Here is a 144,179-nt window from a genome sequence, read left to right on the forward strand (position 1 = left end):
ACTTATCACCAGTACTGTGAACTTACAGATCTGTGTCGTGTGTGTTCCCTATGTGCCTATGCTATTAGCGCCAGTTTTGTGTAGTTCCATGTTGTGTGGCACCACATTCTGCAATTATTTATGAGCATGAGTGTATTTGCCCCGATTAGTAGTGATGTGGAGAGGGACGCCAGAGTGTGGAATCCAGTCACGAAAGGAGGTCATGGCTACAGTTGCTGCTGTTATATCTCTCATTGGATGGGCGTCAGGGATTACTAATTTCCTTTGGATTGTAGTGAAAGTGCGATAATGTCGATGTCGACATGCTCAAACCGTTTATTCAATGGGATGAAGGCACCGAGAGGATCTGTAAAGTGCTGAGTTATTTTGTGTCATTGACAAGCATTGCACTTGCTGACAAAGTGCCATGCGATCCCTCTGGAAACATGGCGAAACAAATACCTATTTCACTAGTTGTATAGCAACCCTTTCTCCTGTATGAGAGGCTGCAGAGAGAGTAAATTGCCTGCTGTCAGCAATCTGCTGTAACGAATGGTCGATCTTGTGATGATGCAGTTTAGTGATACTTTGGAGTGAGGTATCATAATATGTTGGAGGTGTAAACCTGATGATATTACAGTTTTTTGTGTCCTTCCTAGAAGTTGTTAGGGGCTATGAAGTTAAGACCTCCACAATTGCATCAATGTGATTTCGTATATTTGCTGTTCAATTGTGCTCGCCATCAGCGTATGGAATACCCATAGTAAATAGTGCAATGACGTCCAAATGCTGCAACTCGAGTGGTAATGCCTTGTCTGCCTCTAATGGCAGGCAAACATGAGTGGCATGTCATTTGTGATCAGAGTAAAATGTCTACCTTCAACCATGTGTCTAAACTATTTGATTGAGGTATAAGCTGTGTGCAGCTCGCACTCATACATTGACCAATTTGCTTGTGAAGGGGAGAATTTTTAAAATTTTTTACTCAGAAGAGTCTAGAGGTTATGCTTATTCGAGACATGTTGCCACAGGACGGTAGGACCACAACTGTTCAGTACTGAGGAAATGGAATTTTTTTTTTCGTCCATCTCAGCTGCATTTGCATAAGGTTCATCTGTAGTAATTACTGGTTATGTTCTGAGACGCCCATTCTCAAACCACACATCCGGCTATTACCCGTAGTCATTCATACATTATGTTGCTACAAGGCAGGAACAGCTTCTCTATACTTATATATATTTTGTTGTACTGAAGCTGTTCATGCCTTTTGGCAGCATATTGTATTAGTAATTACTGTTAGTAGCAAGATGCGTGGTTTGAGAATGTGAGTGACAGCCCAAAACCGGTAACCACCACTGCTGAATTTCCCATTAGTACAACTAAGACAGAAACAATAAACGATATCCAATTTCCTCTTCCACGATATCTCACAGGAGCTGTATACTTGTGATTCGTTGATGGTGTACTGCATGGGCTCTTGGAGGATATGCCACTCCATGTGCATCAAAACATATGGTTCCAACACGATGACACACCAACTCATTTGTCATCTACCGTTTGAGACCACCTTGATCAAAGGTGTGGGCAGCAGTGGATAGGTCGTGGTGGCCTGATTGCTTGGCCTGCACGTTCTCCCAATTTGAACTCACTAGACTACTACCTGTGGGGTTGCATGAAACCCTTGATTTTGGAGACTGCTGTGGTATCTGAGGAGTCTTAATGGAGTGCGTCGTTGCTGCAGTAGATGCTGGTGGGCCAGAACATGGTACAAAATGTCGTATCTGTGTTGACATTGGTGGCTGTCACATCACGCCCTACTTTTATTAGGACCCAGATGAAAAGCAGTGGGAGTCTGACAGGATCTTGTGTTATGGTATTTTGCATGTAGCAGGGAGACAGTATCTTTCTGGGTACGAGTTCCTATGCTAAACTTTATAGTGTTGGTCCCCACTACATGTCATCAAAGTCTTCATAGTTTATGCTCTGTATATCAATAATTTATATGAAGTTTGGAGACAGCGCGAACAATCAAAGAACTTATATTGCACATAAAATGTGACAGGGGATTTGTTGTCCACATATGCTTCTCACGTATAACTAGCAATTGTTGCTTCTGCATGTTACTGTGTGGCTTGAGTCGTTCCCCTTCCCAGAAGGCAGTCGTTCATGATCGAATGAGGTAAATACATGCGAGCAGGGCGTTCTCTAGATTTATACACACGCATTATGCACATTTATAAGAAAATACATTGTATAATTTTATACACACAAGTTTTCCCACATTAGGTGTAGGTACATGGATGTTTAATTTTACACACTTTGTGCAGAGTCTATTAATTAAATAAATTCTTTATTGTACACAATTAACAGGATGGTGATACATTAAATTGGTTTACAGCAGTGAGCTTATATCAGGAAGAGATCTCTTCCAGCCAACTCATCTGCTGTGGAAAGGATGATTAAAAATAAAATCAGTCAATGTAGTTTTTAGTAAGTACACATTTAATAAAATAAGCTTTTAATCATTCAACCAAAGATTATAAAAGAATGTTTTACAGATATTTGCGTTTTATCACGCATAATGAAAATAAAATAAGAGATGATACCTCCAATGGCAAAAAACTAGTTCCTCTGGAGAACTGACTCAGTGGAATAATCGTTATAAGTAATGACAATTATCGAATTTTTCGAGTAAGATCAATGAATTTATAGATTATAGGCTAGACAGAAACATCTGAATCAGCGATATAAATTCCAAGATAGTATGTTCGATGTGTTAACTTTGCTGGTTACATATTCCCCTAGACCATTATTTTCGTCTTAGAGCTGCTACAAATAATTGTCTCTAATCTTGATTCGCCTTGGAAAACATCATAGGTCAATATGCTTACATAGTATTTATTACAACATTCATTTACCACGAATGGAGACTATGAAAGAATAGCTCACCAAAGTAAAGAATGGGATATTTTACATCAAAAACGAACGGGAACACTGCACTATATGTAAATAACTAACATTTTGCAAAAGTGTAACATGAACGAATAGAAATATCTCTCGATGTACACCAAACCCACAGAGGATTAAAACGAGAAAATACAGAGAGGTCAGTCAACACACATAGCAGTTTTCCAGCTATTGCAAACTGATATTTGCATGGAATGTTTTTTGCAAACAATTCACTAACACTCTTCCGTAACACACAGGCAATCACTGTTACTTCACCTGTGTCTGCGTAGCAGCGAGTTCTATTACACATTACGTTTTAAAATAAGTGTACTTTCAATCTCTGGTGTGGATCGGGTCTACTCAGTTCCAAAAAAAAATTTCTCTTGTAGGTGCAGCCCTGTACTTCACTATCTCATTCACATTTTGATGTTCCGCCTATGTTCTGAAGGAATCTCGCCCATGATGCTTAAAACTTTTCGTGATACTTTGAAACATCAGCCAATCTATGCATTGATCATTTGTGTTGTGCTGCAGTATCAGTTACGCCATGTATGTTGTATTGTTGTTATTATCACTTTGTTGAATGCAAAGTTGAATTTTTAATATTGCTAGATGGGTGAGGAGAATTTTCCTGGCACATCATCCATTACTTTTTCAACGCCTCAAGGGCATGTAACAGGATCGCATAAGTTTAATAAGCACCATATTTTAAATGTCAATCTTCTCTTGGTCATGAAATATCGGTATCAGTATCGGTTTACTTTAATGTCATATTCTTTGGCAGAAAATTGTACCACATGTGAATATCAATGACTCTGCAAAGAAAGTGCTTCCATGAAGTATCGTTTGTATTCGTCAAATCTCCACCATAGCAGTCCAGCGTCATGACAGAAAAGTAGTGCGCGTTTGCGTGCGCTAGCTCGTGCGCGCGCGCGTGTGTATGTGTGTGTTTGTGCGTATTTGCATGCATGTGTTTAGCTTGCAATGAATAAGATGGCGCAAATTAGACGTATTTGTTTCACTCCTTCCACCGCTCCGTGGTTCATCTGCCTTCTGCACCGCACACCCCCTGCACCATAGTGATCTTAAGACTGAACAGCCTATAAAATATGGCCTGCTTTGACGTTGCACATCATCAAGGAGGCCCCTGAAACAATTTTGGTTATCTGGGCTTGGTTTAAAGATTAATTTTAGAAAATTAAACATTTGTTAAATTAACATCTTTAATGCTGCAATTTTGAATAAGTTCCAAAAATTCTCAATATTAATTTTACTTCATTTGTGTTACGGCGTAAAGGAAAGCTCTGGAACGCTGGCGGGAACGATAGATCAGAGAGGGCTGTGTGAAGGCATCAGCCAATTGCACGCCGACCAACCCCTCTCCAGGATGACAACATGACAGCAGCGGCCTCTATTTGAAGAGGATATAAGCTCTGCATCCGATTGGTCGCGGCCAAGTCGAAGAGATGCTTCAAGACTAGCAACCCAAATAGAAGCGTTAACTGTATTACTTCACTTGTATTAGAACTGTTATACTGAAGAAGCTTGTTTATTTCGTATGTCACCCTTTGCTTGCCACACATCTATGTAATTCTCAAAGTTAACTATTGTCATTTCCTTTTAGTCATAAAACTCATTAATATGATTTGTTGGAACTGTTTGTTAAGCGATCCAAGAAAGCCTTTTTTCTAGAGACGACACAATTGACGACTAGGCTGGATTTAATATTTGCCGACAAGAAGGTCATCGGATCACATAGCAGCAGCCCAGTGCCTGGCTGTCACAGTTTCTTGTGGACTCTTGTATTTTGCTGGTGTCTTAATTATACCCTGCTTTTTTCATTGCAGGGGTGTGTTTACTTGCTTTAACAGTATCTCTTATAGTGTTTTTGCTATTCAGTGTCTTCAGGTGGGCGTTTGAGAAATTTTCTTTGCTTGTGTGCTTGTTTACGTTGTTTGCCTTGTCTGTTTATCGCATTTGCCTCTTCCAAAATGACCAACCCACCTCTCCACCGAGTGAGGTGGCGCAGTGGTTAGGACACTGGACTCGCATTCGGGAGGACGACGGTTCAATCCCGTCTCCGGCCATCCTGATTTAGGTTTTCCGTGATTTCCCTAAATCGTTTCAGGCAAATGCCGGGATGGTTCCTTTGAAAGGGCACGGCCGATTTCCTTCCCAATCCTTCCCTAACCCGAGCTTGCGCTCCGTCTCTAATGACCTCGTTGTCGACGGGACGTTAAACACTAACCACCACCACCACCACCTCTCCAATCCGCTACTCAGGCGCCAAAGCTGCAAGCGATAGATGCAACACAGTTAAACAGCCATTTCAGTTTCAGACCCAGCAAACTGCAATGCTGCTAAACACGGTACAGCAGCTACTGGCCAACGCTGTGCGCCCAACAGAACAACAAGCACTACATGTAGCCACGAGTGCCATACCACCTTTTCGCCAGTTTAACGAAAAAGAAGTGTGGTTCGAGTGGTTGCAACAGTTTCAAGCCCGCGTAATTGCTCACAACATACCAGGTACTGTGAAACTACACTACTTTTTGTCAGTGGTAGGAAGTGCAGTGTTTCGCCTCATTCAGAAATTATTCCCTAACGGCACTCTGAGTAAACTTTCTTATGGTCAGGTTGTAGAGTCGCTATCTATTATCACCAACAAGTGAATGTGGTGGCGAGAAAAGGCCCACACAAAATGATCGCAAGTGTGTTACAGATTAGCAGGGTATGACGAGAAAATGCAAATTCAAATGTGCTTGTGGTGCTTTGTATTTCGATGTTATGTTGCGTGATGCGATTGTGTACAATCTAACTGATCAGACTTCGAGAACAGATTTCGAAACAGTCCGATTCATCGTTTCACACGTAGTGCAAATACTAGATCAGTAAAATTCAGGTGCCATGTAGGCCTATAAATTTGAGCAGCCGCCAATTTGTTGGGTTGAGTCATTCCTTGCTTAGGACTGGGCCAGTAGGCAGAAACAGCCCGTTTGCACTGCACCACCTAAACAGTTCTCTGCACAGGTGAACAGAATAATTGGTGTTATTCATGGGACAAGCTCTGTGTTACGCTTGTGGCAAGAAAAGTCACGTACAATCCGTATGTTTGCAATAAAACAAACATAAGAATTCTGCCCGCTCACAAAAATCTAGTCACAAGGCCCATGTAATCAACGCTGTATATTTAAAGACTTCTTTAGGTATTAGTAAATCTAGCAAGCAAATGGTTTCTTCACTGTTACGCAAGTTCAACCAATTTTTTGTTCATTCACATAATAGTGGAAAACGTGTGAAATTTCAATTGGACACGGGTGCCAGTGATACATTGTCGAATTGTACCACATATGAACCTTTAGGTTCCCCACGCCTGTCTAAAACTAGCACTCACCTGACACTTTATAATGGACTAGACATTCCTGTTCTCGGCAAGTGTACTTTGCCTGCCATGTATTGCTCACTTACGTGAACTGTGACTTTCACTGTGCTACAATCACATGATGGTGAGAACATACTTGGACTTGATTTGTTTGATGTATTTGATTTCACAATTCAGGACAATGTGCTGTCAGTGTCTGCATTCAAGGCCAAAGACAGTGTAGTTAATTTGCTGAAAGAATTCCCAGAACCCTTTTCGGAAGTTTTAGGCATGGCTATCAATTTCGTTGGACATATTACTAAGAAAGACAATGCCCAGCCGAAATTTTGCTGGGCCACAACAGTTCCTATTGCATTACGGGATAAAGTCGCTGCTTAACTTGAAGAATTGCAAGATAGCGAAGCTATTGCGCCATTAGCCTGCATGTTGACTTTACGTCTACAGTCAGCCCACATACTGTGATTGATGCTTATCCATTGTCATGCCCAGAAGATCTCATGGACAAATTAGGCGCTAGTTTCTACTTTTTAACAACTGATTTGCGCAACACACATCTTCAAATACCACCAGATGAAGAATCTCGAAACGTGTGTGTTTTCAACACTCATTTGGGCTTATTTAAATATTTGCGTTTGCTCTTTGGCAGTGTTTCCGCACCCACCATTTTCCAACTGTATTTGGAACAGCTGACTGCTCAAGTACCAAACTGTTCAAACGATATTGTCATAGCAGGTCGTACACCTGAAGAACACATTGTAAATTTGTGTGCTTTGTTTCGTGTGTTACATGATGCAGGACTAAAGTGTAGACTGGACAAATGTGCTTTTTTAAAACCTGAGTTGCAGTATCTTGATCATGTCATACACAGTCAAGGTGTACATTCTCTTCAGTCACATTTGTTAGCCATACGGGACCTGACATTTCCTCAGAATGTCACAGAATTTCAATCAGTTTTAGGGAAAATGAACTATTGTATTCGGTTCATACCGAATGCTGCACAACTCCATTGAATCGCATGCGTCGCAACTATGTCCCCTTTGTTTGGACAGATGAGTGCCGAGTAACTTTTCAAAAACTTAAAGATGCATTGCTCAGAGGTCGATGCTTGGTTCACTTCGATACTGAAAAACCAGTTGTGTTGCAAGCTGACACTCCCTCTTACGGAATCGGTGCAGTGCTATTGCACAGATTTGGTGATAAAGACGGGCCTATTGCTTTTCCACCAAATTGTTGTCTAAAGCTCACTGTAACTATTCACAAGTCGAGAAGAAGATATAGGCTATTGTGTATGGTATCCCCAAATTCTACCACTATTTGTATGACAGAAAATTCTACTTAATAATGGATCACAAGCCCTTGCAGTCCTTGTTTCATATGATGAAGCTAGTTCATGTACAAACCGCTCACAAATTACAAAGATGGGCTTTGTTGGTGTCTCAATATCAGTGCGGGATTCCGTATCGTCCGTCAGCTCAACACGGCAATGCGGACGCACTTTCACGTCTTCTGATTGGCCCTGATACAGACTTAGTCGTTTCTGCTGCATCTTGTTTTGACATCGATGCTAAGGATTCTGAATTGCTTCAATCCTTTCCTCTGAACTATAGGAAAATTGCACAGGCCATGGAAGCTGATTCAGATTTGAACATTTAGCTAAGATACATTCTCACATTTTTACCCTACGCTTTTGAATAATTTCCAGAAATCCTGGATATTAATTATACTTTGTTTCTTTTATGGCATGAAGTCAAGCGCCAGCACGCCAGTCAGGAACGACAGAGCAGAGAGGGCTGTGCAAAGGCATCAACCAATTGCATGCTGACTGACCACTCTCTAGGACAACAACGTGACAGCAGGGGCCTCTATGTGAAGAGGACATAAGCGCCGCGCATGACTGGTCGTGGCCCAGTGGAAGAGAAGCTTCCAGACTAGCGACCTAAATAGAAGCATTGACTGTATTACTTCTCTTGTATTAGAATTATTATACTGAAGAAGCTTGTTTATTTCGTATGTCGTCCTTTGCTTGCGACAGATCTATGTAATTCTCAAAGTTCAGTATTGTCATTTACTTTTCGTAATAAAACTCATTAATACAATTTGTTTGAATCGTTTGTCTAGCTATTGGAGAAAGCAGCTTTCCTAGAAACCTCACAATTGACAACTAGGCAGGATTTAACAATTTTATTTCTAGATTCAACTGGAACACATTGTCCACTGGAGGTTCAGGAAATAGAAGAAATACATACCAAAGATCTTAATAAGTCCGAGTAATTTCATAATACATGTCCGTGCAGATAGAGGAAATTTTGGCGACAACCTTGCTGAATGTGAACGAAAAATAATTTTTAAATTGGGACCATTTAAACCACATGGACCGTTTCCAAAGATTCCAGAAACAAAACAATGTTTTTCAGTCTATCATTACTCATATTTCACTAAGACTGGTATAAAAATTTCAAGGCCATATCTATGTTGTTCTAAAATTTTAAACAAACCATATTGTTACTTTTGTTGGTTGTTTGTAGACTGTCACAGCAAATCATACTCATCTGCATGTGTTAACAGTGTTTCAGTTAGAAACAATTTCACAAAATGTATATGTCACCATGAAAATCACAGCAGCCTACTAACATGGCTCTATCGTTTAATAATTGGTTACAAACTAATACCATCGATACTTTACTGCAAAGTGAAATCAATAGTAAAATTACTTTCTGGTGACATTTATTGCATCATGTTATTAATGTCATAATTATTTTAGCTTCGTGCAATTTACCAATAACAGGCCATAATTCTGAATCTGTTCATGCCAATTTTATGTTTACTTTCGAATTATGATTCTACTTTAAAAGAATTTCGTTTTAAGCTAATAGGTGGAGTAAATTACATGAGCCCCATGACTCAGAATGAGATTGTTAATTTACTTGTTACCACAGTTAGAGAAGATATTGATTTAGAAATTAAAAAAACTCAATTTTTGGCGATCATTTTGGATACAACTCAAGACCTGTCAAAAGCTGACCTACTTCCTGTAGTTTTTCTATACGTCTCGATAGCAGAAAATGATGATGATGTGGCTAAGGAAATAAAAATTTGCAAGTCCTTTTTGGGATTTATATCAGTAGCTGACTGAAGTGCAGAAGGACTTTAAACTGAAAATTTTAATGCTATAAAAGGATATGGAATTTATTTGTCCAAATGTAGAGGGCATGGTTACGATGGAGCAAATGTTACATTGGGTGCACATGGAGAATTACAAGCCCTTACAAAAGAACATGCACCAAATGCCGATTATATTTATTGTGAGACACAAACATTAAATTAAATTTTAAATGATGCTGTGAAACGTGTTCCTGAAGTGTCAATTATTTCGACAATTTTGGAAAAAATATATATATTTTTCTGGCAATAGTATAAAATGCTGGTGAATGATGAGTAACGATAAATATTTGAAATATAAAATTATCCTTAAGAGGGTATGCCCTACTTTATGGTCCTCAAAACACAACACTTTATTGGCTATAAAGAAAAATTATTCATTAATAATGAAAACTTTGTACCAGATAAATGTAATTTCCACTAAAAAAGACGAGTGTGAAGAATGTAAAAGTGTAATCAATATCTCAGAGAACTACGATTTTATAGTGCTTGTCGCCTTTGTAAATTCATTATTTGAAATCATTAATCCAGTTTCTAAGGCTCTACAGCATGAAAATAATGACTTACAGAAAGCTAGTATTTTACTAACAAAAGAGTGGGAACTAACAACTGTTTTTAAAAATAAAAGACGGAAGAGGATGATGCGAAATTTTGATGAGTTATCAGAAGATGAGACAATTTTAGACCCAGAACCGTACTTCAAAGTCAGTGTGTACATTTGCTTTCAGATATATTAATTTCTCAAACTTAACAGATTTCAAAGCCTCTGTGACCTTAGTAACACATTTGAAGTGTTACAACCAGAGAAACACTTATCATTTCCACATGAAATAAGGAAAAAGGAAGTAGAAAAAATGACTGTTAAATACAGTAAAGACGTATCATTTGATTTGTATGAACAACTAATTTCTTTGAAAACGTGAATAAAAATTGAAATTCAGAAAATACATTTCATCAAGGTACTCAGGGAATTACTACTGACTAAATTCAATAGCCTTGCATCTAGTTTTCCAGAGGTAATAACTGCATGTTTCCTATTTTTGACCCTTCCTGTAACAACTGCAACAGCTGAAAGATCTTTTTCGAAATTGAAACTGGTCAAAAACTGTCTTTAGACTTCAATGAGCCAAGAACTGCTTTCAGACTTGTCATTTTATTCAAAATGAGAGTGTTGTTTCTTTTGTGAAAAATCTATACCTTCCATTTGAAATTCACCACATTCAGGTAAAAGGGCCCTCCAACATATTTTAATACAGGGCCCATCTAAGGCAAGCTACACCACTGCGAGGAATGACTGCCAGTCAGACACATGGATGGTGCTTGTAGAATCAATTAGCATGCTGTCCGTGTGTAGAATGGAGAAGGCGCACAATCTATCTGTGTTTGTCTGAGGGCCGATTGTGATGGCCTGGAGGCTCGGCATGAGCGTTTCCGAAACTGCACGACTTTTTGTGTGTTCGTGGAGTGCTGTGGTGCATGTCTTCAAAACATGGCGAAACCGAGGAGAAACCACATCCAGACGTCGTGGGGTTGGGCAGCCGCCCTTCATTACAAATGTCAGACTTCGTAGGCTGGGCAGACTGATAAACGAGGACAGGCGACGAACTGTGGTGGAGCTAACATCAAACTTTAATGCTGGACAGAGTACAAGTGTGTCAGAACACACAGTGCACTGAGCACTCCTAACAATGGGCCTCCGCAGCTGATGACCCATGCATGTGCCAATGTTAACACCACAACATCGGAAAGTAAGACTGAAAAGGAATTGTGTCCATAAGCACAGTGGCAGAGAGTTGCATGAACTGACGAGTCCTGATACCTTCGTCATCATGCTGATGGGAGGGCACGAATCTGTCGTCTGCCAATGAAACAGCTCCTTCATACCTGTATTTGCGATGGAAACAAGGTGGTGGCGGCTACATTATGTTCTGGAAAACATTCACATTGAAGCATTAGTTGAAGAATGTCATCCCTTTTTATGTATGAAATATTTCAGAGCGCTTTCCTTGAATGAATGTGTGCTTTTTTAATAAATAAATATTTCAAGTTGTCTATGAAAAATGTAATCAAACGTGTAGGAAGAGTAAACTCAACAATATAAGAGAAATCAGCGATGGCTGCAACGAATTGGAGGAATTTTATTTTCATACAGCAAATTGAATCTCCCCACTTCTCTTGTATCCATTGGACTCCGCACACATATTTTGTGTAAGTATCTCTGCAGTATATATAGATTTAGTTTATAATTAAATATTTTAAAAACGATTTACATATTTATTATCACTTACAGGTAAATGTTCTCCATGCAATTGTTCATTTGTTCATGAATTATGATTTTGTAATATTCGTTTCAGAATAGCCAGCCAGAACCATGAGCCAAGCACGTCATGGCAAGGAGACACAATATGCTGTATGCAATTCATGTTCAGCCATTGTTTTCATTCTGCCATAAGCAGCACATGTCTCTGAAATTATTTGCAGATCAGTTAACAGTGACTTGAGATTATTTTGGTCAAACATAAATTATGGGTGATCTGGCCACTGTCTTCAGACTGTGAATCGGCTGCTCTCGCTTCTGTCAAATACAAGCCTCACAAAAGTAATGGTGGTGTTAAATTATAATGGCTAGTAAAGGGTAAATAGTTCAGGAGTAAAATTTATACATAAATCATTGCATTCTTTCCAGATGCATGTGAGATGTAGTAGGAAGAATTTTCACCACCATCAACTATGACCATTGCTCCATTGATCAGTGATAAAAGAACTAAATTTTTTTAGCAATATGACTTTTACAAATTTCGCTTCTTTATTCAAATATGGAGAATAAAAAAAGTAAATTTCCCTTCTTGTCAACAAGGCAAATGGAACTGTGAGCTCATTGGTAATTAACTGTGTAGCCACAATGATGGGAAAGGAATTTGTGTGGTGTTGCTGTAAAAGATCTTGGACTCCCATATCGTTTCTGCCTAGCAATAACAGTAAAATCAGATATGGAAAGAACTTTATAAACTGTTGGCCTATAAAAGACATTTATCAAAAATCCAAAGGCAAGAACTAGCATACCAAAGATGGACTGAAGTACTTAGAGAAACTAATCTTTATGGGAAATTCTCTCAGTTCTCAACATTATTTAAAATTAACTTACAAAAATGGTTCAAATGGCTCTGAGCACTATGGGACTTAACTTCTGAGGCCATCAGTCCCCTAGAACTTAGAACTACTTAAACCTAACAACCTAAGGACATCACACACATCCAAGCCCGAGGCAGGATTCGAACCTGAGACCGTAGCGGTCGCGCGGTTCCAGACTGTAGCGTCTAAAACCGCTCGGCCACACTGGCCGGCAAAATGAACTTTGAAAATATATTTACAAAGCTACCCATTTCAGTTGTAGCATCTCACCAAAACATATATTAGAAAACCATCCCAGATCCTGAAGTGCATCAATTCTGTTTTATTTTTCAATTTATTGATAAGGTTGGTAATTGTTTTTCTAGTATAAATAGTACATTTGACTTGGAATCAAGAAGATACAAATCAAGAAAACAATCCTAGAAAAAAGAGTCATAGTGCGCCAGAGTTCTGACACGTTGAGGGTCAAACTGAAACAGGTGATAGTGGGTCCACAACTTATTATGTTGACAGGGGGAAACAGTGTTCAGATTTAGATATTCATTGTATTATGTTCATGTACTGCATAACAACAACATACCTAATAGCAATTGTTCAAACCGACGACCATCAGACTCAGTGCATGTATTGCAATAGTGCATGAAGTTCTGCTGCACTCTCCCAAAGATACCAGGTTGGTTGGTTGGTTTGGGGAAGGAGACCAGACAGCAAGGTCATCGGGCTCATCAGATTAGGGAAGGACGGGGAAGGAAGTCGGCCGTGCCCTTTCAAAGGAACCATCCTGGTATTTGCCTGGAGCGATATAGGGAAATCACGGAAAACCTAAATCAGGATGGCCAGACGCGGGATTGAACCGTCGTCTACCCGAATGCGAGTCCAGTGTCTAACCACTGCGCCACCCCACTCGGTAAAGATACCAGGTGTCTGTATCTGGAACAGGTAGTGGGTGATGAACAACATACTCTCGATCACCAAACAGACATGCTGTACACAACTAAGCTTATAACACATGTGTAATGTGACGACTGAATGCATCATACCACTAATTAATCCGTGGCACATCGACATCACTATTCCTGGTGTCAGCTGTAAATTGCATCAGATAGCCTATGATGTGTCCATGGTTAGGTGTTTTATTGTGTACAGTGTGTGATGCATAGTCAAAGATGGAACATTACTTGTCATGAGAATTGGCATACAAGGATTTACTGTGCAATGCAGAAGAAAGTAGCACTCCTAAAGCAGCACCAGTGCACAGAGAACGCTTTCCCAGCAGTTGTCATCCTAACCAAAAGAAGTTCATCCCTGTGGATACCAACTTTCGAGAGATGCGCTCGTTCACACCACAAAGAGTCAGTCAAGCTTCATGTTGAAGACATGTAAAAACGTCAGACTTTAAGGAGACGATGTTGGATTATGTGGCCAACTACCCAGCAATAAACATCCATCAACTTCCCTGTGAACTGTACACTTTGAATGATACAGTGTGGGAGTATTGGTGGAACAGGTACTACACCCCTGTCACAAAGACTGTGTGCAAGCACTGGGATCAACATATTTTGAGGCCTGCATTCACTTCTGTCAATGCATTATCCACTGCAGTGCTGCAGAGCCGTACTTTGTACAGTTCGAATTGTTCATGGATGAGGCTTAATTCACCCATGTCTGGAGTGAGGACAATCCAAATGCCATCCACGTCAGTGACCATCAGCAACGATTCTCTGTTAACATGTGGGTGGGCATTGTCCAAGATCATCTAGTAGGACCTGCCTCCCTGTTTGACTGGTACATGTTACCTGGGGATGCTACGAGACATGCTACCACAGTTCTTCAAGGCTGTACCCCTTTTTATCTGACAAAGGATGTGGTATCAAGACGATGGTGCACCAGCCTACTTAGCTGTTAATGGCAATGAGGACCTGCACAACACGTACCTTCATCTTTGGATTGTAAGAGGAGATCACGTCCCATGGCCAGCAGATCGTCATATCTCATACCCTTGGACTTTTTCCTCTGGGACTACATCAAGATATTGGTTAAACCCTTTTATAATAAATGGTCCTAACCTCATATAGATGTTTATTGATTTACTAGTTAACTGTGAAAAATGTTTATTTATTTACTGGTTAACTGTATAAAGATGTTTATTTATTTGCTGGTATCGGGACTGTTTAATTTAAAAAAATTACCATTTGTTATAACCACTGACTTTCCAATGGAAACAACGTAAAATGTTTCAAAAAGATTTCAAGACGTTGGTGTATGAAAGCCCTGTAGAAACTGAGGAAGATCTGCTGGCTAGAGCCCAGGCTTCTTGTACAACAGACACCAGGGTTCTTTGAGAGAGTGTGACAGAGCTCATGCACTGATGCCATGTATGCATTGAGATGGCAGTCGTCACATTGAACAATTACTATGAACTATGTTGTTGTCATGCAGTGTACACTGTGTACATCCATAACACAATTAATATGCATTTCCGACTATTGGTTCCCCATCTCAACATAATAGGATGTGGACCTACTATCACCTGTTTCAATTTGACCCAAACGTTTTGGTTAGGCATAGGTTATACCTAATGAATTTAAAAGTTCACACTTTCAGAATTAATATAATAACAATAATAATCTATTTTGGTTAATTGTCTTCAGTGAGATGTAATCAAACCTCAGCTGTATTACTTTGCAGATACAGTCACTTTAATAACAATCCAGACAACCTATGAGGATAAAGAACCGCATCAGTGTGCTTTATCTATCAGCTATCACAGTTGCTTGATTTTTTACTATAGTAGAATGCCACACAATGTATAAAAATACCCTTCAAACAGGAATGATATCGATATCAAACAATGAATGCAGATCAGGCTAATATAAACAAATGAGAAATTCCTCTGATTTGGTTTTGCACAGTTTAACGATCCAATAAATTCTCCTCTATAGCAGTGCAATGAATTACTACATTTATGAGCATTGTAGACGGCCGTGTACAGCTTTTAGGCATATAATGCATATTTAATGGGAGCAATCGAGAATTTAGTCCTGCTCGTTGCCACGCCAGTGCCAAAAAGAATGAAAAAAAGAAGATTAAAATGTCTGATATCATGATAGACAAATAATAAACGAAATTCGATCATTGATGTGATGTAAAAGGTTTTAGAAAATTCCATGCTTCAAAGATCAATAACTGTTTCAAATGTGTTAATATTCATGAAAAATATCAAATTATCATTTTGATATTACACTGATGGTGATGTGGGCGTATATTTTTATGTAGTATAATGAATGGAAGGATCTAATGTCATTTAACTGCCTTTCCTTCAACTCCATCAGTTTATATGTAGATTAGCATAAACTTTAAGAGTCCTTAGATACGTTTATCATATCTCTTAGGAGTGGCAGGTACCTGCTAACAGGTCATCAACAAATAATATGACTCTATCAAGTGCATCAGGTGCTAATACCACATGAAACTCAGAGATAAATACACTGGAATTTGTGCTTAATCCAATAGCGAAATTATTTGAACTGATAACTTCTGGTAGCAAAGTTAAATCCATTATACATGCGTGGTTCTTCAGCCAGTAGAATCTGCCAGTATGACCCTCTTCACTCAATGCTTGACATTTAGATCTAAATCTACATACTTATTCCACATGGTGTGTGGCGAAGGGTAACCTATAATACTACTAGTCATTTCCTTTCCTGTTGCACTAGCGAATAGCGGGAGGGAAAAACGACCATCTATACACTTCCATACGAGCCCTAATGTCTCTAATCTTATCTTTATGGTCCTTACGTGAAACGTATGTTGGTGGCAGTTGAACCACTCTACAGTCAGCCACAAATGCCGCTTCTTTAAATCTTCTCAATAATACTCCTCGAAAATAATGTCACATCCCTCCAGTGATTCCCACCTGAGTTCCCAAAGTGTCTATGTAATACTTGCATGTTGTTGAAACCTAACAGTAACAAATCTAGCAGCCCTCCTCTGAATTACTTTTAAGTCTTTAATCCCAAACACTCGAACAATACTTAAAATGGGTTGCTCTAGTTTCCTATATGGAGTCTACTTTACAGATGAACCACACTTCCTAAAAATCCCCTAATAAACCAAAGTCGTCATTTTGGCTTTCCTACTACAATCCTTATGTTCTCATTTCACTTCGCATTGCTTTGCAACGTTATACCTAGATATTTAATTGTTGTGATTGTGTCAAGCAGCAAATACTAATGATTTACTCGAACATTATAGGTTTGTTTTTCCTACTAGTCTGCACTAACTTACCTTTTTCTACATTTAAAGCTAGTTGCCATTCATTGCACCAACTAGAAATTTTGTCCAAGTCATCTTCCATCAACTACAGTCACTTCCCATAAACCACAGCATTATCAATAAACTGTCTCAGACTGCTGCTTACTCTGTGTGCCAGATCATTACCTATACAGAAAGTAACCCTCCTGATGCCACCTTTGTCTCTGATGAACACTCGCAGTTTTCCGGAAACCCACTCATACTGATTTGTACCTGCAAGCATCGAGTTGCCATTACCCATCGCAAACCATGAGTTTGCTTAAAACGCTTGTTCATAGAGCTCATACTGTCTCAGATCTAGATAGCTTATCTCAAGAACTCGCCCATCTAAAGACAGTATTCAGCGAAAATGGGTATACCATCCGGCAGATTAACAGGGCACTAACAGTTAAAACTAAGAAGCAGGAAGTGAATAAAGAGGAGAACATGCCGGAACAATCTTTAGCTTTTCTTCCTTTCGCTGGCAACACTTCGTTTAAAATAGCAAGAATCCTCCGAAAATTTCAGGTAAAAGTGATTTTCCGCCCACCATCAAAGATTGCGGACCTTGTGGGATCAGTTAAGGACAATCTGTTAGTACGAAAGGCCGGAATTTACAAGATACCGTGCCAATGTGGTATGGCTTACATAGGTCAAACCACACGCATCGTGAAAGAACGCTGCACTGAACATCGTTACACCCGCCTTTTGCAGCCAAGCAAGTCCGCTATTGCTGAACATTGTATTTCTACTGGACATTCAATGGAGTATGAGAAAACAATGATTTTGTCCACAGCAACCTCTTTCTGGGACTGCATTATTAAAGAATCCGTAGAAATACGACTGGCAGAAAATCTGTTAAACCGTGACAGCGGCTACCAGCTGGACAGTGCATGGAATCCCATCATCTCCACGATTTGCTCAAATCGAAGACGACAGAGTGCGTCGATGGCCGTGGCAAACAGCAACGCAGAGGGCGACTGAGTTCCGCTATCCCACCAGCGAGGGCGCTGCCGGCGGGCAGTGTTGGTTCAACTATCAAGTTTTCGACGCATGCGCAGAATAGTTACAGTACGCTATATATTGCGGAGCGGAGGACGTTATCTCCAGTCTGCGACGGCTCACCTGAAGATGACTGGCAGGTGCCCAGTTGAAATATCGTGTGAAGTATTGAACGACGACCGGCTGCAAGCCCAAAATTTGTTTGAACAGTCAATTCGCCGGGAAAATTTTAAAATTCACACAGAAAACATCTATTTGATATAAACTTGCGTCAGTTTTCTTCCTTCTGGCCATCTTTTTCATAACATTTTTATAATCACACAGTCTCGTAAACTCACAAAACGACTGGGAGAGTGGTGTGCTGACCACATGCCCCTCCATATCCACGTCCAGTGGCGACTGTGGGCTGAGGATAACATGGCGGTCGGTCGGTATCATTGGGCCTTCATGGTATGTTCGGATGGAATTTAGTTTAGTTTTTATAATCACAGTGTCATATATTGTCCAAAAATACATTTGCATGCGTCAGCCCTGTCAGTCTTTCTGTTTCTGCCGCTTTCTTGCACACACTTGCCCACCACATATTTTGTAGAAAATCGCAACCCGCCAGATGCACGCCGCTGGCAAGGGCGGTCTAGCATGAGCGCCCTCCTCCTATCTGACTGGGGTGGCGCCGTAGCGTAATGTGTAGCTCGTAGACCACTGTGGGTTCCCACAGCTTGCGCACGCTCTGTTTGACAGAGCCTTAATCTACTTGTACATGGAAGGATTGTGCAGATGGTCTAGTAGTAAAATACAAATTTCATGACAGCTAGAAATATTTGTCAATACTTTGCCAATAAATTTTTGAATACCTGAATTCTGATACAATGAACATTAAAATTATACTTAAAAATTTTTCTTGGCGACAACCCTTTGCCACCCTCAAAATTTTGCCCCCATGTGGAGCTGCACATGTTGCTCCTGCCTAAACAGGAATGAGAGGTCTAGCTAATGACTAGCTTCAGTCATGCCTCACAAATCAGATACAAAGCTTAGAAATAACAAAAATATCAAGTAAGGATGATCATTGAGTGAAACACATATCACAGTCAAGATATGTTTCTATATAGTACCTCAGGATTAGCATTTAGGATTAACACTGATCCTGATATACATCAATGACTTTGCCAGCAATGTTCGCAATAAAAAAAAAACCTCTTTACTGATAACAGCAACATTACAGTAACTCATTGCCATGTCTGCAAGTCGCCGGATACCAGTGCACATGTCAGAGAAACAGGTGAGAAAATATGATGATGCATGGCAGGAAGATAGCCTACAGTCAGGTCTCAAACCCACACTGGAGTCAAGCAACAGGACAGACAAACAGTGGACCAAACACAAGAGCGAAACTGTAGCAATCTTTCGGACATGTCCAAAAGATTAGATTCCATCTTCATATAGATAAGGCTTGCTGGCCAATGATCTTCTTCAGTGTGGATGCACTCACATTGCCCAAACTCTTACGGGAATCGGCAGATTTACTGCCGCAAGAAATGAGTATAGTGGGCAGGGCCACTACAAACGTTGTGTGTGGACACTAAGTTGGGGATGTGGGTCTCACGGGGAGGGTGCCAGAGATAAGTTCCTGCAGTCGGACTATTTTCCGTGTCCTTGGTGGCTCAGTCGGATATACTGTCCGCCATGTAACCTAGAGATCCTGGGCTCAAGTCCCGGTCGGGGCACAAATTTTCAACTGTCCCCTGTAAGCAGCTAAAGATCTGATTTCATTGTAATTTCATTCTTCGAGAGCTGCAAGATCACCAATGGTACATATAAAACAAAACAGAGCTGACGCCTTCATTTTATATAAATAAGAACATATTTATTTTCATTTAACAACGCTTTAAGTGAAAAAGTCAGCTCTAATGATAGAGAGAAAAATACAGTTTTTATGACATTAATAATTAGATGTGTAAGAGAAAAACTTAATGGGTAAGGTAACAAGTCTCTATTTATTCCCTTATAAATATTGTTTGAAGTGTGTGTAAGTAGATATTTTTGCTAGAAAATAAAAAGTTAATGTTTTAAAATTTTATTTTTCTTCTTAGCACTGCACCATACAAAATCTGATCAAGAACATACGTTTTGAGGTTTGCTTTGTCCTTTAAGGAACTTTATTGTTGTTAGTTTCTAAATTCTCGTGCTATACTCCAAGGTTTTTGTATCACGGATGGCAACTCATAACCTCATATTGACCTGTCTGTACTGGCTTAAGCGAATTGACATGAAGGGACGTGACGAACAGCGTGAAAACTCCCTGACGGAAAGGTTCCGTGGCGTGACGGCCTTAAATCAAATCTTTCATTTTTGTGATCCTATATTCTTCTGAAAGACTAGCTTTATACGTTGGTTAAAGATGCAACGACTTCCCGGAACACACTATAAAACAAGTCTACAACACGTTTGGCGTCGTTGGTAATTTCAGAAAAACCAGTCGATAAGCAGATGAATAAATTACAGGGATCACACTTCGAAAGACTTACTTTCGTTGCTGATTGAAATTATCTGTAATTAAAAAAAAATGTATCTAGATATGAATTGATTCCTGATGAAAAGGTCATAAATCTTTACACAATCGATATTTACCATATTTTCTAACATTTCCCCAAAATGAATTTTTGGAAAACTGTCTCTAGTATTAATTTTTACACGGCTTCCCATAATACATTGTTGTGGTAATGATTTTGGAAAGTATCTCGTAATAAAATATATACTGTGACACAGTCTTTAGCTTATTTAACGCGCAGTTTTATTAGTTTCACTTCTTTCGTAAATGACTGTATTTTATAGAATCTTTGAACTGTACCTCATGAGCTAAGATTTTCCGCCGTTGGCTATAGAGTTGTGATTCGTTGTTATTAAAATCTTATTAGGTCGCAAAGCTTGAGAAGTATTTCGTGTAACTAAGTGCTGGACGTTTTATTACCAACGTTGCATTGATAGTGGGAAAAAATAAGCAGACATAGCACTGTAATACATTGTCTGTTTACTTAGAGGAAGATGGCGTCAGACGAGGAGGGTACGGTGGCAACCGATGCAGGTAAGAGAAGAAATTGTATATACTGTTTAAAGTACAACAGAGTCGTCTTTGCCTAATGTTTGTCAACTAGCAATCATCATCATCACGACTTTAATGCAAGGCTTCTAGATTTTCTGTGCTGTTACGTAATTTTCAGTGAATTGGTTCATGTTATTAACTATTTTCTTTACACCAATTGTCATTGTGACATTTTGTTGTGTGGTAGCTGCACGTGGAACACGGACATCAAGAACACCATCTTCCAAAAAGACTCGTACTAAGAAGATGAAGTCTAGTTCTGGGACTAGGTCAACCCGATCCAGAAAGGCAGCTGTCCATGCAGATTCTGATGATGATGCCGTGGAGGTAAGATTGCAGTCTTCACTTCTTTGTCAGAAATATATAAATGAACTTACAAAATTGTGTGTAGACATGTTAACAAGTTGTAGATGAAGATGGCAAACCTGTATGATAGTGTGTTGGTCATGGTGGCAGTTTAAACTATAGCGTTGCCCCAGGTGTATGTTAGGTTTAAAGACAATTTGGTTGAGTTGCCAAAGCAAATGAATGTGACTACCAAATAGAATGACGTATACCAACCGTTCAGTTTTTAGCCCTTGAGTGGATGAAGCTGATAGGGAAGCTTGTGATTGGCTCATAGCACACTGGCTACTGGGACAAGTCCTACCTCCATGTCCTAGAGCAGCCAGCTCATGTCTTGTAAAAGAGACAAACATGTAAGGTTTGATGCATTGCAGAACTGACAAGGAGGCCGATTGCTAATCACTACAGTAACCAGCTATAGCCTCTAAGCTCATATTTATATAAAAAAAAAATGCTAGCAAACACTACACGCAACACTGCATATGCAGCAACACTTTATTCACATTGGTTACTTACTGTTATTGTGCACAGAACTGTTGTGTAGCTAGTGTTCGCAATGAGTGCAAATATTTTGGGGTGGCATGAAGTTGGCTGACCTTCCATAAAGTATATGACCAGTAGTGTTGCCTTAATTATACACTGCTTGTCATGTTTAATGTGCTTTCCATCTTAAAACGAAAAACTGCAAGGTAAATGCAGGAGCTGTGTTGGATACTATGGCGCATAATATGCATATAAACTACAAAAAATTAATGGATAGTCCACTACTTAATTTCTACTGGTCTATGCAGTGACTAATATTGTGCAACATGTAGAAGCATGGTGTTGTACAGTTGCTGTTCTTACATATGTTATATTGCAGAAGTCTGTGGTAGGCTTATTGTGAGAGACATTTAATTTATATGTATCTGTAGAGAGAGAAATCTGAAATGATAAACCCACATTAAATGTGAATTCATCATGATACTTTGCGTGTACATGTCTTAGTATGTGGTACAGGTCACTGAAATTTGTTGAAATGGGTTTTGCAAGAAGGAAATTAGTTGGTTCTTGTGGGCTGTAGTAGAATAGGACATACAGAATACATATTTCAGTTTTTACTCTATGGCGTACTCAAACTGAATAGGTGTCTCCTCCCATTATAATTTATATTCATATGTATAACACAGTACTACATGTTAAACAAGCAGCACTTGAGGTATAATATATCTTGAAGATTCATATTGTGTATTGTTGTAATACTGTGAGTAATATTTTGTACCAGGTTTATATACCCAGAAATTCCGGGAAAAGCCTGAAATTTTTTATTGTTTTAGATTTCAGTTAAATTTATGTAATTTTGGCTAGTAAGCACTGATGCTCTAACAAAGAATTTTATTTTACCCAGCTACTGCAGCAGTAAAACATAAACAAGAGAACCTAAATAAAGCTTTAGTCTCAAAGAAAATGTGCCATTTTCAATTAAAACCACAGTGTGTGCTGAAGCGCCTCCAGAGGGCAAAATGTCAGACTGCGTAGTACTTCGTAACAGCAAACTGCTTTCAATGCCAGGCCTCATTTCTGTGAGTGTGAAGTCAAAGCTGTTTACATTTCTAACAGGTCTTGGGAAAATGTCTCGAGTGATGGTCTGAGAAGTGTTACTTTCAAAGTAAATTTCCTTTTATTCGAGATGAATGAGAATGTGCTAAAAATGTTTAAATCACAGTGTGTTAGACTCTGATTCAAAACTTTGAGGACCACCCACCTAGAAAAGTTTTAGGCCCAGAAGCCCAGCCGTTCATTTCAAATGTTACTGGCATGTTTGTGTTAGATATATCTTGTAGGATAAAACATGCTACAAAAGATAAAAGCTCCAAGGTCGTTTTTCATATTCGTTTTAGTTATTTCATAGATTACAGAATCGGAAATAATTATGGCAGAAGGCATAATAATCCTTCAAAAGTATGAAGTGAATTCTTGAGCAGTTTCATATGTAATTGGCTTTTCTATGGAAAAGTCGATTTACTAAACAGAACAGGCATTCAGCCAGGTAGCCCACATAATTTGCGGTGCACAGCTGTGGAATTTATAATAGTGTTTAACAGAAACATTTAGCTGGTGCAATTTTATCTGTGCTCTTGGGCACCTGCCTAACCACAGCCTTGGGGTGGGTGACTGATAGTAAGAGTCAAAGCTTAACATTTCTTCAAGCTATACTGCAGAGATATTAATTTAAACCATTAACTTTTTCTATTTGTGCATTTGCAGTACTTACCAGTGATGTTGCTGTTGGCTGACTACATCATGTATCATATGCTCTGAATATGTGCTGTAATATGCACTGTAAATGTTGAGGTGCATCAAAGCTCTTTCCCCCACCCAGGGGGTCCACAACTCTTTTGTGGATACGTGCGTAGCGAGCACGGGACCCCGAGCTAATGTGGCCCTCCTTCCTTTCCGGGCTGCATACCTTCCTTTTCCGCATCCTTCCCTCTCCCCCATCTTCGCCTCTCCTCCCCTCGCCTCTGGCTCTTTCCTTCCCTTTCTCCCCCTCTGGGAGTATGGTTTGTGCCTACGTCCGGAGACGGACGCTTGTAAATGTACCGCATTCTTCGCCTTCTCTGCTTGTATGTCTTCATCCTTCCTTTGGCCTTCTCTTTTCCTTACCTCTTCTCTTTACCCTTTTCTCCGCTGTGGCGTTCGAGACCTCTTTCCTTTCCCTTTCTTTGTTTTTCCCTTTCTCTTTCTTCCTCCCTGTGCGTGTCTGAAGGCCGACCCACGCATTTTTGTGCATAGCAGGTGACGGGGTAACGCGTAATTCCCCGCCCCGGGTAGACAGGTAGGACACGTACGTACCCCCTGGTAACGTCCAGGCCCAGGGAGGGGTGATTACCCGAGCTGATACCTTCCGAAAGTGCCGATTGGTCCCTCCGTCCGTTTGTCGGGAGGTGTGAACAATCACCTAAGGCGGGAGTGCCCTCGGAGAGGGACCCCACAAGGGAGGAGCGCGCCATCGGAGACGCCAGTAATCATGGGGGATTCTTCCGCAATGGTTTCCTCACCTTCCACTACGTCTGCTCACAAGCGTAAGTTCACTGAGTCTCAGCCACAGACAGTTCTTCCATCGTTGCCACAGTTCCTTGTTGTTTCTCGGTCTGACGAAGGTCACGACTTCTCCACGGTCACACCTTTCATTATTCAGAAAGGTGTCGACGCAATTGCAGGTCCTGTAAAGTCTTGTTCCAGATTACGGAATGGCACCCTGTTGTTCGAAACAGTCAGTGCCCTCCAGGCACAAAAATTGCTGCGTACTTCATTGCTCCACACCTTCCCTGTCCGGGTTGAAGCGCACCGCACTTTAGATTCCTCGCGTGGAGTCGTTTATACACGCTCCCTCGATGGATTGTCTGACAAAGAAATTCAGCACTACCTGTCTGACCAGGGCGTAACAGCTGTTCATGGAGTTATGAAAAGGGTTGACACGAACATCATTCCAACCCGCACTGTCTTCTTGACATATGACAAAGTTCAACTCCCATCCAAAATCAAAGCAGGCTACGAGATAATTTCCGTTCGCCCTTATGTCCCAAACCCTACGCGTTGCTATCGGTGTCAGCGGTTCAATCACACCAGCCAGTCCTGTTCCAATCCAGCCAAATGTGTTACGTGTGGCAAGGATGCCCATGAGGGTGCTTGTCCACCTCCATCCCCTCGCTGCATCAACTGTATGGGTGACCACACTGCTTCCTCTCGAGATTGCCCCGTTTTTAAGGGCGAAAAGCTCATCCAGGAAATCAGAGTGAAGGAAAAGGTGTCGACCTTCGCTGCTTGAAAATTATTCACCAGTCGACAGCCCACCGTGCCTGACAGGAAAATACAGCACTGTCCTTGCTTCTCCTCGGCCAACAAAGGAGGTGGCCACGCAGACTTGCGACCTCACCTTTAGTGCCACGGTCGTCAGATCGGCCAGCGCAAAGATCACCCGTTTAACCTCACCACTTTCGCCTGCCCACTCTCTGGCTCACCCTTCGTCGGGTTCTGCTAAATCTCGAGCCCAAAAGTCAGACACCAAGACTTCAAAAACAGAGCATACTCGTGAAGATTTTTTTACGTACCCCAACTTCACAACCATCAGTTCCTCCTTCATCTAAACATCATACTTCCAAGAAGGCTACAAAGAAACCCAGTTTATCTCCTTCTCTGCCAAGGCGTGTCCCATCTACAGCACCACCTGGCGGAAATCGCCCTCGGCCGTCTTCTGTGTCGCCGAGGCGCACTGCTGGCGGCCGATCAACCGGCCGATCGCTGGTGGCGGGAGGTGCTCCTGAACAACCTATGGATCAGGATCTTCTGCCTTCGGCTGAATGCCATTCCATGCTGTCGGTCGCAACCTCTGAGCAGTCGTTGAGTTGACAGCAACCTTGGTCACATTCCTCCATTTTCTGTTCACCCTATGTCCATTATCCACTGGAATATCCGCGGCATTCGAGCCAATCGGGATGAATTGTCGATCCTCTTACGATCCTACTCGCCGGTCATCTTCTGTCTTCAGGAAACAAAGCTGCGTCCCCATGACCGCTTTGTTCTCCCCCATTTTCAGTCCGTCCGATTTGATTCCCCTCTATTGAAGGCACTCCAGCCCATGGAGGACTCGTGATTCTTCTCCATGATACTCTCCATTATCACCCAATCCCCTTAAACAGTTCCTTCCAAGCTGTCGCCATCAGTCTTTCCCTTTCTGGATACACCTTCTCTCTTTCTACTGTATACATTCCATCGTCCATACCAATGGCACGAGCTGATCTCCTTCATCTTCTTGAACAGCTTCCACCCCCCTATTTGCTGGTTTGGGACTTCAATGCCCACCACCCGCTTTGGGGATCTCCACATCCTTGTCCACGTGGCTCACTCTTGCTAGACGTCTTCCACCAAGCGGATCTAGTTTGCCTCAACACTGGGGTCCCCACATTTTTGTCTGCCTCCACGACAAATTTATCTCATTTGGACCTTGCGGTCGGTACTGTTCCGCTAGCTCGGCGTTTCGAATGGTTCGCCCTTGATGATACACACTCGAGTGACCACTTTCCATGTGTCCTTAGACTGCAGCCTCAGCTGCCATATATGCGCCCGAGACGCTGGAAGTTTGCCCAGGCCGACTGGACACTTTTTTCGTCTCTAGCGACATTCGATGACCGTCACTTTCCCAGCGTCGGCGATGAGGTCACACACATTACCGACGTTATTCTTACAGCTGCGGAACGTTCAATACCACACACCTCCGAATTGCCCCGGTGCCCCCCAATTCCTTGGTGGAACGAGGCATGCCGTGACGCAATACGTGAGCGGCGACGTGCTCTCCGCGTTTTCCGCCACCATCCTACTTTGGCCAACTGTATCCGCTATAAGCAGTTCCGAGCGCGATGCCGTCGTGTCATCTGTGATAGCAAGAAGGCAAGCTGGAAATTCTTTATTAGCTCATTTAACACCTTCACTCCCTCCTCGGAAGTTTGGAGTCGGCTTCGACGGTTCTCAGGCGCGCCTAGTTTCTCCCCGGTCTCTGGGCTCACTGTCGCGCATGATACATTAGTGGACCCCGTCGCAATTTCTAACTCATTGGGTCAGCACTTTGCTGAGATTTCGAGCTCTTCAAATTACCCGCCAGTGTTTCTCCCAAAGAAACGTGCAGCAGAAGTGCAACCTCTTGCTTTCTCCTCTCCAAATCGCGAAAGCTACAATACTGTTTTCTCCATGCGGGAACTCAAACATGCACTCTCTTCTTGCTCCTCCGCCCCAGGACCGGATGGTATCCACGTCCAAATGTTGCTGCAATTATGAACCCATAGTCTGCGTTACCTCCTTCGCCTTTATAATCGAATTTGGACCGACAGTACTTTTCCCAGACGATGGCGGGAAGCTATCATCGTTCCTGTTACGAAACCTGGAAAGGACAACCATCTCCCCTCTAGCTATCGCCCCATTTCTCTCACAAGTAGTGTATGTAAGGTTTTGGAGCGTATGGTGAATTGCCGTTTAGCTTGGTGGCTGGAGTCCGGCAGCCCAATGCGGATTCCGAAAGCATCGTTCTGCAGTTGACTATCTTGTTGCTCTCTCCACTTATCTCATGAATAATTTTTCCGGAAACGCCAAACAGTAGCAATATTTTTTGATCTGGAGAGAGCATACGATACCTGTTGGAGGACAGGTATCCTCCGCACACTGTTCTCTTGGGGCTTTCGAGGTCGGCTGCCCCTTTTTCTTCGCGAATTTATGGCAGAGCGCACATTTACGGTGCGGGTGAACACTACTCTCTCCCGTACTTTCTCCCAAGAAAACGGGGTACCCCAGGGCTCCGTGCTGAGTGTTGTACTGTTTGCCATTGCCATCAATCCAATTATGGATTGTCTCCTTCCTGATGTCTCGGGCTCCCTCTTTGTGGACGATTTTGCGATCTACTACAGCTCTCAACGGACCAGCCTTCTTGAACGACGTCTTCAAGGATGTCTCGATCGCCTCCACTCTTGGAGCATCGACACCGGCTTCCGTTTTTCTCCCAGTAAGACCGTTTGTGTTAATTTTTGGCGACGTAAGGAGTTTCTTCCGCCCTCCTTACATCTAGGTCCTGTCAACCTTCCGTTTTCAGACGTCGCTAAATTCTTGGGTCTTATGTTTGACAGAAAACTGTGCTGGTCCTCCCACATTTCCTATCTTTCGGCTCGCTGTCTGCGATCCCTTAACACCCTCCGTGTCCTGAATGGTACCTCCTGGGGAGCGGACCGAGTGGTCCTTCTCCGCCTCTATCGCGCCTTAGTGCGCTCGAAATTGGACTATGGAAGCATAGTCTACTCCTCTGCTCGGCCGTCTATTCTTCGGCGTCTCGACTCTGTCCACCACCGTGGATTAGGTTTAGTGTCTGGAGCTTTTTACACCAGCACTGTGGAAAGCCTTTATGCTGAGACTGCTGAACCTCCGCTGTCCAATCGGCGAGCAGTCCTTCTGAGTCGTTATAAAAGCCATCTGTCTTCCATGCCTGCTAATCCAGCCCATGACATTTTTTTCGACGCCTCGTTTGATGTAGGGTATGCAGGCTGCCCCTCCGCCCTACTACCACCGGGAGTCCGCTTTCGTCAACTGCTCCATTCTCTTTCCTTCCGCTTTCCTAAAACCTTCTTGACAACTTGGGATACAGCACCGCCTTGGCTCCGTCCCCGGATCTGCCTGCCCGGAGACCTTTGTCGATTTCCCAAGGATGGTACCCCTTCACTTGTTTATCGTCGGGCATTTGCTGCTCTATGTGCACAAATGACGGACGCCACATTTATTTACACCGACGGCTCGAAAACATTGTTAGGTGTAGGGAGTGCCTATATTGTTGGCGAAACCCCAAATCACTTTCGGCTTCCCGACCAGTGTTCGGTTTATACTGCGGAGCTTTACGCTGTTCTCCAGGCTGTCCACTACATCCGCCGCCATCGGCAGATACAGTACGTTATCTGTTCAGTCTCTCAGCTCGCTCCTCAGTCTCCAAGCTCTTTACCCTGTCCACCCTCTGGTCCACCGGATTCAGGACTGTCTGTGCTTGCTCCACCTGGGGGCGTCTCGGTGGCGTTCCTCTGGCTCCCGGGACACGTTGGTATCTGCGGAAATGAGGCGGCCGATATTGCAGCCAAGGCTGCAGTCTCTCTTCTTCGGCCAGCTATTCGATCGATTCCCTTCGCCGGAGCGTTTTATGTCGTCGTGTTGTTCATTTATGGCACGCGCATTGGTCGACACTTCCCCAAAATAAATTGCGGGACGTGAAAACTCTTCCTTGTGCTTGGACCTCTTCCTCCCGAATGCGTCGTCGGGAGGAGTTAATTTTAACTAGACTCCGGATAGGGCACTGTCTTTTTAGCCATCGACATCTTTTAAGCGGCGATCCTCCCCCACTCTGTCCCCACTGCTCTCAGCTGTGGACGGTAAGACACCTTTTAATTGAATGCCCCTATTTTAATCCGTTACGTGCCCGTCTACAGCTGTCGCCTGATATATCGTCAATTTTAGCAGATGACACGCGCTCGGCCGATGGCGTTCTAGAGTTCATTAGTGCCAGTGAAATGACGTCAGTCATTTGAAGCTTTTTTTGGGGCCAACCAACCCCTTTCTGTAGTGGATTTTTAAGCCTTCCTTCTGCTTTTAGTTTCTCCAATTTTATGACTTTCGTTCCCATTGCTGCTGGTTTCCGTTTTCGGTTTTTTACTGTTTCCTAAGTCACAGACCGGGCGCTAATGACCATTGCAGTTTTGCGCCCAAAAAAAAAGGCCAATGGGTTTCATTTCCTAAAGTGCCGGTAAGTTCTATGTCAGTGTATAAAACATTCACCATTCAAAGTAATGCAGCTCTGAGGGAAAGTATATTGTCATTTAACGTAGAAAAGAAGGTACTTTCACCAGGTGTATAGTGCATTTTTAACCGGAAATGGGGGAAATTTTTGTTTTCTTTTCCACGTACATACCCTGTGTATGTTCTGTATTTTTATATTGTTTATGATTTTGGAAGTACTTTAATGCAGAGTTGGGTGGGGCAAGGGAGCCTATATTGATATTTTTGATTGCTTTTGAGGAGTGCTGTGCAGTACTGTATAATACACTGAAGGGTCAAAGAAACTGAAAACCTGCCTAATATCGTCTAGGGCCCCTGCGAGTGTGCAGAAACGTCGCAACACGACATGGCATGAACTTGATTAATGTCTGAAGTAGTGCTGGAGGGAATTGACATAATGAATCCTGCAGGGCTGTCCATAAATCCATGAGAGTACAATAGGGTGGAGAAATCTTCAGAACAGCACATTGCAAGGCATCCCAGATAAGCTCAATAATGTTCATGTCAGGGGAGTTTGCTGGCCATCGGAAGTGTTTAAACTCGGAAGAGAGTTCCTGGAGCCACTCTCCGGGTTTTTGCATCATCCTGCTGAAATTGCCCAAATCTGTCAGAATGCACAATGGGAATGAATGGCTGCAGGTGATCAGACAGGATGCTTACGTATGTGTCACCTGTCAGTCGCATCTAGACGTATCTGGGGTCCCGTATCACTCCAACTGCACATGCCCCGCATTAATACATAGCCTCCACCAGCTTGAAAAGCCCACTGCCGACATGCAGGGTTCATGGATTCATGAAGTTTTCTCTATACCCATACGCGTCCATCCGCGTTTCCTGTCAACAGTCCAATGTCTGTGTTGACGGGCACAAGCGAGGCGTAAAGCTTTGTGTCGTGTAGTCATAAAGGGTACACGGATGGGTCTTTGGCTCCGAAAGCCCATATCGCTGATGTTTCGTTGAGAGTGCACACTGACTCTTGTTGAAGGTCCACCATTGGAATCTGCAGCAATTTGTGGAAGCGTCACACTCAGTCATGTTGAATGATTCTCTTCAGTCGTTGTTGGTCCGCTTCTTGCAGGCTATTTTTCTGGCTGCAGCAAAGTTGGAGATTTGATGTTTTAGCGGATTCGTGATATTCACGGTACATTTGTGAAATAATCGTACAGGAAAATCTCCACGTAATTGCTACCTCAGAGATGGGTGAGTTCCATTGTTCATGCATTGACCATAACAAGACATTCAAACTCGCTTAAATCTCGATAACCTGCCATTGTGGCAGCAGTAACCAATCTAACAGCTGTGCCAGACACTTGTTGTCTTATGTAGGTGTTGCCACCCGCAGTGCTGTATTCTGCCTGTTTACATTTCTCTGTATCAGAATAGACATGCATATACCGGTTTATTTGATGCTTCAGTGTATAACAATACAAAGGAAATTCATAATGCCCAACAGCCTCTTGTATTTGCAGTCACCTTGACAAATGTAGCATCAAAGACAATGCAGATCCAGTAAATGAGATCAGCATAACCCCTTCAGAGAAATTTACTGCAGACCTGGCTAGAGAAACGCCTGCATCGTATGTGTGTGACATCGTCTTACGCCGCCGCTACGACAGTTCTGGCACCATCAGCTCCACCAACACAGGTCACCTTTCAGAGCCGGAAGACTACCCCTTCCCCCCTTTATGGTGCGGGGCATTTCCCTCCCTGTTGCTCCTGCACCACCTACTTCGGTGGCAACACTCTCCCCTCCCAACCATCAGGGATGTCCGTCCCCACTTCTAAGCCGGAGAAGTGCAAGCCTTTTTCGGCTTCTCTTGCTAGGAAGGGGTCCCTTGAGTCACTCCCTTCCCAGGTTTCTTCTAGTGGGAAAGAAGACACCTGCCAGTGGCTGAAGAGCCCAGAAACAGTTGGTCATAGGGCTTCAAACTCGTCCTCAGTCCCGGAGACTGAACCAGTGAAGTCCTCCCAGCCAGGGAAACCCAAGGATCAGCGAGAGAAATCCAAAAAGAAAACCCCCAAGACCAAGGAAATTGCGGTGGCACCCACACCACCGCTACCTATAAGCTCTGCGGCTGAGTATGGGATGGAGATTTTGGTGTCTGCTGAGGACCTAGATCTCGCCAGACCCCTCAGACACGATGGATACAGACTGCTCGGGCAATAAATCGGTGGCAGCAGGTGACTCTGAGGCGTAAACTGCCTCATTGAATGTTCCATGCCTTCCCAGTCTCACAGTGTCATCCTCCAGTGGGATTGCGGCATTTTTTATTTATCCCCCCCCCCCCCCCCCCCCCCCCCCCGCCTGGCTGACTACGGCAACTGTTAAGATTTACGCCTGCTATCTGCATTGTCCTCCAGGAAATCTGGTATCCAGCAATGTGGGCCCCTGTCCTCCGCAGTTGTAAGGGGTATTGCAGAAATTGTAGTGACTATAACAGTGTCAGGTGGAGTTTGCGTTTATGTCCTAAACTTGGTCTTTAGTGAATATGTGCCCCTTCAAACCCCTCTTGAAGCTGTGGCTGTCAGAATGACGACGATGCAGGAAATAACTGTCTGCAATGTATATCTTCCTCCAGATGGTGCAGTACTCCTGAATGTATTAGCTGCACTGATTAACTCCCTAATCCTTTCCTACTTCTGGGAGATTTTAATGCCCATAACGCCTTGTGGGGTAGTACCATACTTATTGGATGAGGCAGAGATGTCGAAACTTTACTGTCGCAATTCGACCTCTGCCTCTTAAATAAAATACTGCGACTGCCACACATTTCAGTGCAGCTCATGGTAGTTACTTGGTCATTGATTATCAATTAGCAGCCCAGGACCTCTCCCATCTATCCACTGGAGAGCACACAACGACCTGTGTGGTAGTGACCACTTCCCCATCTTCCTGTCACTGCCCCCCGCATCAGGCGCATGGATGCCTGCCCAATGGGCTTTGAACAAGGCAGACTGGGGAACTTACACATCTGCTGTCACCACGGAATCTCCCCCACACGATAACATTGATGTGATGGTTGAGGTGACTAGCACAATTGTTTCTGCGGCAGAAAATGCGATCCCTCGCTCTTTAGGGTGCCCGAGGCGTAGGGTAGTCCCTTGGTGGTTGCTGAAGCAATTAAGGAGTGTCGGCGAGCCCTACAGCAGCATAAGTGGCACCCTTCCCTGGAGTGCCTCATAGCCTTTAAACAGCTCCGTGCTTGTGTTCGCTACGCTATCAAACGACGGAAGGAGGAGTGTTGGGAGAGATACGTCTCCACAATTGGGTGCCACACGTCGCCTTCCTAAGTCTGGGCAAAGATAAAATGTCTTTTCGGGTACCAGGCTCCAACAGCTGTCCCCGGTGTTACTATAAATGGCGAGTTATGTACCAACGCAAACATGATTGCCGAGCACTGAGCTCGAGTCTCTACATTGGAGGATTACCCCCCAACCTTTCACACACTCCAACGGCAGCTGGAAGGGAATGTCCTCTTTCACTACATGCTGCATTGAATCCTATAAATGCCCCATTTACAGAGTGGGAGCTCCTCAGTGCTCCTTGCACATTGCCCCGGCACAGCTTCTGGGCCTGATCGCATCCCCAGCCAGATGATTAAACATCTCTCATCTGACTACAAGCGACATCTTCTCGTCTCGTCATCTTCAACCAGATCTGGTGCAATGGTGTCTTTCCATTGCAGTGGTGGGCAAGCACCATCATTCCGGTACTCAAACCCAGTTACAACCTGCTTGATGTGGATAACTATCAGCCTCACCAACGTTCTTTGTAAGCTGGTGGAATGTATGGTATGTCAGCGGTTGGGTTGGGTCGGGTCCTGGAGTCACGTGGCTTGCTGGCTCCATGCCAGGGCAGCTTCCGCCAGGGTTGTTCTACCACTGATAATCTTGTGTCTATAAAGTCTGCCATCCAAACTGCCTTTTCCAGACGGCAACACCTTATTGCCATCTTTTTTGACTTATGTAAAGCATACAACACGACTTGGTGTCATCATATCCTTGCCACACTATATGAGTGAGGTCTCCGGGGACCACTCCAGATTTTTATCCAAAACTTCCTGTCACTCCCTACTTCCCGTGTCCAAGTTGGTTACTCCCATAGTTCCATCCATATCCTGGAGAATGGAGTCCCGCTGGGCTCTGTATTGAGTCTATTTTTAGTGGCCATTAACAGTCCAGCAGCAGCTGTTGGGCCCTCGTCTCACTTTCTCTGTATGCAGATGACTTCTGCATTTTGTACTGCTGCTCCAATACTGTTGTTGCTGTGCGTCGCCTCCAGGGAGCCATCCACAAGGCGCAGTCATGGGCTGTAGTCTACGGTTCCCAGTTTTCAGCCGCAAAGTCGTGTGTCATGCACTTCTGTCGGAGTCATACCGTTCATCCGGAACCACTTTACCTTAATGACAATCCATTCACTGTAGTGGAGACATATCAATTCCTAGGACTGGTTTTCGACGCTCAATTGACTTAGCTCCCTCATCTTCGTCAGCTTAAGCAGAAGTGCTGGCAGCACCTGAATGCCCTCTGTTGCCTGAGCAACACCATTTGGGGTGCAGATCGCTCTATGCTGCTGCAGCTCTACAAAGCCCTTCTGCAATCCTGAATTGACTATGGAAGTGTGGTTTATCGCATTGCATTGCATTTACTCGACCCTGTGCAACACTGTGGGGTTCGATTAGTGACAGGAGCATCTAGGAAGAGTCCGGTGACCAGCGTACTGGTGGAGGCTGGTGTCCCTCCGCTGCATATCAGACGTGTGCAACTGCTCGCCAGTTACGCAGCACACATTCATAGTTCCCCTGAGCATCTGAATTACAGTCTCGCTTTTTCCCACATCGGTGGCCCATATCGGGGCTAACGATTGCGGTTTGTGTGTGGTCCCTTCTCTCCGAACTGGAGTCCTTCCCCGCCTCTACTTGCGGTCTGTTCATGTATGCCTCGGCTGCAGCTTCGTCTGGACCTTTTGCATGGCCCTAAGGACTCCGTTAACCCTGCCACTCTCGGCCGTCACTTCTTCTCAATTCTTGGCATGTTCCAGGGCTCTGAAGTGGTTTACACAGACGGCTCAATGGCTGATGGTCATGTAGGCTTCGCATGTGTTCATGGAGGACATATTGAGCAGCACTCCTTGCCAGTTAGCTGCAGTATTTCACTGCAGAGCTGGCGGCCATATCTCGTGCTCTTGAGCACATTCGCTCATGCCGTGGTGAGTCATTTCTCCTGTGTACTGATTCATTGAGCAGTCTACAAGCTATCAACCAGTGCTACCCCCGCCACCCTCTGGTAGCGTCCATTCAGGAGTCCATCTATGCCCTGGAACAGTCCCGCCGTTCCGTGGTTTTTGTGTGGACCTCAGGACACGTCGGAATCCCCGGCAATGAACTTGCCGACAGGCTGGCCAAACAGGCGACGCGGAAGCAGCTTCTGGAGATAGGCATCTCCGAAGCTGACCTGCATTCTGTCTTACTCCACAGGGTTTTCTGGCTTTGGGAGACAGAACGGCATAACAGCATGCACAACAAACTGCATGTCATTAAGGAGACTATGAATGAATGTGTGGAAGTCTTCCATGCAGGTCTCTCGCAGGGAATCAGTTGTTCTCTGCCGGCTCCGTATTGGCCATACACGGCTAACGCATGGTTACCTGCTCTGTTGTGAGGACCCACCTCAGTGTCACTGTGGCTCCCAAATGACAGTCGTCCACCTCTTGCTGGACTGCCCACTTTTAGGCGCCCTGTGCCAGACTTTAACTTTCTCAACACCCTGCCTTCGGCATTGGGCGACAATGCCTGCTCAGCAGCTTTAGTTTTATGTTTTATCTTGGAGAGTGGGTTTTATACTTCTATCTAGGTTTCAGCGCATGTCCTTTGTCCCTCTTTGTCCTCTGTCCTAGTGCTTTTAGGGTGGAGGTTTTAATGTATTGCAAAGTGGCTAGCTTTCCCTTTTTATTCTCATGGTTGGTCAGCAACTGTAATCTGCTTTCATGTTTTACTCTCCTCTGTTTCTAGTGTCTCTCTGTTTTCTTGTCCTCTTTTGTTACTTTTAGTGTTCTTTGCCTTCCCTTCATTCCTGTGGCTTTTCCTTTCTTTCCCTTTTGTGTTATATGTTTCGTCTGTTTTTATTCTCTCACTTGTGGCATTGTTTTATTATAAACAAGGGACCGATGACCTTGTAGTTTGGTCCCTTCTCCCGCTTCTAAACAAACCTACCTACCTTCTCCAAGTCCCTGTTTTTAGGTGTCTTTCCTTCCTTTGCTTGGGCTTAACATATAATTGTTTTCAACTTTTTTGTGGTCTACAATTCAGACTTAACGCGCATATAAGTGTAGTTGTTTTTGTGCCCTAAAACAAAGCAAACAAACACTGGTTCCTATTAGATCACTGAAGTTCAGCAGTGTTGGATGTGGCTAGTACTTCTATTGGTGGCTGTATGGGTATGCGGCATGCTGTTCACAATTTTTCTTGTCCTTATTACACCAGAATGGACAAGAGGAGTTGGTGGTGTAAAGTACCTTATCACCAGTCTTTGTGCCAGTGTTTCCTGAACACACACACACACACACACACACACACACACACACACACACACCACACCACACAATTCTTCATCTTCACGTAACAAATGCACTTATACACACAGCTCTTTACTTCGTGAAGAAAAGGTGCCTGCGGGTGCGAAGGACAAGGAAAATGTTTCCAATTAGACAGCTGAACGTGCTGTTCGGGGTCTCCCAACCATTCATGCTATATCACTTGACTTTTAATGAAGCCACGTACCACCTGTAGATAGTAAATCTTCCAAGGTGGGTGTAATATGTCTGATGGAATGGTACCTATCATGTTAGTCTAGAACAGTAATCTGCTGTAATGTATTGCTCAACTTGCTTTGAAATATCTGAAGTAGTTCCATAACTCATAGCTGACTTAATTCTGTTGTAGAGGAGACAATTTCAAGCCTCTGGGCCTTTCCATATATACTGAGGTTGGGGTAATGCATTTGATGTGCGTGATATTGTAAAAAGTATTTCTGCCAGTGATAGTAGAGACAGTGGAAATAAACATTGTCTAATGCATATTAACAGCATGTTTACCTTAGGACAGGCCCTTTGTGGGACAAGCCCCTCGGAATGGTAAACTGTGGAGAACTCCACCTGTTGAACTTCTTAAATAATAGCTCACGTAACAACTGCAAATAAATACACATGTAATAAACTGAAAATAACTCCACTCTATGTAGGTGAGCTCAGTTTTTGTCTACTCACCTGGATAGGAACTATTGGTGAGGTACAATCTCAGTATTGTGAAAAGTGAGCAGTAGTCATGGTGGGGAAGGTAGCCTTTCTGGAAGAATGCTACAGCTGCAGTACAGAATGACTGAGTCAGTTTACCCTCTAACAGTGTGTAGAGATATATGTAGATTCTGTTCATATTTTTCTTGTGTTTGTGGTATTAGTTACTCGTGTGTGTTCCATGTAGTGTGAATACAGTTTGTGGAAAGTAAACGCCGCCCCCCCCCCCCCCCCCCCCATCATGTTCATGTAGTGTCCCCCCATTGATTCATGAGGTGTGTTGTGGAGGACCAGTGTAACTTTGTAAATTACCACGTAGTTGCATTTTGTGTGCAGTGGGAGTAGATTGTGGAGAATTGCCTCCTCCCTGTTCAGTTCGTAGACCTTTGATGGAGGGAACTGCACGACCTGTGTGGTGACGACGTGTCTTCCCTTGCGCTTCTACTGTCCACCTCTACCCCCTCCCCCTCCCCCTCCCTGTGGCAACCACAAAAACACAATTTATCGCTTAATAAGGCTCCATTGCACTTAATTTCATATACACTTTTAATGTTTGTCCTTTACCCACTATATTTAATAGTAAACATTAATTTTATACCATTAAGGCAGTATTTTTAATAATTTTCCAATTTTTTCATCTGCTGTAACATGGAAACTGTTAGAGCAAAAAATGAATAAGACCTTACGTAAAGGTTTCTTTATTTTGTAGGAAATTTATTGTAGTTTAATTTTGTTCTGGGAAACATTTATGCTAGAGTCTGCAGTGTTCAAGTTATTTCAGAAGAATGTAAAATGACTTTTAAACACCCCAGCACCCCAGTGTTCACACTCAACTTGGTGGAATTTTCAGTATCCTGTTCATGGGCCTCCCCTACCACTCTACAAAAATTGTAAGACAACACAAAATTTTTCCCCTAATTTTCTGTTGTTGACTGGACTGCTTTGTATAATGTGTGTGTGTGTGTGTGTGTGTGTGTGTGTGTGTGTGTGTGTGTGTGTGTGTGAGAGAGAGAGAGAGAGAGAGAGATTAAAAAAACCTTATTTTTATAACAGGAGACAGAGGAGAAGATTGGAGATGAGGATGAAATTGCTCCTGCCATTGTGACAGAAGTGCCAGAAGCTGTTGTTGAAGAAAGCATTGTAGAAGAAAATGGAGTTGTCTTCAATGATGCTGATGGCAACTGTATTGTTGAAGAAATATGCACAGAAGTGCAAGAACCTGATGATGAGTGTTCCCAACATGAAATTTTTTCCTCTTCAGGAAAGAATGGTAGGTGTATGTGCAAACTTTATTTTTAAGTATTATGCTGTTTCACATCAGTAACTAAGTATTTCATCCTGTGCTGTTGGAATTATGTAGTAATCGACAGAAAGGCGATCCCTGTCATCTGGCACCACTGTTGTCAGCTTTTGACTGCAAAGCCTAAATGTCTGCAGACGAAAACAGTCATCTTCAGAGCAGCAATAACAGTAAGGCTTTCCCGTAGAAACGTACGCAAAATCATGATGCATGATTGGTTGAGTTAGAATTGCACAGCAACTGCACCAAGCCCTCTACAAATGTTGTGGTCTTCTTTTGCTGTCTCTACTATAGCTACTATTCTGCATCAGAGATGAAGTAATGGGAACATCATACTTTGGGAATGAGAATGGAAGTGAATCAAGTGTAAATTTGATTAAAGTGTGGGTGCATAATAGTGAATGAAATGTCATGAGAAATTCCATGCTGAGAGTTGCCAGTATTTTACAGTAATGGATGCCAGGCAAGTGATGAGAATTTATCTGAAAAGAATCTAGGAAAATAAATCACAAATTAGTCAGAACAGTAAAAGATAATTGAACTGTCATTGTTTAACATTTTCATTTTTAGAAAGCACTGTTAACAGTGAGTTGCATCAAGCATATGGAAAAAATTGTGGTCAACTGGAGCTCTAATACAATCTTTGTGTTTCATCTCTCGTGTGTGGCTTTAGTATGTTATCAGTAATTTATTGTTAATTGAGAATGATGATAATGTAACTCAAACTAGTTGTTAAGTAAAATTGAAAGCTAATAATGTGGATAAATTAGACTGGCATAAAGTTGTTGGGTTGGTTAATGCAAATGAGAGCTAATAATCAAGGCAGTAGACGCAAGATAATATAGCAGCAGTAACTTTGTAGTTGAGATAAAGATCCCAAGTGTAGTAGGAGAGCTGAGGAAGTGAGTGTTTGAAGTTCAGCTTGACTTGCAAAAAAATTTACTAAGAGGCCTTGATGGCAAACAAGAAAATATAAATAACCTTTCAACAGGACAGTACACGTGCTCACAAAAGTTACCAGATTTGATAACCTATTTACATGTCTAAAAGAATAAGCTCACACACGAGTTTGTGCAACTTCTGTGCTACATTTGTTTGGTACAGACCAAAAGCAAATAAACAATTTGTCAGTGATGTTTGGGCTGCCTCAAAAAGAGTGAAACAGATAATACGGACTGATCTCTTGCAGTGAGCAAGACAACGGCCCCCCACATTCACTAAAAAATGTGACAATAATATTGTATAGAAGACAGTGGCCCTTACAAAAAAAGGCAGTCAGCTGTTTCTGATATGTGCAGGGTATTATTTTTATGAATTACCTTGTAAAGAGTAAAGTAATAACTGGTGAATACTATGCAAATATTCTGGACAAATTGATTGCAAAAAATTTACTAAGAGGCCTTGATGGCAAACAAGAAAATATAAATAACCTTTCAACAGGACAGTGCACATGCTCACAAAGGTTACCAGATTTGATACACCTATTTATATGTCTAAAAGATTTTTGGTTGGAAAGGTCTTCTGATCATTTGAAAATGTCATGGCAACACTATGGTGAGCAATAAAAACCATACGGAATCACATTTTCAAGATGGAACCTATTCACTGGAAAAAAAAGGTTAAACTGACTGCAGTGATCAAAAGAGGGCCCTGTTCAGAAAAGAATGCTTTTCACATATTGTTAGGTGGGCAAATTTTATCCTTGGCCTTATTTATTCCATGCACAGTGTGCTGTACATTAATAAGTCGAGAAAGTCTTACTTGCTGACTGATGTATTGGGAAGCATTTTCCTGCTTGTTTGTAAATAAGCTGAATTATGCTTCACCTCTTCTCACTTACAAGAGGGTATTTTTCTTAATCCTACACAGATGTAAAACTGTTTTAACTTGATTCTCACCAATAAATTACATTAACATTTGTCTTTTTGATATTCTTGCTGTACTAAAATTGTCAAAAGTAATTATGTTTATACATGGGCATAGTTTAAAAGTTGTAATATACAGTGGAATAGAAGTCAACTGTCCTCGTCTATTTTATTAATTATTCATATATTTAAAAAGAAAGATGATGAGACTTACCAAATAAAAGCACTGGCAGGTTGATAGACACACAAACACAAACATACACACAAAATTCTAGCTTTCGCAACCAACGGATGCCTCGTCAGGAAAGAGGGAAGGAGAGGGAAAGACAAAAGGATATGGGTTTTAAGGGAGAGGGTAAGGAGTCATTCCAATCCCGGGAGCGGAAAGACTTACCTTAGGGGGAAAAAAGGACAGGTATACACTCGCGCGCACACACACACATATCCATCCGCATATACACAGACACAAGCAGACATTTTCAAGGCTGGGCATCTCGGACATATTCTGAGTCGTGGTCACCTTTGTGCTCATACGGCAAAGACTACCAAATCCACCGGTTAGTCCCTCAGCCGTTAGGGGTAAAACCCAATGGGACTCGGGGCAAGTAAGGCTAGCAACCTGCTTCCCTGGTACTTTAAATATGATGCTGGCAACAATCAGAGCAAAATGCCTCGGACCTTTGGAGGTGACGGAGTCCCACCTCTAACTGACAAACCAGGGACTCCTAAGATACGATTTGGCAAACAAATGGTAATGAGATGGGGAGCTATTAATATCAATGGGGGCTACTCTGGGAAGAAGGTAGAGCTGGCAGAGGCTGCAAGTAAGATGGGGCTGGACATTTTAGCTGTTAGTGACATTCGGGTAAGGGGTGAGAAAGAAGAGGAAGTGGGAGAATACAAGGTCTACCTGTCAGGAGTCAAAGCAGGAATAGCACAATGGGGTGTAGGGCTTTACATCAGGAAAGAAATGGAACCCAGCGTAGTTGCAATAAGGTATGTAAATGAACAACTGATGTGGATAGATTTGACAGTGTCTAGCAAGAAAATTAGGATTGTGTCAGTATATTCGCATTGTGAAGGGACAGATCAAGATAAGATGGATAGTTTTTATGACACACTCAGTGATGCAGTTGTTAGAGTAAAGGACAAGGACAGTGTTCTGCTCATGGTTGATTTTAATGCCAGGATTGGAAGTCGAACAGAAAGGTATGAAAAGGTTATGGGTAAATTTGGAGAGGATATGGAGGCCAACAGGAACAGGAAACAACTCTTGGATTTCTGTGCCAGTATGGGCTTAGTAATCACAAACTCCTTTTTTAAACATAAGAACATTCACCGGTATACTTGGGAAGGCAGGGGAACCAGATCTGTCATTGACTATATAATAACAGATTAAGAATTCAGGAAGGCTGTGAGGGACACACGTGTATTCAGGGGATTCTTTGATGACACTGATCATTATTTAATCTGCAGTGAAATTGGGATTGTGAGGCCGAAAGTGCAGGAGGTCAGGTCCATATGAGGAGGATAAGAGTGGAGAAACTTCAGGATAAGGAAATCAGGCACAAGTACATAACAGCGATCTCAGAAAGGTACCAGTTAGTTGAATGTAGTCAATTACAGTCACTGGAAAAGGAATGGACAAGGTACAGGGACACAGTACTAGAAGTGGCTAAAGAATGTCTTGGAACAGTAGTGTGTAAAAGTAGGATGAAGCAAACAGCTTGGTGGAATGATACAGTCAAGGCAGCCTGTAAAAGGAAAAAGAAGGCATATCAAAAATGGCTACATACTAGAACCCAGGTTGACAGAGAAAGTTACGTTGAAGAAAGAAACAAAGCCAAACAGATTAATTGCAGCATCCAAGAAGAAAACTTGGGAAGACTTTGGAAACAGGTTGGAAACTATGGGTCAAGCTGCCGGAAAACCATTCTGGAGTGTAATTAGCCGTCTTCGAAAGGGAGGTAAGAAGGAAATGACAAGTATTTTGGACAGGTCAGGAAAACTGCTGGTGAATCCTGTTGATGCCTGGGGCAGATGGAGGGAATATTTTGAAGAGTTGCTCAATGTAGGTGAAAATACGATCAGTAATGTTTCAGATTTCGTTGTAGAATGGGATAGGAATGATGATGGAAATAGGATCACATTTGAGGAAGTGGAGGAAATGGTCAATAGATTGCAGTGCAATAAAGCGGCTGGGGTGGATGAAAGTAAGTCGGAACTCATCAAATACAGTGGAATGTCAGGTCTTAAATGGCTACACAGGATAATTGAAATGGCCTGGGAATTGGGACAGGTTCCATCAGACTGGACAAAAGCAGTAATCACACCAATCTTTAAACATGGAAACAGAAAAGATTGTAACAACTACAGAGGTATCTCTTTAATCAGCGTTGTGGGTAAAATCTTCTCAGGTATTGTTGAAAGGAAAGTGCGAGTATTAGTTGAGGACCAATTGGATGAAAGTCAATGTGGGTTTAGGCCTCTTGGAGGTTGTCAGGACCAGATCTTTAGCTTACGACAAATAATGGAGAAGTGTTATGAGTCGAACAGGGAATTGTATCTATGCTTTATAGACCTAGAAAAGGCATATGACCGGGTTCCTAGGAGGAAGTTATTGTCTGTTCTACAAGATTATGGAATAGGAGGCAAACTTTTGCAAGCAATTAAAGGTCTTTACATGGATAGTCAGGCAGCAGTTAGAGTTGACGGTAAATTGAGTTCATGGTTCAGAGTAGTTTCAGGGGTAAGACAAGGCTGCAACCTGTCTCCACTGTTCATATTTTTTATGGATCGTATGTTGAAAACAATAAACTGGCTGGTTGAGATTAAGATATGTGAACACAAAATAAGCAGTCTTGCATATGTGGATGACTTAGTTGTGATGGCAGATTCTATTGAAAGTTTGCAAAGTAATATTTCAGAGCTAGATCAGAGATGTAAGGACTATGGTATGAAGATTAGCATCTCCAAAACGAAAGTAATGTCAGTGGGAAAGAGATATAAACGGATTGAGTGCCAAATAGGAGGAACAAAGTTAGAACAGGTGGACGGTTTCAAGTGCTTAGGATGCATATTCTCACAGGATGGCAACATAGTGAAAGAACTGGAAGCGAGGTGTAGCAAAGCTAATGCAGTGAGCGCTCAGCTACGATCTATTCTCTTCTGCAAGAAGAAAGTCAGTACCAAGACTAAGTTATCTGTGCACCGTTCAATCTTTCGACCAACTTTGTTGTATGGGAGCGAAAGCTGGGTGGATTCAGGTTACCTTAACAAGGTTGAGGTTAGGGATATGAAAGTAGCTAGGATGATTGCAGGTACTAGTAGATGGGAACAATGGCAGGAGGGTGTCCACAATGAGGAAATCAAAGAAAAACTGGGAATGAAATCTATAGATGTAGCAGTCAGGGCGAACAGGCTTAGATGGTGGGGTCATGTTACACGCATGGGAGAAGCAAGGTTACCCAAGAGACTCATGGATTCAGCAGTAGAGGGTAGGAGGAGTTGGGGCAGACCGAGGAGAAGGTACCTGGATTCGGTTAAGAATGATTTTGAAGTAATAGGTTTAACATCGGAAGAGGCACCAATGTTAGCACTAAATAGGGGATCATGGAGGAATTGTATAAGGGGGGCTATGCTCCAGACTGAACGCTGAAAGGCATAATCTGTCTTAGATGATGATGATGATGATGATGATGATGATGATGATACTTGCAGAGCTACAGTCATTTGACGCACAGTGCACCTGTGAGATTTTGGCAATTTTCAGTCATATCTCTGGCAATATTTTCTTGCAAGAAAGAAGACTAGGCCATCTTATACAACTTTTGTGCTCTCTTAAACAAAAGAATACAATTTCTGAGCAATTTTCATGTGGATAGGCTGAAGCTAAGTTGGCTGAAAAATAGACGCTTGGAAAAAATGTGACATTTAGCTTTTTATATCTCTGGTAGTAATTGTGGGATAAATCTAAAACATTGCATATAGTAACTTACTAATATAAGGTCTGAGAGAATATATAATTTCATTCTCTTACTGATTTCCAGTAGTTTACCAACTAAAGGCAAAGTTAACAGGTTTTCGAAAAAAAGCTGCCAAAATGACTTTTTTTTTTTTTTAAAACCCCACTTGTACAAGTTTCCTCCAAACTTTTAAAAAAGACAAGTTGGAGGTGCTTTGAAGACAGGTACATATTCTGCTGGTACTCAAATTACATCTTACATCTTTTATTATGTTCTATAATTGTTTTATGATGTCTGTCGTCGGTATCAATTGTCCTGATGACTATGAAATGTGCTTGGCTCAGAAAAACTGGAAAAAAGTAGCTTTTCTGACATTTCTACATCATTCACCCCTACAAAATTCTTATTATAAAGAATGATATGGAATAAGGAAACCAATAAAAACAATTACTTTCTCTTTTTTGTGGCTTTAATTATTTGAGCCAGTCACATTTGAAAAGCATAACCTTTTGGGTTCTGTCTTGTCAACATTTCTTCCCAAACATATACCATCAGTGACATCATCTGACTGGCAGTATAGTTTTCCTCATGACATTCTACACAAAATTAATGAAACCTCCCAAAAATTCAAGTAGCTTGAAGTAAACATAAGCTTAGGATTCTAAGAGAGATCTTTCTAGCAGGCGTGGGATCCTGAGTAAAGAAACACTTGTGTTTGGGAACTTGCAGTAAAGAAACCCGTCTAAGACTACTATTACACAGCCATTGTGCTTGACCCCAGTAATGACGGGGGTGCTGGTTTTTCTCACTTTTAAAGGAAACAGCATTACTTAAGCTACCATGGAGCATAGTAATAAATTTGTAAAATTTTTCATCAGTGCACTAGTGTTCCAAATACATCACAAACTATGTTATCATAAAGTATGCTGTATCTTAAACTGCCCCCCATGAACCATGGACCTTGCCGTTGGTGGGGAGGCTTGCGTGCCTCAGCGATACAGATGGCCGTACCGTAGGTGCAACCACAACGGAGGGGTATCTGTTGAGAGGCCAGACAAACATGTGGTTCCTGAAGAGGGGCAGCAGCCTTTTCAGTAGTTGCAGGGGCAACAGTCTGGATGATTGACTGATCTGGCCTTGTAACATTAACCAAAACGGCCTTGCTGTGCTGGTACTGCGAATGGCTGAAAGCAAGGGGAAACTACAGCCGTAATTTTTCCCGAGGACATGCAGCTCTACTGTATGATTAAATGATGATGGCGTCCTCTTGGGTAAAATATTCCGGAGGTAAAATAGTCCCCCATTCGGATCTCCGGGCGGGGACTACTCAAGAGGACGTAGTTATCAGGAGAAAGAAAACTGGCGTTCTACGGATCGGAGCGTGGAATGTCAGATCACTTAATCGGGCAGGTAGGTTAGAAAATTTAAAAAGGGAGATGGATAGGTTAAAGTTAGATATAGTGGGAATTAGTGAAGTTTGGTGGCAGGAGGAACAAGACTTTTGGTCAGGTGATTACAGGGTTATAAATACAAAATCAAATAGGGGTAATGCAGGAGTAGGTTTAATAATGAATAAAAAAATAGGAGTGCGGGTTAGCTACTACAAACAGCATAGTGAACGCATTATTGTGGCCAAGATAGACACAAAGCCCATGCCTACTACAGTAGTACAAGTTTATATGCCAACTAGCTCTGCAGATGATGAAGAAATAGATGAAATGTATGACGAGATAAAAGAAATTATTCAGGTAGTGAAGGGAGACGAAAATTTAATAGTCATGGGTGACTGGAATTCGTCAGTAGGAAAAGGGAGAGAAGGAAACATAGTAGGTGAATATGGATTGGGGGGAAGGAATGGTAGGAAAAGGGAGAGAAGGAAACATAGTAGGTGAATATGGATTGGGGGGAAGGAATGAAAGAGGAAGCCGCCTTGTAGAATTTTGCACAGAGCATAACTTAATCATAGCCAACACTTGGTTCAAGAATCATGAAAGGAGGCTGTATACATGGAAGAAGCCTGGAGATACTGACAGGTTTCAGGTAGATTATATAATGGTAAGACAGAGATTTAGGAACCAGGTTTTAAATTGTAAGACATTTCCTGGGGCAGATGTAGATTCTGACCACAATCTATTGGTTATGAACTGCAGATTGAAACTGAAGAAACTGCAAAAAGGTGGGAATTTAAGGAGATGGGACCTGGATAAACTGAAAGAACCAGAGGTTGTAGAGAGTTTCAGGGAGAGCATTAGGGAACAATTGACAGGAATGGGGGAAAGAAATACAGTAGAAGAAGAATGGGTAGCTCTGAGGGATGAAGTGGTGAAGGCAGCAGACGATCAAGTAGGTAAAAAGACGCGGGCTAATAGAAATCCTTGGGTAACAGAAGAAATATTGAATTTAATTGATGAAAGGAGAAAATATAAAAATGCAGTAAATGAAGCAGGCAAAAAGGAATACACACGTCTCAAAAATGAAATCGACAGGAAGTGCAAAATGGCTAAGCAGGGATGGCTAGAGGACAAATGTAAGGATGTAGAGGCTTGTCTCACTAGGGGTAAGATAGATACTGCCTACAGGAAAATTAAAGAGACCTTTGGAGATAAGAGAACCACACTAAGCAAAGAAGGGAAAGCAGAAAGGTGGAAGGAGTATATAGAGGGTTTATACAAGGGCGATGTACTTGAGGACAATATTATGGAAATGGAAGAGGATGTAGATGAAGATGAAATGGGAGATAAGATACTGCGTGCAGAGTTTGACAGAGCACTGAAAGACCTAAGTCAAAACAAGGCCCCGGGAGTAGACAACATTCCATTAGAACTACTGATGGCCTCGGGAGAGCCAGTCCTGACAAAACTCTACCATCTGGTGAGCACGATGTATGAGACAGGCGAAATACCCTCAGACTTTAAGAAGAATATAATAATTCCAATCCCAAAGAAAGCAGGTGTTGACAGATGTGAAAGTTACCGAACTATCAGTTTAATAAGTCACAGCTGCAAAATACTAACGCGAATTCTTTACAGACGAATGGAAAAACTGGTAGAAGCCGACCTCGGGGAAGATCAGTTTGGATTCCGTAGAAATGTTGGAACACGTGAGGCAATACTGACCTTACGACTTATCTTGGAAGAAAGATTAAGAAAAGGCAAACCTACGTTTCTAGCATTTGTAGACTTAGAGAAAGCTTTGACAATGTTGATTGGAATACTCTCTTTCAAATTCTAAAGGTGGCAGGGGTAAAATACAGGGAGCGAAAGACTATTTACAATTTGTACAGAAACCAGATGGCAGTTACAAGAGTCAAGGGACATGAAAGGGAGGCAGTGGTTGGGAGGGGAGTGAGACAGGGTTGTAGCCTCTCCCCGATGTTATTCAATCTGTATATTGAGCAAGCAGTAAAGGAAACAAAAGAAAAATTCGGAGTAGGTATTAAAATTCATGGAGAAGAAGTAAAAACTTTGAGGTTCGCCGATGACATTGTAATTCTGTCAGAGACAGCAAAGGACTTGGAAGAGCAGTTGAACGGAATGGACAGTGTCTTGAAAGGAGGATATAAGATGAACATCAACAAAAGCAAAACTAGGATAATGGAATGTAGTCAAATTAAGTCGGGTGATGCTGAGGGAATTAGATTAAGAAATGAGATACTTAAAGTAGTAAAGGAGTTTTGCTATTTAGGGAGTAAAATAACCGATGATGGTCGAAGTAGAGAGGATATAAAATGTAGACTGGCAATGGCAAGGAAAGCGTTTCTGAAGAAGAGAAATTTGTTAACATCGAATATAGATTTAGGTGTCAGGAAGTCGTTTCTGAAAGTATTTGTATGGAGTGTAGCCATGTATGGAAGTGAGACATGGACGATAACTAGTTTGGACAAGAAGAGAATAGAAGCTTTCAAAATGTGGTGCTACAGAAGAATGCTGAAGATAAGGTGGGTAGATCACGTAACTAATGAGGAGGTATTGAATAGGATTGGGGAGAAGAGAAGTTTGTGGCACAACTTGACTAGAAGAAGGGATCGGTTGGTAGGACATGTTCTGAGGCATCGAGGGATCACAAATTTAGCATTGGAGGGCAGCGTGGAGGGTAAAAATCGTAGAGGAAGACCAAGAGATCAATACACTAAGCAGATTCAGAAGGATGTAGGTTGCAGTAGGTACTGGGAGATGAAGAAGCTTGCACAGGATAGAGTAGCATGGAGAGCTGCATCAAACCAGTCTCAGGACTGAAGACCACAACAACAACAACAACAACAACATCTTAAACTGGACTCAAACTAGCACCTCAATAGCATTACATAAAGACATACTAAAAATGATCTATAACACGAATCCATTCCAGAACGTCAGGAAGACTGCTATAAACTTCAACAAAGTTTGCAGTGTGACAAAGTAAAACCTGATGGCTATTTATATAATGTGTGCTGCAGCTGTTGTGCAACAGCTTCACTACCATGAACTCCACTGCCTTGGTATTGCACACTGAAGGCCAGGTTCTAGCCTAGCAAAAAATAGGCAAAGTTTGGATTTCTTATTTTTATTTTTCATGGGGACAGTGAAGACATAAAAAGGATTTGTTTGAAGATTATAGTTGGTCAAACTTTAAAATTTATTCTCGATTTTCAATAAAGCAATGGTGTCCATAATCTGGGTTTGATCCAGGGCCTGAGAGTTTTGAGGTGCACACACTGCGTGCAGTGTAACCCATCAGGAGTTGTCTGAAATCAAAAATGAATACCATCAGTCGATGCATTAAATTTATGGAAGCTTATTCCTGACCACAATGAAATAAATAAATTTAATGATATGGTGCTAACTTTAATTTTAGTTCGATTTTTGGGGATTCATTTCACTCTTCATGGCTTTACACAAAATAGTTAATATTAACAAGTTTCATATATTATAGGTATAAGCTCCCACGGAAAGGGTTTACTTTTTGGGGGTCAAAGGTAGAAGTTAGTTGGTTGAACTGTTCTTATTTTATGCTGCACACAGTTTTGAAAAATTGTTTCTCGAGAAAAACCTGTTTAAAGTTTAGGGAAAACTTTTGTATGTATTATTAGTTCAGTTAGCATAAAACTACATGTTGTCATATATTTTTGATGTCACTGAATGCAAATCTGAGGTTAATTTTCAAAATTGCTAAACCAATATGGCAGACAAAAAATGTTTAGACCAAATTTTACCAAAATATGATGAAAAATGGTGTTTTTGTTATGTTTAGTCTGAAATATCAGTCTTTCCTTTGACTCGAATTGTTCGTGGAAAGCATTTCCCTCGTGCTTCTTGGTGAGAGAAGCCAATCTGGAATATGTTTGCATGCATACTGCAATATAAATCATTTTGTGACTGTGTGTCATGACACACGCTTTCTACCAGAGCTGGGCTTCTCCAGCTGAGATTGCCCCACAGCAGCTGTGACACTGTTTGAGACAAAGGGCTGTAGAAACTATTATAACTCTAAGATTAAAAAACCTTTTCATCTCGGCATTATAGACGCATATACACTTCGAAAATTAATTTAAAAAACTGAATTTTCGATCATTTTTAATGAGAACCTGGCCCTAAATTGTGAAGTTTATAACCAGTTTGTTTCTTAGTTATAGCAGAAAAACAGACTGAAACGCAATGAGTCATGACAGACATCTCTCTTTTTTTAAGTTTGTTGAGTTATTTGCACTTTGCGTTGCTTCATAGTCGTCAAGGTTTTTGGTATTGCCTTCCGCAGATAGTACTAAACAATTGTAGAACGTAATAAAAGGTGTCAGATTTGAGTAACAGGGAAATATGTGCCATTTTCAATGCACCTCCACCATGTTGTTGTTTTTAGGACCTTACATGTTCGCATTGCAAAACTAGATCTAGTTCTTACATGGTTGATCTTTCCAATGAAAAATGGTATAAAAAGGTTTGCAGAAGACAGTTGGGTAAAAGTTGGTGAAAAACATCCCTTTTTGGCATTTTTTAGAAAAATTATGAGCTTTGTCTTCCATTTATGAACTATTGGAAAGCAATATGTGAATGAAATTATATATCCTAAGACCTGCTACTGGCAAGTTGTTGTGTACAAAGTTTCAGATTTATCCCACAATTATTTCTGGAGATACAAAAAGTGGAACTTTATTATTATTATTATTATTATTATTATTATTATTATTATTATTATTTTAAACGACTTTACTTTAAATTCTCCATATGAAAATTCCTCTGGAAATCTGGTTAATGTTGTTGTTATTTTGCTTAAGAGAGTGCAAAAAGTTGTAGAAGATGGCATAGTTTTCTTCCAAGAAAATATTGCTGGAGATTTTGTGTGTCAGTTGTCGAAAACTCAAGAGTGCCCTGTCGATAGCTGCACTGCAGGGTCAAACAAATGACTCAGTCTGTGGAAGTATTTAATTTAGGATCATTAAACTTTACCAGTATTTGTTGGGAATGTGTACGAATGTTCATACAAAATTTCGTCAAAATCCATGGTCCTGCGGGAACATCTAGACCACTTGTCATTGAATGACTCATCTGTAACTAAAAAGTTGAGGTGTGTGTGTGTGGGGGGGGGGGGGGGGGGGGCAGTGAAGTGTTCATCAAAATTCGGTTTACACAAATAACATATGGCATAGCTGAAGTTAGAAGGTAGCTTTGTGCTGTAAAACAAATCGTGTCAATTTTTTAAATGAACAATTTGAGCCATTTTAAAAATTCAACTTCATTATTGTACTATTTACCTAGTTGTGCCCTATCCCCATGTGTGTACCCAAAATGTGGAGGGGTGATTATGTCCCCAGTAGTTACATTTCTCAAGGCAGCAACTATTCAGGTAGTTTGATAATGTATAGCAGCCTCTCATATGACTCACTAGGATTCTGCAAACATTTAGCATGTAACTCATGTCGGTAATTTAAATATATTTTATTTATGTGCACACTTTTATTCCAAATTGTTGGAATATTGTTGGCTTTTGAAACACGAGTTAGTGGCTTCATTTATGCACAACTCTTCAGCTGCCGATTTGGACAGTTTAATAATCATTGTTTCAATCCCATCTGTATAAATACATGAATAAAACTATTTGAAGTAGTGGAACCACATAAGAGTTGCACTTAAAACATAGCCAGATTTTGGGAACTTGACCATTCAATAGAATGTTTTGTTGCAGCTACTGAAGAGGCTGTTGTTCTAAAGACGGATGCTCCAGAACCTGTAAAGTCAGATGGTCCAGAACCTGCAAAGGGAGATGCTCCAGAACCTGCAAAGGTGGAAGTGCCAAAACCTGCAAAGGTGGAAGTGCCTAAAGTTGTAAAGACAGAGTTTCTAGAACCTGCAAAGGCAGAAGATCCAGAACCTGCAAAGGCAGAAGCTCCAGTGCCTGTGGAGGCAGATACTCTAGAGCCTGCAAAGGACGACGCTCCAAAACATTCAAAGTCAGAATTTCCAAAACATGGGAAGGCAGATGCTACAGAACCTGAGGATAACTTACAGCTGTCCTCAAAGAAGTCATCTACTCGTTCCACTTCAGATGTAAAGACTGAAAAGAAGTCATCTACTCGTTCCACTTCAGATGTAAAGACCGAAAAGAAGTCATCTACTCGTTCCAATTCAGATATAAAAACTGAGAAAAAGTCATCTACTCGTTCCACCACAGAGATAAAGACTGAGAACTTGTCGAGTGATGAAGAGAGCCAAGGTGCACTTGATTCAAAAACCAATACTGACTCAAAACCTGATATCACTTTAGATAGGCCTGCACACATAAAGTCTGAAGACGACAGCCCATCAGAATCAGATTCAAAGGTAACTTCTGCAGAAATTGCTAATAAGATTCAGAGTCTCAAGAAAGAGAACGAGTCAACTAAAGAAACTTCAGACACTACCGCTAGTTTGCCAGTGGACAAGCATCTGGAACCTGATTCTAAAGAAGAAAAAGTAAAAGAAGAGAAGGAGGTTAGTGATATTCAGATAAAGTCTACATATTCAGTGTATTTTAGTTTATTATGGGGTATCTTTTAGGTTAAGGATTTGAAGTTGTGTGTGGAAATGTGAACTGCACAAGTATAGATAAAGAAATCTTATCACCGGGAGGAGAGTACAAAGAGTTACTTATTTTTAATTGGTATTGTCTATTCATTGTCGGTGCAGTGTTCCCATTGGTTTTAGATGCCTAGTTTGCACAGAGCAATAATTTTAGGATATTAATTCGCTCACATTGTTACTTCGTGTCCACCTATCTTAAAAACTCTGTTTTCCAAATTTTGCAGTAGTTGCTGGAAGTCAGGCGCACAGTGTAACATCCAATGACGAAAATAAGACTTCAAATTAATGTGACTTATACTCTCATATAAGATTCAAAGTTCATATTAACACTCTTAATGTGGAGCACCACAATAATCTCATTGTGAAATGTCAAAACTGACAACTCGAGATACAAACACAGAATGAATAGCTGTTCGACAGATAAGATTTTTCTGTTGTAATTTGGCAGCAGCAGTATTGTCACAGCATGCTCTTTTCCATGCTGCACTCCCATCTCTAAGCCACGACAGCACAGAATAACTGAATGACCAGTAGGTTCCACAATGTTGTAAAGCTGCAGCTGCTGCCCTTCCCCGAGGATGCACAGTGTCCATCACTGACCATTTAGACACTATGACAAAAACTTCCACACAGTCTGCCATCCTAAATTTCTTATCTAATAAAAATACCTTCAAATGTTGCAGTCACCACTCGTCCTTTAGGTAGATATAGGGCAACACATCACTTTAACAAAGTTATATGTTAAAATATAGCAATAAAAGAAATTGGTTTAAAAAAATAAGAAAGCTGATGTTTATTACCAAATTATTTGTAATACTGCTTTCATCAGACTAAGTGCTAGCACAGAACTTACAAGCACTTACACTCTGTGTCTACGTCATTACTCTGCACTTCACATGCAAGTGTTTACCAGAGGGTTCACAGAACCACTTAAACTGCTTCTTGACCATTCAACTTTCGAATAGAACAGCCTGTGGGGAAATACAAATATCTTAATCTTTCCGTGTGACCTTTGATTTTTCTTATTTTAACAACATGATTACTTCTCCCTGTGTAGGTGGGCCCAACAAAATATTTGTGCATTTGGAGGAGAAAGAGGGTGATAATTGAAATTTTGTGAAAAGATCTCACGGCAGTGAAAAACGCCTTTGTTTTAGTGATTGCAATCCCAGCTCACGTATCACATCTGTGATGCTCTCTACACTGTTTCAAAATAATACAAAATGAACTCCCCATATTTGAATGTTTTGATGTCCACCATCAACCCTATTGGTAAAGATCCCATACCGTGCAGCAACAGTGTAAAAGAGATGGGCCATTGTAGTGTAGGCAGTCTCTTCAGTAGATTTCTTGCATCCTCTAAGTGTTGTCAATAAAATGCAGTTTTTTGCTCATTTTTAACAAACATCATTTTCTGTGTGATGGTTCAAATTGAATTTGTTTGTAACTTTAAGCCCTATGTATTTAGTTTAATCAATAGTGTATAATTTTTTTTTGTCATGTAACCAAAATTAATGGAGTATTTTTAGTTTTCATATGGGGTATGTCTCACTATTCATTTATTATTCACGTCAGTGGCCACTTTTTGCACCATGCAGACAATTTTTCCGCATCATTTTTTAATTCATAGTGATCATCTGATGACTTTTCTAGATGGTAAATGACAGCATCGTGTGTGCTGACAATCTAAGACGGCTGCTCACATTGTGTGCCAAATTGTTCGTATAGATTAGGAGTGCGGAGGGCCTGTAAAAGTTTTTTGGAGAACATCAGCTATCACTTACATTTCACTCAGTCATTTACTGTAAGCTGCTATGAACTGTGTCCCTTCTGACAAGAAATCACAAACTTACTTGCCCAAATGAGACGATCCTCCATAGGTGTGCAGTTTCACTGGAAGCCATTTGGTGTGAAAATTGTAAAAAGCCTTGTGGAAATCTAGGAAGTTGAAAAATGGCTCTGAGCACTATGGGACTCAACTGCTGAGGTCACTAGTCCCCTAGAACTTAGAACTAGTTAAACCTAACTAACCTAAGAACATCACAAACTTCCATGCCCGAGGCAGGATTCGAACCTGTGACCGTAGCGGTCTTGCGGTTCCAGACTGCAGCGCCTTTAACCGCACGGCCACTTCGGCCGGCTAGGAAGTTGAAATAAACTTTTGAGACATGTGTTTATAGAACTTATTATATTGTGTAAGTAAAGGCTAGTTGTGTTTCACAAGAGTAATTTTGTCTGAATCTATTCTGACTGCTGATAGACAATTTCTTAGTGATATTCTATAACATTCAAACACAGCTATGTTCAAAAATTGTGATGTCAGTAACATGACTTGTAATTCAATGGGTTACTTCTCCCCCCTCCCCCCCCCTCCCCCCTCTTCCTCTGGTGTGCCCTGTACATCTTGGTGTGACCTGGAGGACTTTCCAGTCCTTGGCTATGGATTTATCATTAAATGAGCAGTTGCATGTGATGGTTCAACATCAGATTATCAAATATCATGTGTTACTGGTCTCATAAAATGTGCTTATGACATTACAGAGTAAATTCCCTGCTGAGCCTGACACGGAAATGGTTTCCGAAGATGAACTACCAAATGAGACTTCAAAAGAACCTTTAGAGACAGAAGCGGTCTCCGATGAAGAGCTGCCAGAACCAACAGTCACCACAGACCTACCAGAGACTGAAGCTGTCTCGGAGGATGAATTTCCCCCAGAGAAAACAGAACGCAAAAGAAAAATAGACATAAATAAGAAAAGTGATGGATCAGGTTTGTTCTTGAGTTTCACATATATGTTGTATTATGATTGTCTATGAATTTACACATTCCATTTTCACTCTTATTACTCAGTATTTTGGCTCCATTATTAGAAGCTAAAATGATGCCAGTGAGAAGCACTTTTTTATATATACTTCAGAAGTAATGCTGATTCACTCGTCATTTAGACAATGTGAACTAATTACATTGAGTCAAGTAGACATCTAATACTTCACATCACATACAGATTTTTAACCAATCTAACTCCACTTCCTAAATGAAGAATAAATGAGCTTCACTTTTGCAGTAAATATAAGGAGCGTCAAATTCATATTATCGAGGAAAAGGCCTTGTTTCACAAAGTGCCTAGCATCCAGCGCACGTTGGTTTATCTATTACTCATATGATTTTGAGCTCATCCCTGTTGGTTTCTGAACATTTTTGATCAAATTCTAAGTTGATTTCTAAATGAATCGTAAATTGATTTTTAATGCGTGCATAGTGTGCGTGATATCTCTGCCAGGGGAATCCCAGTCACATCTAGAAATAAACTTTCCTGTAGACAGAATGGACGGGTATATACGAGCCGAGCGAATAAAGCCGAAAGGGTGTAGGACAATCGCTGTTTATGTGGTTGATGGGGTTTGCAAGTTATCAGCGTTGTTATAATTACTAGCGAATTCCATAGATTCAGGCTACAAAAGTGGAAATAAATGACTAACAGGAGTAACAGGCAACAAAGATTACGTATTGTCTTCTCCGTGTAACCAAGAAAACGAAATTTTAGCAAAAACTTTTTGACCAGACCGCTATACTACTGAGGGCCAGTTATACAGTCCCTGGCTAGCAGCCGCTAAAGTTCTTTTCTGGGGGTAGCACGGAAAATGTATGAATATGTAATAACTCCAAACTGGAGAATAAATGCAGGATAACTAAACTGGTGATTGTGGCAAGGTTAGTGAAGTTAACCAGAGAATAAATTTGACACTGGCAGGAATAGTTACAAAATTAGTGATGACAAGATTGTTTGTTAGAATGGGAGAAGAAACGGGGCTCACACAAATTATGGAAGAATACGATGATTCCAAATTTATGTAAAAATTTTGTACTACTACTTTTTGATCTCATGCTTCAGAAGCTGGAGAGTATGAATGAAATGTGAAGCTTTCTTAGCATAAAGCTTTTTGCTTGTAGTAGGCCTAATGGGCATTTGATATTGGTACTTTATGAATTATATTCTGTCGTGTTATAAAAATGTCCATTTGTGCCAAAACAGTCTCGTTCATTTGGTGTGTGTAATAATTGCTGCAATATTAGGTGGGCCTATTTCGTTTTATCTAGCAGACAGTGACAAAATACACGTAATCAGATTGAAAAACCACACCAGCCTTGGGTACTATTTGTATTAACAGCTTTTTCTAGTATTGGACAAAGACATTTCGTTTTTTCATGTAGCAAAACGTGGACGAACTTTGGTGAGGTAATAGATTCTTTTCCAGAAAGAAAAGTATGCCATATAAAGCTGTGGCAAGATTAGAGAGAAAAAAAAGCTAGGACTTAAGGATTGAAGAAATGTGTACTGTCCTGCATGTCTCTTGTCTTTATTCATTTTATGTATCCTGTATTTAATTTTATGTCACACAAAACAGCAAGTTATTAGCTAATAGGCAGTAAAGACTGCAAATTTTTCTGAGGAGTTCTTGTTCTGCCAGTTACAAATAATCCCAGCTAGAATTAATTGCAAGATTTTTTAAAGAGGACAGGATGTGAAACCGGCCGACTGGGTGCAAGAGAGGCACCACAGGACATTTTAATTTCCACTGGCCTGAATATATTTTGATGGCACCCATTACAAAATATTACACATTTGAATTCCACAGAGCGAAATACAGAGACTTGCAATGGAAGAATGCTGTATGAAGAGGCGTGGCACTGCACTTCGGCACACAGACCAAATAACATGTCTTACGTTCCCTCAAACATTTGTTTTATGTATCAGACTGTTCAGAAAGATGTGCTCCACAAAATGAAGATATATTTGAAAATCTTTTTTCATCTGGGAGAAAGTGTATTTTTAACCAGGAAACTCGGGAAAAATTCGGGAATGTTTTTCCTCGTCCACGAATACACCCTGTAATAGTTCTTGTTTTTTGAGTTTCTTTGGATGTAAGGATTCAGTTACCAGCCAGTCTAAACAGGTAATATGATGTTAAATTTAAGTTAATGTTTAGTAATGAGGTGAACCCAAACCTCACTGATAAAATTTTGCCAATTGTTAAGGGAAATTTTTGAATGTTTAGATATCGGTGATCTATAGCCTCCAATGATGCCATTACATAGTAATAATGTAGTTGGTTTATTCTGTTTGTTACTCCATTTTTTATGTGAAAATACCTTCACAACAATGAAAAATATATACGCACAACCAATGAAACATAAAACACAAAAATAGTTCCTGTAGGAGCCATCATACAGATACAGAAGCACTGGGATGTGATTGCCATCATTGTGGCAGTAGTTCAGTATAGTGGTGTTGTGCTGCTGCTCCATTTCACTCATTGAACACACAAATGAGCTGTGTATGACTGTTAACATATAACTAATGCTGTCAGAAAAACAAACCTGCAGCAGAACTAGGTAGTACTGAAAGAAAGCTTAAGGCTGAAAGGTAAGCTGGACATCAGCTTTGTGAGTAGCAAGTACAGTTACTGAGAGGAACAAGTTCATTTCCAAACAACACACACAGCACATTCTGTTGGTTTTGCTGTTGTGCAGATATTTTCAGTGCAATACAAAGATAATTGGGGCTAATAATTTAGGTAAAATCCTATTACTTAGTAACAAGACACTCAAAAACAGAGGACTTTGTACAAAAATACTCAAAGTATAGTTTAACAACTTAAATGTTGTGGAGCCATCATACAATTGAGGCATTTTCTGGAAGAAAGGTTCCCCTGCAGTGTTGGGGGATAGAATAGACCTGCGATCATTTCTTACCTGTTTTGAGGCAACAAATAGGAGTTGTCTTATTTGGTAGTATTTTTACCTTAGTGTTTTGACTGTTCTTTGGACTTCCGAAGGTTTTCCCTTTAATGACTTTTACAGAAGTGCGGGTCATTTGGGGGGAGGTCGCCTTACGGAGGTGCACCAGCTCTCCACTGTGCACTGTTATCTTTTGCACCTACAAATCAAGTGGATCTATCTTTGCACCCGATATCCAGTGCAGCAGCCAGTCTGTTATTGAGGAGTTGTCATGTACCCTCTCGGTGGTAGCACCTGGACAACGCAGGGATCACACTGCTGAGTCCTGAGCTGTAACCTCAGCCTGTCAGCCAAGGAGTAGGTGCCCATCCACTTCAGGGTATCAGGACTCCGGGCAGTGGCTGCTATGTCAGGAGGCCTTTGATTGGTGGGGTGGTGCCAATGGGGAGAGCCTCCAATTGGAGTTAGTAATATTGGGAGCCAGGTAAGGAGAAATGGAAGTGGACAGTTTGCTGAGTTCTTGGTTTTTTCCCAGACTGAAGGCAAATCTTTCACTGTAACAAAGCCACCATATATATTCCTGTCACCATTTCCCTCATGACAGGTTAAATAGAATTCAAGGTGTTATCTTTCATTGGGACCTAATGCTACAAACTGATAAAGAGGTGCATTCTAGTGGCGTGGAGTTCATCTTGTTCGCTGCATCCAGAATGAACCCAAGGATTATAGAGTGGGCACTGTAGATTTTATTCTAGCTTTCCGAGGCAACATTTTGTCTGAGAAGGTTAAGGTATTGGTTTATAGGTGTGATGATGTCATGCTTTATTTTCTTCCTCCCATGAGATGTTTTAGGTGCCAAAGGTTTGGACAAGTGTCTTCCAGCGCTTCTAATGAGGCTGTCTATAAGGCATGTGGACAGGTGTCCCACAAGGGCAGTCCTTATGATAAACCTTATCAGTGGGTCAACTGTCCGAAACCGCACCTTCTTCGTTAACTGCAATGCTCAGTGTTCATGAGGGAGAAGAAAATTAAAGAGTATAAAATGCTTGATGGCCCATGTTGTCAAGACACAAAGAAAATGTTTGAAAGACTTCATCTGACTGATATAGTCTCAAATTTTGTGACTGTCTTGTCACAGTCCGTACCTCACACAAGATCTTGCATGACACCTTGCGTGGTCGTATTCCAGAGCCTGCCCTACTGTTGGGGGATGGAATGTCAGCTCCCTCACCCCCTACACCAATAGTTCTGGTGATTCCCATATGATTGATGCAGCTGGAGATGCCTAATAATCCTCTGGTGTCGTCAGAGACGAGGATAGCTGTCACAGTGCCTCTCTCAAGACAAGGACAGCAACCATGGGCTGCGGGCTGAAGGAAAGTGCGGTCCTCTTCACCCCTGTAAGATAAAATGGGAAAACTTCACAGAAACAGTCTCACAGGGATAAGAAGGATAAGCAGAAATATAAACTATTTTCTGATGCTTCGGATGTTCCATTATCCACCTCTGCAGAGGTTTAGCTTATGCACTCTGACAGTGGATTACATAATCAGTTGTTGACTACCACTTGGTAGCGAAGTAATCTCAATCATCTTTGCCATTTGCCACTTTCTCAGATCTGACTTGAACGCTCCTTGAGTGAGTGTCTCCCTAAGAGCTGTTATCGCCATCTGACAAAACTCCATCATTTAATGGCTACTTACTATGTGATTGGTGTAGCACTAACTGAAACAATGTTTATGGACACACCTCTCCCTGCTCTGAGAAACTGCAAACCCTGCTCTAACAGGGGTGTTAATGTCGAGTGTGTCCGATGGGGTCTGTACAGTCACATGCTCTGATACTTCCAGTGAGGAGGTGCCCCTTACCTCTGCAGCAGAGACTGGCCGTTGGAACCTTTCAGTTCAGATGGCAATATGTAATGTTTATCTACCTCCAGATTGACCTATCGAATATCATGAACTGTTAGATTTAGTGGGACAGCTCACTTCCTCTTCCTGGGGGACTGTAATGCCCATAATCCTCTGTGGGGTGATGACAATGTCTCGCAGAGATAGAGTACTAGAACACTTCCTTTCAGAATGGGACGTGTTCCTGCTGAACACTGGAGCTGCATCACATTCCAGTGTGGCCCACAGAACATACTCATCTGTTGATCTCATAGTTTACAGCCCAAATATCATACCCATGATTCATTGATGCATCCGTGATGACCTTTGTGACAATGACCATTTTGCTGTTCTCTCCCTCTCGACTCGCAGACATCTGGAACATGCTCCATGTTGGTCACTTTGGAAAACTGACTAGCAGGCTCTCTCCTCTTCAGCCACATTTGTAGCCAGTCATGTGACTCATATCGACAAAGTGGTATGGGATACTACTATTCATGCTGCAGGAGCAACGATACTCTACTCTCCGGCTCATCCTGCCGTTGCCATGGTTGTCTGAAGATACAGCCATAGCTATCATGGAATGCCGCAGGGTGTTTCAACGGCACAAGCTCCACCTGTTTATGAATAATTTAAGTGTTCAATAGAGTCTGGGAGAAAACTCGGTTGTTAATAAAGAAAAGGAAGCAGGAGTGTTGGGAGCAATATGTGTCGTCTGTAATCCCACATCCCATTGTACCAAGTATGGACTAAAGTCACCCGTATTTGCGACCATCCACCATCCATGGCGGTTCCTGGCACCCCTGTCAATGGAATGATCTGCACTGATCCCATGGTACTTGCCGAATGTTTTGCGGCGAACCGGAAACACCTTACTTAGTGCTGCCTGCTATCCTTCCATGCATGTGGCTCTCTATCATGCAACATTGCTTTTAGTTCATGGGAGCTTCGCAGTGCTTTGTCAGTGTCGAGATACATCACTTGGAACTGACAAAATCTGACACTGAAAAATGGACGGGTAAGACAATGAAAGACGTAGAAAACTAAAATGGAGTGAAGAAAGTAGTAGTTACTGTGTAGAAATTCAGAGACAGAACATATTAATGTAAATTAAGGCCAGGTGGGTGGCGAGAACCAAGAACATGTTGTAGCACTAGCTCTCACCTGCGGAGTTCTGGGAAACTGGTGTCTTGAGGAAGAATGCAAATGGTGCATGTGGTGAAACAGGCACAGAGGTCACGATTGTCATGCTGTAGAGATTGCTCTGCAACTGGATATTAAGTGCTACCAGTATACACCCTCCAACTATACCATTCATCCTAATTGATAATTTGGTGGTAGTTTTGCAGGTGTAAAAGGCTGAACAGTGTTTACATAACAGCTGGTATACGACATGTTGTTTCGCAGGTGTCTCTTCCTTTGATAGTACACGTTTTGCCAATTACAGGGCCGTTATAGGTGGTGGTGAGAGGGTGCATAGGGCAGATTTCATCAAAAATTGTTTTCATTGTTATATTTTCATAATACTAGATATTTTAACTGAGTTCAAAAAATATTTCTGATAAAAATTGATTGGCTATTTTCTCATAACTCAGTATGTTACGGTGAGCAAATATTTTTTTCATCAGATGTTATTTTTACCCTAAAAACGTTAGTTCATAACAGCAATATTATTCTTAATAATACCTACAACCAGGAAACCCTCAGCAACATGCAAAAATAAAGTAGCAGAAAGTAAATTGATAACAAAACACAATTATAAAAATAAAATACCACTGTTTTGTCCTCTGATCCACACATTATGATGGACAGTACCTCTGGAATAATTTCTAGTTACTGAAGGACCTCTTCTTCTTCTTGCCCTACGTGAATGTCTATTTTCAAAATGTCTGGTTGCTGGCGACTATATTGAAGGATATTGTGTAACCACGAACTACTTCCATTATCAATGTGCTTAAATAAATCCCTGACAATACTGCCCTTTTTCTAGCTTCAGTGGATTAAACACCACTGTTGGTAGACTGGGTTTTTCAACATTCCATTACTTCATTTCTGTTCACAAAGTCAGAATAGTTTGTGGACCTTTGTACACTAGTGAACCTAGCACAGAATCATCTGTTTTTTATTTCAGAATAAAATACTTCTGAATTTTAAACAGTTCTCTTGGCAATAGATTTCTTGAAGACATATTTCCCAAGACCATTTTCCTTTTGCTTCTGTCCTTAAGAACAGTAAAAGGTGTGGACTTCTGCACATCACCATCACTGGTAAATAGGGCATTGCAGTGGGAATGTTTCGTCTTTCTTCCTTTTGCTTTAATCAGACCTCATTTCCTTTCATATTGCCCAAAAGAAATGCCTTGACTTGGGAAAAGACAACTAACAATATCATGAAGGAAAGTTGCTACTGTAACAAAGTAAGCTTTAGGCCATTAAGGCCTTCATCAACAATAGACCCCTCCCCCACAAAAACACTCTCTCTCTCTCTCTCTCTCTCTCTCTCTCTCTCTCTCTCTCTGACATGTTTTGGTTTGTATGAAGCTGTAGTCACAGTGTAGCTTAAAATAGGTTCCATAACTCATTTTAAGCTTTTCAACTGTACAGTGGAATCTTGTTAATATGTTCCTCATTACTGCGTTTTCCTGCACCGCACGTCCCTCTCCCAATTGCATTAAACGCGTGTTAACGTGTCTCATTTATACATTTCCCCTCCCCACTTAGTGTGTTCAAATTTAATCTCCCCCCCCCCCCTTTTCCAGCAACTGTGCCCACCATAAGCTATGGTAGAAATGACCAATTTAACACATGGGAGTATAGTATAGTACAGTACTGTTGTTCTTGTATGTTGGCAGTAGCTCCAATGACTTTCAACCTGTCAAGTGTTGATCAGAAGCAGGAGCAATATTGTAACAGCCAACATAAATGATAAACCACAAGTAACTCAGTTGCTGTATAATCATGTATACTATAACATGACTTAATTGTCTGATTAAATCTCAGTGGGCGATTTTCTTTTTTGTGTCAAAGTGTACAGGTATGCCATGGATAAGAAGGTAGTGAGGCAGTCAATAATGAAAAAAAGTGGAACAGTATTCAGGATGTGGACAAAAATCCACACGTTGATATTGCATGAAAACTGAACATTCCTCCGTTGACATTAAACATGATAATGAGAAAGCGAAAAATATTTGAAGCTGCATGCGTGGAAGGAGGAAACGGCAAACAAGAATGTGTGTATGATTGTCAGAGTCCAGAAATTTAAAATGTCGTACTGAAATGATTTAAGCAAGCTCACACATCGAACATTCCAGTTGATGGTAATATGATTTATGCTAAAGCTACATATTTGGCACAAAAGTTGGGACTCGAAGATCTAAAGGCATCCAATGGTTGGATCGGAAGGTTTAGGAGCCAACACAGTTTGGTGTATAAATCTGTTTTGAGGTGGGGTTGCAAGTTTTAATATTGAAATTGTTGAGTTATGGTAAAATACTCTTCCATCTATCATTGAGTGGTACAGTTTAAATGGAACTTGTAATGCTGAAGATTTGGCGTAGAAAGGCTGACTGTTCTGTCATGTTCCACATTGATAAGGTGAAAAATCCCCGAGGTTTCAAAAATACAAATGTGGACATCCCTGCTGCAAATATGCATCTAATAGGATCAAGCATGATTGACAAAAAGTTTATTTCAAAAATATTTGTGTGCTTGGAGTGCAGGGTTGGGAGTCAAACAAGTAAATCATCATTTTTTATTGATTAATGTGGCACATTCTTGATATACGTTGTATGTTTGTAATACAAATGTAGGGTTTTTTCTTGCCAGTTGTACAAGCCACCTTCAGGCTTCTGACAAAGACATTATAAAAGGCATGAAACAAAAATACAGAAAAATACTTGTACAGAAGAGGCTGGCCTGTCTTCAGGATGCAAGAAAAGTGACAATGATGGATGTTATGCACTTTGTGAGAAATATGTGGGATTCCATGTGAGAAAGCATAATATCAAACCGTCTTCAGATGGCTGACTTTAATCGAACCGGGAGAGATCTCATCGGAAAACACTGAAATTGCAGAAGAAAGCATCATCTCAGAAAACAGTGGAATTGCAGCTGAACAGCGGTAGCAAATAATGGGGCAAGATGAAAATACCAAATGCCTTAGCTTCGAAGCTTATATTGGTGTGATTGTCGCCATCTGTCAGTCCAGGACAGTTGATAAAGTGTTGCAGGAGCAGATGGCAGAGAAACTAAGAGAAGATGATGAAACATAATCTGCTTCAGTTTGTACAATGATGAAAACCATTGAAGCTGTGGACACAATTAAACTATTATCTGTTAAACTTTGAAGTTGAAGTGTTGAATGTGTTAGCAAAGATGGTCAGTATGATATTAAAATTGGGACAGGAGAAACAAGAAACAATTGAAATGTCCTTCAAGAAGAAAGAACTACGCAGTGTAGTGTAGTTAGAACATGTACAATATACCAACAGTTTTAGCAATGACAATAAATATTATCAACAATGGTTCACAAATGGGGAAAAAGCAAAATGAATGATGTTCCTTTTTATTAATGACATCTGTCTAAACTCTGCCTTGCTTTGTGAATCAATAAAATCATCACATGCCAGGTTCATATTTCTCTGTATTAACCAGTTACTTTATTTGTACATAATGTTATGATCTAAGTTATATAAGAGTATTGGTGGTGTTATCTGCGTTAAAATTGAAATTGGATGTTAATCAAATTAACATTTAGTGTGTACACAGTTACACAGTCACGTATAAAAAATACTCAAATTGAAACCAAATGTTTACATCTGAATCTTTTAGGTGTGTTCCTAAAATAAGGGTTCATATTTTGGAGGCTAGAGGCAGTACTCTTGCATCATGTAATGTACCTCCATTCCATTTGGCTGTTGGCTTAAGTGCACATGTCTATCAGCTTGGATGTTTCCAGTGTTGCTATATTTAAAATATTTTTGCATATGATATAGTAACGCATAGTTTTGAGTTCCTAGATGTGATATTCTGAATGTATTCTCAAAAGGTGCATTTAGAACTAGAATTTGATAGAGCATGTCAGGAAGTGTGGTGTTAAAATATCGTATATTACCCGAAAAGAGCTACTTTTAATTACTTGTTTCCATGCCGAAAAAATAGTCGTTGCCGAATTAGTTGTTTTTCGGTAGTACGTTTTCACACTTCTTACATGCAAAATCTGTGATCCTTTCAAAACACACTAATAAGATTCTGCTGTAGTTTTAATAATCCCTTTGAGAAAAGCTCATTCAGTGATGTAATATTCAAAGTTGGAGTTTCAAAATATCTCGGACAATGTGTTTGCAGTAATGACTGTATCAACTCAGAATTTTGTTAAGTGTTCTCTTAGTATCTGCCAAACGTCAACTGTGATTTTGTGAGGGCAATTATCGTATGTGTCCCTTCTCTCCCAAAACAAATCATTAACATTCCTTCTGCCTCTGCCCCTCCTCCCAGTACAGGCTTGATCTGTAAGCATGACTTCATTATGTTTAGAATGTGAATGATCACTTGAAATAAACTGTGTGTTACACATCGAAGCAATTTTGGAACAAACCTACATCTCAAACTCTTCCTTCAAGTTTCAACATTTCAGTCATGAGGTACAGACCAAACAACTGCATGCATTTGCATTTTCAGTGCCTTGACAAACAGAATTTACTGTGCACTGGAATGAGTAGTAACCTTCTAAATACAGGGTGTTCCATTTATCTGATGACTGCCTGTGTGGTGCAGGAGATGCCAGGCAGCGAGCGTTCTGTTGCCCAGCAATCGGACGCCGTGTCGCCCGTCTAATGCTGCGGTACGACAGAATTTAAAATATAAGCAAATGAATTTTGTACTCACCCATGTCACGCAATGAGATGCTGGAACTGTCTGCCATTATTTTCCATGCATTTCTGACATCTACTCAAGGAGTGATTAATCACATGATTTCTCTCCGAGATATTGAATTAATTGATTCCCTGATATAATCTTTGAGTTCCTTTATCGTGTGCACATTTGATGTGTACACTTCCCCTTCAGTGCACCTCACAAATAAAAATTGCAAAGAGCAAAATCAGGACTTCCAGTGGGCCAGATATTGTTGCTAACCGCTCTTTCATCAAACACATTGTAAACTGCATGCAAAGAAATATTGGCCATATGAGCCTTTGCTGAACCCTGTTGAAAAAATGCAAAGCTTCAGCTCAGTTCATTAAACGGTCACACAATGCTCTGCATGTATCTTTCACTTGTAACTGTGTCATTAACAAAAAAAAAAAAAAAAGCCTGTTATTCTGTCACCACTAACTGCGCACCACACCCCTATTTTCTGATAGTGAAGGGTTTTCTTATGAAGCAAAAAAGGTCTATCTGCACTTCAGTGTTGACAGTTTTGGGAAATAACATGTCCTTGTAAATCAAACCAAGCCTTGTCTGAAAACAGAATGAGGTAGGGATCCATTTCACTGTCATGCACTTGTGTTAAAACCCATTTGCAAAGCTTAACCCTGTGTGCAGGATCGCCAGGTTAAAGTTCTTTTAATAGGGCCTTAGCCAAAGCAGCTGTGCACCTGTTTGTACAGAAGTGCACAGTACAGTGAAACCCCACTTTTACACATTTCAAGGGACTTCAAAAAAATTGTGTAAAATGCCAGAAAATGTAAAATGTGGGAAATAACATTTTAAGCTATAAATGTTACTTGTGGGATACCCCTCTTGCATTTTCGCACTTGATGTAGGACATATGTACATAACAGGCATCAGCACTTGTCATTATCTAATAAAGGTCTATTATCTAATAAGAATCGTTGATGTAACTGAAACTGGTAACTATTTGGGAAGTAGGAACGTTTGGCTCAATTACATACATCATAATTGATGTTTTGTAAAGCTTGCTGCTGTCATTCATTATGTAAATAATGAAATATTGCACTAGTTTACATGGCGTGACATGTTTCAAGAATTTTTTTCTCGTTATCAAGTGCAAATATGTACGTAAGTATTTTGTGTGGTGTTTCAATATGTTAGTCTGCATCTCTTGCACTGTAGTTGTCTTTTTGAGGTTATCAGGTACTGTACCTCCTCAGTAATGTCGCAAACCACACACACGCAAACTACTCTCACATTGTTTGTGTAACATCACAAAAAAAAGTACGTAAATACTGCACTTGACAACGAGAATAAATTCTCGAAACACGTTTTGTTCAAGAAAAATACGTAACCGGCAGTGTGTTTAAACTAAAATCATTTGAGCAACGCAAAGTGAATGATGGTGTCTACTAGCGAAGTGGTCATAAGCCGAAATGCAGTAAATATGGTACAATAAAGGTGTCATGATGACAAGTCACGAAACTGTGTTTCGCAGTAGACTATTTGGAAATGGTTGTGATTGGTCACAACATTTATTCGAATGAACCTAGTTACTTCCATCAGCCACCACGCCAAATAGAGCTTGGCAGCGGCTGGAGATAAAGCACGAATTGTTCCAACTTTACACATTTACTGGGTCAAATTTGCTGAGTAGAGTGCTTGTTACTTTAAAAAAAACTGCTTCACCATGTAATATTTGTAAACACTGCCTGATGACCATCATGCCAGCGTAATTTTTTCTTCATAAAAAATTTTTTTCATTATGTGTAAATGGTGGGAAAATTATTAATATGTTGGTGCAAAATCAGATGCAAATTAGCATTGTGGACATAAGAAATTTGACGGGAGTGATAAGACATTGTAAACGGCAAGAAAATGTTAATTCTGGTAACGTAAAAGCAGGGTTATACTGTACATGTGTTTGCTGCGAAAGATGTATAAGAGACTTTATAGGGGAATTTTCCAGGTGGCATGCGAAGTCATAGAGACTAGCTTCTGTGAGCTTCTGTCTTTTGAGCTTCTTGTCTTGAGCACTTTGTTTCATGAAACCTGTTCACTAATTTGTGAAATGCACCACGACTCGGAACACCTGGAAACTTCTGTTCAAACAATCTATGAACAATACAAATGGACTCTGTACGCACATACAAATCATAAATAAACACTTGTTGTGAAATTGAATTATTTGCTCTTGCCATTGTTATGTTCAGACTTCGTTGTTACACTCGTGATGCCTGTTTCACTGCTCGAATGACACTGGCTGACAAGGCACATATGTCTGTACCATCTTTAGGATAAAACCCACAAAAAAGGAGGGGGGGGGGGCATAGTGTGGTCCCGTGGGACCCACATGACTGGCAGGCAATGGCTTCCATGGCTGGCCTCCAGTTCCCTGACCAGGCAATCAGATAAATGGAACGTACTGTATTTTCGCATACTACGTTATTTTTCTTTCTAGGAGGACACTTTGCAGTTCCTGGTGTCTTCAGGATCTTCCACTTTCTACAAAGTTCTTAATTGTGCATCAACACAGATACCTCTACATCTAGCTGATGAAGTAATGTTGCCCATCACCAACAGGTGGCTGAGCAGTAAATTTTTATCTGCAAAACTGCCTCTAGCAAGTATTTGGTCAGATCACTGCCAGTGCAGATACTTCCAGTTTGGGAGTATGTTCTTCGGTTTCTGGCTTTAGACTTGAAAATGGCATTTAAGACAAAACTAGTTATGTAACTAAAAGAAGTTCTTACTAAATGGTAAAACAAAGCTATCAGTCACTACTTCACCAGATGACGCAGGGCTAATATTACAGTGGAAGACAGAACTATCTCAGTTATGTTTTGAGTAGAAAACTAACAGTCATCTAATTAATATAAGGATTTAATGTAATAAATTCCTACACACATTGACAAATCTGATTTGGTGTCACTTTATTCTGACACGTGGCATTCTGTCAGTGACATAAATAATATTAACTGGCTATGAAAAGACCAGAATGTCATGCTGAGGGCACTGAAAGATAATTGCTTCTGTAAGAACAATATGCCAGAACACCACAGTGGCCCTGTCATTAGTTTCCAGATGGTATATATCGATGATGATAGAGACGAGTTGGAAAGTTGTTGGGAACAGAAGACAAAGTTGTTAAGGACACAAGGTATTTTTTTGGCTCCATATTTTAAAAAAAATCAGCACCCACTTCTTTCATACACTGTTTCATTTCAATGTATAGTATAATTTAATTGATCACGGTTAATGCACAGTACTTTCTAAACAGTTTGTAAATAATTTGAACATTTTAGGATGTATTGATCTTTATGAAAAGGCATTTTAGAGAATTTTGTGTATCACTTTTTTAATCCTTGTTCTTTCATATTCAGGTACCATGTTGTTCAAAAAATCACATGTGAAGGAGACCACATTTTTACCACATATGTATGACTTCTTGGCTGAGATAATATATTCAGTTCAACATACGAAGTATGTTTGTTGTTGTTGTTGTTGTTTTGGTCTTCAGTCCTAGACTGATTTGATGCAGCTCTCCATGCTACACATCCTTTGCAAGCTTCTTCATCTCCCAGTACCTACTGCAACCTAATCCTTCTGAATCTGATTAATGTATTCATCTCTAACTGATCCCTTCTTCTAGTCAAGTTGTGCCACAAATTTCTCTTCTCCCCAATTCTATTCAATACCTCCTCACTAGTTACGTGATCTACCCATCTAATCATCAGAATTCTTCTGTAGCACCACATTTCGAAAGCTTCTATTCTCTTCTTGTCTAAACTATTTATCGTCAATGTTTCACTTCCATACATGGCTACACTCCATACAAATACTTTCATAAATGACTTCCTGACAGTTAAAGCTATATTCGATGTTAACAAATTTCTCTTCTTTAGAAACACTTTCCTTGCCGTTGCCAGTCTACATTTTATATCCTCTATACTTCGACCATCATCAGTTATTTTGCTCCCCAAATAGCAAAACTCCTTTACTACTTTAAGTGTCTCATTTCCTAATCAAATTCCCTCAGCATCACCCGACTTAATTCGACTACATTCCATTATTCTTGTTTTGCTTTTGTTGATGTTCATCTTATATCCTTCTTTCAAGACACTCTCCATTCCGTTTAGCTGCTCTTCAAAGTCCTCTACTGTCTCTAACAGAATTACAATGTCATTGGCGAACTTCAAAATTTTTGTTTCTTCTCCATGGATTTTAGTACCTATTCCGAATTTTTCTTTTGTTTCCTTTACTGCACATTGAACATATATGAAAAGGATGGAAAAAACTTTTTGAGTTTTCTATTCATCAAAAAACAAAATTCATTTTATATGTTTATTAGTTTCATAAACATACAAGCCAAATCGGATGATTCTTTTTAATATGTCCACATACTTGAGCAAAAATAAACATTAAATTCTCTTTGTTACATGAGGTTACTTCTGAATGAACACCTGTTTCATAAATTAATATAATTCAGCAAAGGAAATAGAATTCTAAATTTAACTCATCATTGTGCATAAAATTCTAGAAGATATTGTGATATAATTTCATGATCAGTTATTGATTATTGAAGCATCATCGTCGATAAATGAAGTGGCAGAATGTAAACAGTGTGATGTTGCAGATTGCCTGAGAGTAACTCAACAACAAACTAGTAGTAAGGATTTAGGATACACCAGAAACAGAATGACTGTCAACACCTAAATGTGAATCATCCCTGAAGAACAAAGTAACATGGACTAATTTGTTTGTAAACTATTGAATTTTATTTTATCGACTTTCTTGATATGAGGCACTGCAAGTATTTATTGCGCATTATTGAACATCTAGTTGTAAAAATCCATAGCACTTCGGCAGCAGACTATCAGTAGGACGTAAACATAACAATAAGTGAGTTGTAGGACAGGAAGCAGTGACAATATTCTTACAAACAATGGTGTGAAGGGGAGGCAGAGGAGGATTTTTGGCTTACGTATTTTTGGCTTAAGTGGTGGAAAAATTGTGAAAGTAATAAGGCATATGCATGTTTTATGTTATTACCATATACAGGAATAGTAAATCTGAGGCATCAAGGAATCTTCTATTTGCTATGTGTGGAACTAGGGGCCACCAGTGTTAGACTTCATTAATCCTTTCGATGCTGTGAGCACGTCTACACTTCATACTACACTATTCTCCAGATGTTGTGAAAGTGTAATTGCATGCTGCTTGGGTTTTCCTAATGTGCTATGGACATCTGTATGTATCCTGATCTGCCGAAGTCTCACTGCTCTGGTTATGTTACTTCCATATGTCTGTGAATAGAAGTGTCGGTTATTTTATGATAAAACTTAAGTGCGTTATTGCGTGTTATCATTTGCAAAAAACCTCTTTTCTATATCTTGAATTGCTTATGAGCTATGATGATTGTTATGATCACATGATTTGCAATGTGTAAGGATGTGAAGGAATGCCTTGCATGCGGCCATGCATCGAATGTAAAGGCAGTTACTTGAGAATGAGACGATATATCATTCTGCTCTCTGTTTTAAATAAAATTTCGATATCTTGTCTACATTTCATTCACTGCAATGTATAAACTAAAATCAACCATTCACAAATTTTATCAGATGCATTTCTACTTCTGTAAACTTTTCAAAATTTTGTGCAGTACTTTTTCATTTGATTCAGCACAGTAAGCTTGATGGATAAGGGAAAGAAATTAAATTCTCCGAGTAAAGATATTGGACTGTAAGATGTGCAAAAAGCAAATTTATTCATGTAACAGTTTTTGCAAATTTCTTGATAAGGATTTCATGTTGGCTGCAGTGCCATCTCTCAGTGGAGGCACCAGTATTTGGTGAGCAGTACAGGCAAAACAAAAGCTGCCATCAGTATGGAAGGCAGTGACGATGTCAATAGCAGCAAAAATGTTAAACAGGTTCAAATGTATGTAGGCTTCAGTAGTTAGGCAGGAGTGAAGAGGCTGGCACAGGAGAGACTTGCACAGATAGCCGCACCAAAACAGTCTTCGGACTGAAGACCACATCGTCAAATCTGCTTTTGTTTACAAGACGTAGTGTTAACTTTTTTTTCCTCACTTAGGATATTTTGTACCTGTTTGACGGAGTTATTTTAATTAGCCAGAATTTGTCTGAAATGAGAAAATTTGTCCCAGGTGGGATGCCCCTCAGCTCTTGTCCCATCAGCTCTTCCCAGACACAAATTTGAGGTGTTCTCCCCCTATACGTGTGTGTGTGTGTGTGTGTGTGTGTGTGTGTGTGTGTGTGTGTGTTAGAGAGAGAGAGAGAGAGAGAGAGAGAGAGAGAGAATTTGTTTTTTAAAGGCATCTTACTCACTTGTAGCAGATCAATACTTGGAGCACAGAAACATGTAACAGAAAACAGCATTCACACTAGCTCTCACTGAGCGAGGTGGCAGTGGCTAGCACACTGGACTGGGATTCAGGAGGACGACGGTTCAATCCCGCATCTGGCCATCCTGATTTAGGTTTTTCGTTATTTCCCTAAATCGCTCCAGGCAAATGCCGGGATGATTCCAATGAAAGGGCACAGGCAACTTCCTTCCCCATCCTTCCCTAATCTGATGAGACCGATGACCTTGCTGTTTGGTCTCCTCCCCCAAAACAACCCAACCCAGCACTAGCTCTTTTTCTAGCAAAAGTACATACATTCAAACACATGACCGTACAGATCCCAAACATTCACTCCTGTGGCTACAGCAAGACCAGTTATTGATGTTGGTTTTTGAAAGCAGTTGCCTGAGCTGATGCAGGTGAGGAGGGAAGGCAGGGTAGGAAATAAGGAGCAGGCAACGAGAAAGTGGCAAGTCTTCAGACAGATGACTGTGACTACACAACAAGATAAGATAAGTGCAGGGGGAAATGCTAAAAGAGATGTAAGAAGATGAGGAGGGGGGGAAAGGAGAGAAAGTTGTAGAGGAAGAAAGGGACAGGAGGGAGAGGGAGGCTGGTGATGTTTCTGGCAGAATTGGAGAAGGTTAAGGTTCTTACAGTAGGATGAGTGATAGCAGGATATGTGAATTTAAATTGTAAGCCCATTAGGTGGGAGACTGTGTACCAGACAATATTTCAGAAAGAGATGCATACTTGGAGTTATGTCAGCAGAAAGAGTGTTTTCAGAATTGGAGGAGGTAGAATGAGCAGCGATTCATGGCCGTATGTTCAGGAGGTGTAAGAAGTGACTGAAAGAAATAATTAAGAGGTTGACTGAGGTGACCAGAGAAAGAGCATGAGCTCAAATTCTAGTGTGAATACTATTTTCTATTAAGTGTTTCTGTATGTCACATATCAGTCCATTACGGGCAAGTGGTTGCCCCTCCCTTATTTAACATGTTTATACGAAAAATATCCTCCTGCCATCAGTTGACTTCATGTTCACTAAAGTGCCTGGTTCCTTCCATTGCATAGGGCAATGAAAAAATTTGGTTAAATAAAGTGAAAGCTTAGAGATGAGTCTTGCAGTACAATATGTTGGAGGCAGCAGATGTTGTGACCAGAATGGAGCAATTAATACTTACCCCAGTGTTTTTCTAATTTGGAACCCTTACACATTAATTCACTGAAGTTTTTATATTTGTGAACTTGGTTGCTACATTTATGAAAAACATGAGTTTCTTGTTGCAGTATTGGCAGTTCAATGTTGTATTCTACACACAAGCATTTGATTATTAGTATTCATTGATATTTTCTCCCTTCCATACAGAGTGTGTGGGAAGTGTCTTAACACACAAAGTAGTTTCATTCATTTTGTTAAATAATGACTATGTCCTTTGAAATAATAGGCAGTAATTGGGTGAACTATATGGAGCATTTGTTGTCATTTTCAAACAAGCTATGTATTGGCTTAATTATTACAGGAATGGGAGAAGCAGGGAGTGGAAAAAAGAAAAAACGTTCCTCAGAATCCCAGAAGCGCAAATTACTTGATGGTGATACGTATGATCCTAGTTCACCTACCTCTGAAAATAGTTGTGATGAGACTCCTGCTGCGAAGAGAGCTGCATTGTCATCAGGGTCGTCATCTGTGCCAAAGGCTGCCACTAAATCACGAAAATCACTGCCTGAATTGGAAAAATATTGGAAGGCTGTTAAAGAAGATCCTGCAGATTTCACTGGGTGGACGTATTTACTTCAGTATGTGGATCAGGAGGTATTTTAATAAAATATTCATTAGCCTGTTTTATAATTAGAGACATACATTATTAGTGTCTTAAATGTTGTTTATTTTGATTCCAGAATGACATAGAAGCCGCTCGGGAAGCATATGATGCTTTTCTCTCTCACTATCCTTACTGCTACGGATACTGGCGAAAATATGCTGACTATGAAAAGAGAAAGGGAAATAAAAGGAAATGTGAGGAAGTAAGTTGTTTGTTAAGTTGTTTCTTCAGATTCAGTGATCCTGGAGATGTAAACTTCATTGGAATTTCTGTAATGACTTTTTCCACAGAGGACCTTATATTTGCCTTAATATTTCAGTAGTCTGGTGTAGGAATAAGCTGAATGGTAAAGGGATTCCTTTGCAGTTATTGTACTGCTAAGAAAAAAAGTAAGTATTGAGTATATATGAACTACATAGCTCATTTTAAAAGAAATATTTCGTTTGACAAGATAGGTGTGGAGAAGAAGTGGGAAACTACTGGTCTGAAAATTGCCATGTTTTTTCCAACAGCTTCAGCAGTACGTGCCCAGCATTGGCAACCGATTTCTTGCTTTTGAATGGCAATAAAGCAGTGAGGATGTCTGTTGTTATATGCGATGGTAAATGGAAATATTTGGCACAGATAATTCTCATTTGATTTACATTAAATTTAAATAAAATCATACATTAATTTTATTCGTTAACTCTTCAGTGGAATTAGGTTCAACAGGCTGCTTAAGAGTAGAAGAACTGCAAGAACTGAAGATGAAAAAAGCCAGAGAATTTCGCACACTGTGCAATGTGCGAGTAACATTAATTTGTCTAGAAGATAATAACTTGGCTTAAAGATCTACAAATAATTGCATAACTAAAATTTTGAATCTTTGTAGTAAGTTATGTGTTGGCATTGTGTGAAATAACCTCTGAAGTACGTATTTTTGAGGTGATCGGGTATAAGTAAAAATGCATCATATTAATGTATGTTGTTTGTATATGGCATCTCTTAGTTTATATTTCTTAAACATGTTGGGTTTGTACAAATTAATGTATGTATAAAAGCATTCAAAGTCTCGTGAATCGAGCCAAGCAAACTGAAGATCTGGACAGGAAGAGTTTTCAAGGACTGTCTTCAGAACATCCAGTACAGGAGCTGGCCAAACTGTGTAAGCTGATACTGTATTGCTAATCTGGCTGATACCGTAATTTGATTAAGGATGCAATTTTTATGGGTTTAGGCTATGTTGAATTTCTTTAGATGTTTGCAGAAAAGTGGACACTGGATTTTTTTTTAACATTTGCTGATATATTTGTAGGTATTTGAACGTGGATTGAAGGCAATTCCTTTGAGTGTAGATTTGTGGATTCATTACCTAAACTACTGCAAGGCTACATACCCAGATGATGAAACCCACTTACGATGTCAGTTCGAAAAAGCAATAAGTGCATGTGGGATGGAGTTTAGGTAAGACTTCAGAATAAAAATATTCTTAAAACTCCTCATTGTGTGTGTATATGTATTTGCTTTATACTAGTCCCATTATTTTTCCACACACATTGGCTTTAATTGCCTTGGTGTAAGTTAATTGTGTATGAAACAAAATAATTAGCATCTTCTTACTTTCTCTTTATGAAACTTAGGTTTTTACTAAATAAGCAATATGTAGGGGCCTGAAGGTGTAGCATTTATTTCTGTCCGAATTTGCTTCTGTTTTTGGCAAACTATGTATTAATAAGACTATCCCCCCCCCCCCCCCCCCCAATTGGGCAGGTGGTAACCAGATCCATTTGCAGGTTTCCTGCCTAACGGCTTCCTGGGCAACAGCAGTTTGATTTTCAGTATTTTGCATTATTACTGGGTGAATTTAAAAGTTTAAAATACTGTCACAAACTACTAATTGAGAGATATACTCATACAGTACAACACTGGACTTGCATTCGGGAGCGTGACACTTCAAACCTGCATCCGGCCATCCTGACCTAGGCTTTCTGTGATTTTCCTAAATCACTTCATGCAAATGCTGGGTTTATTTGCTTGAAAGGGCACTGTTGACTTCTTTCTTCCCTAATCTGACAGGACCAATGACACTCGCTGTGTGGGGCCCCTCTTTCAAATCAACGAACTGTATCTTCAAAGTTTAATGAAATAACTACTGCAGTTAGAAACTATGTGTTTATCTTGTGGCAATGTAACTGATGGCATGCAAATGCCTGGAATTTATACACACAGTATTTGAGAATGAGAGCATTTGGTGACTTCCAGCAAACTTTACACACAATTTCAGATCTGTTCAAAAAAATCATCCCGCTGACACTGCCACAAAATTATAAAAGAAAAAAAGTTTATTGCTTACTACGTTTCTCCTGTTTATGCAGTAAAACAGCAGCATAGGGCAAGGCTTTTAATTTATTACTTCCTTACTACTAACTCTATTCACAACAAAATTTGCGGACAGTATCCACTTATACCACTGGTTGTCCCTGCAAAATTATATTATGGTATGATGAACAGATCAGGATATTTGCATAATAAATATTGAGATGCAGATAAACTACTTCTGCTTAAAATGCAGTGCGAATTACCCAGTTTATGTTCATTTAGTATTTCCTAATTGGAGCACTTCAATGACTTAAAACAAACTTTAAGCGTAATTTCAGGCCTTTCCAAAACTTTTCTGCTTGTTTAAAACAAGTATTTAGCATATTAACCCATTTGTAATCAGATTTTTGAAACTGTTTTATACATGGAAGTTAGTCTAAAAAATCAGGGGTTTACTGGTTTGCATCTATTTTTGGCAATATTTGTATGTAAATTTTGTTTGCCTGTAAGTGATCAGGTGTACATATTTAAAAGGTTTCCATGTGAGCGGACAAAGCTTTATTACTTTGAAATTGACTGTTTAAAACAAGTGGTACTTGGCGAGCTGTTTGAGTGGAATGTTTGCTTTGAAGAAACTTGCAGATTTTATTCTGAACTGATGTTTGTTTTTTCTTCTTTTGGCTCAAGGCTTTCAATGAATTATGGTTTTTATTGAGAAGCATCAACATTTTCCTGCCAATTAATAGAGTACTTGAGAGTTTAGTTTTGGTTTTTCTCATCATTTTTCTTTTCATACCCTATTCAACAAATACAAAATCTGCAGAATACTGATTTTGACCTTTAGTGGGCTTTAAGTGTGCGAACCATATATTTGACAGTGCTACAGGTACTCAACATAGAAGTAGAATCAAAAATAGCTTATTTATATGTTACGGTAAGACTTGTTAATTTGCATTCAGCTGTGAGCATAAAAAAACTAAAATCATAACCACCAGTGTGGAGAGGTGGTGTTTGTGGAAACAAGCTCTGCCTCAGTGTCACAGGGCAGCCAGTCAACACCCTTGTTTTTTTTATTTCTGCAAAGGCAGAACTGAAAGATGATCATAGTGATGAGAGTCCCTTGTGGTGCTATGAAGATTTCTAATCAAAATCTATGGTGGACACATTAGTCACTTTGCTCATTTCAAAACGAGAAAAGCAGATTGGCAGTGTCATAAATGAGATTACTCAGGTTTGACCTATGCCAGTATTTGATGGAACCACAGTTCAGAATGCCAGCCACCTAATACGGTCACATTGAAATGGCCACATTATACCAACTTTTGAACTTCGGCTAGCGCACAAATGTACAACTTTCTGGGGAAGGAGAAGGGGAGGGGGAGGTGTAGACATTGAATCCTAATGTCCCATTGACAGTGAGGTCATTAAAGACGGGACCTAAGCTTAGATTTTGTTAAGCATGGGGAAGGAAATAGGCCTTGCCTTCCAATGGCACCATCCCAGCATTTACTTGGAGCGATTTAGGAAAATCACAGAAAATGTAAATCTCGATGGTCAGATGTAGTATTGAACTCCAGAGTGTCCAGTGTGCTAACCTCTGCACCATCTTGCTGTACATTTCTCTGAGCTAACTAAAATGCTATATCACATGGCTGAGTCTTACTCTGCATTACGTGGAGTCTGCCTTACGCAGGCCATTCAACTGCGCACAACTGGTGTGACACCAGAGCACCACACACATTTATACATCATTGCATTCATGCGCTTTTTATATTGTAAACACATATTTATGGGCATTATCTTTCCCTGTTAAACTTCACGAGATGATGTCCAGTACCAGCAGCTGAAAATTAGCAAAATTTTCAGTATAACTACACAGAAAATAAAGCAACTAACTACAATAAAATAGTTCATCACAATACAATTTTCTTTGAAATAGCATTTATTAAGAATTTTGTGGTTTAATTTTTTGAGGCAGAATTCATTTGTATTCACATTTGTCACATACGTGACAGTAAGCCTCGTATGTGTGTAAATAATTTGAAAGATATATTTTGCTGTGTTGTGCTGTCTACAAATCACATTAATTAGTAACTTCAAATTGAAAAACTTATTTTCACTAACAGAATTTAAATTTGTTTTTATAATGTCCTATTGTAAGAGTTTACTTAGATAGCTAGTCCAGATAGCTGTGGATTGACCATCAACTGTTGTAGTAAGAAATACACATGGTGCTAGACTAATAACTAAATGTTTAAAGTAATATAGTGTTTGCTTGCCCCTGGTGATAAATTTATTTATTACAGTAAATATATGTAATCATGATGTTGGTCCGTGGGATAGTACAATGCCCATAGACATTTTGATAACGTGGGAGTGAGTGACCTAACATCAGTTATCAAGTACAGTTAAAAAATGATGATAAAGACAATGTTTACAATAACTCTCTGAATCAGTGTCTCTTTATTAAGCTTCAAAATGTTCTTTTGTAATTCTGATTAAATGTTTATTTTGTTCCTTTAAATCTCACTTTTAAATGATATATCATTTTAATCTCATGTTAAAATATGGAAATAAAATTCGTTAATCACTTACAGGTCTGATCGCCTTTGGGAAAGCTATATCAAATGGGAGTCTGAAGGCAAAAGGCTGCAAAATGTTACAGCATTATATGATAGATTACTCTTGATCCCAACACAAGGCTATACAAATCATTTTGACAAGTAAGTGTTAAACTCTACATTTTACTCTTAATACTAAACCTTTAACAACCCTTCAGCTCCTGTCATGTGAAATTCATTGTTAAAATAACTGAAATAAAAAATGCAATTTGAAATGGCCAACAGACTCTAACAAGCAAGGCAGGAGGTGCAGCATCTTTTTCACATATCTCATGGATAGCTAAGTGAAACTAGATAAAATTATAGTGCTCTGTTATCACTGCAACATTAAGCTTTCTGACTCTATCTGGAACTAAAGTAAACTTTAAAAAAATTAGAAATTGTTAAGGAATCCTCCTAATATACTTTGTATGCATCTAGCAAGACTGACATTTAGTCATTGTGTGTATTTGTGGGTTTAAGAGTTTAGGATCCCATAGGTAAAGGTATGTTACTTGTCAGGGTGTGAAAACACTCGACTTTTTGTGAAAAGATATTATCAGGAAAAAATAGAATTAAATGGGAGTGAAGAAATTTTTGAACATTGTTTTACATCTATGTACTGGCTATCAGAACAAGAGGGGAAAGGGCTTGAGCAAACAATACTATTCAAGGATTAACTCGGAATCAGAGTAAGGAGACATGATGCAGCATGAAAGGAAAATAGATATTTTTCAAAATTGAATTTCCTCTTAACATATACTTCCATCAATTGATTAACTTGTTTGTTCTTATTACTACAAGTAATATGACATTACAGATCCCATACACGAAAGTGTCATTTTAAATATTTTTTAGTATATCACCCGATATGCTACCTGATTTTTTTTTTTTTTTTCCTTTTCAGTTTAGTTTTATGAGTAGAATTCATGTGTTTTTATTATGCCACTTCAACATCCCTTGTAAATTGTTCATACAAACTTCCTTCACCCATATTCGGTGTAAGAGTTCCTTTGTAACTTGAAGGTAAGAGTGCGATTATTAGTTAATGTGGGATGAATTGACTTCATTCAAGTATGTAACCAAAATTACAAGATGCTTCAACAGTCACAAATTCTCAGCTAATTATTGGGCCAAAAGTGGCTACACTGGGTGTATGTGCCCTGGGAAAAATGAGATTTTTTCATCTGGCGACAATTTTTTAGAATTCCAGGAATTTTTCATTTTTGTAGTTTTCAGTTTTGATTTTTGTAATTTTGGCTTGTAAGAACTGATACGCTAACTAAGATAGTATTATAGGCCCTTTGCTGTTCCTTATGTATATAAACGATTCGTGAGACAATCTGAGCAGCCATCTTAGATTGTTTGCAGATGACGCTGTTGTTTATTGACTAATAGTCATCAGAAGAACAAAACAAATTGCAAAACAATTTAGAAAAGATATCTGTATTGTGCAAAAATTGGCATTTGACCCTAAATAACGAAAAGTGTGAGGTCGTCCTCATAAGTGCTGAAAGAAGTCTGTTAAACTTCGGTTACACTATAAATCAGTCATATATAAAGGCCGTTAATTCAACTAAATACCTGTTGTCGTCGTCTTCAGTCCTGAAACTGGTTTGATGCAGCTCTCCATGCTACTCTGTCCTGTGCAAGCGTCTTCATCTCTCAGTACCTACTGCAGCCTACATCCTTCTGAATCTGCTTAGTGTATTCATCTCTTGGTCTCCCTCTATGATTTTTACCCTCCACACTGCCCTCCAGTACTAAATACCTAGAAATTTCAAATATGAACAACTTAAATTGGAAGGAACACACAGAAAATGTTGTGGGGAAGGCTAACCGAAGACTGCATTTTATTGACAGGACACTGCGGCAGAATCTTCTTACGAAGTTCCAGTCGCCAACTTTATCTTCCGAATGCGGAAATATTTTGACACCGGCCTGATAGGGAGAAACGATCACTGCGATAAAATAAGGGAAATCGGAGCTTGTGCAGAAAGATATAGGTGTTAGTTCTTTCCGCGCACTATACGAGATTGCAATAATAGAGAACTGTGAAGGTGGTACGATGAACCCTCTGCCAGGCACTTAAATGTGATTTGCAGTGTGTCCTTGTAGATGTAGAATTTTACTTTAGCCCACTACTTTAGAATAACGCTGCTGCAATGAAACATAAAAAAGAGAAGTTACAAAGAAAATGTGCCATTTACAACACCAGAGTACAGGACACACACGAGCATCTGCCGACAGCAAAAATTGTCAAAGGCATTAGGACTAAAAGTATGCAGTACTTCATAATAACAAACTGCTTTTGATGAGTGTGATATCACAAGTGTTTACATTTCTAGCAGGTCATGGGAAAATAGTGTGAATGGTGGTTTGAGAAGTGTTACTTTCAAAGTAAATTTCCTTTTATGCAAGATTACGTTATGTGTGAGAATGTGCGATGAATTCCTTAAATCGCAGATCATTTGAATCTCATTCAAAACTTAAAATACTTTGAGGACCAATCACTTGGGATAATTTCAGACCCAGAATGCCAGCCATTTATGCCATTATTTACAATTGTACTGGCACATTTGTGTTTTATATATCTTAAAGGGTAACATCTGCTAAAAAAAAAGACCAGTTTTATTTGTGGAAACATAGCTTTTCTTGTAGATATGCTTATGTATATTAATTTAAACTGTTCACTTCAGCTATTTGTTTATATTTCCACTTAAGTGGTGATGCTGTTGGCTGGCTACATAATGAGTCCTATGCACTGAACATCAGTTGTCATTGGCTAGTGAGATTATGTGACATGAGTTATGGTTATAATGTTGTAGTGCCTGTGTTATTCTGAATTAATATGCAAGGTTCCTTTGGACATGAATGCATTTCTAAAGGAATAGACACTGTGGTGACTGCAGCCATTATGAAATACATTAAATGTATTTGCAATTGGGAATGTGGACAACCATCAAATGACACATAATGACGACATGAGGAAGTTTGAGTCCGGCCGTGAGTTGGCATGGATAACCAAATGGTAAGGTGACCGCTCGTGATAAGTGACAAATCCTGTCCCTGCACAAATTTTCATTGTCATTCCATTCTACAAGTGATGGTTGTCCATATTCGCAGTTGGGAATACATGTAATGAGCAATGATTGGCTGACAAAAGTGCACCACACAGCACAATCTCAATTTCAGTGCTTCAGAAGCTGCCATGCTGTATTTGCTGAAATTTATTCTTTCATAATACGTAAAAAGTAGTGTATATGTTGCTGTGCATCAAAGCTCTTTCCAAAACCTACTTAATGTGAAAAAAAATGTATTTTCACCTGGGGTCTAGTGTATTTTCATCTGGTAGAAAGTGTGTTTTTAAGTGAGAAATCTGGGAACTTCCTTTTTCTTGCCAGTGTATACAACCTGTTACACAGTCAGCCTTCTGATGCCTATTTCTAGGTTCAATACAGTATGCCCAGCCTCACAAAATTTCTGTGTTCTGAGCTACAAGATTTTATGATTAAAACAGAGGATGTACTTCATTCTCTTTATTTCATAAAACATTCTCACATTTGCATGAATAGAGGGAGTCAAGAGAGTATATCTTACCTAAGAAAGATCTCAGCTTGAGTAAAATGGTTGGGAAGTTTCTCAGTGTAAAGAACATTATCAGATTTGATGGGAATAAAACTAGAGAAATTTCTCACAAGCGGAGAACAATCTCCATTTTTTTTAAAGTGAACTCTGTAGCATACATCGAGCTGTGTTAAGTTCTGTTGAAGTTAAGTTTCACAGAGTTTTTTAGTAAAAGTGGTAGAATTTATGCAGCTCAGAAGGCAAAAAAACTTGCATAGCTCAAAGAAATACTGAAAAGAAAAGCTGTAGATGCCTATACAGGGTTAACAATAAAGGCATACTTTAGTTGATGAACTTACTTCTGGGAAATTGTGAAACACGAGGGGGTGGCATGTCAGATGAAGCGAAAATGAAAATACTTTTATGCTATTTAGCTGAACTAGGTTTTCAGACCGGTGTAGAAGTAGTATGCGCCAGACAACTGTGTCACAGATATTTTCAGTTAGTCATCATCATGTTTTCTTACAGCATAAATCATATTTTGTTATGTTAGAAATAAGCAGGCAGATCAGAAAAATTAATAATTGGTTTATTACAAACCTAGTGATCTGTTTCTTGTAATGATACCTCATGGGTGACCAATTAAATACTTGACGAATGGGTGAACCATTGTGTGTCATATTAACCAAAATTATCTCGTGTTAGACAACTCTGGATTCCTTTTTGGAGTCGATTAAAATGTGATGCATTCTCAAGTTTTTGCTCGCATAATGTGTTCACGTAACTAAATAACAAAAAAGTTTCCCGCATGTTAAAAATTCAGTAACATCAGAAAATGCATTTTCGTAAACTCTGTAATCACCTTAACAATTTGTTGCCGCACATAAAAGTGAAATCAAAATGTAGTGGAACTCTTCCAGAACACATTGTTACCATTTTTATATTTGTACATTAAACCATTTGCGGACCTTCTCAAGGTGCGAATTGAGGTAATAAGAACGAACTCCTCACAGGATACGCTTCGAATTTTTTTGTATGAAATTGAGAATTTTCTCAGAAAATACACTCCTGGAAATTGAAATAAGAACACCGTGAATTCATTGTCCCAGGAAGGGGAAACTTTATTGACACATTCCTGGGGTCAGATACATCACATGATCACACTGCCAGAACCACAGGCACATAGACACAGGCAACAGAGCATGCACAATGTCGGCACTAGTACAGTGTATATCCACCTTTCGCAGCAATGCAGGCTGCTATTCTCCCATGGAGACGATCGTAGAGATGCTGGATGTAGTCCTGTGGAACGGCTTGCCATGCCATTTCCACCTGGCGCCTCAGTTGGACCAGCGTTCATGCGGGACGTGCAGACCGCGTGAGACGACGCTTCATCCAGTCCCAAACATGCTCAATGGGGGACAGATCCGGAGATCTTGCTGGCCGGGGTAGTTGACTTACACCTTCTAGAGCACGTTGGGTGGCACGGGATACATGCGGACGTGCATTGTCCTGTTGGAACAGCAAGTTCCCTTGCCGGTCTAGGAATGGTAGAACGATGGGTTCGATGACGGTTTGGATGTACCGTGCACTATTCAGTGTCCCCTCGACGATCACCAGTGGTGTACGGCCAGTGTAGGAGATCGCTCCCCACACCATGATGCCGGGTGTTGGCCCTGTGTGCCTCGGTCGTATGCAGTCCTGATTGTGGCGCTCACCTGCACGGCGCCAAACACGCATACGACCATCATTGGCACCAAGGCAGAAGCGACTCTCATCGCTGAAGATGATACGTCTCCATTCGTCCCTCCATTCACGCCTGTCGCGACACCACTGGAGGCGGGCTGCACGATGTTGGGGCGTGAGCGGAAGACGGCCTAACGGTGTGGGGGACCGTAGCCCAGCTTCATGGAGATGGTTGCGAATGGTCCTCGCCTATACCCCAGGAGCAAGTGTCCCTAATTTGCTGGGAAGTGGCGGTGCGGTCCCCTACAGCACTGCGTAGGATCCTACGGTCTTGGCGTGCATCCGTGCGTCGCTGCGGTCCGGTCCCAAGTCGACGGGCACGTGCACCTTCCGCCGACCACTGGCGACAACATCGATGTACTGTGGAGACCTCACGCCCCACGTGTTGAGCAGTTCGGCGGTATATCCACCCGGCCTCCTGCATGCCCACTATACGCCCTCGCTCAAAGTCCGTCAACTGCACATACGGTTCACGTCCACGCTGTCGCGGCATGCTACCAGTGTTAAAGACTGCGATGGAGCTCCGTATGCCACGGCAAACTGGCTGACACTGACGGCGGCGGTGCACAAATGCTGCACAGCTAGCGCCATTCGACGGCCAACACCGCGGTTCCTGGTGTGTCCGCTGTGGCGTGCGTGTGATCATTGCTTGTACAGCCCTCTCGCAGTGTCCGGAGCAAGTATGGTGGGTCTGACACATCGGTGTCAATGTGTTCTTTTTTCCATTTCCAGGAGTGTATTTTTTTGTTTGAGTCTTCTGCTGAGAAGCTTGCCTTTTTTATTCATATGATCCACTGGCTAATTTTCTTTGGGATTTGGTGAAAAGTGGGCAGCATCTCCCCTTATTGTGGATAATGGTGCCAATCTCAGTGTTTACCGGTATGAGACAGGAACTTTGTTTAGCAAACAGTAGTAATTCTATGATCTAAGCATGTAATCATCTTCCTGCTAAATTACTGTAATTAAAGTTGCAATTTTGCATGGACTTGAGCATTAAAAGTCAGTGCTTATTATTAGTTTTCAGGAACACATCTCGAGCAATCCTCCTCAAAAGGTGTTGTCCGTAGACGAATTTCTGACTCTACGCCGTGAAGTTCTCCAAATGCTGAAGCAGTTTGATCAGCCTTTAGCCAGTGATGACACTGTTCCAGGTGAAGAGACTGAAGCGCCACCAGGGGAAGAACCAGAAGAGCAACCAACCACGGTCAGTGTGTCTTACATGTGTAATTGATTTCATTGTGATGTTACTATTGGGTGGCAAAGGAAGGCAATTATGAGCTCTGTGATTTCACGTATGATATATAAATTACTATAGCTGACAGTTGTTGAATTTTGCTATTATGGTGGTGTTTCCAATCAGTCTTAAAACTTCAAAATTAATTTGCTATCAGTTTAAAATGTAAGCTCTATAGCTTAATAGTTAACTACTAGGGTTGCAAAATTATTTGTTGGTCTGGATCTCATTACTGCACTTAATTTGTCAGAATTGTCTAAGAAAAAGGTGAAAATTAAGTCAGAAAGCTGAACACAGATGGGTAATGTTTGTGACTCTTTTCCCTCCCTTAGAAATCTGATGAAGAGACTACGGCATTGAGAGAGAGAATTGTTGCAATACGGAAGAAGATACACAAAAACACTGTCGCTGCTGTAGCAGATCGATGGAACTATGAAGAAGGAGTAAGTGTTCCTGGATTTTTCATTATATTGAAAATACTTCATAAAAACATTGTTATTGAATTAAATCGGATCCTGCATAACATAATCCTACTTCCTTTTTGTAGATAAAACGTCCATACTTTCATGTGAAACCATTGGAAAGATGCCAGCTGAAAAACTGGAAAGAGTACTTGGACTTTGAAATAGAGCAAGGAGACAAGACTCGCATCATTGTGCTGTTTGAAAGGTGTCTCATAGCGTGTGCATTGTATGAGGAATTTTGGATAAAAGTGAGTTTTATTTTTCATCAGTTAAAATTTGTAAATCAAACTGCATAAAACAAGATATGTTTAAAATTCATAGTTTGGAGATTGTATTAGGTATGGTATGTACAGTGTAAATTACAATCACTTATTTTTTCACAGTGTTAAGAGAGAAATGGAATAGAGTATTGTGTAGGATCATGCTGCTGAGAGGAGTGATAACTAATGACAGCTGGAATGTGTGTTGCAACAGTATATTGAGGTGTGCTGACACCTTGAACTACGTTCTTTCTACCCTGTGCATCTGTTTTCATGTAGCTTTATTCGCTTTCCCTTCACTAACCCTTTCTTGCCACCTTCGTGTAGCATAAGGAACCAGTCTTTGGCTTCTTTTAAAGGATATTTCCACAGTCCTGTGAAGTAGAACACTGGTAATTATGGGTATTGTATTGTTTATAAGCAAATCAGGTATGTCAGTCTTATTTGTCATGCATATTTCCTTGTGTATTATTGTAGTTCCTTTGTAATGGGTAATTGAACATTTAAAATTTACTTGTTCCATTGTTTTTTCTAGATTTTTACATATCGTGTACCCACTTAGTCTTCTGGTTTTGGAGAAATATTGCCAAATTCTTATCGCTAAAAGATCTGCCCCATTTCTCATTTTTTAAATGTTTATCTGTAACCATTAATATAGCTGTTTTGATCTTTGTGTAATCATAGTTTGAATTTGTTGCTACAAATTTGATATACTTTCACAGTTCATCAGGTATCTTGAAAGCCTGAAGGAAGATATGACAGATAAAATAAGAAATGTGTATGAGAGGGCATGTACAATACACCACACAAAGAAACCAAATCTTCACCTTCACTGGGCTGTGTTTGAGGAGAGTCAAAGTGAGTTCATGAATATTTAGTACTATATCCTAAGACAAAATTTTGTAATATTGCACTAGAAATTTTAATCCTCCCCATGCTTTAACATATTGATAAAGTAGCAAAAAGAAATTTTCAGAAAAGCATACCATTTGTACATAATATAATTGTTACTGATATGAATTGAATGCTTTTAAATTGCAGTTAGTGTTACCTTTTTTTTATTCCCCAGTAAGCTTGTGCATGCCATGACATAGAATTAGATACCTAATTATTGAAATGTTGGCTTACTTCAATCCATATTTGGAATGTATTGATATTACTGTGTGTAGAATATTGGTGAGCTATTGCTGAGATACTGTCTAAGGTACAGTTTAAAAGTTGAGATTCTGTTGTTGACAGACTGTAATCTTTAGAAGTAAAATTCTTTCAATAGTACTGTGGAATTAATTACTAATCTTCCTACACTTGTTGTCCGTTTAGATTGCACGCTGTGAAGTGTCAGAAACATAAATTTATTTGTAATTTTTTATTCACTAGCTATGGTCTTTAGGTGCTGTATTATTATGTGAACTATTTTGTATTAATCTGTGTAACTTCAAAATATTAATAAATCTATCTGATAGTTGGGCAACAATATACTTGCAAAAGTTCACATTTAGGAAGAGGAACTTGGAAACATTTGTGGGCAATTGTGGATCAGTAAATAAGTTGGGTGTTGCACTGTGAAATGGGTAGTACATCAAGAAAAAATGGAAAAAGACCATTGCCAAAGACAGGATCACATGACAAATGTGCATGTAGACATAAGCAAAAAACATTCAAAAGTGCAACAAGTCAAAAGAATCATACTTCAGTAGCTTATTAATGATATTGTTTTTAGATCTCCAACCAAACCAAAATCATAAATTTTAGATTCCAGGCCACAGACTGTTTTAATCCTAATAAATGAAACATGATTGATGAAATATGCCCATTTTAGTAGTTGCGTAGCTGGAACCAAAATACTTTACAGTTTCCATACAGAATAAAATTGATTACTTAAACAAGTGATTAATCAGATTTCATTAAAAAATGAATAAAATAGAAAATACATACTCGAAAAAAATTAAAAAATTAAGGTTAGTGACTATACAGAACTGACAGAAAAATGAAAGAACTGATAAAATTGGGGCAACGACTGAGAAAAAAGACACGCATGTGGTGGAACATGACGTGCAACAGAGCCGTAGAAGACAGGATACAAGTTCGGAATAAAATTTAACAGCTGTAAAACATACAGAAAATGGAAATAAAGATACAGAAGACCTTTTAAGAATATTACTTGTAGAAGAGAGGTTATGGAGATAGAAGGACTTTGATAAAAACACATACACACCATTTTTACAGAACCTTGGAAAAAATGACAGATATCAACCACAGAGCTTATACTTCAAAAGACAAGATGGAACACTGGAGGCAAACCCAAAAAAGAACTGCAATACTGCAACAATACATTGACACACTATTAAACTGTAATAAACCAATATGGAGACTGCAGTTTGAAAAGCTAGAATCTAACCTTTATTCGAAATCTCCAACACACAATTGTGAGCACAATAAAATCATTGAAAAATAACACAGCGCCTGGAAAAGATTTAGGAATTAGACAGCAAAAATGTGGTAACCAAAATACACAGAATGATAGAAAACATATAAGAAACATTAAAGGTACCAAAAGAATGGATGTCAACCCTAATACATCTCATCTACAAGAAAGGAGACAAAACGGACCCTGATAACTAGAGAAACTTCACTACTGCCCATCACATATACTGTATTCACCTGATCATAATGTCATGTAGAAGAAAGTGTAATTAGATGAATGACGAACACTAACTTCACGTAACGAAGGTTTATTCGGCACTTGCACATTGAAGGGTGCGGAGTGAACTGCCTCCAGCCAGAAGAACACATCCAGTATATATACAGCTACAGAACATTCCAGTACAATGACATATGTGGATACTTCTAGAATGTACTCGAACCAAATATAGAAATTAAAATTGTACAGTCCAGGTGAGTTTTGAACTTGCGATCCTCCATGCATTTAGTATCTTAACCACTACACCATGGTGCTGCTCAGCTTCTTCTGCAACAGTAAGATGTGGTTTTTTTCCCAAATTCGTCATTCGAAAAATATGGCAATATCTTATATTCACATATTAACAATTTCTGCTGAGATCAACATTTTTACATTGTCTAATGGATGAGTATAGGGGTCATCTTACATTTGCAGATGAGGCTTTGGCCATTGAGGTTTTGTACAAATGTATTTTGAAGACTTACGAAGAGTAGGGCTTAGCATTCAAGTAGGCTTGAGATTTCGCTGTTCGCCGAAACTTTCAGTACAGTATGTGTGACATTTGACTGGTGGCAGTAGTGCAAGAGATAATCGAGAAACTTTGTGCACATTGCACTCAACTTTTGCGGTCTGCCATTGCCCCTTTTTTTTAAAAAAAAGACCACTCACATTCTCTTTTGTGTTTGCCATTGGAGTTGTCGGCAGTTTAAGCGAACGACGCGTGGGCTGTCAACCGTGTTTTACTTTTTATTCGTCATAGTAATATAGCGAAGGCCGTTTAATTTTTATTTCTGGAACTCTGTTACTCTGTGGTGTATTTTATAGACCCTTCTCCACGTCCCTGTTTTTAGCTATCTTCTCTTCCATCAATTGGGATTGACATGTAGTGGATTTTAACTCCTGTCTGTGTCTTCTTGTTCTACAGTTTAGACGTGGGCACCTAATGTTATTGTGCCCTAAAGCAAAGCAAAGCAAAACAATTAGTTTCATGAAATAGTTGGAGCTAGCATTAAATTCTATCAACTTACTAACTTTCGTTGTATTTGAACAGGTTTCCAATAAAAGTTCTCATAGCTGTATGGATACCATATGTATACATTTATTCTACTTTTTAAGTGAAGCTAACATTCAAAGGCGAAAATGTTGTCCCTCAAAATCTGTTGCCTGATTCTGAACTCAAGTCAGTATTTTATTTGGTTATGGGAAACTGTAATGATTTACCAAGCGTGTTGCAAATAAGAAATTTTGTCTCTGTTTATGTCTTAGAATTGGGGGCAAGATGTTACCAGCTGCAGAAGAAGATGGTACATTCACATGAAACGAGAAAGAAAATTAATCCAGAATTAAATATCTAACAGACAAAAATCCCATTAAACTGACAGAAATTGTCATCACAAGACTAAATTACAGCGGAAAGACCCATTGTGGAGATAATATTGAGAGACATCACTAGATCACAGGACAAGTGCAGGTTCAAGAATTGGACTGAATTGCAATTGTGGTCTTTTATGTACATTCTAGTTGCTGTTGTTACATATGACCTGCACCCTCGAAGGTATTGCCGTCTGTGTTTCACTGTTGCTCAGCCAAAGCACCACACCACAGCACTACAAAATGGTTGGAAGGGGAACAGTGACACCAGCTTAGTTGAGAAGTGAGAACTAAGAAGAGTGTGGGGAGGGAGGGTGGTGCATAGAGAGCAGATTTCGCTATGCTGCCAACCAAGGGCTGCGTATTTTGGATTTTTATGAACATCTGCCAAGTTTAAACTGCAGTTCAATTTACCTGAGTCCATTTGTACTCTGAATCAAAAAATTGGATAAATAGTCAACAATAGCACACACTTCTGCAGGAGGTAGCAAAAGTCTAGGTTGTAGCTAGTGGCATACTTAGTGTTCCATGCAGCAATGTCGCCGATGCTCATCATCTGGTATGATGAGAATGTTAGGAGGGTGTGCCAGCTGCTGGTTCTACATAAGAGCTGTGGGTAGACAATATGTTTAGAAACAAGAGATATTGTAACATTCTCACATCAGTATAGAAGCAAAATCCTCTATTTATTCATAAAAAACAGCTGTGTTCTCAGGTACCACCATAACTACAAACTGAGAAATAGCAACAAATTTGGAAGAAACAGCCAAATATTTGTGACTAAAAAGATATAAGTTTCGCAGTTGTCCTGTTAAGAGGGTGGCGGTGGTTTAAAATATTGGTACTGCAGACGACAGACTAACTAAACAGAAAAGGCTGTGAAGATAAGAATTAGTGTAAACAATATGTTTTTGTTTGTTTTCTCATTATCAAAATATAGGCATTGAATAAATGGCAGAGTTTAGAATATGTAGAATGATAACTTTTTAGGCAGATACGTTGGGTCAATAAAAGTTTTTAATTTTGATTAGTCAGAATATGTTAAAAATATTTTTTTCCCAAGGAGCCTCTTGAAAAATGGGGAAGGGGGGGGGGGGGGCGGCAAGTCAAATTATACTCAACGTCATCTTATACTTAGGTAAATACTGTAATACTCTATCCAAAGCTCTATTAAATTGGCTAGAGCCTCCAGTAGACGCACAGAATAATACTGAGCAGGGTTCAGGAAGGAAAGATTGTGCAGTGAATGGATCTGGTGCCTGAAAAAAAAATCAACAATTTGAGAGTCCAGGAACACCACAATAACATTCACATTATGATTCCATAGGTGTAAAGATACTTGGAACCATTTGAAATCAAGACAGGAGTGAGTCAGAGATGGAATGTCTCTGTCTCGGTTTTAGAGAACAAAACTGGTACAATGGAGTCAGTGGGGTAAAGATGGGGAAGTGCAAGGAAAAGTCTATCAATTTAAAAAAAATCTGGCCTTCACTGATGATAACAACAAATAATGGCAAAGAATCTTAAGATACTACATATAATCTCAGCCAAAACAGGATTACAAATATCACATGGAAAATTACAGTACATGGACACGCAATCCAGAGATGCACTGGAGACTTATGTATGGGTGGATGAAAAAAGTAAAAAGTTTGATGCCTGGGAAACATTGTACAGAAAACAAGGTTGTACTTGATATCCAGTGCAGAAAGGATCAAAAAACTGCAGAAAGCGTAGACACTTACATGGAAGCTCTACAACAAAAGAAGGATCTCCATCAATGCCAGATTAAGACACTAATATGGTAGTCTTAACAGAGGCCTGTACACCTCAGAGGCAGCAATCAAGGGAAAAATAAAAATCAGTGAAATTCGGAAATATCAGAAAATAACTGAGAAAAATCTACATTCCAGTTCTGGGTGAGAGACTGACAAAAGAACTGTGCAAACAGGTGGACAATTGAAGACGTTATAAGGATAAGGACGAAATTATATGGACACATACATAAGATGAAGACAGACTGAACAACAAGATTTTTAACTTAATGGCGACTATAATTGGAGTGACGAATGATGGTGGTTGAGTGTAAGCTTGTTGTATGCGTCCACGTCATACGCTCTCAGACAACCAATCAGTGTTCAGTAGTGTTCTCAGTGCTTTGTTGTGAATGTCGTAGCCAATGTAAGCATTAAATGTGATTGTAGTGAGCTATTCAGTGATTTTATTCCATTTGTTGTGAATTGTCATGGCTGATAGTGATAAGTGTCAAGTTCTGCACACGCAAGTGACAGATAAACATTTGTGGTGCGCACGCTTTTTTTCAAGCGCAGAGCACATCAGTGAGCTTATTGCAACTGTCACTTGGAGCTGGCAACAATGCAATCCCTGTCCATGTCTCGAGCTGCACGAATTGCCATTGTTTGTGGATTGGACTATAGTACACTGAAAACCAGCAGGGTTAAGGAATTGTGGAAGACATCAAGAAACCGCTTTAGACATGACAAACAGTAAAAATACAGAGAGAATAAAAGAAAACATAAACTTGAGCAAACACCCAAAGATAAAAAGAGAAAATTGTGCAGAAGACAAGAAGAAAGAAAGAGAGGCCATGAATATTGCTCTCCTTAAAGGGATTTATCGACACTATAAACATGACTATATTCTTCCTGATCATTTTAAATGCTAAATAGTGAGCTGTGAAATTGATGAACTATAATTGTACTTCCATTGAAGGTAAAGTGCCCAGCAATGCTGTAAAGTTGCAGTAAAACTTAATAATGTTGCACACGGAGATAGTTAACAGAGAAGGTGTCTTTGCAAAGAAGTCAGTAGGTCATATCCAGTAAATTTTAGACAGCTTTGGGAATCTAGACTTTCCAGCAACCAGAATTGAATTGACATAGCTGTTTCCTGGGGTTATCATGATATATTGCTTAAATTATCTCCACATGTGCAGAACCCTCAATGGAGAATGTTAGAGTTTAATATAGTTTGGATTCCATTAAGAATTGATATCTTACTTCGAAGTTCTCTTCCATCACAATAATTTGCTGTCACTTGTGCGTCCACATCCATACTCTACAAACCACTGTGGAGTGCACAGCAGATGGAACTTTACATTGTATGATGTATTTGCATTTTTCCGATTCCTTTAGTGTATTGAATGTGGAAATAATGACTGTTTAAATGTCTCTGTGTGTGCTGTAATTAGACTTATCTTGTGTTTGCTGTTCCCACAGGAGTGAATGAATGTATTGGGGTGTGGGGTTACTATATTGTCAGATTCCTCATTTAATACTGGTTTTTGAAACTTTGTAAGTAGGCTTTTGTATGGTAGTTCACATCAGTATTAAAGAATGAACCAGTTCAGGCTTTAATCATCTTTGTTATGCTCTACTGTAACTCGAACATTTTAACTTTTTGTGCTATCCTTGTTTGTTTGTGATCAGTGTCCCATTAGGACTCTCTCTCTCTCTCTCTCTCTCTCTCTCTCTCTCTCTCTCTCTCTCTCTCTCTCTCTCTCTCTCGGCAATACTTTTCTTTGAAGTCTTCTCACGTCCACTAGCTTTGGTGCCCAATGATTACTTTTTGTTTCAAAACTTGAAGAAATGATTGAATGATTGAGTGAAGGTAAACATCAAGTAGAGGAAAGATGCTTACTTTGGACAGCTTATTTTACCAAGGGTTCTAAAAAGATGAAAATATTCAAAGTCATTGGTTGGTTGGCTGAGTGCCACCCTGAATTCAAGGGGGACTATTGTCAAAATAATTTTAGGTTGTTTGAATATCACAGTATGCTTTTGGTGTTCAGTAGAACATTTGCAATGGTAACCTATCGGACACTATTACTTCATCCAGTGAAAGAAGAGCTCTGATGGTTAATGGCCTTGGCATGGCTATTTATAATACACACACCTCTTGCGGACAATGGCTTTCAGTTTCACAGGGAGACAATGGTCAGCCAGTAGCCTTCTGTAGTTTGATTTCCCCCGCAGATCATAAATCAGTAGTTTCAGAATGATATGTACATGTATCTTGTGGGTTGAAAGAAATACTATTTCAGGTTACTGCAGTTACTTTTATAAAACATCAAAAGGTTAGCAAGCAAATAGCAGAAAAACTTATATCTTGTTCACAAATACAGTAGCTGTTCTTGAATAAAGAAAAACAACTTTGTTTCCCAAAAACTTTGCCATCTTGTGTGCACCTTCCCAAATCTTTATTTATTAATTTTTTCTATCCATCCATAGACATTATAGATTGTATGGATGTTGTCAACAAATACATATATGATACAGACACAAGGGTATATAAAAGTACACTTGCATTTCCTAAATATAAACTTCAGTTATTTGTCTTACTGTGTTTCATGATTATACATCATGTACCACTCTGTTATTGAACATACCAAAGAAAGCTCCTAGTTACAGTACTTAATCAGTCACATTGTCGACAAAATTTTACCTACTTTCCAGGTAACCTTTGACAGAATAAAAACACTTTTCTAACAAATAACTTTTTAGGCTATGTCTGAAGGCATGTATTTCGCTTCTGTCTTTTATATTCTGTGTAAGTTTGTTGAATAGTTTAAGTCCATTGTATAGTATACTACTCTGTGTTTTTGTTTTGTTTTTTCTGCTCAGATGTAGGTGGTGACTTGATCTGGTTTCGTGTTTGTGTAGGGAACTGTTTGTTGGGTACTGATTGATGTTTTTCTTTATGTGAATCACTGTTAGAAAAACACATTCACAGGGAACAGTCAAGATTCTCATAGATTAAAACAACTTGGTGCAGTGCATTCTCTTGTTACGATTTGTCATAATTTGTATGGCTCTTTTTTGTAGTGTGAAGATCATTTGAATATTCTGAGTATTTGTTCCCCAAAAGATTATTCCATAACAAATGATTGAGTGCACATATGCAAAGTAAGTTGCTCTGGTGGATGCGTTACTACACACCGATTTTATTATTCTAAGGGCACAGCATTCTGATGCTATTTGCTTTCGAAGGGCATTAATATGTTCAGTCCATTTTAGTCGAGTGTCAGTATGCATCCCCAGAAATTTTGTTTTTGAGACACATTCTATATTTCATATTTCCCTTTTATAGAGTTACCATTGGATTTTTTATTGGTGTGGAAGCTGATACTGTTGGTTTTGTTTATGTTTAAAATAAGTTTCTTATCTATCCAGTTGCACACTTGCTCAAGTGTTTCTTCAGCAATATTGTTTAGTATGCTTTGTGATGCACCAGTGAGTAGGATGTTACTGTCGTCGGCAAACAGTACCATTTCACCAAGTTTAACACTTTGGTAAATCGTTGATATATACCAGAAAGAGTATTGGACCCAACACACTTCCTTGAGGGCTCCAATGTTAATATACTCTGAATCGGAGATGTATTTTATAGTGTGATTGTTAGTTTGAGAGATTTTTATCTGTTGCACCCTGTTTTTCAGGTATGAGTGAAACCATCTGTTTGCTACTCCTCTTATGCCGAGTGCATCCAGTTTGTTTAGCAGGATTGTGTGGTCTACTGTATCAAAACTTTGGTGAAGCCTAGGAAGATGCCTGTTACTTGGTTCCCTTTATCTAGTTCTTAAAGAACAATGTTTGTAAATTGAGCTATAGCTGTCTGTGTACTTTTGTTAGGCCTGAAACCAAACTGCTCTTTGCACAGAAGGTTGTACTTTGTTAGATATTCCATTAGTCTGTTTTTCATCATGGTTTTTATTACTTTTGAAAAGGATGACAGTAAAGATATAGTCTGTAGCTTTCTATATTTTCTGGGTCACCTTTCTTAAATATGGGCAAAACCTTTGCATATTTTAGTGCATCTGGGAAGTTACCTGTGATCAATGATTCATTTGTGTGTGCTAAAGGCTCTTTGAGACTTTGTATACAGTCCTTAAGCAGGCACATAGGCACTTCATCTATACCTGTTGCAGTTTTATTTTTCAGGTTCCGAACAATGCTGGTTATTTCTTCTGTGGTGGTGGGTTGCAGCATCATTGTGTTTGGAACATAATTTAATGATTGTACATGCTGTTTTCTGTCAAATTTTTGTTGTAGTTTGATTGGAAAACTTTGCTACTTTTTTAGGCTCTTGTATTACAATACCGTTGTGATGTAAGAGGATGTTTTCGTATTATAATACCGTTGTGATGTAAGAGGATGTTTTCCTGTTTTGTCTCCAGTTTGGTGACATTCCAAGCTGCTTTTATCTTGTTTTCTGCTTTATCTATAATTTTATCATTATGGGACTTCTTTGCTGTTCGTAGCACTTTTCTATATATTCTTTTGTAGGTGGGTAGTATTCTTGAGATGCATGATCATTTGGGTTTTTTGTTACTGAGGTGCTTGAGGGTGAGGAAGGATTTCCTTATCCCACTGGTCACCCAGTTGGTTCTGTTTAGAGGTTTGATGACTCTTTAAGTACTTTCGGGAACATTTCTTTGAATCTAAATTTAAATATTGATAGAAACTTCACAAACTTTTTATCTGTACTAGCCTCCGTGTAGACTTCATTCCAGGTTTCTTTGTTAATTTGCGTGGCAAATTCTGATCTTTTTGATTTAGAAAAAACTCTTCTATATGTGAGTAGTTTAGTTTTGTTTTCTCTAGGGATGTGTAATTTTAAGATCTGACAGAAATGGTCTGAAAGTCCAAGGTTATCTACAACAATTTCACAGTTTCTTTTCTCCATGTCAGTTAGGACATGATCAATGATTGAAGCTGAATGCTTGGTTACCCTTGTGGCAGTGTTAACTAAAATTGCTTCCCATCATCTCAGCATCACCAGCATCTCATTCTTCACCCTCACTAGATTATTCAAAATGCTGCTAAGTCACTATCACAAAGAATATAATCTTCAATTCCATAAAGATTATTGGAAATTCTAGGTACTGCCAAGCGACCAAGAGCCAACGGCACACTGCTGACAAAGACAAGCATTGCAAACAGCCTCATGGTTTCAAAGCTGCTTTGTTCCTGATGTTATTTCTATAGACTTGTTTTATGCTAGCTTTGAATGGATGATTGAGACACACATACACATTCCTAAACAATTCACATCACTTACCATGCCATCAGGAATAATCATGTATCACAGTTACCTTTTTTCAGTTTTTGTTTCACTCGATTGCCAGTGTTTGTGCGAAAACTAGCCAACAGAAGCATTGATTCTGAGTGAAGAAGAGCTCTTGATCACTTATTCTACACTGCTGAAATCCAGTCTAGAACCAGTTCCTCTATCATCCACCCACCACCATGAGCTCTTACAGTAATACCAGCTGGGAAGCTTCCTCTCGCAGAGAGTGTTTTCTGATTAAAAACCACATACAATGGCAGTTTTCATCAGTCAGCCATAATGCTTCACATCACTATGCACTACTGCATTTCCACACTACATGTACACATTTGCGCACTATGTTCCACTACATTATTTACTGTAGTGCTGTTTGACACATCAGAATAGACTGACGTTTGGTCTGCATCCTCCTTTTGGGGTGTAGATAAATTTTGTGATATAGGTGGCTAATATAAAATTTTGTTGACAAAATGTTTCTTTCACATGCTGTTTTGTAGCCTTCAATTTGAATCCTTTTCTGTTTTGAACTACAGATTAAGCAGGTCTTTTTTTCACATCTGCACATGTGCAGTTAAACTCTTGAAATGTACACCAATTTTTTGAACTGTTTTGAGTTTCTCATCACTTGCACACCACTAATGAATGTTTTTTAAAAATCAGTGTGAAATCTGCATCCAGCTTCCTGCTTTCCTGTGTTCCTTTGCATAGCTGATAACTTGAATTTAAATTTCATTCTGTAACTAGTGCACTGCTTTCCCACTTTCATGCACAAAACAGATGATCAACTTCTCTCTCATCCTCAATTTCGAACATTCTCAACCCTACACACACACACACACACACACACACACACACACACACACACACACACACACACTATATCTTTTTTTAGGTCTATGATCAGTTTATTTTTCATGAGCCATTGAGCAGTACCATTCATCCAGTATGAACGTCCTCATTCTTTACTGACAGGTGTGATTAATGACAGTAGAGTAGCTGCCAAGATTGTAAAAAAGCTATCATCGCCCTAACAGTCTTTATTTATCTTTTTGAGTGCTTGTCTCATAGGTAGCTATCATTATCTGTGGACTGGCTAAAGTCTGTGATATTTAAAAAAAACTGTTGTTGGAATTTTAAAACTTAAAGGTTTGTTTTTACTTTAAACACACTAATTTTGGTATAGTTGGTGAAACTTATACAGTAGCATTTTTAACAGAACAAAATTGCAGAATAATTGGAGTATTTAAATGTTAGCAAACATGCAGTCCTTCTATTGAAATTTTTTACGTACAAATTAGACCTCTCACACAAAATCAAAGTTAAATTTAGTATTCATATTGGAGTACAGTGTGATAAAACTTGAAGCAAGAACAGATGGTTTGATGACGTTACATTGCTGTGCTCATGAGAATGTACTTTCTGTCCATGTGAGATGTACTTTCTCTGTCTTCCCTTTTTTTAAAAAAAAATGCCTGTGGGTGAATCATTCATACAACTATTTTCAGATGACATGTAATCTGAATTATTGTCAAATACTTTATCAACATTTCTCCTGTTCACTGCACACGTCGAACACCAAACCAAACCAAATGCGTGAAGCAGAGAGAAGTCTAATGTCAGCTATTGCCTACAAAGAAAGCTACAATAACAAAGGTCTCAGTAATGAAGAATTGTTCCAGTGATGCAACTGCTGCCACCAAGTGGGCACAGTAGAAAACAGTAAAAAATCTCTAGACGGCACAGATGTTTCTGGGAGTCATATATCTCATAAACGCTACAGAAAATTGTAGTAACTAGTGCGATGTAATATTACATCTTCGGTCCATTTTGTACAATCACTATAATATTAAGTCAGCCACATGCCAAGTAATCTTCAGTAATTATTTGAAAATAGACTTCCGAACACTTGATGCTGTTAAATGGATAAAACATTGTCATACATTTTGTTATCACTACATTTTTTTAGATAGCGCAGTTCTTCAGCAAATCCCATTTCTGTGCAGGCATTTTTTGTATCACTTTTATACATCTGAGTGACAACTTTACTATTTTGAAATCTGCTTTATGAAGGTCAGTTATATGTTTAAGGTCTAAAGGTGCTAACATAAAAGCCTTTTGTGCTGAGTAGCCATGGCAAATGGTGGTTGTTATGGGTAATGAATTGCTTGCCTGGCTCTCACCAGGTCATTGTTTAATGGAGTGCTTTGCTATGCATTTGTTGTGAGTTTTATATTCTTCTAATGGTCCAATATTACTTTCACAAACTAGTTGGAAACATCAAAATAGATGCAAAATTTTCTTTTCAGTTACAACCCTTGAATTCTTAAATTTGAAGACACTGTCACTTAACGAGTAACATCAGTACAGCATCTGTGCGTCTGCTTATTGTATATTTTCTGAGCAGTGTGTAACAAATGTAAGAGTACATAAAATTCCTTTTCGTGTTTATTACTTTTTAATTCACTGAAAACAATTTATATCTGAAAGATTTCATATCCACTTTATGTGGATGCAGCAGTGTTTTATTTTGTACATTGTTAAAAGGTTAAATTTCAAGGTAAACATAAGGTAATGTTGCTGCCTCTGTGAACTGTTAACCTCTCTCACCCAGGTGCAGATTCTGTGTAGTTTCCCTGAATTAGAAAATGTAAAGCAGTTGTCAGTGCAAAGGTAGCACTGTAGTGCTGTACTAGGCATTGGTCTGTTAACCCATTGGTGTACGATGACTTGTATACGAGTCATCGCACTGGAATGCTTCTATGTACAATCACTAGAGCTGTCACCATGCAGTTGCCTTGTGTGGTGCTCAGGCGTGTACTGCATTACCAATGGTTCTGTTTTTAGTTCAGGCAGCATGGTAATAGACGGGGGGAGATTGTAGTGATACTAACACAGGAAAGTATAATTCATCATTTTTCTGCAGATTAATGATAACTTTTTAGCATCAACAGGATCAAAACTAGATGATTTGTAATAATGAATTGAATTGTAGCTTAAATCTGGTTATCATCCTTTGTCTTTGCCTCTGTCTCTCCCCTAAGTAATTAAACATTGTTGTACTTGTTCTCACTAGGGAATGGTCAGACTTTTTGTTTAGAAACTTGGCATGATTCTATATCACTCATAGGTATCGCCACTTCAAATACACAACCAAGATTTGTGCTGCCACTTCACACTATAGGTTATAACGAAAAACATGAAAACTGATATTTCCTCTCTTGTCACCTGCTACTAAGTCATGACTACCTCTGGATATTGCTAGCTGTTTGTATTGTGTGCATGGTGGCAGAATTGAGCTTATCTGCAAATTCCCTACTTTTGGACTTCCACTTTGAGCCATGTTGTAGATGTTTGAAACGTATGAGCTAGTTTAAATTTCTGTATTGTGACTTACACTATCAAGCAATTTAGGATAGTGGTTTGTAATAATTGGGTTAGAAGCTATGACATTAATTGTAGCATCACATGTAAAACAACTAGGCATCTACTATATTCATGCAGCATAGGTGTTTAAAGAAACATTAAGTAGGCAAAATACACTGCTGCATTTCTATGTGTGCAGTGAGAAATAAACACAATTAATAAATGTGGCGCTGCCTGTATTGAAAGGCAAAAAGTCACAAAATTTCAAAGTTCAACAGGAAAACTATTGCCTTTAACGGTTATGCAAACTTCCAAAACAGCCAATTGGAATGTCGTTAAATTTTTAGTGTTAACATACAGATAAGCTTATTTCATGTAGTCCTACAGTTGGAATAGAAATGTAGCAAATTTATTAATTGTTAAATTAGATGTATTGTTGTTGTTGTGGTCTTCAGTCCTGAGACTGGTTTGATGCAGCTCTCCATGCTACTCTATCCTGTGCAAGCTTCTTCATCTCCCAGTATCTACTGCAACCTACATCCTTCTGAATCTGCTTAGTGTATTCATCTCTTGGTCTCCCTCTACGATTTTTACCCTCCACACTGCCCTCCAATGCTAAATTTGTGATCCCTTGATGCCTCAAAACATGTCCTACCAACCGATCCCTTCTTCTAGTCAAGTTGTGCCACAAACTTCTCTTCTCCCCAATCCTATTCAATACCTCCTCATTAGTTATGTGATCTACCCACCTTATCTTCAGCATTCTTCTGTAGCACCACATTTCGAAAGCTTCTATTCTCTTCTTGTCCAAACTAGTTATCGTCCATGTTTCACTTCCATACATGGCTACACTCCATACAAATACTTTCAGAAACGACTTCCTGACACTTAAATCTATACTCGATGTTAACAAATTCCTCTTCTTGAGAAACGCTTTCCTTGCCATTGCCAGTCTACATTTTATATCCTCTCTACTTCGACCATCATCGGTTATTTTACTCCCTAAATAGCAAAACTCCTTTACTACTTTAAGTGTCTCATTTCCTAATCTAATTCCCTCAGCATCGCCCGACTTAATTTGACTACATTCCATTATCCTCGTTTTGCTTTTGTTGATGTTCATCTTATATCCTCCTTTCAAGACACTGTCCATTCCGTTCAACTGCTCTTCCAAGTCCTTTGCTGTCTCTGACAGAATTACAATGTCATCGGCGAACCTCAAAGTTTTTACTACTTCTCCATGAATTTTAATACCTACTCCGAATTTTTCTTTTGTTTCCTTTACTGCTTGCTCAATATACAGATTGAATAACATCGGGGAGAGGCTACAACCCTGTCTTACTCCTTTCCCAACCACTGCTTCCCTTTCATGTCCCTCGACTCTTATAACTGCCATCTGCTTTCTGTACAAACTGTAAATAGCCTTTCGCTCCCTGTATTTCACCCCTGCCACCTTCAGAATTTGAAAGAGAGTATTCCAGTTAACATTGTCAAAAGCTTTCTCTAAGTCTACAAATGCTAGAAACGTAGGTTTGCCTTTTCTTAATCTTTCTTCTAAGATAAGTCGTAAGGTCAGTATTGCCTCACGTTTTCCAACATTTCTACGGAATCCAAACTGATCTTCCCCGAGGTCGGCTTCTACCAGTTTTTCCATTCGTCTGTAAAGAATTCGCGTTAGTATTTTGCAGCTGTGACTTATTAAACTGATAGTTCGGTAATTTTCGCATCTGTCAACACCTGCTTTCTTTGGGATTGGAATTATTATATTCTTCTTGAAGTCAGAGGGTATTTCGCCTGTCTCATACATCGTGCTCACCAGATGGTAGAGTTTTGTCATGACTGGCTCTCTCGAGGCCATCAGTAGTTCAAATGGAATGTTGTCTACTCCCGGGGCCTTGTTTCGACTCAGGTCTTTCAGAGCTCTGTCAAACTCTTCACGCAGTATCTTATCTCCCATTTCGTCTTCATCTACATCCTCTTCCATTTCCATAATATTGTCCTCAAGTACATCGCCCTTGTATAGATGTATTATGCATTAGTAAAGAATAGATTGCTGTTCACCATATAGTGGAGATGTTGAGTTGCAGATAGGAACAACAAAAGACTATTGAACATGTAAGCTTTTGGCCAGAAGTTGTTCTTTTGAAATATATACTACGCACACGCACACGCACACGCACACGCACACGCACACGCACACGCGCGCACACACACACGCGCACACACACACACAATTTTCATGCAAATGCAGCTCTCTCTCTCTCTCTCTCTCTCTCTCTCTCTCTCTCTCTCTCTGTGTGTGTGTGTGTGTGTGTGTGTGTGTGTGTGTGTGTGTGTGTGTTATGTCTATTTCAGGAGGTGGTCTTCTGGCTGAAAGCTTGTGTGTTTAGTAGTCATTTTCTTGTGCCTGCCTGCAACTCAATATTTCCGCTGTATCATGAGTAGCAATCATCCTTTTTATAATTTGTCACTATCCAATCCTGGATATTCTATTGTTTGATTATGCATTAGTAATTTAGGTTTGTTAACATCTTTGTTGTCGTTTTAAGTTTCCTAAGTAGGAGTAATAAATTGCTAATAATTCTGGCATAATTTTCAGAAAATTATGACCAGGCAGCAGAAATATTGACAAATCTGGAGAAACTTGTGCCAAACATGCTGCAAGTGGCTTACCGTCGCATAAACTTGGAAAGGAGACGGAATGACTTAAATAAAGTTGCTGAACTGTACGAGCACTACATTAACACATCAAAAAGCAAAGTCATTGCAAACAATATGGCAATAAAGTATGCAAGGTTTTCGTGGAAGGTAAGATATACATATTGCTTTATCCACCGTACTGTACACAGCTTCTTTGCAGAAGGTAGTTAAATATGAAACCATAAAGTGGATGCAGGTGGATATTGAGTCCAGAACATCTTGACACTCCTAAGGTACACTGTTAAATCTGCATTCCTATTTCAGCCATTTGACGAGTGCGCAAAGGCATTCCCTCATCTTCACTTTGATTCGCTTTACCATCGAGGTAAGATGCCCCCTTTGGGAAACAGACTGCCACTGTTTCATCATTTGTAACACACACACACATTGGTTACATCCAAAGAATTGTTGAAATGTTTTGAGTTTTGTTTGATGTAACTGTTTTCATTTTTCAGATACTAGGGGACACAGACAGAGCCATCTCGATCCTGAATAAGGCGGTTGAGAAAGATAAGGTAACACTATCATGTATTATAATGTTTAAATTCTGAAATATCGTAAATCTGCTATGGAGCACAGTGTTCAAATATCATAGCATGACTCTTGAATGAATGAATGAATGAATGAATGAATGCTCCAGCTGTCTCAAAAATTGTATCCTCTCACTCACTGATGGCTTGGTATCAACATAGTACCACAAACTGATAAATATGCAACCAGTTTTCATCAGTTTAACATGTCAAAAATTGATTCTAACAAACTGCCTTTCATAAGTCTTAAATTGAACAAATCAAACTTTATGTATTAATATTTATCAATAATGACAATTCAGTAACATTGCGGTAATTGTTACAGAACATATTTCACTCATGTATTTGTGGCAATACTTGCCAGTGTGGTGAGGTCTTGATTACACTGTTGGACTGAAGATGGAAATGAAAAAGGGAAAATTTGTGAAAAGTGAAGTTCTGTCATCTCTTCCCTTGGTGATTCTATATTCAATTTTGTTGGGAAACCACTCACTGCAAAGCAAAAGCCTTGAGTCATCAATGTGCACACTCAAAAAGAAAGAATGAACTTGCCGGTGCTGCTAGATGGACTATGTTGTGGTGGGGGTTGTCTGGTGGGGTGGGGCAGCACGCGTTCACGTCCATGCACATGCACACAAAACGGGGGTATAGGAAGAGCGGCTGGCAGTGGGGGCAGCTTGTGGCTCAGAGGGAGGCAGCCTGTTTGCTGGCAAGGGATGTGTGAGGGAGAGGTGGCAGGTGAACAGGCTAGGCATGTGATGCACTGGTATTGGAGCCGTTAGGGAGCTGCCCAAGTGAGGGTGGCATGGGGATGTGAATTGGAAGAGGGTGAAAGGATAGGGGAAGGGGAAGCTGTTAAGCAGAGGGTATGGGGACAGTGATTTACTAGAGACTGAGGTCAGGGCAGTTACAGGAGTGAAGGATATCTTGCAAGGATAACTCCCATTTGCATAGTTTGGAGAAGCTGGTGGAAGAGTTAAGGAACCCAATGGCCCGGGTTGCGATGCAGCCATCGAAACTGGGCCTTTTGTCCTGAGCTGCATTTTTTGTCACCAGGTAGACTTCATTCTTGGCAACAGTTTGGTGATGGCCGTTCGTCCTGGCTAAAAGCTGGTTGGTAGTCGTACTGACACAAAAAGCTATGTAGTGTTGGCAGCAGAGTTGGTATACTACATGGCCCTGCCTGTGAAGAGTGCGGAGTAAGAAGTATTGGGTGGGTGGATTGGTCAAGTCCTGCACAGGGATATGAGCCCTTGATGAGGGTTTGGAAATGTTGCAAGGGATCATATCTGTGTGGAAGACCCAGGTGTAAGATTTGCCCAATCTACCCACCCAGCATGTCCTACCCCGTCAGAGGCCAGGGTACATGTGAAAGCAGCCATGTCATATACCAACTGTACTGCAAACAAGCTTTTTATGTCATTATGACTACCAAGCAGCTGTTCACCAGGATGAATGGCCACTGTCAAACTGTTGATAACAACAAAGTTGACCACCCACTGGCACAATATGCAGCTGAGCATAACGTGCTAAATTTCGATGGTCCCTTCCATTTACATCCTTACCTCCACCACCAGCTTCTGTGGACTACACATCCTTGCAACACACCCTTCACTCCCATTGTCATCCTGGCCTCAATCTCCATTAACCCACTGTTTCCCGCACCCTCTACCCAACAGTTTCCCTTCCTTTATCCTATCACTCCCTCACATTTCATGACACACGTCACCTTCGGTGTGAGCGGCTCCAACACCTATGCATCACAAGCATAGCCCACGTACCTGCCACCTGTCCTTTGTGCATTACAACAAACTGGCTGCCTTTCTCAAAGCTCCTAGCCACCCACCCCCTCTCTTTTTCAACCCACCCTATCTTTCTCAAAATGCAGCACTAGCGTTGTGCATCTGGCTGGTATCGTGTAGAGTGCATGAGCATGTGCACACACGCGTGCAGTAGCCCAAGAAAGAATTACTTCAAAAGCTAGCAAGTTTTCTTTATTTTTGTGTATGCTTGTTGGCGACTCAACACTGCTGCCTTTTGGTGAAGGGTCACCATTACTCTCTAAAGTGTGTGTGTGTGTGTGTGTGTGTGTGTGTGTGTGTGTGTGTGTGTGTGTGTGTGGTGTTCATATGCTGATATCTTGAAAAAACTGAAATCATCTTGATATTAAGTGAAGCAGGAATGTGAGAAGTGCACAGAGCAGTTCTAGTTATTAGTGGGAATGTGTGCTGCATGCTTTGTGCAAATTCCATTAATGACTTAGTCACTTATTTTCAGATGATCATAAATTTGTAATTCATTGTGCTTTTTGAAATTCGTGATAGTATTGTGATAGTGAAATGGTATAATTTATTAAATTACCGAGCAGTAGTGTGATAGTGGTTGAATCAAGTTGTGCTAGAGATTTTTGTCACTGATTCCATTCAGTATCTCTTCATTTATTATGCGATCGAATCACCAGCATTCTTGTATAACACCACTTTTCAAAAGCTTTTATTCTCTTCTTGTCTCAAATGTTTTGTCCCATGTGTCACTTTCTTGCAGAGCTACACTGCAAATACCTTTAGAGAAGACTTGCTATTTTAGAGAAGACTTGCTATCACTGTAAAGTTAGATTCAATAACAACAGTTTTCTTTTTCAGAAGTGCTTTCTCCTTATTGGCAGTCTGCATGTTATGTCCTCTCTACTTTGGCTGCTGTTGGTTATTTTGCTGCCCAAATAGCAAAACTTGTCTAATCTTTTCAGTGTTCAGTTTCCTAAACTGATTCTGTTAACACCACCAGATTTAATACATAAAAAAACCACATAGTTTCTTTCCTTTATTTTTACCTTGTACCCCTCTTTTCAAGACACATGTACAACAGTCTCTGAGTGGCATAAATAAGTTGAAACGTCGTCCTGTGACAGTACCAAAAAAGCGGTGTTAAGGTCATGTTTAGGTAAAATTTGGACTGTCTCTTTGAAGCCTGTGGGTCTTATTCAGTCAAAATCTATTTATTACTTACACCCTGCCTCCTCTGTGTCACCTGCCCACTCTCCTTCACCATGCAGTTAGTGGATAGCGATCTTTGGATATTTCGTTGTGTGGAAAGTATTATACATTGTTAAAATTCTGTGACATCCAGAAAGTTGATTTGTCATCACTTTGCCAGGTTATTGCCAGTAGAGTCGGATTAAGGTGGTAGAATCAGCCTCAGTAGGACTCAGTGTAGTAATCATTTTCAAAACATCTTGCAGACATAGTACTGTGTTTAGACAGTAAGGTGCAATTAATCAGTTTTGTTGATATTTGTTAAGTTTTGAAATATTGTTGCTGTGCAGTTGTGTTTAATCAGTAGTATGGCATTAAAAAACTTCTCATGGAACCTTGTTGTTTCAGGAAAACCCTCGCCTTTACTTGCAGCTGATTGATATGGGGCTTCAGAAGAATCCATTGAATGAAGAAGAGATAATTGCAATTATAGATCAGTTTCTCAGTGGAGATGCCGACCCTGAGCAGAAAGTTCTGTTTGCTCAGCGTAAAGTTGAATTTCTTGAAGATTTTGGAAAAGATGTTGTGGGGTAATTCTGTTATTGTTATTGTTATTATTGTTGTTGTTGTTGTTGTTGTTGTCATAATCATCAGTAGTAATGAAAGAATTTTTGGATGATTGGTGTGCATGAAGCTGTGTAGAAAAAAGAGCCGTTCTCCTGTCCATATGTATGTCTGTTGTATATAATGAGCTCCCATTCCTATGCACGATTGTGATACGAAGTTGTGAGGTTGGTTTAAAAAGTCTGGTAAAAAAGCAAGGAAAATAATGTTTGTTTCATAAACAACTCTCCGTACTTCGTGGCAGTTGCCTTTGAGGAATATCCTCTGCAAAATACTTGTTGTGACTGCAAATATCACTTCATCATTTGATGAAAGTTCCTTCCTCGTAAGCCAAAGTTTTAAGTTTGGGAACAATAAGAGGCTACTAGGGGTATGTCTGGTGAATAGGGTGGATGAAGAACCCGTTCAAAGTCCAATATATGCACTTTTGCCATTGTTATTGCTGAATTGTTATTGCTGATAGGTGGGATGGTGCATTATCATGGTGAAAGAGCATTATTATTATTATTGTTTGTGTGTGTGTGTGTGTGTGTGGGCGTGCGTGCGTCAAACCAGGTCTCTTCCCAGCCAACGCAAGTTTCAAAAGATCCAACAGTGACACGTAGTAGGAGCCTGTTACAGTTATACCTTTTTGCAAATAGTCTATGAGAACTATTCCTTAGGAACCCCAGAAATCAGTGGCCATCAAATTACCATCTGACAATATGGTCCTTGCCTTCTTCATTGCACTTTCACCAGCCTTTGTCCAATGTTTTGACTGCCATTTTGACTCTGGTGTGTAATGATGGATCCCAGTTTTCTCATCAGTCACAAATCAGCACAAAAATTTGTGCGGATTGCAATTAAACATCAGCAGACATAGTGTTGAAATGTCATGCCAGATGCATTTTTGATTGACTGAGAGATCGCAGCACGTATCCCTCTCACAGTTTCTTCATAGCCAATTCTCCGTTGCAGGATACAATGCACTCACTTGGTTGAGATGCCTACAGTCTCAGCAATCCCACAATTTTTATTATTATTGTTATTATTTTAATGGTGTGATCTCACATGGATGACCCAAAGTAAATGGTATAGTGCAGAGTCTGCATGAGCTTCATCCAGTTGTTTTGATTTATGCGGTTGTCCAACTCTTCAGATGAAAATGTTTAGCAATGGTATGAAACTCCGCTGTCTCCATTTTTAATCGCAGTTGACACACTCGCCAATTCAAATAGCTCTTAACAGTGAACTGTCTGCTGTACATTGTTGAAATTCGCTATGTAATCTTCGGAATAATCAAGCTTACCAGCCATGAAGGCGCAACAAAAATGTTCCATTCTTTCATGGAAGTTTACCAGACTTACCGAACCACTCCTGTACATGGGTGTTAATCTGGTTAAAACTGAAATTTTTGTCTCTGATGACAGGTAATGATTTCTCTCAAATTGAAGTTTAGAGATGAATAACAGTTGATTTTCTTTACACTCATGGAGTCAAAATATAGTTTGAATTGGTTATTTATATGCTTTCTAACAAAACTTAAAGACAGACTTCCACAAAGTGTCACTTTTTTATGAAAATTTGCTGCTTGCGTAATATTTGTTTGTACGTCATGAACTGACAGTGAGGAAAATAGTACGTATTTAGCAGAAATTAGAGAATTTCAGAAACTCGTGTTTTAATTGCCTTGTCTGTTAAGTGTTTGCTGTGTCTGTAGTATCAGTCAGTACTATGACTGCATGAAAGAAGATTGAGAGTTAGGTTACAAAAGCTGATGAATGGGAATCGGACAGAAACAAATGCATCAAATTTGTATCAGTTGGCTGTATTACCCACACTCTAATCTACTTCATCTACTTCCATGATCTGTAAGCCACTATGAAGAGTATGGCACAGGGTATTTACCATTCCATTTGTGTAAGGAGTGTGGGAAGAATGGCTGCTTAAATGCCCCTGTATGCTTTGTAATTACTGAAATCTTGTGTTTGCATGCTCTACTGATGCGGAATGTAAGAGTTGTATTCCTTGATTATGTTCCTTGAAATTTTGTGAACTTGCTCCCAGATGATAGTTGTCTACCTTAAAGTGTCTGCCATTTCATATTTTTCACCATTTTTGTGATGGTCTTGTGTGGGAGAAACAAGCTTTGTGGCGGTTTACAATGTCCTCCCCTCGAATATCCCCTATTCTGAACTGTGCACAAGGGAGTTATCCTTACAACAGATTCCTGGCATCAGCGTACAGTAACCCAATGTCCTCGCACCCTCCACCCAACTGTCGTCGTAGTCCCCTCCTCCCTGCTCCCCTCCCTCTGTCATGTCACATCCTCACAATTTGCTTCAACTCACCCTGATTGTACATGCTCTCTGCTGGTGCACACGTGTGTGTTTTCCCCTTGTTTGCTTGTCTCTTTTCTGGTCCCTATTTTCCTCCCCCTCTGCTCCCTATTTTCCTCCCCCTCTGCCGCCGTGCCTGACAGCCATATCCTGCCCCTGCCCCAGATTGATGCTCCCATTTGACATGTTTCTCCTGCAGTCTGGCCAGAGATAGTAATTGTGTGTGTGTGTGTGTGTGTGTGTGTGTGTGTGTGTGTGTGTGTGTGTGTGTGTGTGTGTGTGTGTGTGTGTGTGTAAGGTGTTCTTGCTTGTGTGAAAATGTTTTTTTTTTTCTTTATTTTTTTCTTTTTTCTTTTCTGAAGGAGGCTTTGGACAAAAGCTTATATGTAACAGTCTTTTCATCATGCCTTCGTGCTACTCATTGTGTCCTCTTTACAGTGATTAGCAATCTATCCTTTTTGTAATATTGTTCCTATTGCAGCCTGGACTTTTCATTGTATAACTTTCTAAGTTGATCACATCTAACAAAGTGATCATAAAAAGATACAAAAGTTTTGCATAGAAACGACTTTTTATGTCTGTAAAGTTTTCTTGGTACGACAACTGCACCAAAATAAACTTTTCTCAAACCTAAAGTGTTCGTACTATGAATTTTCATACAGTTATGAATTGGTTGCTTTCTCCAGTATGAAAACTTTTGTGTTGATCCTATCCTTTCTAACAAAGCAGTCTTTTGACTAGGTGTCACTACTGCGTACATACGTATTGCCAGTTAAATGCAAAAACTTCAATACACAACTGTCTTCACTTGTCTATATTTACTGTTCTTAATTATGGTCATGTCATTGTTTTACAGTGTTCAGAAAGCACATGATGAGTTCCAGAGGTACTTCAAGATGGCAAAAGATCGAAAGAAAAAATCTGCTGATGCAGAAGGCAAAAGGTGAGTCAAATAAATATGAAGCTACAAACTAACTTCTATATTAGTTTGATACCTTGTGCAGCACTGGTTACTTGTTTTGAAACTTGTGGCAGTGTTTGTTTGCTGTGCAAATACTTAGAGTAATTTCATGGAGGAATTTATTGTTAAAATGTACACAGCTATTGGTGGACTGATAACAGAATAAAGTGGGAAAACAAATGTGGCCAATAGTGAACTGTATACTTGTGAATTTAGCAGCAGTGCCAGAATAAAGCACAACATGTATATGGTGCCACACAAGTGTAGTTTGTCACATGATCACTTGCTCAAGAAATGTGCTGCACAAGGATGGTGCAATTAGTCCTTATACCTGAACAGCAAATGATATTAATAGTTTTTATGTAACAGTGTAGATGTATGGTGCTTTTCCCAGAGAGAGGAATTGAGAATACTTTGCAGTCTCACTAATTAGTTCACTTATTTTCCCCACACTCCATGCTACACATACTCAGCTGGTGACACTGAAGGAAGCTCCCCATGAGGACTCTGTTTCTTCTTCCATCTCCACAAATTGATACACATGGAACACCATTGCTCTTGATTATTCTTATAATTTTGTTGTTTCCTTTGTTCCTACTAATCTTGAGCACTTTGATGACTTTAGTCATAATATATGCACTTACTTGATATTCAGCAATAAATGTTCAGTGCATAATGTGAAATGTTCGTGATTTAGAAAATTTACAAAATGTCAAATGTTGGTTGCGCATTATGTGGCGCATTGACTCTCTCTGCCCAACATATTCCTGACATCCATCTTGTTAGCTGCACATCACTTTAGTAAAGATGTGTTTGTGGACTGCAGCAAATTGTAGTTGTACAAGCAGAGTCTCTCAGACTATGTGAGAACAGCCTAGAAGCAAACAGCATTAAGAGGATTGATGCCTATAGAAAATATTACTTTTTGAGGTAATAAATAGATATATCATCATGATATATGATCAAATAGATATATCATCATGATATATCATAAATAGATATATCATCAGAGTTTAGTGGGAGAAGACTAGTTTCTTGCAAACCCTAATTTCAATTCATGTGTTTCATGTCAGTTTAAAAATAGTTTTAATTTGTGGGCAGTCTGGATCATTTCTTAATTTTTGATTCATCATTTTATCTCTTGTAGAACACTATACAGGTCTTGCGTCCCTCTCAGAATTTCCACAGGTGCCTCCTCTTGCCCGTCCTCTCCCCCCTGTCAGGTGTCTCCATAAAACAACCTTTTTGTAATTTCCCGCCACCCCATGCAGATTTAACAGATTTTATTATCTTGGAAGCAGATTTACTAAAAATGAAGCATTGTTGAAAAACATTACTTAGATGAACTATGTTATGAAAATTGGTAAACAACAAATTAATTGTAACATTGTAATAAAAAAAGTTGCTTATGGCAGGTATTGGATCCAGAAAAACGTTTGCGATGCTGGATTATTCACACTGACTTGTATTAACATTGTTTCCACATGCTTAAAATTCTGTCTGCTACTCGTGTGTTAATAAACAGTTCCCACCTATAAGTCTTATGATAGGGAAAAACTGATGTTTTATGTTGACCAACTATTGTCCTGGTATGTATAATTGATTATCCAACTCCAAAGGGATTCATGTTCATAGTGGATAATTATAAAACGTGATAGGCTCTTACAGGTCTTTTTCAGAACAACTTGGAAGAATTTGATGGGAAGTGCAAACTTAGTCATAAATGACAGGCTTCATGGAGCAAAGAGAAAAATATAAGGAAATGTGATCCAAGCACAAAATCTAACCAGATGTTCACTTGCAGTATTTTTGCATTTCTGTACTAGTTGGTATTTTTTAATAGGAAAAGATCTAGTATCTAAAATATTATGGGCAATTGACATTTTGGATGATGCAGTCTTTCAGAATGTGGAGTGCTGCTGTGAAGTTTGGAAGGTAGGAGACAAGGTTCTGGAAGAAGTAAAGCTGTGAGGACAGGTCGTGAGGCGTGCTTGGGTAGCTCAATCGGTAGAGCACTTCCTTGCGAAAGGCAAATCTCTAGACTTTGAGTCTGGGTCTGGCACACAGTTTTAATCTGCCACGAAGTTCCACTGTAGCCTTTCATGCACAGAATATATGTTTGAAGAACAAAATATTTAACTTGGTTGTATGTTAATGGGTTTGACTTCCTATTGAGATATTTTAAAGGTTTCCAGAATGAAAATTCACTCTGCAGCGGAGCGTGCGCTGATAAGAAACTTCTTGACAGATTAAAACTGTATGCCGGACAGAGACACTCTCGGGACCTTTGCCTTTCGCAGTCAAGTGCTCTACCATTTGAGCTCCACAGTATCCTTTCTTCCAGGAGTGCTAGCTCTGCTAGGTTCGCAGAAGAGCTTCTGTGAAGTTTGGAAGGTAGGAGATGAGGTACTGGTGGCATTGAAGCTGTGAGGACGGGTCGTGAGTCGTGCTTTGGTAGGTCAGATGGTAGAGCACTTGCCCATAAAAGGCAAAGGTCCCGAGTTCGAGTCTCGGTCCAGCACACAGTTTTAATCTGCCAGGAAGTTTCTTATTTTGAAAGTGTTTTGGGCATGCAGCAGTTCGTGATTGTTAACAAACTAATCTTTAATTATGCTACGCAGTATTCTCCTGCATTTGTAGATAAAAAAGATTCACTGAAGGATTGTCTGTACCAAATTAATTTCAAATTCTACTGATGATATTCTTCCTCTTGTCAGCCTGCAATAATATTGGGCTCATTATATGTTACATCATTGTGTTTTTCCAGATATTTACATCCCCTGACATGGTCTCACTTCCATCTACCCTGTTTTTATTTCATCTCTTTAGGGATATTCACGTTATTTTATGGGCACATATCTATAGCTGTGAATCAGTATAGTGAAAAAAAGTAAAGATTACTATTTTGTTGGGTTGTTGTGCATACCATCATTCAGTGTGTCATAAACTGTTGTACTTATTATACAGCACAGAAATTATTTACACCTTTCCTTCATAGTTACTTTATTTTAACCTTTCTTATCTGTTGCCTATTGTGTGTTAGTAGTTTTTGCAATTAAAGTAAAATATTAATGTTTCAGTGACAGTGCAAAGAAGGCAAAGATCCAAACAGGGGATGCAATGGTGGCTTCACAGCAAGCTTCCCAGGCAGTCTCAGGTGCGGTGGCCACTACAGCAGGAACGACAGTAGCAGCTACGACTACAGGACAGTACGCACAGTCTAGTTACGCACAGAGTGGTGGCTATTCCCAAACAACAGCAACAGGTGCTGCTGCAAGCAGCAGCTATCAAGGGGGACAATATCCTGCCCAGCAGCCGCCCACGCCCTATAGCCAACCTCCATACAACCAGCAATATAGTCAGTCTGGTGACCCAAATTATGCAAACTATCAGAACTGGGGATACTCACAAACAGGGTATGGAGGTTACAACCAGGGATGGGGCAATTACAATTACTACTGAAGCTGTACTCGTATCATGCGTTTTTTCAGAGAGAGTACAGACTGTTTCCAGAGTGTCATTCTTCCTGTAATATAGTGAGCCAACATTGTAAAAAAAAATCTGTTTGAGGTGTTGCAGATTGACTGTTATAAATACTGCTTTAATGACGTATTCTGATATTTTCTTGACAGTTCATAGTGTGGAATTCAGACAAACATTTCATCATCATACCTGCAGTAAGTTCAGATCTCTATTTTAAATTCCCTTTTCACATTGACACACATCCATTAAAGATGTCATCGACATGCACAGATATGAATTTAATAAATTTTTTTTATTGAATCTAATCATGCATTTTCAATTTAAAGTAAACAATATTGTATGTACAAAATAAACTTTATTTCTAAATATATTCGTTTGTCTATCATTTTGTCTGCATTGAAGACTGTGTGAATAGTCCACCATTACTACCATACAGGAAGCTTTTTTTTTCCCCCAAAGGTTTTGTATTATTGATAGAAAAACTTGGTTACAGTAAATGGTTTGCATAGTAGAATTTGATATTTTGTTTATCATTTATTAGTTTCTTGACATTTGCATTTCAAACTAAGCTTATTTCAAAGTGCTTACAACGACGTGTTGGTGGTCATTCTCAAAATTATCTTTTGAGATAAAAATTAACAACAAAAAAATCACATTAACAGATTTCATTGCATAGCAATGTTACACTTGTCTGTCAGATTGTTGTTGTCACAAGATGACATTGAATTATTTACGAGATTGTGAATGGTTACTCATTGGCTATCATTAATGGGACAGTAAATTTAAGTACAAGGCAGTTATAAACATTTTTTGTGAGACCAAAAAAATAAACTATTGCTATTATTTAAGTAGACAAAAATATTGACTGTTCTGCTCAATCGAAGTCCAGGGCACAGTTTTCAGGTTAGTTACTTGTGATTTTTTTTTTTTTATATTTATTCAGTTCCCTTGTCAAATGTTTAATCTAAATTGCCATCACAGTGCCCACTCATAATGCATTAGTTATATCAAATAAATGTATATCATCATATCAGTGTTTTCCTATTTATATTTTTTTCACAATGTCTGTCCTCACAGCAAGTACTTTAAACAGAATGTTCATTTTGTTGCTAATAGCTCTGAAATGCCACCATGTATTACAAGTAATATTTTTTCTCTCCTCATCCCCTGCCCCTCTCACTCCCATGCGCGCGCTGCACTGACCAAACAAAACATTATATCCACCTAATTAATATTCTTTTGATCCATCTTTGAATTGCAATACAGCAACAATACTGCATGGGACACTCAACAAGTTGCTGGTAGTTTTTCCAGACATATGTGGCTTGTACAGAAAGCAGATGGCAGTTATAAGAGTTGAAGGGCATGAAAGTGAAGCAGTGGTTGGGAAGGGAATGAGACAGGGTTGTAGCCTCTCCCCGATCTTATTCAATCTGTATATTGAGCAAGCAGTAAAGGAAACAAAAGAAAAATTCGGAGTAGGTATTAAAATCCACGGAGAAGAAATAAAAACTTTGAGGTTCGCCGATGACATTGTAATTCTGTCAGAGAGAGCAAAGGACTTGGAAAAGCAGTTGAACGGAATGGACAGTGTCTTGAAAGGAAGGATATAAGATGAACATCAACAAAAGCAAAACAAGGATAATGGAATGTAGTCGAATTAAGTCGGGTGATGCTGAGGGTATTAGATTAGGAAATGAGACACTTAAAGTAGTATAGGAGTTTTGCTATTTGGGGAGCAAAATAACTGATGATGGTCGAAGTAGAGAGGATATAAAATGTAGACTGGCAATGGCAAGGAAAGCGTTTCTGAAGAAGAGAAATTTGTTAACATCGAGTATAGATTTAAGTGTCAGAAGTCGATTTAGAAAGTATTTGTAAGGAGTGTAGCCATGTATGGAAGTGAAACATGGACGATAAATAGTTTAGACAAGAAGAGAATAGAAGCTTTCGAAATGTGCTACAGAAGAATGCTGAAGATTAGATGGGTAGATCACATAACTAATGAGGTATTGAATAGAATTGGGGAGAAGAGGAGCTTGTGGCACAACTTGACTAGAAGAAGGGATCAGTTGGTAGGACATGATCTGAGACATCGAGGGATCACCAATTTAGTATTGGAGGGCAGCGTGGAGGGTAAAAATCAAAGAGGGAGACAAAGAGATGAATACACTAAGCAGATTCAGAAGGATGTAGGCTGCAGTATGTACTGGGAGATGAAGCAGCTTGCACAGGATAGAGTAGCATGGAGAGCTGCATCAAACCAGTCTCAGGACTGAAGACCACAACTACTACTACAACTACTTAGCTTTTGGGGACTACTTCTGATTCTCAAGGACAACTACTGCTTGCCACTTTGCTTTCCCATGACTATCCTGTTCATGTCAAGGCATGTAGAACTCTGTATTCTTCCTGTGGTGGTGTTTATGCTAGGCTACTTGATGGTCTGACTGAAGCATAAATCGAAATATACCTCTGATCAGGATGTCATTGCTGTCCATCAGATGATGAAAAAGGTAGTGTATCATTAGTTCCCACATGCACTCTCTTTCTCATCTTTGGAAGCATAGTGCTTCTGACAAAGATCAAAGCAGGCTATGAAGTTATTGCAGCCTGACCATACATTCGAAACCCAATGTGCTGCTACTGGTGTCTTCGTTTCAACCACACTTGAATGTCTTGTCGACACACAGGCAAATGTGTAACTTCTGGTAGGGATGCTCAGGACACTGATTTTCTGCCTCCTCCTCCCTGCTGAATCAACTGCAATGGCAACCATTTCGCCTCCTTTCGAGATTGTCCCGTGTATCTCGAAGAGTGGGCTGTCCAACAGATCCGGGAAAAGGAAAAAGTGCCTTATCCGGTCGCTCAAAATTATTGGGTAGCTGCAAACCCTGCGTCCTACCGTTTGGCACTTACAGTACTGTTCTTGTAACATCTCGCCTGATGAAGGACATGGCCACACATACATGTGTCCTCAAAATCAGCACTGATGTTGTGAAATCTTCGTCAGCTCATACAGCTGTGCAACAGGCCACCAAACATTCGCCTCCTGGGGTAGTCACCTGCTAGACAACCGGCAGGCCGGAAAGGACAGAAGAAATACTCCCACGAAGACTTCCTATGTCACTCTGGCCAGCAACATCTGAGTCTTCCTCTGCCAACCAGAAAGACTCCAAGAAGTCAAACAAAGGGAAACAGTCTTCTCCTTTGCCGACTCTGAGATCCTCTTTGACGGTGTCACCACGTGATGCCCTCATCTGCCCCAACTCCATGTTACTTGTGCACACCGACTCTGTAGATCAACAGAGGGAGAATGCCGATGCCTCTGTAGATTTCGTGGAGCAGGATCCTCCAGCCTCTGCGCCCTGTAGCAGTGGGTCTTTGAAGGCTGGCGCTCGGCAGCTGCTGAGGTGACACCCCCTTCATTTTTTGCTTTCTCCCCCTTCCACATTATGGCTCTTCTTCAATGCATCGTTTGTGGCCTTCGATTAAAAAAAATGGATTTACAGCTGCTCATAGAATCCCGGTGTCTGCTTGTTCTCTGCTTCCAGGAAACAAAATTGCATTCTCATGGCCACTTTGAGCTCCTGCATTTCTTCCCAATCTGTTTTGGTAAGGATAAATTCCTTCCTTCTAGTTACTGCCCCCCATATCTCTCACCAATTGTGTTTGCAAGATTATGGAACGTATGGTTCATGCCCTGCTGGTATGGTGTCTCACATCTTGCAAATTACTAACCACTGCACTGCGTGGATTTATAGCGCGCTATTCTGCAGTTGACCATCTCGTCACTTTATCCACCCATGTCATGAATGGTTTTCTGCAGAAATGCCAGAATGGCCCTGTTTAACAATTTGGAGAAAGGCTACGGCACCTGCTGGAGGACTGGTACCCTCTGTACACTCTTCACATGGGGCTACTGCGGCCACCTGCCCCATTTTTCAAATATTTTTAAAAGACAGAGTTTTCAAGATACTTGAGGGTTCTGCTTTGTCGGACACCTTTATTCAGGGAAATGGCGTGCCTCAGGGTTCCATCCTGAGAGTCATTCTCTTTGCTGTCGCCATTAACCCTATCATGGCCTGTCTCCCACTGGGTATCTCCGGCTCCATTTTGATTAACGATTTTGTCATCTTATTGCAGTTCTCCACAGGCTTGTCTCATTGAGCGGCATCTTCAGCATGTCTCAATCGCCTTCACCCAGGGAGCATCGACAGTGGCTTTCTTTTTTCCACAGACAAAACTGTTTGTATGAATTTCTGGCAGCACGATTATCTTGGGCCTGTTGATTTTCTGTTAGTTGAAACTATGAAGTTCCTGGTGCTCGTGCTCGATATGAAACTTCCTTGGTCCTCCCATGTTACGTGGTAGCCTACTGTATGCAGTCCCTCAATGTCCTACATGTCCTCAGTGTTACTTCCTGGGGAGCAAATCGTACCACCCTCCTGCGTAACTTTGTGTAAACTGATGGCTCTCAGACTGACTGTTGTGTATGGTGGTGTCTTCACCATTGACACTGATGTTTTTTCAGTATCAGCTTCTGGAACACTGCTTAGTATGTACAGCAAAGCTTTTCACCCTGTATCAGGCCATGCAGTACATCCGGCGACACAGGCTTTTCAGTTGTGTCATCTGCTCCAACTCTCTTGTGTCCTTCAAAGCCTTGGTGTGCTGTACACCATCCAGCCCTTAGTGCAAAGGGTCCAGGAAAGCTGGCACTTGCTCGCTCTTGATGGAGCCACTGTGATGTTTATGTAGGTTCCTGGCCATGTCGGTCTGACAGGAAATGAGGCAGCTGACACTGCTGCCAAGGCTGTAGTCCTCGTACCTCAGCCCACTAGTTCTTACATTCCCTCCAATGATCTCCGTGTTGCTGTCTGTCAACAAGTGGTGTCACTTTGGCATCACTATTGGTCCTTCCTTCATAGGAACAAGCTCCGGGTTATCAAGCCTCTCCCAGCAGCTTGGATGACTCCTATTGGCATGGGGAGAACATTATAGCTTGGTTGCGCATCAGGTACTGTCTTTCAAGCCATCACAATTTAAGTGGTGCTCCCCCACCAGTTTGTAATCACTGTGCCCAATCTTTGACAGTCCATTTCCTGACAGAATGCCCTTCTTTAACCCCTTACGTTCTTGTTTGTGTATGCCGTCTAAGTTATCAGCCGTTTTAGCATTCAATGCACAGACTGTCTATGGTTTTTTCCGCCATAGCAGTATGGCAAAGGTCATTCAGTTTTTAGTTCAGGACCTCTGTTTCTCTTTGGCGTATTTTATAGACCTTTCTCCACTTCCCTCTTTTTACCTATCTTCTCTTCCATCATTTGGGATTAATATGTAGTTGTTTTTAACTTTTCTCTTTATCTTCGTGTTCTACAGTTCTGATATGGGTGCATATGACCCTAGTTGTTTTTACTCCCTAAAATAAACAAAACATAAGTTTTCTACCAATCCCATTGATTGTTTGAATGCCTCTGTGCTTGCAGTAATTATTGTATTCTTATCCTCACGATCCCTATGTTAGTAATACATAGGGGGCTGTAGTGGATATTCCTGGAGTAATCATTTAAAGCCTGTGCTTGAAACTTTAATAGACTTCCTCAGAATACTTTACACCTGCCTTCAAGAGTATTCCAACTCAGTAGCTTCAGTATCTCTCTGACACATTCCCACGGATCAGACAAATCTGTGACCATTCATGCTGCCCTTCTGTTACATTCAATATGCCCTGTATTTGTATTTGGTACATGTCCTCCACACTTGAACAATATTCTAGAACCAGTCGCACGAGTGATTTTTAAGCAATCACCTTTGTAGGCTGAGTGCACCTCCCCAGTATTCTACCAATAAACCAAAGTCTGCCACCTCCTTTAGCGATAACGGAACCTATGTGATAATACCATTTCATATCACTACAGTGTGTTAAGCCCAGATACATGTATGAGTTGACATATTCCAATAGATATAGGATACTTTTTTTGTAAAGAGCACAATTTTACATTTTTGAACATTTAAAGCAAGTTGCCACTCTTTGCACTGCTTTGAAAACTTATCAAGATCTGTGTGAATATTTATGCATCTTCTTTCAGACAGTACTTCGTTAAGATAACTGCATCATCTGCAAAAAGCCTGAGGTTGCTATTAATATTGTCTCCCAAGTCATTAATATACAACATGACCAGCAAGGGTTCCAACACACTTCCCTGGTGCATACCTGAAGTTATTTCTATACTTGACAATGACTCACCATCCAATATAACATGCTGTGTCCTCCCTACCAAAAAGTCCTCAATCCAGTCACAAATTTCGCTTGGCACCCGATATGATCGTACTTTTGACAGTAAGCGAAGGTTTGGGTCTGAGTTGAATGCTTTGTGGAAATCGAGAAATACTGTATCTACCTGACTGCCTTTATCCAAAACTTTCAGTATGTCATATGAGAGAAGTGCGAGTTGGGTTTCACATGATCGATGTTTTCGGAATCCTTGTTGGTTATTGTGGCAGTGGTCATTCTGTTTGAGATACCTCCTCCTGAATAATTTCAGTCACGAGTTCTCCCCTTTTAGAAATAAGTTATTTAGTTCTTGCTTTGTGGTGTGGATAGTTGTCCTGCTGGAAGATGCCATTGCCATTGAGGAAGATGCCAAATATGAAAGGAACAGAGTGGTCCACAGTCATTATTCATGTAATCAAAGTTGTAGTGATGCCGTAGATTTCTACCATAGGTCCCATTTAGGCCCAGGTGAATCTTGCCCATAGCATAATACTGCTACAACAGCATGTTCATGATGTTTCGACGAGTTGTTTGCCTGGATGACAGCTCATCAGGAAATGGCTATTGATGTGATGTAACAAGAAAAGTATTTTTTCCAACCAAACAACATAATCCACAGTCCAGTCTCAGGGATCATGTGCCCAATAGTCATAATTGACAATGTCATTTGGTCAACATGGAACTGTATGGAGTGTCTACTACAGAGTCCTGTGTTCAACCATGTGCGCTCAACGGTGTGCTCCGAAACACTTGTGCCTATACTAGCATTGTACTTGGGTGTCAGATCTGCCTCTGATCACACTGCCTGCCCTCCTTCAGAGTAAGCAAGCCTCTGACCTCCACATTCTGTAATGTTGTATGGCTGTGAAATTCTGTCACCAAGTCATGATTTGACTGTCCTTCAACCATTTTTCGGAGTCTCATATAACTGTAGTATGTGAACAGCTGACTGGCTTAGATGTTTGACATGCTCGTATCCACATGCCAGGCTGTAATGATCTGCCCTTTGGTAATGTTTCTCATATTTATTCAATTTGCAGACAACAGTATTTTAAACCGGGTATCTGATTTAAAGAAAGAGAAGGAAAAAATAATAGGTGAATATGAACTGGGGGAAAGGAGTGAAAGAGAAATCCACCTGGTTGAATTTTGCACAGAGGATAACTTAATCATCACTAACACTTGGTTTAAGAATTGTAAAAGAATGCTGTAGATGTGGAAGAGACCTTGAGATGCTGGAATGTTTCAGGTTGATTATGTAATGGTAAGACAGATATTTCAGAATCACATTATAAACTGCAAGACATTTTCAGGGGCAGATGTGGAATCTGACAATTTATTGGTTATGAACTGTGGATTAATACTAAAGAAATTGCAAAAAGGTAGGATATTAAGGAGATGGGACCTGGATAAGTTGAAAGAGATAGAGGTGGTGGAGAGTTTTAGGGAGCGTTAGGCAACAGATAACTAGAGCAGGAAAGGAATACTGTAGAAGATGAATAGGCAGCTTTAAGAGATGACATAGTGAAGGCTGCAGGGGATCAAGTACGTATTATACAAGGCCTAGTTGAAATCCTCGGGTAACACGAGATATTGAATTTGATGACGAGAGAAAATTTAAAAATGAAGCAGGTGAAAGGGAATACAAACGTTTAGAAAATGGGATTAACAGGAAGTACAAAATGGTTAAGCAGGAATGGCTACAGGACAAATGTAAGGATTTAGAAGCAATTTCACTAAGGGAAAGGTAGATATTGCCTGCAGGAAAATTAAAGAGGCCTTTGAGTAAAAGAGAAGCAGGTGTTTGAGTATCAAGAGCTCAGGTGGAAAACTAGTCTTAAGCAAAGAAGGAAAAAGTAGGAGGAGGGCAAGATGAACTTAAAGGCAATATTATAGAAATGGAAGAAGATTTAGGTGAAGATGAGATGGGAAACATGACACTGTGAGGACAATTTAACAGAACTCTGAAAGATCTAAGTTGAAACAAGGCCCAGAGGTAGATGACATTCCATCAGAACTGCTGATAGCCTTGAGAGAGACAGCCATGACAAAACTCTTCCAACTGGTGTGAAAGATGTATGAGACAGGTGAAATACCCTTAGACTTCAAGAATAATGTAGTAATTGCAAAAAAAACAGCTGCAGGTGTGAAAATGACCAAACTATCAGTTTAATAAGTCATGTTTGCAAAATACTGACTAGAATTCTTTACAGAAGAATGGAAAAAACTGGTTGCAGCTGACCTTTGGGAGATAAATTTGGATTCCGGCAAAATGTAGAACACGAGGCAATACTGATCCTACAACCTATCTTAGAAGATAGGTTAAGGGAAGATAAACCTCTGTTCACAGCATTTGCAGACTTAGGGAAAGCTTTTGACAGTATTGACTGAAAGACACTTTGAAATTCTAAAAGTAGCAGGGGTAAAATACAGGGAGCGAAACGCCATTTACAACTTGAACGGATACCAGATGGCAGCTATGACTTGTGGGGCATGAAAGGGAAGCAGTGGTTAAGAAGGAAGTGAAACAGGTTGTAGCGTATCACTGATGTTATTCAGTCTGTACACTGAATAAGCAATAAAGGAAACAAAAGAAAAATTTGGAATTGGAATTAAAGTCCAGGGAGAAAAAGTAAAAACTTCGAGGTATTACTGTCACAGACAGTGAAGGACTTAGAAGAGCACTTGAACGGAATGGACAGTGTCTTGAAAGGAGGATATAAGATGAACATCAACAAAAGCAAAAAAGGATAATGGAATGTAGTCAAATTAAATCAGGTGGTAAGAGAATTAGGTTAGGAAACAAGATACTTAAAGTAGATGAGTTTTACTATTTGGGCAGCAAAATAATTGAGGACAGTGAAGTAGAGTTGATATTATAGAGGGGGACCAAGAGTTGATTGAATACAGTAAGCAGATTCAGAAGGATGTAGATTGTAGCAGTTATTCGGAGATAAAGAGGCTCGCACAGGTAGAGTAGTGTGGGGTGCTGCAGCAAACCAGTCTTCGGACTGAAGACCACAACAAGTAATTTCAGTCTGTTGATCATTTTCAAGACCGTAGTTCGAGCAAGTCACTTACGTCAATGGATTTACTAATTTGTGGCCTCTAACATTGGTAAAGTGATTCCCCATTTGTCTTTCCTCCCCTCAAATTTGTCACACGTCTGCAACTCATTTGTCAGCGATCTCAGTGTTTTGGCTTGTCAGAGTACGTATGCAACAGTGGCATTCAATAAATACAATACAGCTATTGAAATAAAGATGACCTCAGTTAATTTTGAAAAGGCTATCAGATACTGCAAATTGTAATTTACCTGATCACAGAGCAAAAAGAAAAGAAAAGAAAAAAAGAAAGAAGTCATGTTTTATCAAGAATTCAATAATGAACTTGTCAATTTAGTCCAGGCTACTGAACAAGGGAGGAGGGACGAAGTCCAATTATCTGCCTCACAGCAAGAGAATTAAAGTAAGTTACTGAAAAGTTTTGCCTCGCTCTCATGACATGCCACCACGGCATACTCTTTTGACCATATAAAAAATGGCTACATACAGCTGTGTAAAAGTAAATCTGCATCATCAGTGCAATTCACTAAAGCTTTTTCTCTCTCCAGTCATGAGTAGGACAGTGCAGTCTGTATGCTCTATTCGCTCTGCCACATAGAGATTACTCACAGATGACTGGTGCTGTGAAATACGGCTCGTAGGTACTGCAAGAAGAATGCAACAGGATTGTGAGATATGTGTTTGGAGGCAACTGGGAGGTCTATAACAACACACACAATATGCAAGTCTTCACTTGATCAATTTATATGATATTCTTCCGTTATGAACAACAGTACAAACCCACAAGAGGTGGCTGCGGGAACACCTGGAATAGTGGATAATGCACTATTACACAATGCATATCTCATGCATACCTTCCTTCAGGAGGCAGAAGTTGACCAAATGGAATGGCCTGTGGTAGGTTTTAACATGAACTCTGTTGATTATTCTCAGGACAAACTGAAACATTTAACTACATGACATCAAGAGAGAGGTATTGTCAAGCTGCATGCCGAGGATATCAGCATTTTGTAATGTGTATGGTGTAGCAAAATATGTTGAATGTTAACTCTTTCTCTGCTACAGATGTGCTCCTTACATTCTGCACTGAGGCAGCTTTTGTTATGACTGTGCTGCTCACTAGATACTGGTGGCTGGGCTCAGAGATGGCATTCCAGCCGGTATGAAAAAGTTATCATCCAGTTGTTACTAGGTGCAAAGGATGAAAATGCATAATGTCCCCCTTCACATCCTTGTGCATCGTGAATTGCGGTCATGACAATCACCATCTCTTCTGAGTCTAGACACTGAAATGAGATTTTCTGCAAATGATAGCACACAGTGAGGCACATACGTTGTATGATAAATACTCCAAACGTTTTTATTCACTGATATATGGAAACAGGATAGTGATTATGAAAAACTGGGACTTCTCAGGGGATTATGTTTTACCTGGAAAAAATCGGGGTATTTCAGGCATTTCATAAAATCTCAGGGAATTCTTTATTTTTTTAATCTAGCATTGAAATTAAATTTTGAGTTTTATAAACCACAAATTTCAAAAATGCTGAGGCCTAATAATTCAAAGTGTGTTGTTTATATGAATATTATGTCATATAAATTATTGGTGTTTAAAAACGGCAATTAATTTACTGCTTATGGCTGGTGAGTGGAGGCTGAGGGGGAAGAAGTGTCTTTATTATGGTATGCTGCCCCTCGTGACCACCCTACCCCCCTTCCCTACCTGTCCCACTCACCATTAATTTATCAGGAGCTTCTTCACAGTATCTTCCTCCCCACACCTGGAATACTCAGGAAATTCTTTTTTCCAAGTTTGAATAGCCATCCTGTGGGAGTAACTCGTCCACAGCAGTGGGAGGTCGGCAGTCCAGGATGCATTCAGCCATCTATAGCACTGTAGGAAAACCCGTGCAGCACATATATACACATCCACTGCATCTGGAGAATGGTGTAGCAGGCCATGTAGACATGTCCACAGCAGCAAAAGGGAATAACCAATGGTAAATGTATGCTTGCGTATGGACTGGCCATCAGTTCTAAGAATTAAAATTTTTTGTTCCATAATGCTTGTATTTTCTCACTCAAACGTAAGCGCATACACTTTCACACATTGCAATTGGTTTAAAACTATTTTAGAGTAGTTTCTAAACTTCATACTCAAAAGTACATTTAATACTTATCCTTAGTGCAGATATATTGTTGTTACAATTTGTTCGGCACAGAGTTTGGAGCAACTGAGAAGACTGTGACGATAAAACAACAAGAGTTTCATTTTTGGTTAACTTCTTGTTTGCATGCAAGCAAAAAAAAAAAAAAAAATGCACATTAACAAGAATGTAATACAGGTAGCAGTATGAGATTAAATTTTAGGGTAATAATGAATTGAATAAAAAACATCTTGCCTGTAAGGCCATATTTTGTCGAACAAAATTCGTTCTTCACAATTAGACAATTGCATTTTCATTGTTTATAACAGCATAGTGGTTCGACAAATCATACATAGTATTCATGAGACATTGGAAATATGTGGTATTCTTAATGTAATCTTAATCCCGAAAGTTCCATAACATATGTTGTTTCCAGTGGCTTATGAACACAGCAAAATCTCAATAGTAAAATTATCACTTTGCAGTGTGCACTCCCTGGCAGATTAAAATTGTGTGCTAGACAGAGACTCGAACACAGAACCTTGCTGTCACTGACAGTGCTCTTACCGACTGACCTACCCATCCTCACAGCTTTACTTCCACAAACACCTCTCCTACCTTTCAAGTTCATAAAAGTTCTCCTGTTGACTGAGCTGTCCATCCTCACAGCTTTACTTCCACACACACGTCTCCTATCTTTCAAGTTCACGGAAGTTCTCCTGCATATCTTCCTGCACTAGAACTCCTGGAAGAAATGTTATTGCTGAGGCATAGTGTAGCCACAGCTAGGGAATTGTTTCCAGAATGAAATTTTCGCTCTGCAATAGTGTGTGCGTGTGCGCGCGTGCTGTTTTCATTGGGAGACAATTCTCTAGGCTGTGGCCTAGCAAGTAGATTGCAATATCCTTTTTTCTGGAAGTTCTAGTGTAGCAAGATATGTTGGAGAACGTCTGTGAAGTTTGGAAAGTAGAATAGAAGTAACATAATGAGGGCAGTTTATTAGTTGTGCCTGGATAGCTCAGTCGGAAAGAACATTGCTTGTGAAAGGTGAGGTCCTAGGTTTGAGTTTGAGTCTGGCAGGGAGTTTTAATATCCAGGTAGTACAGTCTGTAATAACATCCTAGAAAAACACAATGTCACAATTTGCCAATTGTGAATTACGAACTTTATTCCATAAAGTAGTCTTGCAGGAAAAATGATTTGCTTATAGATTTATAAACCTAAAAATAGCTTACAATAATTAATCTGAGACAGTGCCTAATGGTTACTGATAAGTATACAAGCGAACCTTTTGCATCTTTACCTGTGGTTACTTGTGCTTTGGGTACTTGAGCTACGCACAACTTTGTTTGAAAAGAATAGCTGAATGTAATTGTAGTAACACTGTTCACGTTACGTCGCACTTCACTTAGCGTAGACCGGGACTGTGTCCTAGGCATGCCCGATGTTGACTGACTGCGCTCTGCCTGTCCTGCCGGAGTTGTTGTTGTTGTTACGCCGGCAGAGGGCGCGTCCGAATTCTCGCGTGCCCTCTGGTGGACGGGACTCTACTTGCGGCAACTACTGTCCATGACGCGCCGTGCCAATGTGCGCCTCCCGCGATCTTTCTGGTGGCTACTACACTCCTCCTCCTTCGGGGGGTGAAGCCACTGTGATCCACTGCGTCGAAAGGTGGAGCGTCGGGCAGGAGCGATGACCTCCACATCCATGGGATGGCCGGAGTCGAGGGAATCTGCCAACCCTCGAGCCGGAACCTTCGAATATGGCTGGAAATGACCCACACGAAGAGGCCCCCGTCGTCCCACAACCGGAGCCCGGGACAGAACGGGCGACAAGCTGTCGAACTCCGGATCCTGTTCCACCTCAGGAGGGGCAAGACCCCGTGGCGGGGACGAAGGGGAAGGGACGACCACAGGGGAACTAGCCCCCTGCGAAACCGGGCCGGCTAGGGGGGCCAGCTCTCGCTGGGGCAGCTCGAATGACGGCGATGCCGGTGCTGGAGCCACTGGAGGCTGCCAAGGCTGAGAACCATCACAGTGCGGCAGAGTCACAGCGGTGAGAGGAGGTAACGTCCCCTGTGAAACCAATACAGGTGCCGGCAATGGGGAAGCCGGTGTCCGAGAGGGCGGAGGGTGGGTGCCCGAACGTGGACGTAGCTGATTTTGGTGACGACGTACCACCCGGTCCCCCACCTGCAAGGTATAGAGCCGGCGGCCATGTCGGTGCAGGACCACCACCGGTATCCAACGTGGATTGCGACCAAACCCACGGGCCCAGACTGACATACCCAGTGGAAAGCCAGGTACTCCGTTTTGGGAAGACTGGCGAGGACCAGGCTGGAGGAGGTGCAGCAGAGTCCTAGGTTGACGCCCATGGAGGAGCTCTGCGGGGCTGCGGTCTCCCATTGATGTGGTCCGGTATGCCGTCAAGAAAAACGTCAATGCTTCCTCTGCAGGAAATTCGTGCACATACTTTTTCATCTGCGTCTTAAAGGTGCGCACCATGCGCTCAGCTTCCCCATTCGATTGTGGATGGAAGGGGGGAGAGCAAACGTGCCGAATACCGAAGCGCCTACAAAAATCCTGGAAGGTCTGCGAAAGAAACTGCGGTCCATTGTCCGAGACCAGGGTGATTGGCAGACCTTCCACAGAAAAGATTTTTGCTAGTGCCTGGATTGCAACGTCTGAAGTGGTTGAGGAGCAGCGAACCACATATGGGAATCGGGAATAAGCATCAATGACAATGAGCCAAAAGCCATTGAGAAACGGCCCCGCAAAATCGATGTGAACACGTTCCCATGCCTGGGTTGCCGGCGGCCATGAAGAGAACGCTGCCCTGGGAGATGCTTGTTGGCTCGCACACTGGGAACAGGCGGCCACCAAGTGCTCAATTTCTCTGTCAATACCGGGCCAGTACACATGTCTGCGAGCCAAGGTTTTAGTACGGGAAACACCCCAGTGCCCCGCATGTAATAACTTGAGGACCTCCCGTCGTAAACTTGCAGGAACAACCACGCGAGGAGCTGTATCATCGGTAGCCAGAAGGAGAACTCCTTCCAAGACCGAGAGACGGTCTCGTAGAAGAAAATAATTACGAAGAGGGACCGAGGCCCGGCCCGGAGGGCGGGACGACCACCCCTGCTGAATGAGGCGAACTACTTGCCGGAGAACCGGGTCAGCCGCTGTTTCCCTGGCGACTCGAGAACTAGTGATCGGGAAGCCATCAACCGCCTGGCGGGACGCCACATCCAAATGAAAACACATAATCTCCTCTCGATCAAATGTAGGGTCCGGGCCCACCGGAAGACGGGAAAGAGCGTCGGCGTTGGCATGCTGGCCTGTAGGGCGAAAACGAATGTCATAATGGTACTTAGAGAGGAACAAGGCCCAGCGCTGTAGTCTGTGGGCCGCCCTATCCGGAATCTGAGAGGCGGGGCCAAATAACGATATTAACGGCTTATGGTCAGTGATTAACTGAAACTTCGTGCCATACAAGAAAGGGTGAAACTTGGTAACAGCGTAGACAATGGCCAAAGCCTCTTTTTCCACCTGGGAGTAATGGGCCTGCGCGGGACTAAGCGTTTTCGACGCAAACGCCAGTGGTTGCTCGGAACCATCTGCGTTGCGATGGGCCAGGACCGCCCCCACCCCATACTGTGAAGCATCCGTGGCCAGGACTAACGGCTTATGGGGATCAAAAGTAGCCAAACAAGGGGCTGACGTGAGGAGGCCCTTCAACGAGGTGAACGCTCGCTCGCATGCCGGCGACCAATCAAAAGGAACACCCTTGTGCAGAAGGCAGTACAGGGGGTGGGCTATAGTGGAAGCCCTGGGAATGAACCGGTGGTAATAGGCTATCTTGCCTAAAAAAGCTTGTAACTCCTTCAGCGATGTGGGCCGAGGAAGGTTGACGATACCTTGGACCAAACTTCCTAGTGGCTGGATGCCATGCCGAGAGATGGTGTAGCCCACATACTCAATGGACGGTTGGAAGAAGGTTGACTTCTGCAGGTTGCAACGCAAGCCCACAGACCTGAATTTGAGAAAGAGGGTGCGAAGGTTGTGCAAGTGGTCCGTCGTGCTGCGGCCCGTGACAATTATGTCATCCAGGTAATTAATACAATGAGGGATTGTCGACGTGACATGCTCAAGATAACGCTGGAATATCGCCGGGGCACTGGATATTCCAAAAGCCAACCGCTGGTATTGGTAAAGGCCAAACGGGGTGTTGACGACTGCCAGCCGTTTGGAGTCCTCATCAAGTGGTATCTGATGATAAGCCTCTGACAGATCGATTTTCGAAAAATAGTGGCCTCCCGCCACGGCGGAGAACAATTCATCAGCACGAGGCAAAGGATAGGTGTCCACCACCAATTGGGAATTAATGGTGGCCTTAAAATCGCCACAAAGACGTAATTTTCCAGAGGGCTTCTTGACAATAACGAGGGGCGAAGCCCACTCACTGGAAGAAATGGGAAGAACGACCCCTAGGGCTGTCAGCCGGTCTAGCTCTTCCTTTACCTGAGGGCAGAGAGCCAAGGGGATCTGCCTCGCGCGTAGAAAACGTGGGCGAGCCGACGCCTTCAACGTTAAGTGAGCTTCAAAATCTGAAACACGCCCCAGGCCCTCCTCAAAAATGTCTGGAAAGTCTGAGATCAAAGATTCTAATGAGTGATAGGGAACGTCGTCGGAGACCAACTGTATGGTGTCAGTGATAGAAAAACCGAAAGCTTGAAAGGCATCCAGGCCAAAAAAGTTAGCGGAGCTCGCATCACTGACAACAATAAAAGTAATAGGCCGAGTGACTGATTTGTAAGTCACGTCGGTAGTGAATTGACCCAGTAGGGGAATGAACTGTTTACCATAACCGCGTAGACGCCGGTAAACTGGCGCCAACGGGGGCGATCCAAGGTCGGAATACGTTTGTGCATTCAACAACGAAACTGCCGCGCCCGTATCTACTTGCAGTTGTAACCGGCGCGACCGAACTGACACCTCGATAAAGAGTTTGCGTGCCGATGCGTCGGGAGCCTGGCCCGATGAAACTTCCTGAATGTCGACGTCCATGTCCTCTGTACTTGCTTCCTTCGATTCCTTTGAGGCTGAGCGGCAAACTTTAGCAATGTGACCGTTTTTATGACATTTGCGACAAACGGCCCAACGCCGGGGGCACTTTGACCGATCGTGATGTATATAGCACGACGCACAGGACGGCAACAGGGGCCGGCGGCCGGAATTCTGTTTACGCGCCGCGCGGGAGCGGCCGTAACGGCCGGATTGTACCGCTCGCACGTCGTCCACCCCGGACACAGTGGACGCGGCCGCGCCGCCCTGAACCTCCGCGACGTCGCACCACGCTTCCAGCTGTTGACCTGCTGCGTGAGAGACTTCATACGATTGAGCAATGGACAGGACTTCTTCGAGGGAAGGGTCTTCTAACTGCAGGGCCCGTTGCCGGACCTCCCTATCAGGGGCCGAACGAACAATGACGTCGCGTACCATAACGTGGGCATACGACTCTCGTGACTGCTCCGTGACAAAATGACACTTGCGACTAAGACCGTGCAGGGTTGCGGCCCACGCCCGGTAAGACTGATGGGGCTGTTTCTTGCATTGATAGAACTCGACCCTAGCCGCCACAACATGCGTGCGGCGGCGATAATATGAAGACAGCAATGAACACAATGCGTCAAAAGACAAGGACGAGGGTTCCTGCAACGGCGCCAGCTGCCGCAAAACTTGATACAGCGAGGGAGATATCCAAGACAAGAAGAGAGCACGACATACCTCCGCATCGGCAACATGAAACGCCTGGAAATGCTGCCGAAGGCGATGTTCATATGCGTCCCAATCCTCCGCCGTCTCGTCATACGGGGGAAAGGGAGGAGGGAACGGCGCCGGAGCAGACGGCGGTGAGAGCAACGCCGGAAGCACTTGTTTCATGGTGGCCATGAGCTCAGTCTGCTGCGCAACCAAAACCCGCACCGAATCCTCCATGCCGTGGAGAAACTGCGAAACCGGAACAACGACGCAACACGCGAAAGAACGACCCTACTCGTCGCCAATTGTGTAGTAACACTGTTCACGTTAGCGTAGACCGGGACTGTGTCCTAGGCATGCCCGATGTTGACTGACTGCGCTCTGCCTGTCCTGCCGGAGTTGTTGTTGTTGTTACGCCGGCAGAGGGCGCGTCCGAATTCTCGCGTGCCCTCTGGTGGACGGGACTCTACTTGCGGCAACTACTGTCCATGACGCGCCGTGCCAATGTGCGCCTCCCGCGATCTTTCTGGTGGCTACTACAGTAATCATAGGGTCAAGCCGTGCACATCTGCTTTCATGCCCAACAGCTAATTTACTGCAAATAATAACCTGTAGCTGTTATCCTGCAGTCAAATAGTCCATATGCTGGCTAGAATTAATAGAATACACAGAAAAATAAAATAAAAGGTAAGTGAATAATTTAACAAGAAGGTTGTATTCTAACGTCTGTAATTGATGTAGGTGACAGAGAATTATGATGGATAATGCTTATTTAAGAAAGGACACCTCAAAAGAACAGGAACTGATCCTACAATATTCAGTAAAAATACAGGCGAAAAATACCCTTATCAAATGCAGTAAAGTTATGTTGAGAGCATTATGAGAATGGCAACAAAATTCCCAAATTAAATAGTCATCAAAGATACCTGAAAGCCAAGTCCATTTCACAATCATGATATTCTTCAGCTCAAAACAGTTCAGATTCAGATTCTTTATTCACCATTGACCACCTGAGGTGGAATAGGCAATTTATATGGATATCATATAACATTTTCCTTGAATAGTACCTTAAAGCTAAATGAGCATTGCAAATAGTGCCCATAGATGATAACATAAGATAAATACATTCAGTGACATCACATAATGAAATCCTTAAAAATTATGTCAATTGATTTTATATTCATAAATTCTGTTATATTGTAAACAGGATTGACTAGTAAGCAGTTTAGTAGCTTGCTCCTGAAGCTACTTATGTGAGCCGACCGAGAAGAAAATGGAAGTTTATTAGATATTTTTAGACTATTGATTAGATGGGGATTCCCTGTTCTTGTCAGCCTGTGCCTAGGTATGTCTAATTTTGTTTTGCCTCTGGTATTATGGTGGTGTATGTTCTCCCTCATTTCAAAATCTGCTATATTGTTTTTTGCATACAATGCTGAGGCGTATATATAAAGATTAATAACTGTTAATATTTTCAGCTGAATGAACAGTGGCCGGCAGTGCTCTGATCTACCAGAATTGCTCATTGCCCGTATCACTTTCTTCTGAATTTTTAGAACGTCAGTGATGTGAAGAGAGTGTCCACATATCAGCAGTCCATACTCTATATGTGACTGAAAGAGTCCAAAATAAATAACTCTTAAATATTCTTTTGTCACCAGGCTTCTCAGTTTCCACATTAAATTCGTAACTCGAGCCAATTTTGTGCAGGTATGGTTGATTTATGTTTCCCACGTTAACTTAGAGTCTACATGAATTCCTAGAATTTTAACTGCTTTCACCTCTACCTCTTTTGACAATCCTAGTATAATCTGTTGGTTTTTATCAGGGTAGCAATGCAGTGTATTTGATGAGAACCAATTTAATTCTGCTTCCAGGCCATCTTGCATCATATCTTGCAGAACTTATATGTTCTCATGCTGAGCAAGCAAAGTTGTGTCATCAGCATAACAAATAACAGTAAATGAGGTAAATCATTGACTGCAATTATAAAAAAGAAGGGCCCAAGGACAGAACCTTGTGGGACTCCTGTCTTAACTTCTAGCAATTGAGAGTCTTTGTTTCTGACAGAAGCAAACTGCTTCCTATTGTTTAGGTATGATTCAATTACTGCCAATACAGAGTCTTGTACACCACAGAATTTGAGTTTAGCAAGTGAGATATCATGAGAAATGCAGTCAAATGCCTTACTTTAATCACATAAAAGAAGTGAGGCCTTATTTTTATTCTTGAAGACTGTTATTACTTAATTCACAATTGAAAGAACAGCAGTGGCGGTATTTCTTCCCTTGCAAAAGTCAAATTGACTATTAGAGAGTAAGTTATGCGACACAAAGTAGTAGTTTAGTGGGTTATAAAAGAGATTCAAATATTTTCGAGAAAGTGGGAACTATTGGAACTGGTTGATAATTTTTGAGATCATGTTTGTCCCCTTTTTTATACACTGGGATAACTTTCGATATTTTTAGAGTTGTAGGATAGACTCCAGATTCTAGACACCTATTAAACAGAAAGGCCAGTGGTTCACTAATTATATGCACTTTTTTTTTTTAATTATGTAATTGGACAACCAAGAGTAGTCCATGCTCTTGGAGTTTGAGAACCCTGCCACTACCTTTGTAATCTCAGTGGGTGTGATTGTCCTCCAGTTAAAGGTATTGTTTGCAGGTTGTTGTTGCATTAGTGTTTGTTGTTTCAGTTTTGTTCCTAATCTCACTTACAGAGTCGATGAAAAAACGATAACTTTATCCAGGTCAAGAGCTATGCTACGTTCATCATTCCTGCAATGCTCTTGTGCAACAACATTCCATGCAGCTTTGCACTTAGTAGGAGCCCCTTCAATGTATCTTTCGTATGCTGTTCTTTTTGCCATTCTAAACTTAGTTCTGTAGGTTCTCTTACGTTCAAGATACGCGTTCAGTATGACGATTTACAAATTATCACATGCGATACAAAGAATAGTAACCCATCCTTTTCTATTCTAAATTCTGTAAATCAAGAGGAAAAAGATTTCTTACTCTGGAGCACATTCAGATCCCTCAAAATACAAAGTCCCTTCAGAAGTTGAAGTATGGTACTGGCTGTTCACCACCCAGAATCACTCGTGTTACTGCAAACAGGTCTGCCTTCTTCCAGAAGTCATGTAAAAGTATCCACAATTGCTCCTTTGAACGCTTCCCTCAAAAAGTACCTGTCTCTACTTCATACCAGCATTGTTCCACCAATGTCCAACTCTCATTGACTGAAGGCTGTCCTCACCAAAAATACATCATTCTTGGGCTGTAAAGACGTGATTTGACTCAATGTAACCACTTTCTTAACTAAACTAATGCATTACAACACTATTTAAATAAAGGAATATCATAAACATTCGGTTACCCTCAGATTATTCCCAATACGTATAAATAAAAGTTGGTTCATTAATAAAAAAGCCAACATTCTTGTGAAAGTGCACTTATGTTAAATGACAACAGATTGTCACTAAATATTGCTTAAACAATTATTTATGCCTGGTTGACAGGACCGTTTTCTGATAGTTTTTTCCAATTGTGGTGTCTGCTAACACATGCGTTTGACCACTTTTAAATAAGCACAGTTTTGCAGTCAACAATTAAATAAAGTTACTGGTAAAATATTAAAAAGCTATATAAAAATATTGAATAATAACACAAGTATAACAATATGTGAGGTACTTATGTGTTCATTTGCTGTGCAAATGTGGAGAATACGATATCCTGACAAATATTTGCTTGGATGACAGCTGTAGCACAATGCTATGATCTGATATATTGTATGTTGAAATCACATGAAGTTGTTAAAAGTTATTGAGGCTCACTGTGTAAATGTTTATTCACTGTGAAATATTAGTTTATGTCTTAAAGATATTGAAATGCTGTTGTGTCATTGGATACACCTCACTTATCTTAGATCACCAGTGTTTTCAGATTTGCATTAAGATTTGATGTGAGCTATTGTGGAATCTCAAAGAGCTGTAACTTAGCCATCTTGAAGAGTGTCTGATACTCCGCCATTTCCTGGAGCATATTCTGTACAAAAGCAATGCGAGCATCAGTTGTCCAAATTCTCAGCTCTGGTGTTTACCCATTTATGGTGATGAACTTATTGTCTCTGAATGTGGCTTGCCAGAAAGGCCCAACTAGCTGGGCTGGCCACGGCGCGCCCTGTGTCCTGGGCCTGCTAGCGTTCAGCTGTACAACAAATCCATCTTACCTCATAGTAATTCTAGGTGGCCGATTAGCTCGCCTATGTGCAACATTACAAATTGTTATTGTTGCTTGGTTTGTTTTGAAAACTGTTGACATGTACAATAACAAAGCAGATAACTAAAGTTCAATTGCTATTAAAAAATTCTCAAATTATTTGTTAGAAATTGATATTTTGTATTGTGCTTTGAGTGGAAGTGGCACTTTAAATGTATACTGAGTTCCTCACAAGCAGTATCTCTCATAACAATGAAGTCATCACGTCTTAACAAATTTTTTTGACTGTCACACACATGGTGATTGATGTTTCAGTGTCTGGCCAAGCCACGGTACAAGGCTCTGCTGTGGCCACTGACAGCCACACGGCATCCAGTGTAAGGCTGTTATGTGGCGGTGGCCTCGTGGCAGTTAACATATTAATGGTGTGCAGTTAAGTTTACCTTTGATCGAGAAGCCTCAGAATGAGCAGACAATTCAGAACCCTTGGCCTGTTGCTTTGCCACATTGCTTGTGTCAGTAGACAAGAGGGCTAACAACTTTGACTAATCTGCTGTGTAATACACTAAGCCAGCATTGCTGATCACTGCTTTGCCGTCTCTGTTCTTTTTAACAGCTAATATTGGTTGTTTTAACTAGCCTACATGATCGCAGGAGAATGATTTGGAATATAGCAAAACAAGAGAAACATGTATGCATAATGTGTTCATATCAACACATGTGAGTTGATATAACATTACCACATGTTGCCAGGTCTGCTTACTGAGTAAATCAAGAAGCAGAAAAAAATAATAGAAATAACACGGCGTGTGTTGTTTTTACACTAGCCAATGTTGCTACAGGTGATCATATTGTCACAATCCTAGCACTCACCTTGTCATTCGTTTCACTTCAGGTATACTTTGTTTGCCAAATACTGGGCAAAGATAAGAGGATCAATGTCCATCAATATGAAATTAAGATACAACTGAATGTTTTATCAGTTCAGGGACAAATACAGTGGATATTGTAATTAACTACTGATTAGCGTACAAAGTGGCAGCAGTCAAATGAAAGCTAAGTTTTGTATCTGAAAGTTCTTATATGAAAATAACTGGGTAAATAACAGTTGTTTTTCTTCTGATGCAGCACTGGCTAGCTCATTCTGCCTCAGGCAGAGAGCAGTACTGATCAAACACTGCACATTTCACTTGTTGAAATAAGTTCCCTTCTTGCCCTGGGTCCGCAGCTTGTGGTCTTGCGGTAGCATTCTAATTTCCCACGCACGGGGTCCCAGGTTTGATTCCCAGCGGGGTCAGGGATTTTCCCTGCGTCGAGATGACTGGGTGGTGTTGTGTCATCTCCATCATCATCATTCATCCCCATTACGATCGGAGGAAGGCAATGGCAAACCACCTCCGTTAGGACCTTGCCTAGTCATCAGTGCGGGTCTCCCGCATTGTTTCCTATGCTCCTCGGAGTATGGGACCCCATCATCATCTTGCCCTGGTACCTATATATGTTTCTTGTGTACATCCAAAAATATGATTTACAGGCAGAGGCATAAAGTACTGATGCTTTTAACAACTAGTCTCTCAATGAAAGTTCTGAAATATTTCATCAGTAGTATATCAAAAAATAAAAGATGCCAGTGAAATATCGGGCACCAGAAACAGAGTACTATGCATAATGGTCACTATAAGAATGACTACTTTCATATTAGAGATATTCTTTATTGACAAGAATTAAGGGAAATCAAAAATTATTCCTGTCATGTCTGAATTTAATAATTCTGAAAATAAAATCAAAACACTGTGGTGTGTACTTAGAAGGGAAATGGGAAAGTGTTATCAGAGAACAAGATGATGAAGTAATCAAAAGGTAATGTCTGTACCATGAAATCAAATATACAGCAAACCTCTTTAGCAACCATTTTCTGCATACAAAGGAAAAACATTGCACTGTATGTGACGATCAGCACTAAAAGTATTAGAACAATTTGAGACCGACTTCTTCCAGGAAAATAATATACTCTATAACGTTTTAAGCAAAATATTAAAAGCATTTTCCTCTAATATAGCTACTGTACTCTGCCATAGCTTCCCCTTCAAAAGGTTTGGAAAAGGTCATGTATCCCAGCATGATTGAGCATATCTGCAGACACAAGATTCTCAGTCAGTTACAAAGTGGTACTCAGTGCCAAGAAAACCACAAATAAATTTTAATGCTTAGTAAATGTAAAAATGAAGACACCATCATTGGATACAATTGCCTCAGAGAGAAAGTCATACATTTTGAAAACAGTAGTCCTGAAAACGGGAGATACATATTTCCAGTGTGCTTATGGGGTCATATTGACCACATGGTACTACGAGGGATAAAAAAATATCTAAATGAAAAGATTTCACCTACCAGATTTATATGATCTGCCCAGTGCTTAATTTCCCAAAATTTTAGGTCTGTAACACACCTTGTCAAACATACAACATACTTTATATCTAAAAAGAAAGATGATGAGACTTACCAAACAAAAGCGCTGGCAGGTCGATAGACACACAAACATACACACAAAATTCAAGCTTTCGCAACAAACGGTTGCTTCGTCAGGAAAGAGGGAAGGAGAGGGAAAGACGAAAGGATGTGGGTTTTAAGGGAGAGGGTAAGGAGTCATTCCAATCCCGGGAACGGAAAGACTTACCTTAGGGGGGAAAAAGGACAGGTATACACTCACACACACGCACATATCCATCCGCATATACACAGATCTTTGCCTTTACAAATGTCTGCTTGTGTCTGTTTGTGTTTGTTTGTGTGTCTATCGACCTGCCAGTGCTTTTGTTTGGTAAGTCTCATCATCTTTCTTTTTAGATATATTTTTCCCATGTGGAATGTTTCCCTCTATTATATTCATACAACATACTTTCTATGAAAATCGCAAGTTTAGATTTTTGAAAACTTGTGATAAAACTTACAATACAAACCTATTTTTTTCCTTTCTTTTCTTTTACAATACAGTGTTCTGAAATTTCTTGTAATCAAAATAATAAAACCATAAAATTTAATAAAAACGACAGGTGCTCCTGAATCCCTAGAACCAATCCTACTGGGCTGCTCCTTATTTTCCACTATTGCTTCCTCAACTTTATACTCATCACTGTCAACTTCCTTCCACTCTGATACTACTGAATAATCAGATATCTTTATTTTTTAGCCTTCTTCCCTCTTCACATTTCCTATTGGTTACTTTTTTTTTTTTAATGTTAACTTACTATACTCTGCTATGTAGTCATGGTGCAGCCATTGTGTGGATCAGTGAGGGGCTGGAGTGTGAACACCACTGTCAGTGCCCCACTAAATGTGGATGCTGAAGATGTGTCCCTGGTTGTGAAGGCACCAATCTGTCAGACAATCTCATGTGCTGATGAGTGTGAAAATTAATACTACATCCCTTCCTGATCGACAACATGAGAACTCTCCTCTTACCGTATCAATGTGAGCAGGCCAATGAGCTCACATCCAGCTCAGAGCATGTAATGATTGTGCCACTTGTTCCTACCTCCATTTATTTGCAGTCATCACCAGGTCACTTGTCTGAACAGCTAGTTTTGCATAATTCAATAGATTTGTGAAATGCACAGCAGATGGAGTGAGAGTTGAGCAGCAGTCCTGCATCTCTCGTGCAGCTCATACTGGCAGTGCTAATCCAAGTCCAGAAACTTCTACTAGAAATCACTGTTTAACTCCAGTTATACTGGCAAAAAAACTTCTACAAGAAATCACTGTTTAACTCCAGTTATACTGGCAAAAAAGATCACCAGTGTGACAACTCTCATTTCCAGTAAATTTGAAATTAAGTTTATAACTCCAGCTAAAATTTGAAGACTGGAGGTTTCATGATGTCTGACTTTGGTGGGCACCATAAATAAGAGTTTAAAAGGAAAATCCACTATAAATGTTAATTTACTGGCAAAAAAATCATGATGGGCCCATAGAATACGCATTGATTGTGTGAATAATGTCCTGAAATTCTGAGTGTGACTCAAATCCACAGAATACTCTATCATAAAACAGAGAGTAAATAATTCTCATAGCTTCGCTGACTGGAATTTAAAACTGTATTACATAAACTGATTGAAAATAAGACAAACACATCCTCCCATATAATCACTTGGTAAAAGAAGAAAATGTCTGAGAAAATAAAATCAGGTATATTCTAGATTAAAGTTACACAGAGTGCACCTCGTATTATTTAACTTCTGACTGACTCTTAACAGATTAGAATACCAGCAAACCCTTGACGCAGTGGTAACCTAGACAGTCCAGAATTAACACATACAATTGTTAGTCATTGTTCTTCAGAAAACAATGGCTGGTTGTGGTCTCCATTCTCTTGTTCCATGGCCATTGTTCCATGCCTCCACCACAACATTGGTTTCTGCGTACTCTATCTCTCAGGATGTGATGTGGTGGTTTGCATGTTCTTTGATGGCAATATGAAGCAGATTTATACCACAAATATTAATAAAAGGAGTTTCCCTCACTTACTGCCCTTCTCACATCACATCAGCAACAATTTATATTAACATGTTTTGTTACATATGTCTGAAAATAATACTTTACTGGGGAAGAAAACAACAAATGTAGGAGGGGCCTTAATAAGTAATGCAATACTTTTTTTCATGGCTTATTTGTCTGCCCCCGGTAGCTGTGTGGTCTGCACAACAGAATGTCAATCCTAAGGGCCCGGGTTCGATTCCTGGCTGGGTCAGAGATTTTCTCCACTCAGGGACTGTGTTGTATTGTCCTAATCATCATCATTTCACCCCCTTTGACACGCAAGTCGCCGAAGTGGCCGTCAAATTGAAAGACTTGCACCCGGCAAATGGCCTACCTGATGGGAGGCCCTAGTAACACGTCATGGCTTATTTCAGTTGACAAGATTTAACATTTGTTGTGGGATATTGTGGAATATTACCACTTCAGCCACTATAGTTTCATGAAGTTATAATAGGCAGTGCTGCTATAATAGACTTCAAAAGGGTGTCTGAGACAGAGGGGCATTCCAAGTAAAGATCTGTCATTGAGTTTCTTTTGTTGGAAATCTAGGGCATTACAGATATTCATAGGCACTTGCATAAGATATACAAAGACCTGGCAATGAGTCATTGGACAAGGCACCTGTTATCACTGCAACAAGATCGCGCAAACCTGTCCAACCTCTCCCAAGCTGGCTGTGACTCCTGCAATGTTAGAATGTTCAGACACTCTCATTCAAGGTGATCCATGGACCACAACTGGATGTCTCTGATGATAGTTCTGGCACACCTGTCCACTAGTTGTGGTAGTCAAAGGCATGTACCTGCTGGGTTCCTTGCCACCTAACGGAAGACCATAAAGAGCAATGAAGGACCATCTAGCAGAACTTTTGGCATTGCAAGACATTGTGACAATTTTTGTCAGTCATTGTCACAGTCAATGAAACACGGGTTCATCACTTTGAACTGGAAACAAAACGTTAATCCACAGAGTGGCGCCACTCCATCTCTCCTCAGAAGACAAAGTTCAAAGCTGCACACTCAGCTGGTAAAGTCATGGCGACGGTCTTCTGGGACTCTGAATGGGTTATTCTGTTTGATGTCCTTCCTCATGGTGCAATGATCAACTCTGACGTCTATTGTACTACCTTCAAGAAATTGAAGAAATGGCTTCAGTGTATCTGTCCCCACAAAAATGCAGACAAACTTTTTCTTCTCCATACAATGTGGGGCCTCACACAATCAGTGCACCTGAAAAGAACTCACAAAACTTCATTGGACTGTTCTTCCTCATTCACCCATAGCCCAGATCTCCCACCTTCTGTTTGGCCCAACAAAGGATGCAATCTAAAGGAAAGCAGTACCTGGGTGGTGGAGAAGTAATTGATGTAGCAAGGCATCTACTCTGATTTAAATCATACAGGCCCTTCCAGTAAGGTGACATAACGCCATCACATTGAATGGAAATAATGTTAAAAAACAGTTTTTTGTAGCCAGGAGAACAGGGTATAGTACGGTGTATTGGAATCCTGAATGAAACCAACCCGCATTCAGAAAAAAAAAATTGCGTTACTTATTGAACTCAAATGTGAATGCAGTATCCATGCTGAGCAAGTAAACTGAACCATTGTGAAAATGCTCATCAATTGCTGAATTTCCCCTTCCTGTAGTAGCTAAATAGAAAACCAAAATGAACGAGAAAATAGGAGTCACACTCCACAAAATGATCCACTTGCACTCGACCTGCAAATTACCTAAACTATCACCAGGTGAAGTCTTTTACTCTATATGGGCGTTTTATAAGACAACAAATACCATATGGAAGCAGCAAAGGCTAAGAAATTCCAAGAAAAGTGCACTCCCAAAATAACATATTGGAGAAAGTGTTATGTTAACATGTTCACACTGGCACTGAGAATTGTGTGAAATTAAAAATTTTCCTGGAAAATTAAATGTTCAAAGAGATTTTTGGATTGCAGCCAGTCATCGTAAACTTCACTCCATGATATTTTGACTGGGCACAAGTCAGTCATCTTCAAGTGAGCCATCGAAAACTGACAAAGAGGTTCTTTGCTCTACCTTATATAGGATGCTGAGAATATTGCTGTGCATGTGTCAGAGTCACCGTGACAGAAGGACCACACAGCCCAGTGGCAGTGCCATCGCTGATGGAACTGCAAGTATCAGCTGGCACTCACTAAGTCATTGGAGTATTCTGGCATTTTTATCTGGAGCAAATCTCTGAGATGATGGGGTTCCACACATTATCCAGCTAGTAGCCACTGCCACAGTTCATTAGATTTTTCATGATGCACATTTCCAGGGTTTCTTTTATAATAGAGACCCAAAGAGATGTTGCTGTGGCCAAAATTAATGTTTTGTCATACTCCATTGAATGTCCATTGGAGATACAATGTTCCAAAATTGCAGGCTTGCTGCGTTGCAGAAGGCAAATGCAGTGTTCTTCCACTGTGCATTTTGTTTGTCCTATATAGGCCATATCACACTGGCAAGGTATTTTATTAGTTCCTGCCTTCCACAATAACAAATTATCCTTCACTGATCCCAGCTGGTCCACATATGAGATGGTGGATGGAAAATTACTGTCACCTGAAAATTACTAAGGATTCTTGCTATTTTAAAGATATTTCCAACAAAGGGAAGAAATGCTATGGATTTTGCTGGTGCATTCTCCACATTCTCCTCTTTATCCATTTCCCAGTTCTTGGTTTTAGCTGAGAATGCACTGTTAATTTGCTGGGTAGAGTACCCATTGTCTCTGAACACTGTCTTTAAATGTGCAAGCTCTTCAGGCAAACTATCTTCATCTAACATTGTAAGGACTCTGTGAACAGGGGTTTTAAGCACATTCTTGGTTTGGGATGGTTGATGGCAACTTGAATAGTTAAGAACAAATCAGTGTGAGTGGACTTACGATAAACAGAATGTCCCAGAGAGCCATTACAGTTCCGTCTAACCAAAACGTCCGAGAATGGGAGACAACCATCTTTCTCTACTTCCACAGTAAATCAAATGTTCTCATGAATAGAGTTAAGATCATGTAAAAACTCCATTAACTTACCGTCTCTGTGGGGCCACACTATGAAACTATCATCCATATATCTCCAAAAAAACACTTGGTTTAATAGCCACTGATTCAATTGTTCTTTACTCAAAATCATGCATAAAAAAAGTTAGCCACCCTGGCAGACAAGGGGCTGCCAATGGCAATTCTGCCAGTCTGTTGAAAACATTCTTGGTTAAACATAAAATGGGTTGAGGAAAGAACATGCTGAAACAAAGCAGTGATGCTAACCTGAAACTGTTTACCAATTAATGCCAAGGAGTCAGTAAGAGGTACCTTTGTAAAAAGAGGTACTATATCAGAATTCACTATAAGATCTGAACTACTTAGGTGGAGAGCCCCCCCTCTGTTGATAAAATCAGCTGAGTTCCGAATATGGTTTGGAAATTTTGGTTTCAGCTACAAAGCAATATGTTGGTTAAATCACATGTGGGGGTGTCAATATTACTCACTATAGGCCGTATAAAGGAAGACCATCTTTGTGCACCTTAGGTAGATCATATAGTCTTGGTGGTACACTGCCATGTGTTCTTAACTGCTCGTGGTCTCTGGAGGTAATGAGGAAGAATTCAGGAGCATACACGTCTTTCATTGCACACGTGCTGTAGGATTGTGATCAGTCTTCTTGTACATAGTATCACTAAGTACACCATACATCTTCTCCAAACAGAAATTATGAGGTGACAAAACAAATGTATTACCTTTATCAGCCTTCAGCACCACTATATCCAGATCCTCTCAGTGATTGCATAATGTATCCCTTTCATCAGAGGTTGTGTTATTGCATTGAGAAGAAGCTTTCAAAAGAGCATGGCAAGTTTCCCTTCTTATATCCTGAGCAGGGTCCATTGGAAGACATTGTACAGCCCATTATCATGGGACTGGGTTCATAGAGTGACTTAAGCCAAGTCTGACTGAATATATAAGGATCAAGTTCTCAGCTGATATCAAAATTTGATCATTTGGTGCCACAACAACTGTCACCACAGGGAATAACTGCACAA

The 144,179-nt window shown here is 40.4% G+C and overlaps 1 protein-coding gene across 1 annotated transcript; it reads left to right on the plus strand.

Annotated features, from left to right (window-relative positions):
- Positions 1-20,740: 20,740 nt before the first annotated feature.
- On the plus strand, positions 20,741-115,138 carry LOC126165771 (pre-mRNA-processing factor 39-like). The gene is made up of 18 exons (XM_049920347.1): positions 20,741-20,981; positions 21,187-21,326; positions 38,026-38,242; positions 51,261-52,045; positions 54,677-54,905; positions 73,546-73,838; positions 73,925-74,050; positions 75,143-75,291; positions 78,744-78,869; positions 85,077-85,263; positions 85,626-85,736; positions 85,841-86,005; positions 86,740-86,875; positions 103,120-103,328; positions 103,676-103,735; positions 107,131-107,312; positions 110,521-110,607; positions 113,706-115,138. Exons 1-18 carry the CDS (start codon positions 20,942-20,944, stop codon positions 114,085-114,087), a joined length of 3,624 nt encoding a protein of 1,207 aa, XP_049776304.1. The 5' UTR covers positions 20,741-20,941; the 3' UTR covers positions 114,088-115,138.
- The last annotated feature ends 29,041 nt before the right edge of the window (positions 115,139-144,179 follow it).

Source organism: Schistocerca cancellata, chromosome 1, assembly GCF_023864275.1.
Source record: "Schistocerca cancellata isolate TAMUIC-IGC-003103 chromosome 1, iqSchCanc2.1, whole genome shotgun sequence".
Classification (NCBI taxonomy): domain Eukaryota; kingdom Metazoa; phylum Arthropoda; class Insecta; order Orthoptera; family Acrididae; genus Schistocerca; species Schistocerca cancellata.

Excerpts from the sequence above, each read along its gene's own strand:
- LOC126165771 (XM_049920347.1), top strand. The coding sequence starts at position 20,942 with ATGGCGTCAGACGAGGAGGGTACGGTGGCAACCGATGCAG. Across the intron at positions 38,243-51,260 it reads TTCCTCTTCAGGAAAGAATG|CTACTGAAGAGGCTGTTGTT; the intron begins GTAGGTGTATGT and ends GTTTTGTTGCAG. Across the intron at positions 54,906-73,545 it reads TAAGAAAAGTGATGGATCAG|GAATGGGAGAAGCAGGGAGT; the intron begins GTTTGTTCTTGA and ends TAATTATTACAG.